The 144179-nt window shown below is 39.8% G+C and overlaps 1 protein-coding gene across 3 annotated transcripts; it reads right to left on the bottom strand.

Moving 5' to 3' along the window:
- Positions 1 to 25804: 25804 nt before the first annotated feature.
- On the bottom strand, positions 25805 to 125069 carry SCN9A (sodium voltage-gated channel alpha subunit 9). 3 transcript variants are annotated; one of them, XM_075530432.1, is made up of 26 exons: positions 124778 to 125069; positions 119860 to 119978; positions 118746 to 118835; positions 118100 to 118228; positions 116458 to 116549; positions 114904 to 115107; positions 106664 to 106727; positions 98437 to 98578; positions 96781 to 96987; positions 95112 to 95399; positions 92400 to 92771; positions 89394 to 89523; positions 87818 to 88056; positions 85166 to 85339; positions 83740 to 84096; positions 78328 to 78804; positions 57750 to 57870; positions 48528 to 48682; positions 46403 to 46576; positions 43838 to 43960; positions 39837 to 40118; positions 39130 to 39183; positions 37614 to 37751; positions 32783 to 32887; positions 31276 to 31546; positions 25805 to 27423 (listed from the first exon to the last, which is right to left on the bottom strand). In XM_075530432.1, the coding sequence occupies exons 1-26, from the start codon at positions 125033 to 125035 to the stop codon at positions 26231 to 26233; spliced, it is 5958 nt and encodes a 1985-aa protein (XP_075386547.1). In that variant the 5' UTR covers positions 125036 to 125069; the 3' UTR covers positions 25805 to 26230. The 3 variants fall into 3 exon arrangements, with proteins under 3 accessions (XP_075386547.1, XP_075386548.1, XP_075386549.1); XM_075530433.1 differs by having other exon boundaries at positions 92433 to 92771; XM_075530434.1 differs by lacking the exon at positions 116458 to 116549 and adding an exon at positions 116255 to 116346 and having other exon boundaries at positions 37614 to 37747; positions 39126 to 39183; positions 92433 to 92771.
- Between the last annotated feature and the right edge of the window lie 19110 nt (positions 125070 to 144179).

Genomic DNA, 144179 nt, shown 5'->3' with positions numbered 1-144179 from the left:
AGTAAACAAAGTGAAATTCTTCAAGAAGAAATTAGTCAAGTTTATGGAACTTTTCTGAATAAAAAATCCCCTTAATCTTTTTTTCTGACTTAGCCAAGAATGGCTCGATTATTTATGGAACATGAAACCTCACGGCATCTTGGAGTCTGAAAAGTTTTTATTTCACGGACCAGAAGATGGAGCCATTCTATAAAGAATTAAGAAAAGAATTGTCAAACTAGAAGAAGAAGAAATTGCAGGTGGAAATGAAACCATGGTTTCTCTCAATGGGCTCTGGCAATCCGAGTATCATCTCTGAAAATTGGCAATAAGGAACATAGTGTCTTAATTCACACACACATAAAAATAATCTATTAAACCAAAATCACTGTCATCGAGTTAATGCTGACTCTGAGCAGGCCCCTCTGAGTTTCTGAGACTGTGACTGTTTATGGGAGGAGAAAGCCAGGTCTCTCTCCCAAGGAGCTGCTGGCGTTTTCAAACTGCTGACTGTGTGGATCACAGCCCAACGAGTAACCGCTGCGCTAGAAGGGCTCCTTGTTAGTAGGCAACAGACAATTAATTACACAGTGGTTTCATAGAGACTTCTCTGAATGGGTGAGCACAATCAGGGACGATTCTTGTAAGATAAAGTAGGTTGTCACATGTTTGTATCACATGAGTATAATCATATTGGTTACCTTGGACCAAGGCAATCTTCATGAAGCAGATGGCGTTTGAGCTGATACACTTTCATATTCTTACTTGGTTTGCTCATATAACAAATGACTGCAAGACTGGTTTTAAATGAGAGGTCAAATGCTTTTGTCAATTCACAATCTGCTAGCTATAAACACGACTGTCATCATTTCCATTATAATACTTTTCTCTAACTATTTGAACTTTCCCAAGCACTTTTTTCTTTTTCTTTTAACCAAGCATTTTTTAAGTGCCTTATTGAACACATAATAATCTATACTCACAAAGGACAGGAGACAAACCTACGGTGGGCAAAAAGCAGAGCATGTGACTCAACATTGACCATCCTGACTTGTAGCTCAGGTGCAGTCATCGGAACCATCCTAGAGCTTGGTTTCTACCACCCTGCAACAAAGCACTGACTCCAACGAGCAAACGGACTGGGCGATTTGCTGATCTGTCAGTTGTAGAGGAGGATACTGAGAATTGCGTATAAATGCATGAGAATAAGGTTTTTTGTAATTGCTTAAATTACAGGGCCATTTATTGAACAGAAAGATGACAACCTGAAGCTATACATTCCCAAAGTATCTTTTCTCCAGGTCAATGCACTTCTGAAGGTGTTTCTCCCATCTCTCCAAGCATCGTCTGAAGAAGCCTGTGTTCTTCCAGTACATTCCGTCGATAGGGCAGTGGGGGCACCCTCAAGGGACTCCGATCTTATTCCTTTTAAATGTTCTTTGCATCTTGGGGAAAGAAGTATGAAGAGGCAGGGTCCATGGCGGGTATGGTTTCCCATCAAATTTATCGTGGGACAGCCCTTGCTATCATTGAAGATAAACAGGTGCATGACCATCAATGGGAAACAAAAATCCATACAATCTCCCTGGCTTTTGACACACCAGAACATTTAAAATTTTCTTAATAATTTCTTAATGATGATCCCCTGTGATTGTTTTGTGTCCTTCAAGAAAATCTGTCAAGATTATCCTCTTTTCAATGCCTCCTCACCCCCACCCCCCAAAAAACCACCCAACAACAATCCCCATAACTTTCTGGACTGACCTTTCAGTCTTGAACTGAACTGACCCAGCCATTCCCCCAGGAAGCTGCTGTTCTGATGGGATGTTTTTGGAAAGCATCCTAACAAAACCAAGCCAAGCATGTTACTGAGAGAGCTTGTCCACAACCATCCACTGATTGTAGAAACATGTCTAAACACATTTTATGTGAGACAGATCTGTGCATTTATGAACTGGCAAGCCAGTAGCAATACTTTTTGACATTCCCTGTATGGTCTCTGTGGATTAAAATCCATAGAATTTCCATTTGTTTGTAAACTGAGCTGCACATCAGGATCATCACGGGTGGAGGTGGGGCTTTGAAGAGTTCAGTGCTCAGACTGCAATCCAAATAGATGGAAGTGCAGTCTCTGGATTGAGCCAGGTACTGGTTTGAAGCTTCCCAAGCAATGGCAATGGGGTGTCCAAATGCGAGCATGGGGAATCTTGACCAGAGCTTCTGAAACTACAATGTGCATAGGAATCACACGGCATCTGGGGACTCTACTGCCACTGTGGCTACGGGACCCAAAGGCTCCAAATCACAGAGAAACTCTTTAGAAATGTGAATTAAGGGACCCAACCAAGACCTACAGAATCAGAACTCTAGGGCTCACATACTCACCACCCACTGTTGCCTTCCAGTGAATTCTGATATAGCAACCATATAGGACACGGCAGAACTGACCCATACTAAAAATGAACTCACTGCTGGAGAGCTGATGCCAGCTCCAGGTAACCTTACAGGACAGGGCAGAGCTGCCCCTCTGAGTTTGCAAGACTGTACCCTCATGGGATTAGAAAACCTCATCTTTCTCCTGAAGAGTGACTAGTGACTTTGAACTGCTGACCATGCAGTTAGCAGTCCAATGAGTAACCACCACACCACCACAGATTACAGTAAAGATGATGAATTTGCCCCAGGAGTAGTTGCTACATTCCTGAAAGACAAGCATGGGCAAGGAATGATCTATGCCCCTCTGCCCCACCCGCCTTAGGCTGACCACAGTGCCCGGGTGGGCACGTCAGATCTCAGAAGAAAGAGCCAGAGAGACCAAGACCGAGGCCGTGTAGCATCATTTCCAGCCTCTTCCACAGCAAGATGAGTTTTTGTTCTGTTGTCTGTTAGTTGGTGTTTGACCTCATTTTTCTATATACTCATTTCACCACAGAGGTGAATGAATATGTATGGTCTTCAGCATGATGCACATGCTTTGGTGTAAATACAGCCAACTGCATTTCCCTGCAGTTACAGAATGTGAAGATGTTTAAAGTGACAGTGAGAAATGGTTATTTTGCATTTTGCCGGAGAGGGTGTGGTGGGCCTGAGATGACTATTTCTGTAATGTTGACAAAGACACCTACTTCAATGGGAAGAGAAAGGTGTAACCATCGCTACTTTCCCCTCATTTTCTCAGACCTCATATACTTGTCTATAATAGTGTAACCTTTTTTTTATTCTAACCACAGAATTGCCCGGTAAAAAAGCTCCCGATAGAGGGGCAGAACAATGTGAGGTTTTACCAAGCTAGGTGAGTGAGATACTGGAACAAAGTGAGAGAGAGGGAATTGGGCATCTCTTTAAACACGAAAGATCAACGAGTGCAGCATAGTAAGCAAATCTAAGTTAGGTGTCCTCTGACCAACGAATCCTGCCCAATTCATGCTACTGTCAACTCCCCCGCACCCCCCGCCTAGTTCTAGAAAGAAATCAGTCATGGTATGAGTCTCATAGCTCCCATGTTCCCTTACCTGGAAGGACTAAGGCCCTCCTTCCACAGACTTCTTCCCTTCTCCTTTTAAGTTTGATTCCCTCCCGATCCTCTGAAAAACCCAGGAGCCCAGGTGGTGCTGTGAAGTAAGTGCCGGGGTGCTAACTAGCAGGCCCTCCATGGGAGAAAGCTGGGGCTATCTGCCCCTGTAACGATGCACAGCCTCCGAATGGATCACTAAGGCCCCTATGAGTCAGTACTAACATGATGACAGTGGGTTTGAGGTTAATCTCTAGGAACACAGACTGGCACATCTTTCTCCTTCAGAGCAGTTGGTGATTTTGAACTGCCACATCTTTTGGTTAGCAGCTCAACCACTACACCACCAGGGCCTCTTCCTCTGCAGCCGAGGCCTAATGAGGAACACTGAGAAAGGGCAGCTGTTGGAGGAATGCTGCTAGTTGGAGCGTTTTCTTCCATCTTTTCTCTCCAGCCATTTCCCCAAAGAGAAGTGATTCATGGACGTAGAGCGCCTCCGAGTTCTCGTCCCTCAGGAAGCGTGGTCTCCATGGGACCACCACATGTGTCCTCGGCCGCTGGATTTGAAACGAGCTCAGTTCACAAGCGGAGACTCAGGCTCAATGAGCCTTCTTGCCTGCATTGTTATTATCTTTCCATTTTTAGCTTTGCTGTGGGAACAAAAGAAGAAACAAATATCATGGAAAGCCAAGTTATAGCAGCATGACCTTAGGTGGTGTGACTCTTAGTTACAGGGGATTTCCAGACAGGAAATAATTTCGTTTCCATTGAGTATTAAGCAATTAGATGAACAGATGTTCCAGGGGACAATTCTAATCTAAAACATTCAGAAATGCTGAATCAAAGCTAATAAATAAAATTTTGCATGCTAGACAGGTTATGCCATCAACTAAGCAAAATCCCAGGACCCTAAAAGCAAAGAGGCAGCCAGAGACAACATGATAAGAAGAGAATGCAGCTGCAGTTGCGGGGGATGTCAATGACCCGGAAGTTTGGGTCTTTTGTTTTGATTTTGTGTGCGTGTTGTTTCTCTTTCTTTCTTTTTGCATATGTTTTCACTGACATTTAATAAATGAACTTTAGAGTGAGAAGACCATCGGTGGATAGCTCCAAATATGGTTGGTGTTACGTGTTCTTGATTGGTTCTCCCTCCTGGCAACCCTAGCCACCAGAGACCAAAACAAGGCCCCATCCTGCGCCATCTCCACAATTGTTGGTGCTTGACGTCAGGATCGCAGTAACTATGTCCAACGGCTCACAGAGAGCTTCCTGTAGTTCTGCTGACCCTCTAGTCTCCCAAGCATGATGTGCTGCTCCAGGGAGTGGGCCTTCCTGACATATGTGTAAAGTACAGGAGGCAGGGTCTCATCATCTTTTCTTCAAAGCAGCATTCTGACTCTACTTCTGACACAGATATATAAGTTCTTCTGGCCATCAATCATTTATTTAATATTCTTCACCGACACCATAATTCTTTTTCAGTTAGCAGTTGAGCCCAAGCTCTTTGTGTCACCTGGAAATATTTACATATGTCTAGCCCCATGCAAATACCACACAGATCAAGATATAAGACATCACCAGCCCCCCAGAATTCTCCTTTGTATTTCCTCTAAAACATAACCCCCAAGGTTTCTATTGCCACAGATAAGTTTTGCCTGATTTTAAACTTCACACAGATTACAATTTGAAATCCTTTGTCTGATTTATTGTGTTATTATGTCTTTGAGATTCTCCATGTATCAATAAGTTGTCATCTTGTTATGTAGCATTACCTTGTGTACAGATACCACAATCTTTATCTGGGGGCACTCTGATGGCACAGTAGGTTAAGCACTGGTCTGTTAACTGAAAGGTCTATAGGTAAAATCAGCAGCCGCTCTGTGGAGGGGAGGAGATGGAGAGCTCCATGTCCATAGCTACTTAGAAATGTAGCGTCAGCAATCCTATTTAGCCCTTCTACTCTGCCCCAGAAGGTTGCAATGATCTGGAATTGACTTGGCAGCAGTGGGAATGTTGATGGATATTTGAATTGTTTCGAGTTTGTAGTTTTTATAAATGTAGCATCTTTAAATAGTCCTGTAAAGGTTTTTTTTTTGATGGCAAGAAGCATTCATTTCTTTGTATTTATAAATAAGGTTTGTGGAACATGTATATTATGAAGAACATATTCATGGATTTCAATTTATTTTTCTATTTATTTTACACTAGACTAAAGCCACACTCATGTTGTAACATGTTTGAACAGTATCTAGCTTGTGGCACTAAGAAAGATCAGACATCAGGTTGGAAAGTGCCTCTATCTGGATAATATGCATTCAGCTAAAATTACAAAAAACAAACGCAAACAAAACATTTATGGTGAAGATTAATTAGTGTGTATGTTAGACAGAGTTCTCTAGTGAAACAAAACCAAGACACTTATGATTATATATGTTATATACATAAGACATAAGCAGCTAATTAATCTATACAGCAGTACAAATGTCTCAGTGCAACTCACTGCCATGAGACAGCTAATACACTGGCAGTCCTTCAAGTCTTGAGGGCCGCCAGGGGAAAGTCAAAGAAGCAGACAGCTGAGTCCTCTGTAGAGTAAGTCGGCTATCCAGCCATAGGCAACAAACAGCAAGGCAGGTCACCAACAGCCAGCCAGATGATAGGGTCCAACAGTGCCCAGCTCAAGCGATATATATTACTATAACATGGTGAAGCAGGTCTTGAAGGTACCTCAAACTACAATGACTAAGTCCATGGGTTAGGTGTCCCACAGGCAGTGTAGCTTGCAAATTGAGGCAGAGAACAAGCAAGGCGGCCCCACACTGGTCTGAATATCACAGAGTAAGATACAAGAAAGGCGAGGCTCACCGAGCCATTTATCTCTCTGCCTTTCAACTAATCCCATATGTGTTCATTGGTCAGGTTGGCAAAATAAACCTACCTATCACACCGTGGAAGAACGGTGAAATCATTAATACTCTGTGAAAAATTATGAGAACAATATTCCCAAAGAAATTAACAGTAGACAAATGGATAACTCGTTCTAAGAAGGGACAAGACAATGTTGAAGATGAAGCCAAAAGTGGTAGACCATTTTAAAATTTAATATACACATCTTTAAAAAAATGATTTTATTTGAGCCTTGAACAACACCCATTACAATCAATACATACATCCATTGTGTCAAGCACATCTGTACAATTGTTGCCCCATCATTCTCAAAACATTTACTCTCCACTTGAGCCCCTGGCATCAGCTCCTCATTTTTCTCCTCCCTCCCCGCTCCCTCTCCCTAGTGAACCCTTGATAATTTATAAATTATTATTTTGTCATGTCTTACACTGTCCGATGTCTCCCTTCACCCACCTTCCTGTTGTCCGTCCCTTAGGGTTATATGTAGATCCTTGTAATCACTTCCTCCTTTCTATCCCATTTTCCCTCCACCCTCCCGGTATCACCACTCTCACCACTGGTCCTGAAGGGTTTATCTGTCCTAGATTCCCTGTGTTTCCAGTTCCTATCTGTACCAGTGTACATGCTCTGGTCCAGCCGGATTTGTAAGTTAGAATTGGGATCGTCATAGTGGGGAGAGTAAGCATTTAAGAACTAGAGGAAATTTGTATGTTTTATCATTGCTACCCTGCACCCTGACTGGCTTCTCTTCTCCCCGTGACCTTTCTGTAAGGGGATCTCCAACAGATGGGCTTTGGGTCCCCACTCCACACTCCCCATCATTCACAGTGATATGATTTTTTGTTCTTTGATGCCTGATACTTGATCCCTTTGACACTTCGTGATCACACAGGCTGGTGTGCTTCTTCCATGTGGACTTTGTTGCTTCTCAGCTAGATGGTCACTGCTTATCTTCAAGCCTTAAAGACCTCAGACGCTATATCCTTTGATAACCGGGCACCATCAGCTTTCTTCACCACATTTACTTATGTACCCACTTTTGTGTCGGGAAGGTGAGCATCACAGAATGCCAATTTAATAGAACAAAGTGTTCTTGAATCGAGGGAGTACTTGAGTAGGGACCCAATGTCCATCTGCTACCTTAATACTAAACCTATAAATATATGCACATGGATCTATTTCCCCATCATCTTATATAAATATATTTACATACGTACATGCCTTCATTTAGACCTCTATAAATGCCCTTTGCCTCTTAGTTCTTTCTTCTATTTCCTTTTACTTCCCTCTTTTCTCACTATCATGCTCAGCCTTCATTTGGGTTTCAGTAATTCCCCTCAGTTACATTGCCCTTGATCACGCCCTACCAGGTCCCTTACACCCTCCTCCCCACTGATTCTGTATCACTTGGTGTTCCCTTGTCCCTGGGTTTGTTAACACCACTTCATTCCCCCTTTTCTCCCTCTCCCATGTCTCCCCAGAACTGTTGGTCCCTGTTGTTTTCTCCTCCAGACTCTTTATCCAGCCTATCTTATCTAGTTAGACCTGCAGAGATGATAACATGCACAAAAACATGACAGAGAAAAACAAAGCAACAAAAGAAAAGAAAACAACAACAACAAAAAACCAATGACACACAAAAAAGAAAAGCCTGTAAAAAGTCCAAGGTCTATTTGTTGACCTTTATGAGTGTTTTCTGGTCAAGCCTGATGGGGTGCCATGCCCTGGCCCCAAAGTCTATTTTTGGTAGTCCCTTGGAACTTCCTTGCTCTGCTCCCATTGCTGTTCTGTTGCCTTAGTGGGTTTTTTTGTTTGTTTGTTTTGCCTAGGTGTGGTGGGATCAGATTGGGCACAATTCCCACACTGTGTCTCCAGTGTTGTTCCCTGTAGGATTAGGGGTCAGTGAGGGATGTCGTGTCTCACAATGTGGCCAGCCGTATGGTCCTCTCTGCGCACTGGCTGCTCTGAGCGGGAATATCGTCATTAAGGCTTGGTGGGCCAGGATGGGCTCCACTCTCCCTTCCTTCCCCTTCATTTGCTCCCATATGCTCTGATCAGACATGTCCCTCTCCCTGAGCTGTAGCTTCAGTGCTGTCCTCTGAAGTAAATTCTTCTGGGGGGAGGGGCAGTTGTCCACGTAGTTGGGATTGGGGCTGGCCCCTCAGACCTCTTTATGGTTCCCTGCTCCATGCCAGTAGGTTGCATTTACATCTTGGGGCACTGGGTTGAAGTCTGGTCTCAATACCCTCCCCTTGGCTGGGTTAGTGCCCTGTTCCCCTGCTACCCATTTCTTTCTTTTTTTCCTCCCCCCTCCCCCCCTCCCCCCCACGCTCCTTTTTAGTTGGCTACCATATGTATCCCTGGCTTTGGTCTGGCCCCTGAGCGGCACACTATCTACATAAATTTTAGAGAAAACACCTAACTGTGTTCTTGTCCTAATTGAAGAGAACGAACAGGAGACATACTCGCCATCACCATAGACATCTCACCTAGCTTAGTGGGCACAATTCTGACTTGAAGAGCTACTCTCTGCGGATGGATGCCCAAACTGTGGGGCTCAGATCCGCTGCAGATGAGAGCAGAGTGTTCTATAGTCTTAAACAAGTGGGCTCAAACTCCTGAGGCATTTCTTCAAAGAATTATAATTGGAGATGAAACATAGTTTTACCAGACTGACCCTGAAGATGACATAAACAAAGCAATGTCTACTAAGAAGTAGAAATTGGTGACATTCCAGCAAAACATGGGCTGGTCGAAGACAAAGTTCCTGGCAATACTTCTTAGGATGCTCAGGCATTTCCCTGGATGACTTTCTGGAGGGCCAAAGAACAGTAACATCTGTTTGTCATGAGAGTGTTCTGAGAAAGTCAGCCAAAACCTTAGCTTACAAACTCTCAGGGAAATTTCATCAGAGAGCACTTCTCTGCTATAATCATTGTGCTCAATCCTTACATCCATCACGGGGTTTTCTTTCTCTTTCTTTGTTTTTTTAACATTTCGAAGGAAAAGTTTTAGATATATACCTTTCAGTGCTAATTTGACTCCAGAAAACTTCATTTTGTTTCCCCTAATCTTAAAAATATATATTTAAAAGGCACCCATTTTTCATCAGTTGATGCCAACATATTACTTTGACGTGGTTAATTTCCCAGGATACTCACTTCTTTAGAGATGCGTTTACATAGCTGGTATCTGAGAAACGCTGAGAAAAATATCTTGAATTTGATGAAACTTTTGTTGAGAAATAAGTTTTGTATAATGTGTTAGTCTGAGTTGACTAGAGAAACAAATCCAGAGATATTCATATATGTACAGGAACGAACTTTATATCAAAGAACAATTGTATATTTAAAAAAAACAACCCAGCCTACTCCAGATCAAATCCACAAGTCCGATATTAGCCCATAAGTCCAATACTAGTCCATAAATTCCTCTTCAGATTTACATAGCACTGACTATGATCCCGGATGCAAGACCACAGGCCAGTGGGTGAAAGTCTTGTGGATTCAGTGGTGGTGCCGCATCTCCAGGGCTCTGTCTGCCATCAGCATGGCTCCTTGTGACTTGTCAACAGGAAGGTGAAACAGAGAGTGTGTGCCCTGCCTCCAGGGAGGAAGAGAAGAAGTTCCCAGAATCCTCACAAGAAGGTCAAGCCCACAAGGAGGCATCAGGCTGTTACCCGAGTGACAGATTAGACTCCACCCCTTCACTCTTAATATCCTCAAATTCATTATGTAACTAACACATATATGTTTTATTTATATCTTTTAATTACCCTTTTCCTTGAACTTTTTGAAGTCCTTTTGTACATATGCCCTGAGTTTCTTTTGCTCCACAGCTTTGACAACAATTCATACTTTCTTTCATTTTTATTTTAACTATTCTGATAATAGTGGTATTTCATTTGTTTCTATTTGTATTTTTGCTTATGATCAAATTCAAACAAATTGACTGGATACTCAGTGTACTGATAAAATAGGGTTTATATTTGTCATTTATTTTCTGTTTTCTATTTGTTTTATGTCTATTTTGTTTCTCTGCTCCTACATAATTGCCTTCCTTTATGTCAAATAGGTAATTTTTAGTTTACCCTTTCAATTTCCTGTTATTTCTTGTACTATAACCATGTTACTTAATTGCCTTGAGGATTAAAATTTAAATTTATAACAACCTATTTTAGAAGAATAACAATTTAATTTCAATATTGAACATACATTTAGTTCCTATGTAGTTCTCTTTTCACCCAACTACTTAGTACTATTATGCTATATAAATCAGATTTTTATGCATTATATCATATGCCTATAGACACAGATTTAAAATGTTTACTTATTCAGTTGTCTTTTAAGTCAGAGGAAAAATTTAGAACAAAAATACATATTTATCCCCTTTCCTTTATGCTGCTTAGACTGAGTAATCTCTCACTAATGTCAATTTCATTAATTCTTTCTTCCATCAGCTCAGTGAACTTTTGAAAAAAATTTTGGTTATAATTTTCATTCCAAAATTTCTATTTGATTCCTTTAATAATGTATAACTCTTTGTTGATATTATCTATATAATTCACTCTCATGCCCACAATTTACTTAGATTATCATATGTAGTTTCTTTTTATTTTATAGCATATTTAAAACAGCTGATTTCATAGTATCTTTGTCTAATAAGTTCAGAATCTTACCCTTTTTATACTGTCTCAATTGGATGCTTTTAATTCTGTGTGCAGAACATACATTTTTGTTTCTATGTCTCATAATTTTTTGTTAAAATTGAAATGTTTTAAATAATATGATATAGCAACTCTGTATGAGACAAGGTTCTCTAGAGAAACAAAAACAAGGACACTTATGATTTTATATAGATAGCTACAACACAAAGAAATAAACAATTAGTCCACAGAGAAGTACAGAGGGCTCAGTTCAACTCCTGTGAGACAGTTAATATACTGCAGTCCTTCAACTCCTGAGGGCTGCTGGGTGCAAGTCAAGAAAGCAGACAGCTGAGTCTTCTGTAGAGCAATGCAAGCAGTCCAGCAACAGGCAGCACACAGGAGGATGAGTCACCAACAGTCAGCCACATGACAGGGTCTGACAGTACCCATTTTAAGTGATGTTTATACCAGCATTGTGGCGAAGCAGGTCTCGAAAGAACCTCAAACTATAGTGACACAGGTCCACGGGTTGGGTGTCCCACAGGCAGGTTAGCATGCAAGTTGAGGCAAGGAACTAGCTAACGCTAGTTCTGATCATCAGAGAGCAAGAGACAGAAAGGTGAGGCTCGCTGAGCCATTTATCTCTTTGCCCTTCAATTAAACTGTAACCTTATTAATCCCACATGTGTTTATTGGCCAGGTTAGCACAATAAACCTACCTATCACAAACTCTGAGAAGCAGATTCAGCCTCTTCCCCTAGGTCTACTGTAGGTGCCTTTGTTATGTTATAGTCATGGGTTCTTTGTTGATGTAGGTTGTATTTTAGTGGCTTTCCAGGATTAAATCTGTAACATTTGTGTTGTCATGTGTCAATTGAAATTTCCTTTCAGTTAGCATCATCAAATTGTCTTTCCTTCTTAGAAAGAGTTTCCTTGCCTTAATACCTTATGCCACGTGAAGGCTGCTTGCCCTGAATGAGTTCCAAGACAGGTAAATAAAGGTAGTCTTTCAAATGGGATTTCCAAGGGAAATACCGGCAGGTCAATTGATGAGGATTTACTGGTAGTATGATTATTGGGGAGCTCTAAACTTATTCTGCTGCCTCCAGTGTATGCTGGGTTACAATCCACTGGCATTGCATGATTTAATTTTTAACAGTATTGTGAGCTGGGGGAAAGTGGTGAGAAAAAGATAAAAATGCTACAAATATTGCATATATTCTGAGACCAAGCCATTTTCCCCTTGAATAAAACTTCGAGAGTACTGAAAAGGTTCTGACAATATTTTCCAATGTTTCCATCCTTTTATGGAAAAGTAAATTTTCAGATGTCCTTGCTCTGACATTTCCACTGCCCTAAAAACCCAATTTAAAACCGAGTGAGAGTTCAGACACATTACAGATGAATGTCAGGGGAAGCCTGCCCCTAACACATCATTACGGGTCTGGTAGGTGCAATTGTACAGCGATAATAAGTAAAGATCATAGCAAAGTTATTGCGAGCATGAGAGATAGAAGAGAAGTATTGAAATAAACGGAGTCAGACACAATTCATAGGAGCATGCTCACCTCAGCTCCACTCGATGGTCCACATGGAGGGAGAGAGAGAGAGATTTAATGCTAGCTCAGGCTTTTTATATTCTCTGGGGATATGCAAATCCCCTAATTACAGGTGAGGACATACGTCACTGGAAGGGGTTGTGCTATAGGTAATACAGTAATGAGAGGGGGGTGGTCTAGGGATATACACACCATAGGAAGGGGAGGGATTGGGGTTATACATATGATGAGATGGGCAGATCCTAGGTTTAGGATGGCGGCTTAACTTTGACCTATTCCCTAGATCTCCATAGGAACCATTATCAGTAGGGTGTAAACCCCACCTACTGGAACCAAATAGATGACTGCAGGCATCCATTGTCCTTAACAGCACGGAGTGGGGCCTACTGCAGTCGGGCAACTCACAGACCCTCAGGGAGGATGCCTGTGAGCGTCTGGCCTCCCCCCACAGAGGAAGAAATTGAATTGACTCTAAATTTCTTTAATATTTACACTGTTATCTGCCAAAAAAGTGCATTTGGTGAGAGGTGGATAATGACTGTAGTAAGCTTTAACTTGCTTCTATACAATATGAACTTTGCTTTTTCACACCAAAAAAAAAAAAATAGACACTTTAACATTATCTTGAGAACTCTGCAGAATTTGTAATGGGGGTCACTTTAAAAAAAAACTTATATTGGGGATCTTACATCTCTTATCACAATCCATACATGCATCCAGTGTGTCAAGCACATGTACACATATGCCACCATCATCATTTTCAAAGAATTCTCTTCCCACTTGGGCCTCTGATATCATCTCCCTATTTCTTCCACCTCTCTTCCTAGCCTGCTCTCCCTTGCAAACCCTTGATAAGTTATAGAATATTATTTTCATATCTTACATCATCCTCTGTCACCCCTCACCTACTTTTCCGTTGTTACACTGGTAGGAGGTTCTAGGTTGATCCTTGTGATTGATTCCTCCTTTCTCCTTGTACCTTCCCCTAATCCTCCTGGTATCTCTACTCTCATTGTTGGTCCTGAGGGGTTTATCTGTCCTGGATTCCCTGTGTTGAGGGCTCTTATTTGTAGCAGTGCGCATATTCTGGTCTAATCCGATTTGTAAGGTTGAACTGAGGTCTTGATAATGGGGGGAAGGCAGCATCAAAGAACTAGAGGAAAGTTGTGTGTTTCATCGATGCTATACTGCACCCTGACTGGCTCATCTCCTCCCTGCAACCCCTCTGTGAGGGGATGTCCAATTGTCTACAGATGGCATTGGATCGCCACTCCCCTCACCACCACCCCATTCACCTTGGGTGTGATTTTGTTCTGGGTCTTAGATGCCTGATATCTGATCCCATCGACACCTCATAATCACACAGGCTGGTGTGTTCTTCCATGTGGGCTTTGTTGCTTCTCAGCTAGACGGCCACTTGTTTATCTTCAAGTCTTTAAGATGTGGGCCACTTTTTTCCTATTACTTTTGTGAATTAAATGGGGGTTTACATATCAATCATTGCCTTTTACACTCACCATTTAAAATCATTTATCAAATTTCCCACTGGCTTATTCTCTTTCTATCTCCAGCGCCCCACCCCCACCCCGCTCCCCTGCAGTATAGTATGTTCCCCTTTACTGAAGCTAACTTCTAACTATCCTATTGCTTCCCATTTCCATCCTTCCCGTCCCACCCTGGTAACCATCAAACATGTTTCTTTTTGATATGAAAACCTTTTCTTGATTTTCTTTCATACAGTGATCTCCTACAATATTTGCCCTTATGGTTTTGGGTTTTTTACCAACTTCACTGAATAGGAAGGTCTCTACGTGCATCCATGTGATGCAGTATTACCGAGCGTCCTTGTTATGAATGATGCCCACTATGCACTGTGTGTACGCACTCACGTTTCTTTATCCAGTCTTCCACCAGTGGGAGCTGCCCACTTTTCTGTCTCTTCATATTCTTGGATGGCTCTATTTGTTGGTGGGGTTGTTAGGGGCTCTCTAGTCGGTTCCACTTCCCAGGGACCCTTCCACAGCAGAACGAACTATTGCCCAGTCTTGCCACACCCCCGTACCCCCAGCCACAGTGCTTGAGCCCATTGCTGCAGCCACAGCATCAATCTATCTCCTTGGGGACCTTCCCCTCTTTTCAATGCCCCCCCTTTACCAAGCACAGTGTCTTTCTCCAGTGAATAGTTTCTCCCAACACCATGTCCAAAGTATGTAAGACAAAGTCTTGCCATCCTTGCCTCTCTTTAATGAATACTCTGCCCATGCACTTCTTCCAAGACAGCTTGGTTTGTTCTTTTAGCAGTTCATGACACCTTCAATACTCTTCTCCAGTGCCACAGTTCAAATGCATGCAATTTCCTACCGTCTTCCTCATCCAGTGTCCAAGTTTCACAAGCATATGACACAATTGAAAACACCAAGGCTCGCATCAGGTGCACCTTAGTCCTCTGAGTAATTTCCTTGCTGTTCAATATTCTAAAGAGGTCTGGGGCAGCAGATTTACCTAATGCAACACATCTGTTGATCTCTTGACTGCTGCCGCCATGTACTTTGATGGTGGACCGGAGCAAGACAAAATCCTTCATAATTCCTCCTCCATTTGTCCTGCTGTTAACTGTTGATCCAGTTGTGAGCATTTGGGTTTTCTCTGCACTCAGTTGTAATCCACACTGAAGGCTGCAATTGTTGATCCTTATCAGCAAGTACTTCAAGTCCTTTCTTTCAGCAAGCAACATTGTTCCGTCTGCATCTGCAAGGTTTCTAATAAGCCTTCCTCTGATCCAGATGCCACATTCTCCTTCCTGTAAGCTAGCTTCTCTGCCAGTGTCGTGTTATTTGTTTTACCGACTTCATCAGCAGACAGGGGGAGTTTTGTTGGTTTTAGTTTTCATGGTGACAAAGCATGCTGATGGGCTCTCTTCCTCCAGGAGGGAGGAAGAAGGAGGCAATGCCAAGGGGAAAGGTGACACGAGCTCCAATTTGTAGCTGCTGCAGTGTAGGCAAAGGCGATTGACCCATTTTCCTACATGAGCAATGCGTACTCTAGTTAGGCTCTTCACACTTATTGATCAGGATCCTGGGTGGCACAATGGTCAAATCCCAGACTATTCACCGACAACGCAGCCAGAAAAATCCAGCAGGTGCTTGACAGGAGAAGGTTGGGTCATTGACTTCCATCGAGATTCCAGAAACCAAACTCACTGTCTCTGATTTCACTCTATCAAACCCAACCGAACAGTCTACTCTGTCCTTCAGCATCAATGTGAGTAGGAAGTGTCCTCACATCACTGGGTCTCTGTGGGGTGGTTTGGTTTGGTTTGGTTTGTTTAGTTTTAGACATGAGGGTTCAAACATTTTTTTTTTGTTGTTATTTCAAGGGAAACTAATTTACCTGCCTTGCCTTCAAATTCACTTCTCACTTGCCATCTTACTTCTTATTTATTTATTTATTTTTACTTCTTATTTTTTTATATAGGCTGTGACTTAATGTCATGGAACCAACGTAAATGCTTCTCTTGCTCTCCCTGGCGTGCTCCCAGAAACCTCTGACCACAGCCTTTCTCTAAGTGGTAGTCTGACTGGGGCTAGAAGGAGGCAGATTTATTTGTCTTTTAAAAATAAATGGCCATAGGTGCTTTTCTTGAGAGATAAGTCCTACCCGCTTTATGAGTTTCCAATGCCAGAGGAGAACAGTTGTGGGGATGGGGCGGGAGCAGGGAGAGCTCTGCTCTGTGGCTCAGAGGGTCTCCAGGGGTGAGAGCCGCCTGAAGCTTCTCACAGCAGGTTCCAATGCCAGTGCTCAAGGAACGACTTAGCCATTTCTGCCCTGAATTCGGGGTTAAAATGAGATAGTAAGAATAAGGTGAGTCAGAGGGATAAATTAGGCATCAAAATAAAGCATAAAGGGATTCATTTTTCCACCTTTGTTGCCATCCACTCTTCTCTTATCAGAACTTTGTGGAACCAATTTTATTGAGGCCAGCAATTAGCATCAGTGTGTCAAAAACCAAGACTAGCCCAAGGGATTCAAAGTTAGATTTTGATATTTAGAAATTTTTTGGTTGTTAGGGAATTTTAAGAAACAAAGATCATATTATATTATATATTATATTTTGATATCCATTTCAATAGAATTATATTATAAAATTACTTCTTATTTTCTAACAAGAAGAGTAACCAGGACAATCACAATACCTAACATTTATGATATTTATGTTAAGAGTAAATTTTCATCTTTGCACTATTTTTGTCTCAAGAACTAGCAATGCCAAATGGCTTTGGGTGTCTTTTTGCGAAGAAATGAGTCATTTGTAGGAGCACGTAGTAAATTAGTAATTAGGCCTGCTCTGCTAACTGCTGAGTGACTGCCTCTGGGAAGCGGCTCATACTATGTTATTAGAGTAAATGGCTAGAAGGAGTCATTCTGGAGTTACACACATTGCCATAAAAGACAATACACAATCTCAGGGCACTCCTTTTCAATTAGAACCCAAATTCTTGAAATTCTTGGGCCTGGAGCACCCAGATACCATTTCTCAAACATACCATAAATGAAATACACTCTCTTCTCAGTGATGGCGATTGTTAGATGCCAAAGACCAGACCATTGTATGCACATTGACATATATTGACATCCAGCAGAAGTGGAGGGTGACCACATCAGATCATGGAAGAGAGACTGACTACTTCATGACATAATTGCTGAATCACCTGATAACATAACTATAACATGAACCACTGAGAATAATGGCCCTCGCTAAGCTGACACCTAGCTTAGGCGTCAGAGCCAGTAATACTCACTCCTAGGACCCTGGCATTCTTTACTGTGACACATATGTCTTTCATGTGCAAATTCATGTGCAAATAGCAGGACAGTAGTCTTTTTACTATTATTGCGAATGGAAAAGTTCAGGTAAGGCTATAGTTGCTAAGCGAGGAGAGGGTAGAGGATATGCTAGCCACCAGGTCAGTGGTTCCACAACCAGCCATTACGCAGGAGGAAGATGACAGTAATTGCTCCTGTAAAAAAGAGAAAAAAAAGATTTATAGCCTTGTATATTCTGAATTGGGTAACTATGAGTCAGAATGCTCTTTAGAGGCAAGGACTACAGACAGAATGCTCCTTAAAGGCAAGTATGGGGAGACTTCCTCTCCATACTTTGGACATGTTGTCAGGGGAGGCCATTCCCTGGTGAAGAACATCATGCTTGGCTAAGTAGAGGCACAGTGAAGGAGAGGAAGGCCCTTAATGAGATGGATTGGCACAGTGGCTGCAACTATGGGCCCAAATGTCCAAACAGTTGTGAGGATGGTAGACTGGGCAGTGTTTTATTCTATTGTACATAGTATTGCTATGATTCAGAACTGACTCTATGACACTTAACAACAACAACACGAGTCATAATTGACTCAATGGCAGTGGGTTGGGATATATGTTTATTCGGTAGTTAGCGATCACTCTGGGAGACCTCGGTGTATAGGGGCTATGTGCCGGACTGCAATCTGCAAGATCAGTAGAAACATGGCCAGCAGTTTGAGGACTGGTGGGCCACACAGACACTGGCTGCAGAAGCCAGGCACAGAATAGTATCAAGCGAGGAGACGAGAAGCAAGAAAGAGCCAATTCTCCACGGTGTTTCTTATAAACAGGGCACAACCCCCAAAAGACATCATCAGGCTGTGACCAGCACTCCCATTTCTTATAGTTGTATTTTATCAAGATTATCTAGTTCATGTTTGAACATCATTCTTTTCCCGCAACACAACACAAGGGGAGTGATTCTTCTTTGGCTATGATCTTTGCCCAGCATCTGCAAAATTGTGGCAGACTAACTTATTAATCAGTGAGATGGATTGACACCATGGCCGCAACAATGGGCTCACTCACAGGATTGATGGTGAGGACGGATGTTTCCTTCTGCTGCACTTAAGGTCACTAAGGGGTCAGCATGGAACTACCACCACAATAAGGCATTAGCCTGGCAATAGGGAAAGAATATCAGCACAGTCTTAGAGTTTAATTCTGAGCACTGGGTTTGCAGAAGGTTAGAGAGAGCAGGGAGAGCCCCCAATGCATTTGCAGTCACCACTGCATGGAGCCTCCCTTGAACTCCTTCTGGCCATTAACCAGGGGTGGGACAGTCTTGTCCTCACGCAGAGTGCTTTAGAGAATGGATTCCTGCAAACCCCCCCCTCCCCCCCGCCACCACCAGCATAGCCAGGTCAGGGAGGGGCTGCATCCCTTAGGTGCAGCCTGGGTGCATTTGATGAGGATCCCCAGTGGGGTTGCAGGGTAAGGAGGCATGACCTGGCTGCCTTGATCAGAAGGCACTGGGCCAGTCTCATAAGCTCCTCTAGCATAGGGTGTGAGTCCCAGTTAGGTCCCAGTCTGGCTTCTCTAGCCCCATCTGTAACTGGGATGTATTGATCTGCCACCAATCATGCTTTCATGATAACCATCTTTGCACCCCCCACCCCCTCATGTCCTTTTAAAAGTCCCGGAGTTTCTGCAAACCCTCGGGCACCATTATGGCCTCCGTTGAATGGTCTCCCTCACCTGGATGATGACTCCTCGTCTTGCCTTCTCATTTTGAAGACTTAACAAATGCACTCCTCTAGGTTTATTTGAGGTTTAGGGTTTTCTTTTGAAGCCTACAACACAAGTCTGTGCCAGGAACTGATGTGCTAGATGAGACATTATTAGACTGTGTGTTCAACCCAGCCTGCCCCCTGCTGTTGAACAGCTCATGGGCGAAGGATGGTGCTTCTACTGGGAAATAGTTCAAAAGATTTAAAAAACATGAATACTAAAAGGAATGGTATTTAATGATACATGAAAATTACAAAAATTCGAAGGCAGCCATACATCATATTTATTGTGAATAGTCTGTGACTGCTTCAGTGCTAAAATGGTATAACTGATTGGGCATGAGAGACAGTGGCTCATGCTCTCATTAATTTGCAACGTTGCAAGGCACATTACACACTGTAATGATAGTTATAATGTGACAGCATTTGAGCACCGTGTGTATTATTCTACTCTGTCATTTTATTTAATTTTCTTATCAGTGCATATTCATGTCAAAGTCAAAATTGCCATGGTTTTAAAGGAAGAGTGAGGTGTGGGTTCCATTCTATACAACTAGATGACAATGCTGAGTGCTGAAAGCTCTTCTCAAATAATAAAGCAAGTTAACATTACAATACTAAGTACTCATCATAATAGTCCTAAAAACCTACAGTTGGAAAATGGGGAATGTTTAAAATGGAGTAGCTCATCACAACAGAATATTTTGCTCAGAAGAAAAAGTGAAAAGAAAACAGCAAAGAAAGCAATTTGCAAGTGAAAAACTGCTGCTAACAATAACCCAAAAGCCCTGGAATTTTGACATAAGGTTTATTCTAAGCAGTTCTTCTTATCTGCTTGTGTGGAAACCATTTTGATTCCAGAAAAAGCAAATGGCTTAAATAATGGGGCTTACAAAAAGACGAGGGAGAAAGATACAAGATCAACCATTGGCTAATCTAACCATGAGTGATCAAACACTCCCATCCTCTTTTACCAAGATCACCTGATAGCAATTGACTTCTTTCTGGCTTGGCTGCTAATAATTTGGTCCTCCATCTACCCGTAGGCCTAAGATTTTTCGAGATTTAAATTCAAAGGCAGTGGTTTGACAGTTATCTTAATCTAGCAAGATAAAACAAATGTAGATTTGTAAGGCCCTTTCTGGCAGGCAATTGTAGCTCCGCTAAGTGCGTTGTGCTTTGGATTGTTCATCACAAGGGCAACAGTTCTAAACCACCAGGCTCTCCTCAGGGAGAAAGGCTTTCTTCTCCCACATGCAACCTTGCCCCACAGGGCAGTTGCAATCCGTCCTACCTCCCAATCCTACTAGACATTCAAAATTGTTAAAAGCTTGAAAATTTTGTATGCTTATTGCTCATTGTTTTAGCTATTGTCTTCTACTTCAGTTGTTTTAAGAATACCGTGAATCAAGATAAATGTAATATAGACATTACACATGCTTCATAAATCTATTAAAACTAGTTTTCTCCTCAGACAGATCAATTAATGGAGGTGTCCAATTACAGGCCTCTCAAATAGCTAGCAAAGAGTTACATGTTTGCTCTTTTTTTGCTCTCTTGCTTGTTTATAGCTATCAATTATTCATGCTTCTTTTCCTGTGTGAATCAAATGCCATCACAGGAAAGGCTTTCTCTGCTATATCTGTACACCATTTCTCTTTCCCAAGAGAGATTACCTGAAGAGAATAATCTTCAGTTCATTTTGCTTAGGTTATGGATATAGATATGGTGTGATAATCATAGTGGTAAAATTTAGCTTCTCTTGCTATAGGGACTTGTTTATGACAACAAGTGATGTTGAGGTGCAGTATTGTGCCATTCAGCATCTGTAATTGTAATTTGAAGGAGGATTACTAGAAATGTCAGATGCGGTCCCTTGCAATATTTAAGGATTAAGGAATTTATCAAGGAAACTCGGAGCTAGGGTTGACCTGTGATACAGAACTTTAGCTGTAAAATCCAAGCCATTAGACATTATATATTATTCTTCAAAGTTCACTGATGATAGAATGGTTCAGAGCATGTCTGCTGAAAGAAAGGTCAGTGGTTCGAGCCCACCTTCGGATCTGTAGGAAAGGTCAGTGGTTCGAGCCCACCTTCGGATCTGTAGGAAAGACCTGGGGAACAGCTCCAGAGGAAATTCTTTAGGCGGGGGCAGTTCAACCCTGTAGTAGAGAGTCACTATGAGTCAGAATCAACTTGACCACAGACGACATATGTTCATTAGTTACACACAAAAAATGTATAGTAACTGTGTGACTAAATGTAAGAGTACTTTGACTTCCTGCAACAATTCTCTTTGTCCCACTCCTGGTGCAGATTTCCATGAATTATGAGTACGAGAAAGAAGAAAGGGTCTAAAATTATTAGTGGTAGTGATTGTGCAACTCTTCTTGATATGCCAGAACTATTGAATTGTATATTTGGATTTTGACAAATCCAACTTTATAAAAACAAAAACGTATGACTTTATCATAGTAAAAGCAAAACAAAAAACTCCACAGCAGGTGCTATCTTATCTATTCTATTCTGCCTTATGTATTTCAGAGCAGAACAAGCCCCCGTGGTTTCCGTGTCTGTGACCATTCAGAAGTGATCAGAAAAGAGTTCTCTTTTCAGCTGCCTCTGTGTAGATTCAAACCACCATCTTTTCAGTTCGTAGCTGAGCGATTAACCACTTGTGCCACCCAGGGATTCCAGATTTTATCATTAAGTAAAACATATTTTAGGTATGAACTGGATTAACCTCCAGAAAAGATTTTTCTCAACGAAATAGAAAAACAAACAAACAAGCAAACACAATTCAACTTTTTTGGGGATGACTTTTATTTTTGGCTTCTATTACAATGTGTAAGTCTTGAGTATCACTATAACTTATAATAAACTCAAACATTTTGAGCATTCACGGATCTATGAAATTTGTAAAGAATTCTATGTAAACAGCATTATTATATTCATGGCTATTCATTAGTTTTCATGAAGCAATTCTTTGATTGATTTCCTCAAGAATATAATATAGCACACCGCAGATATAAAAAAAATGTAGGCAGTCTCTAAACAGATGGCTTATATGCAGGCCAATTTTCTGGCATTCTAATTTAGCGGACCCTCCTTCCATTACGGGTAGTCTTTAATTTACAATGTATTCAGGTTCTATTGAGCTACACCAAACATCCATGTATTCTGGTGTTTGAACATCTCCTTTATATGAACCACATACAAAGTCTCAGTGTGGGGTTTTTCCATGTTACAATCCTCAGAATTTACTCTGGCAGATGTTCAGACATCAGTTTTTAAAAAGATACTGGTAATAAAAGGCCATAATAATGAAAGCAAAACAAAAAGAGGTAGTTTACAACAGAGCTGATTTATGACCGCGAATTGGAACAGAAACTTGTCCTAAGTCGGCGACTCCCTGGATTTCCACTAATGTTTCTCCAAAATAGCTATTTAAACTGCTTTATTTACAGAAGTATTTCATCTTTGCTCTTTTTAATAAAGCTATCAAAATTCTAGAAATTCATGCTGAACATTTTGGGTTGGGATTTTCAACAATTAGCAAATTATATAGCAGTCAAAAAGGAAAATAAGATCATCCCACTTTCATCCAAACGTTATGAATGGATTTATGTTCAAATTTGCTCACTTATATTTAATTCTAATTAGAAAATTAAATTTCAGTACATCTGTCTGTCTATGTTAGTACGTAGGAGGAGTTTGAGGATGATGTAATTTAAATATTAGGATGACCGTGCCTTTTCGATATCTGATAATTAGTACCAAACAACACTGGAATCTACTTTTAATTAAATCATACAGTGTATTTGATAGGATTTTGGCTCCAAATATTGTCTTTAATCACTAAGAAGTCACAAGTAGACATTCCTGGGGCAAAAAGATGCATAAAAACCTACCCATGTTATATACATATATATGTGAATATATATAATACATATTTAAATTATACTTCAGCATGAAATAGGAAAACAAGTGACTTTTTAATTTTATCCTTTGCAGTGCTAAGTAGAAATTATTTTGAGTAACCAGTTGCTAATTTAAAATTTTTTTACATAAAAATTAGGCAATGTACAAACATTAATAAACCGCACACCAGTAAACCACACACCCACCAGCCCGTCACCTACCCTTTCATACTGTAGAGCCAGGTGGAGTGGCGTCTAGCTGCACTCATGGGCCCCACATGTGTCTTGCACATAGTCCAAATAAGCACACATACTTGAGTTTACAAGGATAAGAAATGCTTAATTTAAAATTTCAGGTGATGTTTATTAATAAAATGTAAAAGATTCTTACAAATGTAATATATTTTGTATGGTTCCCCAATTAAAGTGTCAAAATGGAGTTTTAACAGGCTCAGCAGGCACGTGATGTAATGTCCCATGTAGTCTAGGCCAACAAGGCATGGTATCATTAGTATTCCAGTTAAAAAGCGGCCTGAATGACCTAAGCCTATGATTTAACATAGATGTAAAGAATCTTTGGCTCATGATTCAATTTACTATGCGCCTCAGGGCAAATGGCTACAATAATCTTCATAGATACAGTTGTAGCACAGAGCAGTTTAAAACTGCTCTAAGGAGAGAGATTTGTGGAAGTATCTTTCTCTGTTCATCCCTGTCTTTCACAGGGCTATTCCTCAGTCACTCTTTTTCTCTTTCATTTTCTGTCCAGATCTTTTCATGACTGTGTGTGTGTGTACACACATGTCTATGTGTATAGACACACACATATATACATATACATATATATATACGAATCCCAAGCCAAACCTATTGTCGGTGAGCCAATTCCAATACACAGTGTCTATGTAGTACAGAATAAAGTTGTTTTCCAGACTGTACCTCTTTGAGGGAGGACCCCCCTGTTGCACTGGTGAAAGAGCTGGGGTGCAAACTGAAGAGCCAGCTGTAGAGCCCACCGGCCACTTCGAGAGAGGCCATTGTGGCAGCAAGCATCTGTTAATATCGACAGCCTTGGAAGCCGGAGCGGCAGCTCTACCTGCCCTGTGGGGTATGAATGAGGTTTGATGCGACAACAGGGTGCTTGTTTCGAGGTTTCATCTTTATGGAAGTAGACGGTCAGATTGTTCTCTCCCTGAGCCACCGCTGCGTTTGAAGCTCAGCCTTCCAGTGAGCAGCTGAACGTCTACCCACCAAACTAACAAGGCTCCTTTCCTGACTATACCCAAACCCACAGGCCAAAGAGATGCAATCAAATTTCCATCCAGTAACCAGAGGGGAGGGGGAAGTTCGAACATTGATGTGGGGGTGATTGTACAGTTCTCCATGATATGACTGAAGATTAAACTATTGAACTGTATGATATGTAAATTACTTGTGAATAAAACTGCTGGCAAAAAATAAAAAAGTAGACTCTGACTCATAGCAACCCTATTCCCATAGGTGTCAAGGCTTTGGAATCTTCCTGGGGGCAGACAGCTGCATCCTTCCCTGGCAGAGTGGCTGGCAGGCTTGCATCACTGTCCTCGTGATTAGCAGGCCGATGTTTACCCTGCATTTCAATCTCTTTTACCATGAACCCACCAGAATAACAACAAAATATGTGTTTTACATACTCATTATAGAAATAGAAGTTATACTATCTTTAAAAAGTCAATGAAATATATTCTATATACTTGCTTCAAAACACCCACCAAACCTTATCCACAACACTACTGTCTAAGTACGTGACTCTGTTATTTTCCTTTTCATGAGTAGCTTTGTAGAAAAACATTCTCATATTCTTGCAATAAAGTCATGTTACAATTCATAATGACCATTTCTTTCCAAGTCATTATTCACAAATATTTTTTTTAGAGTAGGCTTCCATTCATTGGGTGGACAAAAGTTGAAGCAAAATGTGCACATGCTTGTGCATACACTGAGGGTACTTTACTGAAATGCAAAATATATCTCAGTTATAGAATTTTTGAGAAGCAAGTAACATTCCTCTCATTTTGCGTACGAGGAAACAGATGCCTAAAAGATTACTTGTACAAATGAAGACAGCAACTCAGTGGCAAGAAACCCAGCTGAATGCTCTTTCCTTCATACTACACATACGTTTGTGTGGAAAGCCTGCCTTATGCTATGATTTGAAAGCTTGCCAAATACATGCCAGATAGCGTGCTGTGGGGATCCTGTGCCCAACTCATCATCTGCTCAAACATGCACCGTGGGAGGAAACAGCTATTTGCTGATCAGAGAGCACTTTGCTGGGAGCAATCATCGACTTTGCTTAGTGCTAACGGATGACTACACAATACTGCATGAGGAAAATCATGCGACAAAAAATATTAAGTTAGGTCATTACTGACGTTTTGGGACAGCGTAGTCCAGCTGGATTGCATGAAGATAGTAAATAAACTTTTCTTCAGTTGCTTCTTTTCCTCATCTGCTTTTTTCCTCATTTGGGGAATGTTATATGTACTTTGAGCAATATTTCATGTCTTGTGGCTATTGCATGAACAGAGAGGAATATAAAAAAGGCAGCTCATTAAGCACAACACTCTAAGGGTGAGTCTTATGGCTGCTATGTGAGTCAGGATGACTTAAAGGTTTTGTTCAGTCAACAGGCTACGTGTGTTGTTGTCGAATTCCAGATAATAAAATAATTTCCTATTTACGTGCAGGTGCATAAGCATGTGCGCTAGCATGTGTGGATGGTGGGAATAAATAAATGATTGATTACAGTCAGTGAAAAGATGACAAAGCAGATGTGACAATTTTCTACATGGCCTTCTGATTTTATTAAAAAGCAGAAAAACCCTAATCACTTTTGTTTGGTATAATTAATAATCCCTAAAGAGTGACTCTTACAATTCTTGGGATATTGTTTACCAATGTAAAAATAACCATCTGCCAATGCCGCCCACCTCTCTAGGGAACCAGAGCTTGTCACTGCTCTGACTTTGAGAATATTGTGGTCAGAAGAGTTTGGCATAGACCTCCTTAAAAGAGTTTTATTAACACAAATATATCCCCTCCACTGTAAACAGTGTATCAAAAATGAAGCTCTACATGTTGCCTTCTTTGCCATCTTTCCCTTGATCTTCCTTTTCGGTTTTGTCTTTTTCATATTTCTCTTTGTCTGGCTTTGTTACACTATCATATGAAGGTGGAGAGGGGGTAGGTGGGGTCACGTTTATTTTGTCTGGACTTGAGTTTTCATTAACTTTATCAAAAATCATATCTTCTTTATTGAGCACATCGCCCTCTTTGTCTCCATCTTTTATATGTATACTTGATATATTTTTGACATTTCGCCTTAAGCGGTAATGTCTGTAAGCACGCTGAATGATTGTAGCGGATACATCCTCTTGTTTCCGTTTCAGGGTAGTTGTGATCGGTTCATAGGACACTTTAGAGGGATTTGCAGCCATGAATCTTTCTTCCATTTGTGATCGAAGAGAATCCATCTCTCCACCTTCTCCCAGAACCCGCTTGGTGAAAGCAAACAGGATGTCGAGGCAGTGGATCCGGTCCCCGCTGACCATGGGCAGGTCCATGGCGATGAGTTGAACTTTGTTGGGTTTGGCGATGAGAAGCGGCGGGTCCAGGGCGGCCGCAAAATCCGAGAGTTTGCTATATTCTATAAACTGGGTGGCGTCAGGATCAAACTTCTCCCAAATCTCATAAAACATCTCAAAGTCGTCCTCGCTCAGGGGCTCGGTACTCTCTTCCGTGGCCACGCTGAAGTTCTCCAGGATGACAGCGATGTACATGTTCACCACCACCAGGAAGGAGATGATGATGTAGCTGACGAAGTAGAATATCCCCACGGAGGGGTTGCCGCAGTCTCCCTTCACTGAGCTTCCGGGGTGAACCTTCTCAGGGTCACAGTCAGGAGGCCCACTATTCAGGATGGGTGCTAACAGGCCATCCCAGCCAGCAGAGGTGGTGATTTGGAAGAGGCAGATCATGCTGTTGCCAAAGGTCTCGAAGTTGAACATGTCATTAATACCTCCTTCCCTCTTAACATAGGCAAAGTTGGACATCCCAAAGATGGCATAGATGAACATGACCAGGAAGAGCAGGAGGCCTATGTTAAAGAGCGCAGGAAGGGACATCATCAAAGCGAAGAGCAGTGTCCGGATCCCCTTGGCCCCTTTGATCAGACGCAGGATTCGGCCGATCCTGGCGAGGCGGATCACTCGGAACAGGGTAGGGGACACAAAGTACTTTTCTATTATATCAGCTAGCCACATTCCTATGTGAGGAGAGAATTAATAAAAAAGGAAATATTTAAATATCCATAGTATAAATAGTCACAACTCTAAACCGCTTCATCTTCAATCTTATTTCTTATTAATCCAGGACGGTAATTTTAATCTGCAAGTAATTCTGAAACAACTACAGAATTAAACAACTCCAAAGGGAAATCTTTAGATTTGCGATTCCTATACTTCCCCATTTTTACTAAGATTGTGGACTTTTACTTTTGTCCTCCAAAATAATTTTTCTCCTTATAAGGATAATATGTACTTATGAAGGAATTTTAAGCAAAACAGTCAAATCCTAGAAAGTAAATATGAATATAAATCACTTGAATTATCACCAGCTGTGACTAGCAATGGTTAGTCACTTATTGAACCACACTTCGGACATTTCTGTTTTCCTTGTCTGCAGGCTACACACAGAGATGTGATTGTGTTAGACAGTCTTTTTGTCCCTCGAAATAATACAGGTCCTTGCATGATGCTCTCTTACAAGTTAACCGTATCCGTGAGCAAAAGCATTCATGATGCATCCCGGACCTTTGATTGAAGTGAATATTCTAGCAGAATATTTTTTCCTAGTTGCATTAGTACCTTTTGATAATATATTAATAAATGTTTGGTTACTTAGAGTCTATTGAAAATCTGTATGAATGAACATCTTTACTAGTTATATGTAAAAGTGCTTGTGCCCCACATGCTCACCCATACTGGGTATTTCCAATTTTTTATCATTTTAATAGAAAAATTTACTTTTTTTTAGTAAAGACAATGTTATTGGGGCTCTTACAGTTCTTATAACAATCCATACATCAATTGTATCAGGCATATTTGTACATATGTTGCCATCATTATTTTCTAAACATTTAATTTCTATTTAGTATCAGCTCCTCTTTTGTTCTTCCCTCCCACCCTCACCCTGGTGACCCCTTGATAAATTATATATTATTATGTTCATATGTTACACTGATGGTTAAAAAATATCAGTATTTATTTATGCTTCTTTGAGAATAATCCACAATATTTTAATTTATTGTTTCTTTCTTTGTTAATTGGTTATTTCCAACTGTCTTTTTTTGGCCAGGGCTCATTTTCCTATTGAAAAGTCTAACTTTTTCTTACTGTTTTATAAGAATGACTTTTCTATTCTACTAGTGTCACAGTAGGTTGCTACACTTCCTGTTAACATTCAGGCGGTTAACCGAAAGGTTGGAGATTCAGATCCACCAGTCACTTCGAGGCAGAACGTTGAGGTGGCCTGCTCCGAGAATTTATAGGCTCAGAAAACCTATGGGGAATTTCTACTCTGTCTTACAAGGTCTCTATAAGTAACGATTAACTCAATGGCAGTGGGTTTATTGTTTTGTAAGAAGCACATGGAAGTCTCCTATTTTTTTTCCTATTTCAACTGAAAAACATGTAATTGTCTATTTTCTCCCAGGACCAGCTGCCGACTGCAGCTCCCGAGCCCTATGTGTGTACATGTGGCTCAAAAGTAAAATTGAAAAATTTTAAAGTATATTATTCAGAAAAAGGTGATTTCATTTGTTTGTAAAAAAGATATATTTGTGACTCTCAAATAATTTTAAAATTGATGTGAGGGGTAGGAATGGCTTCCGTCTCAAAAGTTTGTCGGGCCCTGGCCTAGCCTATAAAGATTTTTATGCTATCTTTTATTTTATTTATTTATTCTCTAAATTCAGGCTTATCAATATGCCTAGAAAGAATTACTCAAGTGCATGGTAATAAATCTATTTCCAAAACTTTTCTATGTGAATCCACTTTTACTTTATCTGATCTTTTTACTAAACCAGTGATTTTATTTTTGCTTTTTCCCTTTGGACTATCCAAAATCATGGGGCTACTTTTCTACCTTGTCTGTTAGCATTGAACTATTTATTTTCACGCTCAGAGGGTATGCCATCTCTCAATCCTGCAGCGTTTCTTCAAGGGGAATTTTAGGATAATTTGTGTTTCTATTGTTAACTGATGCCCTACCACATAAAAAACACTCTAAGGTATTTTCATTGTAAGTGTTGTAAATTTGTAAGAAATGGTCACAATCACAATGCGTCTCTCACTGCAGTACAAGGTAAGCTCCTCATGGAAGCTCTCTTGCATGTCCTTTAGCTTTCTTCATCGATGCCTCAGACATTGCTTAAGACTGTTGTTAGACATTGCACTTTATTTTATTGCGACGGTGAAGGAGATGTTTTGTCAAGTATAATTTTCAATGCTTAATTTTTGTTTGTTTGAAATGAACTTGTTGGTCAGTAAAGATTCTAAGTCCATCTCAGTTTTATAAAGCCACTCAGATCTCTGTTCAGGTTTGATGAAGAATTACTTTTATCCATACAATAGAAACTTATTAATATTTGGCAAAGGTAGTTTAAAATGTGTGCTTTCTGGACATTAATTGGATACTTCCCCGTTTAATCAAGAATGCAAAAGGGCCCTCGGGCTCCCAGGGAGCTTGTGTGGGTGAGGACCAGTGGACATCTCTTGCAATGGTGTCGCTGGGCTACATGCAGTTTGCTATCGGCACCCACCATCAGAACAGCACCTGCATGCCCTGTGGGGCACTGGGTTTCTCTCAGACTGGCTCCTGGGCACCTGGCATCCCAGTGACCCTACCTGAGGCTCAGACAATATACAGAGGCTCTGACTACTCTTGATGGCTGGCTGCCAGCACAGTGATGGAGAAAGGTGCCTAAAATGTGCCTTAAGACCATCTGATAAAACTGATGCTGGTGGCTTTAATTCAGTATGTGCATCCCTTTTTCTTTCCCACCTAACTGCACTGGCCAACACTTGAAAACAGAAGAGGCGGAGAGGCTTTCTTTCTCATTCCTGGTGTACTGGCAATGCTTGTTCTTGCATTCTTACCTCCATTTAACCGAGTACCATGTCTGTCAGTAGTATTTTATCTTGAAAAACAATTTAAGTACTTATTTTTAACTTATTTGACACTCCATATTTTGGTATAGGTTGGGTGACTTTTAACTTCTCTGGGACTATTTGAATCTGTAAATGGAATTTATACAAAATGTTCTCTGTCATTCTTAACCAAACCAAACCCACAGACAGGCCAGAACTGCCTTCTTTTGAGTTTCTGAGACTGTAACTTTTTACGGGAGTAGAAAGCCCATCTTTTTCCAGCTGTTGATTTTGAACTAATGACCTGGCGGATCTCAGCCCAACACGTAACCACTACGCCACCAGTAGTCCTTATTCATCTAAGATTTGTAGTTAAAAAAAATTATTACTAAAATACTGGGCAAAGCATATAGAGGCACTGGAAATAACAAGGGGATATAAAATAAAAACAAAACACCCCCACAAACTAGCCACAGACATGGTTGACAAAGGAGAGGAAGTACAGACTCGTGTACTGAGATGACCGACAGGACAGGACAGTAATTGGCTGAGAATTGACTGCATATTAAACCTAAAGAAATAAAGCTGACAGTTTGCAATTTCAACTTCACTTTGAATTCAAGAAACATTCTCGCAGGCACAGTTTTGGAGATCAAAGCGCAGGTCTGCATTGGTCTGCGTACATACAGGCATGGCAGCTCTCTCTGGGAAAACAACCCACTACCCAGTGTAACATGTCCCGTCCAACCTGTAGGAGGCTTTTGGTCTTCAGACCTGGGAAATGCACCTAGGGCTTTTGACACCAAGATCTTGTTGTTGCTGTATTGAGGGTCCTTTATTTTCCCATTAAAGAACTTACTTGAAGGCTCCATTTACACCCAAAAGTTCAGTGAACCGCCTCCTACCCCAACTGCCCCAAGGAGTTCAGTGTTATGCTAACCTAAAATCTGACTGCTGTGTGCACTTACCCACAATGGAGAGAATCACAACCACAAAGTCAAAAATGTTCCAGCCGACAGTGAAATAGTAGTGTCTCAGGGAAATCAGTTTCAGCACACATTCTCCAGTGAAAAGGATAATAAAAACCACATTTATCCAATATAAAACGTCAGTCATGTAGAGACTCTGCCCTTCTTTTTCTACCATCATGGTCACCATGTTCAGGCAGATAAGAACCATGATGGTGATATCAAAAGCTTGGTTGGTTACAAGGTCAAATATACATCCTTGGATTTTGTTCTGAAAAGAAGCAAGAATAATATGCAGGATAGATTAAAGTTTGCAAAAGGTATCCATCTACAGCTCCTTATATTCATAAAAAGCGTCAAAAACATCATAATATATCCTAGCGTGGATTCTTACTTCATACAAGAAATATTACTAATCTGTTAAATATAAGTCAGAGCATATTAATTTTTTGAACTATTTACTTTTTCTATATCTGCAGGGGAAGATTATTGAGTAAGCATGGTAAGTATAAGTTTCTTGTGTTTACTTACTAATCTGCTGTGAAAAGTTACATGGGATGCAGTGAAAAATGAAACTACTCACTACAGGGATTATAGATTTGAAAGAAGGCTTTCATTCAGCATTGACTCTGTAGGAAAGTGCTGTGGGTTGGGGTAAACATAAATATCAGCCATACCTAGAAGCCAAAATTTGATCTGGCCAAGAAGGAAATTATTAAAAGATATAATTGTTCACTACAGTAGGTAAGTAAGCACAATTAAGCCTGTGTTTACTTTGCTTATTGGGTCAGCCAGGACATTACATCAGACCAGTTTGCCGTTACCTTTGTATCCTAACAGCTGTTTCTAAGCGTGTCCACCCTAGTACTCCACGTATGCTCCATAGCCCATTTTTCCTGAGACAGCATCCATTTCACTCGTGGTACGTGAAGGGTACACAGTTTCCTGTCAGCACATTTCTACCTTGTTATACTACTTTACCTTATATATAAAGTAAAGCAGTATACTTTACTATCTATATCTCAATGCCATCAAGTCAATTCTGATTCATGGCGACCCTATAGGGTAGGGCAGAACTGCCTCTGTGGGTTTCCTGGTCTGTAACTCTGTGAGAGTAGAACAGTCTCATCTGTCTCCTCGGGAGAAAGAGTTACAGCCTCAGGAACGCTCATGGTGCAGCCCTCCCCTGTCCCAGAGCATTGCAAGGAATCAGCATTGAGCCAGTCGCCGCGCGTCGGCTTCTGATTACAGGCTATTGCACTTAGTAAGCCTTTTAGGTAAGACAAAGTAAAAACATATGCCGTTTTTTCTCTATAAAGAAAAATTTAAAAATGAGCCAGGATATTAAGAATTGTGATAATCAAAAACACTGCCAGTTTTAAAAGAACTTTCGTTCAACATTTTAAAACATAGGCTAATATTGGATAGTTGTCCATGAAAGATAAATTTAAAACATTGAAAATACATGCCATATCTGTCTGTGTATCTATCTATTTTTTTTTTTTACCCCTGGCCGAGGAATTGGCTTTTGTGGTTTCTTGGATCCCAGCTTCTTCATCGCATTGTAGTATTTCTTCTGTTCTTCTGTCATAAAGATGTCTTGACCTCCAAGGTAAAGAGGGAAAAAACCAAACCAAAACTACTTAAAACCAGAATCATTGCCTAGATATTTCTTCAGATTGTTAAGACAGGTTCAAAGTGTATTAATATAATAATGCATATATTTCATCATGGACAATAGAGATAAATGAAATCTCTCTTAAAGGATTACCTATGTACAGACCATGACACTCCATACATCATGTAGCACCCATGTAAAATAATGTGCTGTATGCAAGGATGACTGGTCTTATTGTCATGTTCTAAAATAACCTGTATTACTTTTAACTATGTGCTAGTCTCTCAAGTTTCTGCTACATGTCTTACCAAGCATTCTGATTTCTTGCCAACATTCATTTTATTATTAAATAATACATTGTATTATTAAATAAATCAAAACCAAACTGACTGCCATCGAAGTTGATGCTGACACTCCTATCAGTGAGCTAGGATGGGGGAGAACTGTCCCTAGGAGTTTCTGAGACTGATACTCATTACAGAGTAGGAAGCCCCAGCTTTTCCCCAAATCACAAATAGGTACAAGACATTTAAGTAAGTCCTGGACATCTTTTCTAGTGACTTAGCTACTATGCAGAGTAGGAGCCCAAAAGAGTAGCTACAGTCGTGTAAAGTTTTATGTTCTTGTAAAGTTTTGTATTCACTTTCATTGCAATGGGCTATTTATCATAGAGAAAAATGATTGAACAATAAATGTTATATATTAATAACTCACATACTAATGTTTCAGAATGAATGTGTTTAGATTTTTAAAAAGTCAGTTGCTACCTGAATTTAGTTAAGGGTGAAAACTTCCATAAAAATGCTGGATATAGTAGTTGGCCTACGTTGTTAGGAGGAAGTATGGATATGCAGTAGAGACATATAGTGTGATCGAAATGTTTAAGTTAGTAGCAGGATTAATTGCATTATGGAAAATGTATGAGTTAAAAATGCTGCTCAATCTTGACTGCTAGTACTGGCGTTTTGATTTTAAACAAGTCACTTCACTTACCTTTTGTGTTCCAACATAACTTTCTTGAATTAATTCTATGTATTAGATGAGAATATATACATATATATGTATGTAGATGTGTGTGTGCATGTGTGTATACGTGCATGCATCTAGCAGCATAGATGCTAAGTCAGTGAACTATCGTTCTCATGCCCTGGTAGCATGGGAAGAAGTCTGCGATCATCTAGACAAGGGCAGGTGTACTTAGACAGTAAGGGAAATACTAGAAGACGGCAGGAACAGTTGTCAGTGTTTCCAAGGCAGTCACTTTGAGTTGACAGTGATTGTGGTGGCGGCAACTGACTCGGTGTTTCTCCTATAGTGGCAATCTTGTAAGCATGCCATTTAAGAGCAATGGGACCTAAGACCCCGAACAAAATCATACTCAAGGTGAATGGGGTGGGGGAGGGCATGAAGTGGAGACCCAATGCCCATCTGTAGACAATTGGACATCCCCTCACAGAGGGGTCACAGGGAAGAGATAAGCCAGTCAGGGTGCAGTATAGCACCAAAGAAACACACAACTTTCCTCTAGCTCTCTGGTGCTTCCTTCCCCCACTATCATGACCTCAATTCTACCTTACAAATAGGATTAGACCAGAACATGCACACTGCTACAGACAAGAGCCCGAAACACAGGGAATCCAGGATAGATAAACCCCTCAGGACCAACAAGGAGAGCAGAGATACCAGTGGGATTAGGGGATGGTGGGGGGAGAAAGGGGGAATCAATCACAAGGATCGATCTAGAACTCCCTCCCAGGGGGATGATTAACGGAAAAGTGGCGGGGGGGGGGAGGCAATGGAGGATGATGTAAGATATGAAAGTAATAATTTATAACTTATTAAGTGTTCATGAGAGACAGTGGGCAGAGGAGGCTAGGTGGAAGAAACGGTGAGCTGATATCAGGGGCTCAAGTGGGAAGATAATGCTTCGAAAATGATGATGGCAGCATATGTGCAACTGTGCTTGACACACTGGATGAATGTATGGATTTTGAAAAGAGATAAGAGATGTATGAGCCCCCAATAAAAGCATTCAAAATAAATAAATAAATAAAAGATGTGGTCTAAGGGAAAAAAAAGTTAGGACTGGCTATTTTGTTCATGGTCAAAGATCCATGTTCAAATTTAGTTACATAACTGTTGCTGGGGAATCATAAATGTGTGCTTACATATTATGGACATAGGTACTCATATGGATTAAAGTTAAAAAAAGAATTAACTTTAAAATTAAGGTAAAGTCTATGATATCATTTCTGAGAGTATTACACATCCCAGCAACAAAAACATTTTTTCTTGGTGTCTCAGATTTTAGGGCCATTCCTTGGGTTATTTGGGGCACTGACAGAAAATTGTACTAGACAGATAGCATCAGTTTTAGTTTCTTAGATATGCTGTTCCACTATATTTTCAGCTATTGTTATACTAATTTAAATATGAGAAGAATTCTGACCCACAAATTATAGATTAAACAAAAAGGTAAGAAATATTTAAAAACCAGTGTTATTAAGGACCTCTAAGGGAAGCTGTATATGCACCCACAGGGGCTAGTTGGTTACACACTGGGCTGCCAATCATAAGGTCAGTGGTACGAACCCACCAGTCACTCTGCAGCCTTTAAAGATTTAAAGGTTTGGAAACCCCAAGAGGCAGTTCTTCTCTGTCCTATAGGATCATGAGGAGCTTGACTGGAATAGCTGGCTATTGGTTTTTCTCTTTAGTCTGGGAGGCTGTGCATGTACGTCAGTCACGCGCGACTCTTGGACGCTTGGCGGCCCGGCAGGACAGAGAGGACTTTCTCTCGAGGGTTTCTGCGGCAGTAAATCTGTATGGAAGCCGAAACCTCTCTTTTGTTGTGAATTAACTTTCTTACACACTACCGACATCTCAGTGCACGGAAAAAATATCCACATGTCTTCTGGAAGATACCTGCTAGGTTGTCACTGGCTCAGGTATTTGGCCCCTCAGGCGCTCAGGAGACCTGCTTTCCTGTGAGCCAGCCACAGCTCGTCCCACTGACAGCTGATGAGATGCCTGAGGATTTCTGCCTTCCATGCTGGCCTGTCAGGCAGGAAAAATACTATCGCCTCTGCCTCGTGAAGTCGCTTAGTTGAGTGGATTCCGTATTTCCCGTAGCTGTAAACGTGGGGACTTCAGCTGTGATTCAGGGGGCAGGGAAGCAGGAGCTGCAGCAGTCTTCCGCCTCTTCTAATCACTCAATGCATTGCTGCTAGAACGTTTACCGAGGGCCCGTTTTCATCTCTGTGAAGACGCTATCACAAGATTAGATGATGAGATTTCTTCACAGTTGTCTCACATGATATCTTGCTTCTTCTAGGTGCGTTGTAAGACGTGACTAAAATTGCACATGTGAAGGACGTCATGTAGGATCAGACGTGCCATCGGATTTTAATGAAAAATGGACTGATTGACTTCTTTCCTTATTAAAATTCCTAAACATCACATCAGCTCCTTTCAACTTTAAAAATGTCTAAAATGGCATCTCATATCTTCTCTCAAGAAAATCAAGACCTCATCTCCCACTTTCCCTCTTCTCAAATTTTAATTAAGCTCTGTGTAAACTAGAGGATTAAGTAGGCTTAACCACCTACTTAAAATATATGTATCAGTGCTTTGCATGATTCACACATTTTGGTCCTCTCCATGTGGATCTTCCGCCCTTCCCAGTTGCTACATGTCATCATACCCACCTTCTGAGGCCGCTCAACTGTCATGTGCTCCATACAACTGTCCATAGTGTCCTCAACTGGACCTATTTTTCCTCTAATGGCCAATGTACATTTTTTGTTATTGTTGTTCATACTTCTTATTGCTTAAAACCATCATAAAGTATTGTATTTGAGCATACAGCATAATAGAGGTCTAAAGACTTCAGTTATAAGACATACTGACTCTAGCACTTACTAAATGGGTAGATTGCTTAGTTTCTTGGTGTTTCCATTTCTTCTTTTGACAAAATTCGTAAATAAAGTTGATAATAATAGCAGCACCTCTCGTGGCCAATGTGAAGATTAGTGAAATGAAAATCTCAACAGAGTTTCTGGGTGATAGCAAAAATCTTTTTTTCCACCTTTCTTTTATTCTTCTACAATATAAACTCCTTGAGCTTGGAAATTATATCGTATGTAGGGTGGTGCAGGGAGCTCTTGGGCCTTTCATCACAAGCTCAGCAGTTTGAAACCTCTAGCCTCTCTGAGGGGGAGAGAAGAGGCTTTCTATCCCGTCAAAGATGTATGATCCTGGAAGCCCACACAGGCCACTCTGCTCTGTTCCACAGGGTCGGCAGTGAGTTGGAACGGACTCAATGGCAGTGAGTTTGGCTTGTTTCATTATTCCTCCTACCCGACCCCAGTGTTCCGGTTCTCATGACATAGTAAACTAACTACTTACAAAATCTGTTGTGAATAAAGTATTACTGTATGGACTTTAAAAAATCAATTATGTAGTGACTTGGGAATATTAGAGAAAAATTAAATATCTAATATAACATTTAAGAAAGAATAATACATTTGAAAATATTTTCTGAGTAAAGAAATAAGATTAAGCATCTCTGTCATTGTACATGTGCCAATTTTCTGAGAAATAAATAAAACAAATGATACTACTTATCAACAATCCTCAAATTAAATGGCAATTTATTCATTAAGAAAACCTAAGTATTCATTTAATTTTACCACAATGCAGACATATTTGAAATACTTATCTTCTTTTTCTGTTGATTGAAATTATCTATGATAACACCAATGAACAGGTTCAAAGTGAAGAATGATCCAAAGATGATAAAAATGACAAAATAAATGTACATGTAGAGGTTGTATTCATACTGGGGTTGTTTGTCTACCTACAAAGTTAGCAAAAGTTAGCAGTATATTCACAATAGCAGCCATCATTTTCTTTTTCATGCAGTTTGATAAAAGAATCCCAACAGTGCTATCCTCAGTAAATTTTAGTATGAAAGAGACTTTCGTGTAGTTGAAGTTCAACACAATACTCTTCAAAGTCTATTAAACATTCAGTATTGATTGTGTGCATACTATGTATACAAATATAACCTTTTAAGTAACCACAAAAGACCTAACTGTATGTAGTACTAATTCTCATATTTGTTGGGAATTTTAGTAACTGAAGGGCCTAACATATGTTACAGTAAATTAATTAATATAACCTAGATTAAACTAATTATTTATTATGGTATTTATAGATCATTATTTGTTAAATAATGTATTTATTAAGTGTCCAGAAGAAACTGCCCAAAAGTCGATATTATAGTTGTATACATTATAATTTATATAATAGTTTATAGGCTGGGAACTTATTTTATAAAAACACTCTCAAGGAGCTTCAAAAATGACAAATTATACACTTCCACGAAGCTATGAACTTCAAGGTCATTACTTTTTCTCTCGGTCCACATCAGTCTACCAGACACTGATGATCACCATTGCTCTACTTCCTTATTATCATGATTGTAAATTAGTTGGGGATTTATATTTCAGATCACCAACTTTGTGTTCAACAGTTATAACCAACAACCATCCCGGCCCCCCTCCACCCTGAAAACGTACCCTTCCTCCATCCCTTGACGTCTCTCCTCCCTTTGTAGACCACCATCCTACACTTCAACCAAGCGAACACCTGTGCACCGTCTCGTCTGCTGCTTCATCTTTCCTTCCTCCCTTCCCCTCTCCTTGTTGGCAAGTCCAAAGTCTATTCCCTTGGTCTGAAAGTCATTCTCTAGCCCCACCCCACCCCCTTTATAACAGTGGTCTCAGACAATAGTGGTGCTCTGTGATTGGCTAACTTCACTCAGCCTAATCTTCCCCAGGTCCAGCCATGTCCTGCCAGGTCATGGTTTCTACTTTCAGTTTCTTGTTGGATTCTCACAACAGCTTTATATTGGCTTCTTTGTTTTCACAGATGAATGGACTTCACAGAAATAAAGCAACTTGTGCATAGTCGGTTACGGAGTTGTAGTAGAGCCAGAATTTAAGTCAGGCTTTTTCTCTTACAAATGCTCCCCTTAGGTTAAAAGTGGTGGATGTTCTGCTAACAGTGAAGAACGTCCACTGCTTTGAACACGTCTACCAAAGTGGTACCAGTTCTTCATTGTGAGTGCCCGGACCAAACCTTCCAAGGAGCCGCTGTTCGAAAATCACAAGGAACTGAAGTAAATTGCTTTTGAAATGGAAAATTTTAGCATCACATTGACCAAGACTTACATTAACCGAATCAACAGCTGCATACATAATATCCATCCATCCTTTAAATGTTGCCTGTAAACATAAAATTTATAAAACTTATTATGAAGCTCACATAAATGTGGTTTAGTTCATTTCACACTCCAGCATCCATTAAACAATACTAAATTAGTAATCTTTGCTGTATTTCAAATGACCAGTTTACTATAAAGATGCTATAAAACACCAAACATATTCTCATGTCACATTCAAAATATTAGTATGAATTAGGTGTTTCACATTGTTACTATTTCCTGTGAATTTTGAACATATTTTTTTTGGTTTGGTTCCAGAGGTGGAGGGGAAGTTGATAAGGAATGGAATACATTGTCTCCATTTCTTAAGAGTTGTTCACGCCAGGGGGGGTCGCTCCCCACTCCCCGGTGCCACGTAGTGTAAAATTAGCTGTACAAGTCGGTGTGCTGGAACATTTTTGGAGCAAAATGTTTATGGTGCAGTGGTGGTTGCCTGAATAAGACCAAATGACAACGTGAGGTTTAATGACTCTCAGATGTAACAGAATCTGTTTCTTGACTTATACTATGAGCACCTATTCTAAGAAAGCCCAGCTTTGTTTTTAAAATCTGAAATTTGAAAGTATTTTAATTTCTTGCTTGTAGATTAAAGAATGGTATAGTCTTCATTAATTTCCATCAAACCACAAAGCATTAATGAAAGAGGTTACTTACGACTTGCAGCAGAGACAGGTAACCAAGTCCGACATTGTCGAAGTTGACTTTCAAGTTTTTCCATCGCACATTCTGACTATCATTCATAAGGGCAAAACACTCAGAGATGTTTTCAACTTTACTGATAGGAAACCGCGATCCATCTGTGGTATTAATACACTCATAGAATTTGCCAGCAAACAGATTTACTCCCATGATGCTAAATATTAGCCAGAATATAAGGCACACAAGTAGCACATTCATGATGGAAGGAATTGCTCCTATGAGTGCGTTCACAACCACCTGGCATCGAAGAAAGAAAAAATGATTAGGGTTAGTAAAAACATTCCCATAGGCAAGCATAAAACAAACACAATACAGTATTCTGAGTATTCAAAAAGTACCCTTAAATGTTTAAGACATGGAATCAACATGTATTTATTGAATGTCTACCGTATCCTCAAAAGTATGCCAAGCAAGACAACATAGGCCCTGCCATCGATGGGTTTATATTCACTAGGGAATATGCGATCAACACACAGAAAATATGCACTAAATACAAGGCATAACAAAATAGCTAAATGATATGATAGGTTCAATAAATGAAAAAAATAAAACAAAAACCTGATCCTGGTAAGATGAAGTCATAAAATCTCCCAAGTCTAGAAAAAAGAGAAATTTAGACATATAAATGATAAAAAATATAACTGTGCATGCTAGAGATTCTTGATCCTAAAATTATTAGCATTAAAGATTATCCCATAGAAAACAACTACTGGTGCATATTAGCTTGAATTAAGACTGGGAATCATTCAATGGGATGAGGCCCTAGGTTTATCAGCTTCTACCAGTTGTGTGATATGAAAATTCATTTATGACCCATGGGCCTTGGTTTCCTCATCTGCTGTGATAGGAATCTTTTCAGTTATTTTTGTAATTCTAAAAATATTCTATATTCAAGTCTTTGATCAAATGTAGGTAGTGCTGGTCTCAAGAAGAACAAAAAAAGAGGCATATTTTATATATAAGACTTCATTTGTTTGTTTAGTTCCATTGCTATTCGCGTCTAGTGGCCTACGTTAGTCCAGCTTTCTTCCCTGGCAGCTGCTGTGGCACGTATCATTCTCTAGATCTTAATCATGACATCTTTCAAATCCCACTAGGCTACATTGTTGCGAAACTATGCGAATATCTAATTTCTTATGTAAGCAGTATTTTTATCCTCCTTTTTTGGGCAATATAGAAAGCAGGCTCTTAAGACGCCTCCAAATGGTGAAATAGTAGCACTAGGGATCTTTAACTGCCTAAGAGATAATCTAGAGTATCTTTTCTGGTCATATTATCTTTGTTTCAACTACTCATCCCTTCCATTGTCAGCAAAAATACTAAGTAAACAGACAAACAAGGCTCTGTTGTAATTAAACTTCATTGATTAAAAAATAGGTAACCAGCTCAGTTTGTTGGCCCTTGTCCTAGAGCAATGGTTAATATGTGGGCCATGCATGGACTCCCAAAGGTTCCATGAAGACATGAAGTTATATTAAAAACATAGGGTTGTGTTTGCTTTCTGGAGAGACGATTCATACTTTCATCAGAGACTTACAGTGTTTGGGACTCACGGAAAAGTCAGGAAAAGCAAGACCAAAAAACAAAGTTCAAACAGAATAGTCTGGTCTCCAAGGATGTTGTTCTGGCATATTTAGTCATTGTCTCCATTGGGCTAATTTCCTTGGCACATTGATCCTTCTAGCCATTGTCCAAATACGCCTTCTACACTCAACTCTGTGCCCCTCTACCTTGCAGCCTCTGTTGGAAATGCCTGTGAGCCAATAATTGGGGCTCATTCTTTCAGGTTGAGCTCAAATTCCACTTGCCTGTAATGCCTTCCAATACTTCCTCAAACAGCTGATTGCTCCTTGATGTTTGTAGCACGGAGGGAGAGGCTAGGTATCACAGAAAAACTACTGCTCCCCTGCCTGCCTGCCTCCCTCGAGGTCAACCAACATATTTGTTGCTTGTTCATGATACCATACACTGGACAAGAGAGAAGGCTGACACTCGCAGCGCCCATAGAAATTGATATCCTCATAAAGCTACAGGGCCCGTTCTACCCTGATCGATACGGCCATGATGGGTTTGGAAGACTCGCCAGCAGTGCGCTTAGCTTGGTGGTTATATAAGATCACAGGGCTAGGTTAGTCATACGTTTTGTATAGGTTGCAACATTCTACTAATGCTCAGAAAATGAAGGTAATATTAATGAACTCCTATGCCATTTTCCTGCATAAATTGAAATGGATAGTTTCTCCAATCTTATAATTCTCAATTTTTCCATAGAGTACTTGAATATTATTTATCAAGGGAGTCCTTAGAAGAATCATGTTGTTATATACACGGGTGCCATTATGCACTGGATAGGTTGAGTCTTCAACGTCACGTTTACAATTAGATTGGCAGAGATAAACAGGATCTGCTAGCAAAATTACACCTGAGGGAGGCTCAAATAGTTAAGACTTGGTTACTAAATGCACCACCAGTGGCTTAAATTCACTCAGAAATTCCTCAGTAAAAAGGCCTGGCAATCGATGGAACCTAACAGCTATCGAAAGCTGTGTGGAGCACAGTTCTATTGTGACACAGACGGGTTCACTATGAGTTGGAATTAAGTGGATGACAACTAGTGCCCCCAGTTTCTGATTCTGAAAGGCTAGATGAGGTTTGGGAACTTTTATTTGTATGGCTAGATAATCCTGGAAGGATCCCTGATGGAGTAGAATGATCCGCATTGGCTGTTAGCCACAAAGCCAGCAGTTCGAGCCACCAGCCGCTCCATGGGAGGAAGCTGCGGCTTTGTCCTCCTGTGAAGCTTTACTTCTCAGAGACCCACGGGGAAGTTCTGCTCTCTTCATTAGGGCTGCGGTGAGCTGGAGTTGACTCTACGGCCATGAGTGAGAGATAATACCGAGTATCTCATCAGTGGACCACACTTGGAGAATCACTGAGCTAGACTACCCTGCAAGCTAGCTTAAATAGACCACACATCATATAATAGAGGAAGGATGCCCAGTTAAGCGTGTTAGTAGACAGAAGATACTTTTTAAATTGAGACTTAAAAAAGAATGAGTATTTATCTGTTACATTGATAGAGTTGAAGCTGGAGACCGTAAACAGGTATAAAGTTGAAGAATATCAAATTTGAGAAGATCATAAAAAAAGCAAAGAGTTTGAGCAGACAGAAAATAGGGCCGTTTTCCTACACGTGTTCTATGGACGAGCTGCTGGCTGAATTCAGCCCTGACTGCTAGGCTGTTGGCAGTCTGCTGATCTCACTGTACTATTGCTAAATTAACCTTTTTTTGCCAACACTAAGCAGTTTAGTTTAAGTGAAGTATATGCTGACAGTTTTCTCAACTGTAATTTGGGAATAATTCTGCTGATTTTGGACATAATTTTAAGAATGAAATAAAAAGTGATTCTGGTGCGACTTTATCTCCCCATCACCCTCTCATTAAGGCTCTTCTCCCCGGGTAGGACCTTTAACAAATACAAGGGGCTGCAATCAGGTCATTGAAACAATCCATTCTCTTTATTTTATTTTTCCATGAATTTAATGATGCCCTTACTCAATATTATTTTAATACCTATCACAGCAAGCCCTTGAAGATGGTGTACGGTCTAACAATGTCTCCCAAAGCCCTTATTTGAACTTCTCTGGGATGCATGAGGGATGGGGGAGATGCCACCATTGGAAAGGGAGTAAATTCACTTTTGGAATCATCCTGTTGCTTAACAAAGTTAGACAAAGACAGCATTATTGTATTTGGTATATTCTTTGATGAAATAATATCCACTGCAATAGTGTGAATACACACATGTGTGTAGTCAACACTTACACATACAACCATGCATGTCTAAACGTAAATATAAACAGTACATAATTTATACATATCTTTTTCCACCATATTTTATATGCCACTTAAAAAATAAGCATGGTATATCCAGAAGTTTAGTTTTCTCCTTACCCTCATTCCTTCAAATCTGGACAAGGCTCTTAGAGGCCTTAAGGCTCTAAGGGTCCGGAGGGACTTAATGGGGCCAAGATCTGAGTAGCCGAGCGTGTTTGCAACTAAAGTGACCAAGGAAACCTACAAAAAGTAAAAGTTTTGTTAATTGTCCCAATATAAAGGGACAAGGTCATTTTCTAAATTCTAAGCAGATTCACAAAACAATAAAATTTCCTAAATCAAATGATCTAATTATTGCCTAAAAATGGATAAGATGAATGCTTTTTAAAATATAATAGGTTTTAAAAATATATCATAGGCTTAAAGGGAGGTTAACCTAAATTAAGAAGTATGAGAAGGGAAGTACAGTAAATACTCGAGGATAAGCCAACCCGAACATCAGTTGAGGCACCTAATTTTACCACAAAAACTGCATTAACAATGTGCTGAAAAACTCAGCTAAATATCTGAGTATATACAGATTATTTCTATTATCTTCATAGAAATAGCAAATACACATTTAAGATTTTTACAATCAATGGCTATTCCCTTGCTTATAAAATGTAAAACCATAATTAGCTTGAACAGCTATCAAAGTTTAAATTGAACTAAATCCCAGGCATAACTAAATATGTAACTCTGAAGTTAAAGTCATTTAAGTCTCGCATTCTTTCAAACCAATCTAAGTCCTAATAAAAACATCCAAATCACTGTACATAATTGAATTACATTTAAGAAAACAGAGACTTTTATTAATAAGAAAAAGGCCAGGAAAGCTGGGCTAGGCAATTTTCTTCTTTTACACAATGCACCTGCTCATTCTTCAATGGCAGTAAGGGCTGCCCTGTGAGCATCTCATTGGGAAACCTTACCCTAGCCACACTCCATCCCAAATCTTGCTCTTTCAGACTTCTTTTTGTTCCCCAAACTCACTCTCTCTCTCTCTCTCTCTCTCTCTCTCTCTCTCTCTCTCTCTCTCTCTCTCTCTCTCTCTCTCACTCTCTCTCTCTCTCTCACACACACACACACACACACACTTCAAAGAAGTATGATTTGTATCACTCAGGGAGACCAAAAATTACTGTACAGACATGATGTACATTCAAGAACATAGGATTCTTTAGTGAAGCATTAGAAAGATCAAAATACTTGCCTTCAGAAGTGTATCAATCTAGATGGAAGATATGTTGAGAAATACTAGCTTCATACTTTTGACTTTTTTTGTGTGTAATAAAGGGTTCTGTGATATTGTAGCAATACTCTTGCATTTTTTATCATCTAAGTATTGAACAATTTTTATTAATAAATGATTTGAAATTATTCATGCCTAGCCATTGCCACCCTAGAGATGAAGGGTAAGTGAGAGATCTGAGATTAGGTCAATAGTTGTGATTGTTTTTTGATTTTCCTGTTAGCTTGCTAACCAAAAGGTTGGCAGTTCAAATCAACCAGCTGCTCCATAGGAAAAGGATGGCAGTTGGTTACTGTACATATGCACAATTTTGGAAACCCTGTCATTATGAGGTATAATTGACTTGATAGAAGTGGGTATCCATCATGACTACAAATTGTCTCTTGAATTTCCAATCCGGTTGCAAGGTGTGGAATCCCAGTTAGTAAGTAATTTGGGAACTGGGTGACACGAGAGACCAATAAATGGAAGCTGACCAGACCAAGAGTGCTCAACAGGGAGTCTAATGCTGACTACGCCTCAGAAGTCGTGATGTGATTCACCAAGCCACATGATGAGGCCAATGAAACCATGAAGATAGACTCTCACTGTAACTCATGGGTAGAGAGAGTGAACGTTGATTTGCTCTTGGGAAAGGAAGCTCTTGAGGACATGGGAATTCTACACTTAGACCCTTCAAAAATTTTGCCCTGTGTGTTTATATCCTTTAAGCCCCCACTCCCCACCCCACCCCTTGACTGAGCGATAGCCCTTCCTCTGTAGTTTGTGAGTTGTTTCAATGGGTGTCAGAGCTGAGAAACAGGGAAGCAATTAATGCCTGCTCAGCTAGCTCTGCGTCGAAGGACATGAGAGAAAAACGACAAGCTGCCAGCGGGGATCTGAACGCACCAGGAACTAGAAGAGTGCAGTGATTTCCCTGCACTGGTTTGATAGCACACTTGCCTTTTGTTCTGAAAGTTATTTAGTTTTAGCTTCTACTATTTTTCTAGTATCAAAAATCAGCACTTTATTTCTTTAATCGGCATCTCTTTTCCTTTCCATTCTCTCTTTGTTCACATTCCTAACATACATGATATTCAAACAATGGACTAAACAATCACACCATCTCCGACTACACACAGTATGCACAAAAGTAAACGATAGCTCCCAGAATAACAATAAAAAAGCATTTATATTAAAATCATTGGACCTTATTGCAAGATCTGCAAAATCTCTGTCTTCCTAATGGTGTATCCCACTGATTGGCCTATTCATTCTAGAAACAGAAACTTGAGTTTGAAGATTCATCAAGCTTACCAAAATTAAAATAGAGCATATCATTAGTGAAGTTTTTCCAGAGCACTTATTAGTAAGAATAAATCCTCTTTAAAAGTTTACTAAAAAACACCTACATCGACAATTAAGAAATCCAGCCAACACCAGGCATTGGTGAAATACGTTTTGTAACCATATGCTACCCATTTTAGAAGCATTTCCAGAATGAAGATATAAGTGAATATCTTGTCTGCATACTCCAGGATAATCTTAATGGTCTTTTTCTTTTCAATATATATATCTTCAAAAGCCTGTGGAAATAGTATTCACATTTTAATTTGAGTGCAACTTAGAAATAATGATGGGTAATCAAAACTGACAATGAAATCATGACCATGAGTATTACAGTGAAATGTAGTACTTTTATGGGCCCAGGACTTTCTTCTGGCTCATAGCTACCGTGTCCCTTTCAGTGGTGGCCTTCTTACCGTCCGGGCCGCTCGCCACAGGAGGACAAGAGAAAGATGGTGCATTAGCATATTACTCGCAATCCCCTAGAAGAACTAGGAGCTCTGACACCGGCCCGATGTCTGTTTACATCTAATTCCCATTCTTCTGGTTCAGTCCTCGTGTCTTAATGCTTTCTTAGAAAGTAATGAATTCCTCTGGCAGGGCCTCTTAGAAACCGTTTCCAGCCTGCATTCTCCTTTACTCTGAGAGTCTGTGAATCCCCAGGGCCTAGCCCGGTTGTTTCCATTTGGAGGGCAGCCCGGGACAGTTTGTAAAATGGCAGATTGTAGCACGGAATAAGGCGATCGATGACACAAGATGCCTTCTTTCTTTGACTTCTGTAGCCCTATTTCATCATGCATCAGCTCTACTAACCGCTGTTACCTTCGTTTCGTGAACATGGCACCTGTTACTCTAGGAACTGTCAGTTAGTGAGCGGCTGTCAGTAATACTGCGGTCATAATCACATATCTTTTGGGAATGATTTAAATAGATGTGAGGGCTTGAGACAGGGACGTTGGTGGTGCGGTGGTTCAAATACTAGCTGCTAACCCCAAAGTTCGTAGTTAGAAGCACGCAGCTTGAATGATAGACAGCATGATGAATGATAGACAGCAATCTGTTCCCGTAAAGATCAGAACGTCTTAGAACCCTTATAGGGCAGTTCTATCCCATCCCTTAGTCACTATCCCCTGGAATGAACTTGCCAGAACTAGAGTTGCTTTTCTTTCTTTTTCCCTAAGGGCGTGAGCTTCCTGAAGGCACGGAGAAGTGAGGGCGGACCTACCCAGGGCTAAACCAAGAGTTTCTCTTTCATGCTCAAGACCACTGGCCTTGTAGGAGGAGTCCCGGGGAGAGCAAAGACTTAGCCTTCAACCAAGAATATAAATGCTAACATTTTGAAACCAAAGAGGCCCGTTGGCAGACAGGTGTGGGAATCTGCTTTTAAGGGGACATCGTTTTTCAATCTCTAAAGGGTCACTATGAGCTGGAACCCACAGTTTGTTGGAGATCACGAACACAAAAGCCCCCCCCCCCCCCGCCACCCCCGTGGCCACAACAGCTAATCTGATAGACCAGTCCACAATCCTGTAGGCTATAATTAACTGCCAGACTCATAGACTAAGCGGGCATTTATCAAGTTCTTGGAAATTCTGCTCTGAGTTTAGGTGATTTGCCAACAGGTTCCTAGTGGTACCTGTGCGTCTGATGGTTCACTTATCTCTGCCAGAGTCAATGGAAAGAAACAGGAAAAGGCTGAGGGAGGTCTTAGTTCTCAGGGAAGAGGTGTGTGTGTGTGTGTGTGTGTGCGTGTAACACTTTTCTCTAAGTCTATTTTCCTTAAAAAATGCATACCATGTTCAAAGTCAGTACTGGCTCCCTGTTTCAGGGTATCTGGACTCGCCCTTCCCTGCTGTACTCATTCCTCTTCCCAGGAGACTTTCGACTGGCCAGTGACTTTTAATTTCTTCCCATTGCTTTAATCATTTCTTTACATAGCTCTCTTGCCCACTGCTCTCTGAACCCCTTGTAAGTAAGAGTGACCGTCTCTTATCCTTTATTGCTTTCAGGGCAAGAACAATGCACCTAAAGTAAATATTTACCGAACTAAAATCTAAGATTTTTGCCTTCGCTACTTGATTACTTCTTAGGTAAAGCAAATTGCCATGTTTTTCTTATCTTCTAGCTCATTTTATACAAGCCCTGTCTTACATGTCTTCAGTCTAATGACTCAGCAGTCAGATTACTTACCAGAGCACCACTACTGAGCAGGATCATGAGAACAATGAAACTTTCGAACCAATTGTGTTCGACTATCTTATAGCAGGTTTTCCTTATGTTCCACCAGATTTTTCCCTTCCCGGATTCTATGTTAACCTGGCAGCATGGGAACCTGCGTACACAACCTGGAAAGAAAGAGAAAAGATCTTGATACTCAGAATACCATGTTAAAAATGCATTCCTTCATGGAAAGCTTTCCCTGTGGTGCACCCTCAATTAAAATAATTTTTAACATTACTACCTGAAGTGCTATGTAATTCTAGATTATTGGGGGTGGGGTGGGAAATTAGGTTGGTGGTTTGAATTTACCCACCCCTCCACGGGAAATAGACTTGGTGATCTGCTTCTATAAAGGTTACAGTGAAGGAAAGCCTGTGGGCAGGTCTACTCTGCCACAGAGTATAGAAGTCAGAATTGACTCAGTGTCATCCAACAACATATATGTAATTGTCTCTATGGTCTCTCATGCATGGCCACCCAGACATGCGCCTCATTCACCTTGAATGCCACCTTTTCTCCTCTCCTGGTCCTTTGTGGTGTTTTCTTAACACTTGTCAGTTAACTGATTTAGAATTTATTCCCATCCTCTGTAATTCCTTGATTTCTTGTCAGTCTCCAGAGTGTCTACATAATCCTTTTTCATCCTTTCAGTCTCAACCCAGTGTCTATACTATATCATGAGCATTCAATAATGCTTTTATGTATGAATAACTGAATGAATCACTTTGAGAACTAAAGACATTTCAGGGCCTTCTTTGATGGCAATTTTTCACCCTTGACATGGAGCTGATCCATGGCTTTGCTGGTGTTTCAGCCCTCTATAAAAAAGGTCCTTTGAGAAACATTGTTCTCAGGAGCATAAACACAATTAGTGAAAAATCCTAGCAAAAACTGAAGACTTAGATCTTGATTATGGGATGCAGGTGAAATTGTTTCAAGTTAAGAGGGAAGCTGACTTTGGGATCACATGTATAAAACATACCCTCTGAACGATTCAGATGAATTTAGTTTAAACTTTTCATATTTACTCCTTAGTTCATGAAATATTTGTCTTCTACGCATTCAGATGTGTACAATTCCCTCTCCTGTGGGAACATCTTATTGAGTACACTTAAATACAAATGTACCGTATATACTTGTGTATAAGCCTAGTTTTACAGCACATTTTAAATGCAGTTTTGTGGTAAAATTAGGTGCCTTGGCTGATATTCAAGCTGGCTTATGCTCGAGTATATACCATAAATACAAAAATAACCGTCATTGATCATGTCTAATGAGCTAAAATGAGATAAGCAGAGGGTATTGTGGTAGCATAGACCAAGTCCAGATAGCCTGACTTGTTTATTGAGAAGGAGAGGTCACAAAACCCTTCCTGGAGGAAGACTCAAAACAGCCAGCTAAAAAAGAGCGTGGGTGTTTTTCAGCCCTAAGAGGACAGCACAGGAATCAGAACCAGTGCCAAACTGTAGGAAAGCAAAATGTACACAAGGAACAGACTTAGAGCGGTTAGTCAGAGTCTACCTTAAGGGGTTTCGTGTACATTCTTTGAAGATGAAGAGTAAGTGAAAGATTGTAAGCAAGGACATGAAAGACACATGGCCAGTTAAAGCACCCGGGTCTCCAATTATCGTGCGGTTGGATTGGGTGCAGAGGAGTAATGAGAAAAGACCAGAGGCAGAAAAATATTTGACTTTCTGGCTAGAGGAGAGGGGTGACGTAAGGAAATCTCAACCAGGGACGAGGGCAAGAACAGATTCAAGATGCACTTGGTAGATAAAGGCAGCAGGATTTGAGGAGGGATTGGAGGTGGGATGTGTGGGAAGGAGAGGGGGGTCTCAACAATAAAATGAAGACAACGGGAGACCACAGTGAACCCCCCTGAGCTCTGTGGAGTTACACAACATGCTGTGCATGTGGTTATGATTCGCAATGTGTGTGCTACCTGTCTTTTCTGTCAGGAACATATGTAATGAAGTGATGTGCATATGCATACTCTCCTCTTGAGGGCCAGATTTTAAACATGTGCCTCTACACACTGGAAACAGAGAAAGAAGGGAGAAAACATTGCAGGAAAAAGAGATAGTAGGAAAGAGAGGTAAAAAGAAAACTCAGAGGTTACAGTACAAGGGAAGTCAGTAGGTTTCACGAAGGAGTATTGGACAGAGCCCATGTACTAGATAGAGGTATCTAGATAGATGACGAGGAATTTGTTTAATTACAGAAGCATTTAAAACACGAAACAACCTAAACAACTTTGGAAAAAAGAGAATTGAAAAAAGAACTGCAAGTAGTTCCCCTTTCAAAAAACTTGACTCTGTTTAATTAAAAGTTTATTTGGGGGGAAGTAGAAGGTGGAAGGTTCCCTGGTGGTGCAGTGGGCTAAACACTGGGCGGCTAACCAAAAGGACAGTGGTTTGAATCCACCAGCCTCTCTGTGAAAGAGAGTTGAGGCAGTCTGCTTCCCTGAAACCCATGGGGGCAATTCTACTCTGTCTAAGAGGATCCCTATGAGTTACAATTGACTTGTCTGCAATAGGTTTGGTTTGAGCTTTTGAAACTAAGAGGATAAAAATAGGCAGCACCATTTTGACATGCGCTTCAGAAGCTGGCATGGTAGGCACTTAAAATATAATTTCCTCTCCTATAAAACAATAGTATTTTAGTAAACAATATTTTCCAAAATATTGAAAAAGTTACAAACTTTAAGTCATGAAACAACAAAAAGAGAATTTTCTTCAGGCACTATGACTATTACATATGATCTCACCATGGTTTCTATTATGTGTCTGAACTGAAATTGGTTCATAATTCCTAGCACCAGATGAATTCAGCTAGCTATGTATTTTCCCTAACCTCTGGTGTTTTGTTCTCGCGTAATTTATGTGTTCCTCTCCTTCCTCTCTGGTAGGCGTGTCTGTCATTAGCTTGCTTTCTGCTACTAGTTCTGGTACACACTAGAACTGTTTATAAAACTTAATACCTACTATGCAAGGAGCCTTGCTGGTGTAGTGGTTACCCAGTGGGTTGCAATCCACATGGTTGCAAGTTCGAAACCGCCCGCAGTCCCATGGGAGAAAGAGTGGATTTTCTACTCCTGTAAACAGTTACCATCTTGGAAAGCCATTGGGGGTTGCTATGAGTCAGCATTGACTCCCTGGCAGTGAGTTTGGTTTTTGATTTTAATATGTACTATATATACTTGATTCTAACTCACAGTGGCCTATAGGATAGAGGAGAACTTTTCCTTCAGGTTCCTGAGATATAAATCTTTGTAGAAGATAAAGAGAGCCTCATCTTTTTCTGGGGGAGCTGTTGGTGGATTTGAACGGCCTACTTTGCTGTTAGCAGTTCAGTGCTTAATTCATGATGCCACCTTATGTGGTGGATGGTTGACTAGAAAAAAATATGATTCCAAAAGAGAATTCAAAAATACTCTATGCATTTCATTATAATCAGAAAGGTGATATATCTATACATTCTTGAAGTTATACGAAGATCAGATGAAAAATAGAAACCTGGCTTGCATGGAAAATATACATGACTTTATCCGTGAACATTAAAATGAGCAAGTTATATCTGAAAGAAGCTATTTGCATTGTACTTAAAACAATTCCGTTATATCTGCAGTGAGTGCATTCAGTTAACAGGGGATATTTTATAAACCAAGATAGAAACACAGTAAAGCGGTGGGCTCAAAAAGGACTCTCGTGTAATCTCCTCTAAGGTAGAAGAAAGCAGTGGAGTGGGGAGAAAACATTATGGTGCATTTTCAAATATTAACTTAATGCTCGATACTTTTAGAATTTATCTTAGGAGGGAAAAAGATCTTGTGTAGAACAGAATCTAGCCACCTCAAGTATAATTACGAGAGGAGAAAGTGATCCTTTGGATTAAGGAGATTTTACTTTGGGAAATTGCTTGTAATCAGTCTTAAAATCAGAGAGAAACATTCTTAAGAGCGAGGCATAAAAAAACTTTATGCATGTTAATTAGAAAAACAAGTAAACTTTTCATCATTTGAGATGAGGGCTTATGAACAGTGCCCTCAGGATTTTTAACACCTCAGAGAGTTTCTCTTACTTTGAGGCGAGAGTGTTCAAGCGCCTGTCTGGCTCTCACGCAAAGGCTGATCCCACGGGATTTCCAACCTAGCTGGTTAGCAACGTTATCACACTTTCTTTTTAAGAGGACTATTAATTAAATGAAAACATAACAGCGAACCTCTCAAACATTTTAATGGGTCCCAGGAGGTCCAGGCTATTTCTTTTGGGTGGTTTCATTACTCTGTTCTCATGATGCATTACATGAAGTCCATGCTAGGTTTCATCATGTTAAACCAATGCTCTCAGATAAATAAGCCATCACTGGGCATTAATAAAAACAATAACAACCATAACAAAAACTGAAAGTATAACAGTGTGATCAGGGAAAGCAATGGAAACACTGACTCGGTGACCAAGCCTGTGGTTCCCCCTTTCTTAGCTACTTCTAAAACCTCTAAAACACTTTGGTTCACCGCTTGCTGTCCTCCCTCCCAAATTAGAAATGTTGTTTTCTTTTGTCGAAAATTGAACTCAAGACATTATGGGAGGAAGTTGAGTTGGTTCCTCCCACAAAATTAATAAGAAAAAAATTTGGGAAACAAAGGGGGCTGGTGTCCGTCTCAGATACAGCCCCGCTGATGCTCAATACCAAATCCAGGAGTGCCACCGAAAGCCATTTAGGACCGGAGTCCTGCCACAGCCGTCATCAGGCTGCCAAGCCACGCAGCACGAGGACAGCGAAGCCGTGCGGGACCTAGGTTCACAGCAAGTTTTACATCTTGAATTATAAACCTACTGCGACAGAACGAATGTAAGGTATGGGTGGAAGGAAAAGGGGGAGAAAGGGGACAAGACGTGAAGACATGAGTGAGGTGATAGTTGTTAGGGTGAAAAGGATCCGTGGGTGTGAGGCAAGGGGCAATCCTTTTAGAAACACAACTCCTTTTATCTGTCTCCCACACTCCCTTTGCCTTTCGGCTGCCTTTAAGGTAACAAAAGTCTCCGGAGGTCAGGTGCTACCTGGGACGGGCTTTGGTTCTAGCTGAGCTCTTTCAGATGAGTCTTGAATTAGCAAGAGTTGTTCCCAACATAATAATGAGTTCCTGATTCCCTACCCTCACAAGCCCACTCTTCTCAGTCTTCAGGTGGAACGACATATTTCCAGTGTCTGAGATCCTAGACCCTCAGAGTCCTCTCTAATGCCTCTCTTTCCTTCACCACCCACACCCAACCCCCGAGCAAGCCCTTTAACCTCTAGTGTCAAGATAAACCCAGATTCTCCTACATTCACCCTCCCCACACTCTCACCCTGGTCTAACTACTCTCATCTCTCATCGGATTGATGGAAGGAGCCTCCAAGAGGTCTCCTTGCTTCTTCTACTGCTATCGAATCGTCTACTTACATAACTGCATGTTACGCGGCTTTACGACTGGATCTTTATAAAGCCCTCCAAGCTGGCCCCTAGTCCAATTTCCTTCGGATATACTGGTCCTTCGATTGCTCCCAGTGTTTTGTGCAACTCACATGGTTTCTTCGCCTAAGTGTCCTTGACGTATCTGCATGATCCCTTCCAATTTTCTTCAGGTCGCTGGTCACATGCCACCTTTTAAGATGGATCTTCTCTGACCATGGTATGCTTACAGAGAGACTGAAGACCCTCACCCCTACCCGACGTCCCGTATCGAACCTCCTACCTATTTTCACGTTTATTGGGGGAGAGCCATTGTTTTTTATTAGTGTTTTATCTCCACTGTTTAAAATGGTGGCGGCTATTTAATAGTCTTTTTAAAAAAAAACAAGTAAAAGAATAGCTGAGTGAATAAATGGTTGAAGGTCTGATCAATTTGACTGCCTTGCTGAATTTAGGCTGAGTTATTTAGTGTAAAGTATCCAACAGGCAAAATTTCTCAAATGGACCTGACTCACATATGTGAAATTTTTCATATTTTTAATGCTTCAAGCCAAGATTCATTAAAGAATATGTTTACATGGTTTCTTGGATGCATTGACCTTAATTTACAAGTTACAAATAAACACAAAGGAATCATAAAAAATATGTTCTGTAGAATTAAAATAACCTTTATAAAATTCTATTTTAGTAACATTTTAGTATGGTGCAATGTTTATAACGGTATCATTCTACATGGATCCACAATCAGGACCTATAGATGGAACAAATCCACTGTAAAAGAGCTTTTTAAAGTAATGAAAAGAAACAAAGATGTTGTCTTAAGGTTTTAAGGGACACCCGACTGAAGCCATAGTATTTCCACTCCCCTTATGAGCTGTGAGAACTGAAGAACAAATAAGGATGAGGGGAGAAGGGATGCATTGGATTGTTGCCTCAGTAACGAACATTAAATTATTGTGGACGGTCAGACGAATGAATAAATCTGCCTGGGACAGGGTAGATCTAGAATGTTCCTTTTGGGACATGCTATCAGCAGGAACCAATCCCTGGAGAAAGAGCCCATGCTGGACAAAGAAGAAGGGCAGCAAAAAAGAGGAAGATTCTCAACAAGAGGGGCTGACACGGCGGCTACACTAATGGGCTCAGACACAACAATTGTGAGGATGGTCCAGCAGCACTGTGTCATTCTGTTACACACAGGATCATTGTCAGCTGGAACTGCACCCAACAACAACACCTCAGTGGCATGATCCATAGATGGAAGCAGCATAGAATGAATACTTTCTGCAAGAGTTCAGAAGCCCTTGGATGGCACACATAACGAGGTACTGAGCTAGTAATGGCAATGGTAGTTTGAGGCCACCCGGGGCTGCCTAGAAGAGAGACCCAGTGCTCTGCTTCTGAAAGACGGTGAAGAAAACCTTGTGGGGCACTGTCCTACTGACAGACGTAGGTAGGGTCAGCATGGATTGGAACCAATAATGGCAACTGGTTTACACAGGGTTTATGTTTTCTAAAACGTCTTTGAAGTTTGAAGCCATCATTTGTTGGATAAGACCAAATGCTTTCTTAGCCTAAAAATTTTAAGTCAGGTCATAAAATGAATAATGAAATCCTGATAGTATCTATATAGATTTTGGTTCCATGATACTTATCAAGTTATTAAGCAATTGGTCATAAATCTTATTGAAATAATAAATATCTTTAACATATGTATTTTAAAAGGCAACTCCATGTGTCTTGCTTATGAAATTAATTTCAGTACACAAAGAATTTATATTTATTTGGTATTACACTCCTTTGCTTCTCACATAGAATGAGACTTACTTTGTATTTAAGTGAAATTTGTTCTTTCTAGTTTGCAGGTGTCTTGTCTTGCCAGCACTATGTATTACTACAGGAGGTTAAAGGGAACTATAGAAAAAATCTTGGAGAATGAAAACAAGTCTATGGTTTTAAAATGACAACAAAGAACCAAATTGAAGATAAGCCCCTAAATAGTGAGCTTTAAAATCAATGGAAGCTTAGTACTGATAAAAATTCACATAAGCAAAATCTTATTTAACCCCCTTTACATGGATGTTATTGTTATCTCCAATTACAAATGAGAAATCTAAAATATAGTAAGATTTTTAAAATGTGCTCAAGGATTTACAGTCAGCAATAAGTCAATTAGAACCCATTTATCACACTTCAAAACTTATACTTTGTATTATTGGTCAATGAGCTCAAACACATGCATATGACTAAAACCAATCAAAAACCAAACTCACTACCACTGAGTTTATGCCAACTTATGTCCACCCTAGAGGGACAGAGTAGAACTGTCTCTGTGAGTTTCTGAGACTGTAACTCTTTATGGGAGTAGAAAGTTCAGTCTTTCTCCCTTGGAGTGTCTAGTAGTTTTGAACTGCTGACCTTGCAGGTAGCAGCCTAAATTGTAACCACCAGGCAACCCGGGCTCCTTCTAGAGGAAAGGCTGTGATATAAGAGCAAACAGCACAGAAATGATATTCAAATTCTAGAACTGGATAAATTCCCATTAGACACAGAGATAAAAGAAGATAACCCAGAACAAACAATGAGGGGGAAGGATCATCATTTGAATAAAATTTGAAAAACAGGGAAAGAAAATCATAATTTCCAGAGATGTGAAAGAACAAAAGCAGTGTGATTTCTAAAGAATATTTTAGACCTATTTTGGTCAACTGTAGGAAATCGTAGACTAAGTAATGGTATCACTCATCCTATAAACTGGGTTCTGGTAATTTTATGGAATTGAGAAGAATAGCAATTTATAGTATGCTGTTGCCAGTTGGCCTTGAGTTGAGGCAGACTCTTAGTGACCCTATGTGTGTTCAGTAGAACTATTTCATATGATTTTCTTGGATGTGACCTTGGGAGTAGATCACCAGGGCGGTGTCCCAATATGCCTGTGGGTGGGTTTGAACTGCCAAGATTGAGGGAAAGCAAAAACTAAATTGCTCCAAAATCATAGGAACCTTTATTAAACAAAACATCAAAATGAAAGCTATTTTTGGCATATCCTCCATCTAGATCTATATAATTCAGAATGTGATGTTTTCACCTAACCCTTCCATAAAGAGTTCTGTACTTTTCAATTTACACCACACATCAAAATGATAGTTTTGGTTATTCTCAGGGGTTCAAATTGTGTTCATGTTCAATTTCCCTCCCCCTTCCCCCTGGAAGGGGGAAATTAGAGCCGTAGGACCAAAGGGTGAGATTTTCTTACAAAATCTCATAGGATAGTTCTTGCCACTCTCAAAGAATGAGCAGGTGCATCGTCATGATGGTAAAGTCATCCTTGGAACCTGCTGTTTTGAGTGGCCCATTATTTCTCAGACACCCAAAGGAGGCCAGGACAAAGGTATTACTGAGGGACTTTGTCTGCAGCCACTCCCTGGTGGTGGCCTCATATTTAAACATGTTTGGATTCGAATGAACTCAGCACACATGAACTGGAACGCCAATCGTTCTGTTTTCACTTACTCTCGTCTTTGCGCCACACAGGGAACTTGCAGTCGAGCACCGCAAAGTGCAACACAGTCCACAGAGGCTTAGACAACTCTAGTGACTTCCCTTAGGTCAGCGGTGGAGACTCGGTACGAAGTAGGGTCCTTTGTCTTTTGGGTAATGAACACCAGACAAACAGTAAAATAAAACTCCACCCACTAATTAATAGATGCTAACCAAGGTCTCAAATTTTCTCTTACCATCTGTGAAACAGGCCTCTGGCTCATCTGAATTTATGGGTTCAGCCTCTGCTTCTTCTCCTTCTCCTGCCACGGGGTTATCAACTGTGCTGCACTCAGAAGAACTCGATCGATTCAATCTCTGAAAAGGAATTCACCACGCCCACCAGATAGTTCATTCAGTGCTCATCCAAACCCCGAGTTTCCACTAGACTTAATTCATGGTCAGAGCATGCAAAATGCTATGGAACCAAATCGACAGTACGATGGCCATAAACACACACTGAGATCAAGTGACCTTGCAATGTTTCTAAACTTGATCTTTCTATCTACACATCCTGTGGTAATACGTGTTATACTTTTTATTAGGCTAACAAGTAAATGGTATTGGCATAAGGTACTATTTTGATGTTAACCATCACATTTGCAAAGAACTAGCTTCAGTTTTGTAATTATCTTTCATAGTTACCTTGAACTTACAATAGCAATTATTATTTTAGGACACCAGACGGTAACTGTCAGTGACAAACATGTGCCATATTGCCCATGGTTGTTAATTAAAAACTGAGGTCTGAAAACTAGCAGAAAATGCTTATTAATACTTAGAATATATTACAATAAATCCCAAACATCTATTTCCTATTATTTCTTCAATTTATAAATGTGTAGCAGGATGATATAGATAGAAGGTGTCTCACTAAGACATACACAAAAAGTTCAATGTATTGGAATAAAAATGCCAAAGACCACAGACATTATTCCACCCCCACAGTCCATTGAATCATAAAATTGCAGGATATCTTCGAGAGGATCCTAGAGTATCATTCATCAAGTTGAGAGAAGGGCCACTACAGTGAGCACGACATGCAAATTCCATAACAAAGAGTCAACACAATGACACATGGCAGACCAACACATGGAAGTAACGAACTTGCCATTATGACCACAAAGCAGATCAAAATGCAAACACATTTTTGCCCCCTAGAACTCTATGATCAAGCGTGAATATTTACAGACACAAAAGCATATACGGGTATTCCTGAGGAAAAAAAACACAACACAACAACATACAGCCACTGTAGCAAAACTCAGTTATATTTTCCTAACACTGTTTTATACGAGAGTAGGGTATGCACTACTCTTACAAAGGAGAAGACTCATGTTTTCATTCTCATTTGCCAAGTATCACACGAATACCGTAAAATTATCAATTATTGCCTGCCTCTCCTACAAAGATTACATTTCTATTTTTTTGTAAGAATAGTTTAAACAAATGGAGGTGTTAAAAATACAAAGGAAAGACTCATGAATCAATGAAATTCATTCTTTAATCTCTTTATTTATATTAATATGATAGACCCTATCCCCAAAAAAACATATCCAAAAAAGAATTTACCTTAAGCTAGTCACTTGTTTATTACCAACATTTCTTGTGACAGCCATTGACTTTGTACGTTGCCTCATGCTAGTATATGTGGCGGTTCTGGTTGGTCATTTCTTATGTTCAGAAATAAAGTAGAATTGTCTAATACACCGGCACTAAAAATTGAGGACTGCAAAACTGTTATTGTTCGGCACTCTCCAGTAGGTCCCAATGAGGAACGACCCTATGTACGACACAATGAAACGGTGCCTGGGTTTGCACCAACCTCACATCCTTGCAACCACGGTGTCAATCCATCTCTGAGGGCCTTCCGGCTTTTGGCTCCCCCTCTACTTTACCAAGAACGTTGTCCTTCTCCAACCATCGGTCCCTCCTGATAACACGTCCGAAGTACATGAGGCAAAATCTTGGCATCCTTGTCCCTAAGGAGCATTCTGGCTGTCAATTGTCCATGACAGGTTTGTTTTGGAAGACCATAGTCCTTTCAGTATTCTTTGCAAACCTTTAATTTAAAGGCATTGATTCTCTTTTGATCTTCCTTGCTCCATGTCCAACATTCACATGCATACGAGGCAAAAGAAAATACCATGGTGTGGGTCCGGCGCATTTTAGTACTCAAGGTAGATTGCTTACTTTTCAAGGTTTTAAAGAGGCCGTGTGCAGCAGATTTACCGAATGTCGTGTGGCATTTGGAATCTTGACCGCTGCTACCATGAGCATTAATTGTGGCTCCAAGGAAGACGAAATCCATGAAAACTTTAGTCTTTTCTCCATTTATCATGTTAATTTGTCTGGTTGAGAGGATTTTCATCTTTTCACTGAGTTGAGATCCATATTGAGGGTAGCAATTCAGATCTTCATCAGCAAGTGTTTCAAGTCCTCACTCTCAGCAACCAAGGTATGTCATCTGCATACCGTAGGTTGTTAATAAACCTTTCTCCAATCTTGATGCCAAATTCTTATACATATAATCCAACTTCTATGATTATTTGGTTAGCATACAAATTGAATTCGTAAGTGAGAGGATACAACCATGACACACCTTTCCTGATTTTAATCTTGCAGTATTCCCTTGTTCTGTTCACACAACTGCATCTTGATCCATGCACAGGTTCCGTATGAGCACAATGACGTGTTCAGGAATTCCTTATCTGAAGGTTCTCCACAGTGGTTATTATCCACCCTGTCCAACACCTTGTCATAGTCAACCAAACACAAGTGACCATCTTTTTGGTATTCTCTGATTTCATAAGACCCTTCTGACATCAGCAATGAGAGCCCTTGCTGCACACCCTTTTCTGTATCCAACCTGAACCAAGGCAACGCTGTCAATGTACAGCTGCAATTATTGAATGATCTTCAGCAAAATTTTATTTACAGGTGATATTAATGATATTGTTCTATGATTTGAGCTATTTTTGGTCACCTACTTTTGGAATGTGTACAAATAGATTTCTTCCAGTCAGTTGGCCAAGAAGCTATCTTCCAAATTTCCTGGCACAGATAAATGAGTGCTTCCAGTGTTTCATCAGATTTGGAGACATTTTAATTGATATTTCATTCATTTCTAGATCCTTAATTTTGGCTAATGCTTTCACTGTAGCTTGAACTTCTTCCGTCAGGACCATTGCTTCATATGGTACCTCTTGAAGTGGTGGAATGTCAACTAGCCATTTTGGGTACAGTGACTCTGTGTTTTCTCTCCATCTTCTTGTGATGCTTCGTGCATCATTCAATATTTTGCCCAAAGAAGCTTTTAAAATCACATCTTGAGCTTGAGATTTCTGTGAATTCTTTCAGTTTACGATATGCTGAACCTGTTCTTCCTGTTTGGGTTTCTAACTTTAGGTCTCTGCACATTTCTTTATAATATTTGACTTTGTTGTCTCAAGCTGCTCTTTGAAAATGCCTGTTCAGCCCTTTTACTTCATGATTTCTCCATTCACCTTAGCTACTCGTAAGATTAAGAGCAAGTTTCAGCATCTCTTCTGACATCCACTTTGTCTTTTCATTCTTGTCTTTTTAATGAAATACATGAAATTCTTTCTTGTCTTTTTAATTTGCTTTGTTCATGATATCTATTCCTGTGTCCTTCCACAGCTCATCAGGACTTCTCTCATTCATGTTCAATGCAGCAAATGTGTTCTTGAGCTAGTTTCAACATTCAGTTCCGATATAACTCATAGATATATTTTGGCTATCATGTTGTTTTGTTATTGTGTTTACATTTTCTTCAGCTTAACCTGAACTTGCATATGAGCAATTGATGGTCTGTTCCACAGTCAGCCTCTGGCCTGGTTTTAGCTGTTGAATTAAACTTCTCCATCTTTTCTTCACACAAATGTAGTCAAATTGATTTCTGTGTATTCTGTTTGGAGAAGTCCATGTGTATAATCACTTTTTGTGTTGTTAAAAAAATAGTATTTGTGGGTGAACAAGTAAATGTGGTGAAGAAATCTGATGGTGCCCGGCTATCAAAAGAGATAGTGACTGGGGTCTTAAAGGCTTGAAGATAAACAAGCGGCCATCGAACTCAGAAGCAACAAAGCCCACATGCAAGAACACACCAGCCTGTGTGAGCGAGTGATCCCAAAGGGATCAGTTATAAGGCATCAAAGAACAAAAAATCATCATATCATTGGCTGCACACCTCCATGATAGGATCGCTGAAGACAAATGGGTGCATAAGCAAATGTGGCGAAGAAAGCTGATGGTGCCCGGCTATCAAAAGAGATAGTGTCTGGGGTCTTAAAGGCTTGAAGATAAACAAGCGGCCATCTAGCTCAGAAGCAAAAAAGCCCACATGGAAGAAGCACACCAGCCAGTGCGATCACGAGGTGCCCAAGGGACCAGGTATAAGGCATCATGCAAAAAAAAAACAACAGAATATGTGTATGTGTGTGTGTGTGTGTGTGTGTGTGTGTGTGTATATATACCATATTGAATGAAGGGGGAAGAGCAGAGTGGAGACCCAAGGCCCAAGTGTCGGCCAATGGAGATCCCCTCATAGAGGGGTTTAGGAGAGGAGATGGGTCAGTCAGGGTGCGAGGTAGTACCGATGAAGAGCACAGCTTTCCCCCAGATCCTGGATGCTTCCTCCCCCTAACTACCATGATCCGAATTCTACCTTGCAGGGCTGGATAGGGCAGAGGTTGTACACTGGTACATATGAGGACTGGAGGCACAGGGAATCCAGGGTGGATGATACCTTCAGGACCAAAGGTGTGAGGGGCGATGCTGGGAGAGCGTAGGGTGAGTGGGTTGGAAAGGGGGAACTGATTACAGGGATCCACATGTGATCTCCTCCCTGGGAGAGGGACGGCAGAGAAGGGGGGGGAAGGGAGACTCCGGATAGAGCAAGATATGGCAAAATAACGATGTATAAATTACAAAGGGCACATGAGGGAGGGGGGAGCGGGGAGGGAGGGGAAACAAAAAGAGGACCTGATGCAAAGGGCTTAAGTGGAGAGCAAATGCTTTGAGAATGATTGGGGCAGGGAATGTATGGATGTGCTTTATACAATTGATGTATGTATATGTATGGATTGTGGTAAGAGTTGTATGAGCCCCAAATAAAACGTTTAAAACAAAAAAAATAGTATTTACTATGAACAAGTCATTGGTTTGGGAAAGTTATATCACACAATCTCCATCTTTGTTTCTATCACCAAGACCATATTTTTCCTAATTACTTTTCTTTCTCTGGTTTTCAACTTTTGAATTCTAACTGCCAATAATTGTCAATGAATCTTGATTGAGTGCTTGATCAATTTCAATGGATGGATGGTGTTGGTTCAATTCTTCAATTACTACATCACTAGCTTTAGCGTTTGGTGCATACATTTTAGTAATAGCTTTATTGATTGAATTTCCTTGACTACAGATATATATATATATATAATCCTATTATAGTTAGTAGTGAACTTCAATGAATGCCACTGGTCAATGAATGGAAAACCATTCCCTTTGATTGGATCATTCCCAGCATAGTAAATGGTAAGATTTCCCTATTCAAAATGGCCAAGTTCAGTCTGTTTCAGTTCACTAACATCTAGGATATCCATCTTTATGTTTTCAATTTCATTTTTTGATGACTTTCAATTTCCCTCTTTTTCATACCTCTTACATTTCTGATTATTAGTAGTTTTTGCAGCTGTTTCGTCTCATGGTGAGTTATGCCCCATTCGTATTTGCGTAAAGCCCGAAGTTCTCCTCTCACGGGCTTTCCTCCATCCACCTCATTGTGAACAACTCTACTTTGAAAAGGTAGCGTCTCCACAGTCTGTTTTGATTGAGGGCTTTCTGACCTGAGGCGCTCCCCTTATACTACCTCCAACGATGTTCTGCTTCTGTTCATTGAGCCTTACGTAAATGACAATGTGTAGCTGCGATGCATAAGGTTTTCAGCAGGGAATTCCTCTGCAATGGGCTGCTCAGTCCTTCTTAGCTTGATGCTCTGCTGATTTCCGTTCCCTTTGGGTGACCTTGCTGGTATTTTAAACACCAGTGACTTAACTTTCCACGTCACAGCAACACACAAACCACCCTAGGACAACAAACTGACAGATACGTGGTGGTCCTCAAAGCATAGAAAACAAAACAAAACAAATCAAAATCTCTCTCTCAAAGAAGGTGGTTGATTTTGAAACATCCTAAAGATGTATATTTATAACATATATTCTTAGACTGCGTCTGTCCCACAACAAAAAAAAGTTATCCTTTGAGCTGAGTACAATAAGAAAGTAATATTTTTATTAGTTTCAAATAAATATAATTCTTTAAATTTTACAGCATAATATTATGCATCATCCAAAATGCTGATACTAAATCACTAAGAGTAGAATGGTAATGTTCAAAGTACAGGATTAAAAAATTGTTTGATCAAAATTCCACAGAGAACTACTGCACTTTATGTGATTAATTTTAATGCACAAGAGCCCAATGTTTCCATATGTGTAGTCCACTCACTATAAGATCATTTGATTTAAACAAGTTTTCTGGTACAGCACCCAAATATGTTTTCTTTCCCCTTGTAATATTAATGATATTTTTGTATTGGGGGAAATGCAAACGGTTTCTTCTTAAAGTCTCTGTTAGAGATCATCAATAATAGTATCAGTTGCCATTTTCAACTTGAGTGCAATCATATTTAATTCCTTTAGTTGTTTTAGTGTCTAGGATGATCAGGTTCTTTCCTATCCTTTTCTGTTGTCTCTGAAAACTTTCAAGATGCCTTTTAAAATACAATGTTCAAAATTAAAAGTAAAAACCTAGCTCCAGATGTCCTCAATTTTTGATAAGAAAACAAAAACCTGAAACAATTATAGTATGTCTTTCTCTACCTTTTAAAGTTCCTTTTACGTCTGTAGCAAAGAATCCCAGTTTATTCACTAGTTATAATATACTTTTGGCTCACATAGAAAGAACCAGAAAACTAAGTTGTTGGTTTTTTTTTTCTTTCCTGGTCTTCTTTGTTCATTTAGATGAAATAAATATGTAGATGCTTTAGAAACAGCTGCTCATTCAGCAGGACATCTGCCTACCCATTCCAACATCATATCAACATGCTGAAGAAATAATGAGGTCAAATCTCAGTCACCACCGGAGATAATCAACATAATTCAATGATTTCACCGACAGTTCTCAGTGTTACATGTTTGTTATAGTCAATAACACACAAATAGTTTGGGTAGTTAAAGGATAAGATCTTGAATATAAAAACAAACAAACAAACAAGCACTGTTTGACAATGAATGGCTGGAGAGCACTGATGGTCTCACTTTCTCAGTCTGATTTCACAGGATTTTGGGGGCTTTCATTCCAAGAAAAAGGCAATGTCTTCAAGTGTAAGCACATATATTCAAGAGCTTTGTGCACAAAACAGAGCTTTTTTGGAGGAAGCTCCTGGAGGAGAAAGATAATGAAGTAGCGGGACATTAGTGGGTCCAGTGAAAAGAATATTTTCCATCTCTAGAAATCAGCATTTAAACAATGGCACCCTAGAAAACTGTAACAAATCAGATAACCAAGCACTGGAACATAAATAAGCATGAAGACAAATGAGGGGGGGAATGCTAACTCAGACTTCAATTTGTTAAATGTAATTATCATGAATAGAAACAAAAAAATCAATGGAATGTCAAACAAAAAACCCCAAATACCTGTACATTTAAATGACTTTTTCAATCACCTAAAATTATTCATGAAGAGGAAGGGCAAAGAGAGATGACATCAAATGCATGGAATGATTGCCATGAAAATCACAATAACAAGCCCTTGACACTGAAAAGCATGGAAAATAAAAATTGGCATGAGTTAATAATTCTTATCCATTATAGTCATAAACAGCACTTCTTTTAGATAAACTTGAACATACATATAAAGTTCATAAAGAACAAGTTTGCCGTCAATGTACAAAATTAACAAAATTTAAATTCTCCAAAAGTGAAATAATGAATTTTTAGTTCATTAGGAAAATGAACATTTCATAACCTGCATCTCATGTTCTCTAAGAGTTAAAAAACAAAATAAAACAAAACAAAAACTTGAACTTACTGTCACTGAATTGATCCTGACTCATTAATAATAATTTTGAAAAAAAATTTTGGAGTTCAGACCTGTGTGTATTCTGTGCATATGTATAACCTAGAATAGGGTCTTAAAAATTGTGTGTTTCCTTGTACACAGTTGTAAATGTAGCTTGATTTTTGGAGGAAATGTACCACTTTCTAGAATCAAGCTACTTTCTGAGTGAATATTGCTTCTAAATCAAAAAGTGTCACTTTGAATAAACCGACAGCATAAAATCAACTCAGACCAGAGATCCTCTTTGAACATTCTGTGCGGTTTCTGAGGCTGTGAATCTTCCCACAGTGGTTGGTGGATCTCACTGCTGACTTCCTGTTTAGCCTCTGAATACTCAACCCACTGAGACACCAGAGATCCTTAACTTCATCTTAGAGCACCTTTAAAATCAGCAGTAACACTAATACCATTTCTTTTTCCTTTCTTTTATTTGCATTTAGAAAGTGTTAGCTCTAGAGGATGTCAATATCAGGATAAAGATTTGCTTTCATCATTCCACGAGGGACAACAACAATACAAACATCCCGACAAGGAGAAATTAAACATATGAACTGGATTATAAAAAAAGGCAAGTTTCTTAGTAATGTAGAGTCTACCTCTTCCTGCCCCAAAGGAACTCCTAGAGTTCAGTCTTTCCGTAATGTATATGAGTATAAAAGAAAACATTGTCCGAAGAAGTTATCTCTTTCTGTTGTTAGACAAATTAGATAGGACAATAAATATTTATATATATTTAATTTTAGGGAAACGATTTTATATCTATTGGCAGGTTTACTGTTTACTTCACAATGTATAGATTTAGAACTTGCAGCTTTGAGGGCCAAACTGTATCTCCCTTGGTGATATATAACCAGAACTCAATCCACCAAGGAGTAAATTTGCTTCTTGAATCAAATTGGGCATTTTAAGCACTTAAAATATTGTTCATTAATTTCTAGGCAGGGATTATTAGCTTTTAATTGGTGAATATACATGGGGTCCTCATGGACATTTCCCATTATCTGTTCATTAATTTTCCCCATGAACCTTTTAAGTTCTTGTATGTACAGAAAAAATATAATTACTGAATCAATTAAAAAATAAAGACCTACTTATAATTGCTCTTAAAATTATTTCCAAATATACTCAAAATTCAGATTAGAAGCAGAACATATTGGCACTGCCTTGAACTGTCTTAATGTGTACTAAGGGAGCAGCGATTAGCTGTAAATATAGGGAATGATTTGGAAATGACCTTTTCTGCTCTAAGACTTTATTCTTGAAAATTCTCTCCCACAAAAACAGTGTTTAACAGAACTTTAATTTATTTATTGTAATTGGAATTTAATATGATATACTAAACCTAACTTTAATATTGTATGTAATATGATATATATTAAATAGCACAAATCCATTCAGAGTCATAGTATGCCTTTATAGGGTTCCCAAGAGGGTAAATCTTTATGAGAACAGAGCTGCACCATTTTCCTGCAGAACAGCTGATGGCTTTGAAATGTTGAACTTGAAGTCCTATGCCTAAGCCACTCTGCTCTCTCTTTCTTTGTGTGTGTGTGTGTATAGATATGCATATATGTAACATAGACACACATTCATAATTATAAATATATAGACTAAATTGAGAGGGAAGTTGATAGAGGTTTTCAAAGTGAATACTGGTTCAAGGGCTTCTGCCTGTTATACTCTATATCTTACTTTTATAATCCATCCAACAAAAAACTTTAGCACATGCACTTGACATCACCTAAGAATATGAGAGAGATGTCAAGAAGGTCATTGATAGAATCACACAAAAAGATGGACTTGCCCCATGATGCTGTGCTTCAAGTCACCTATGGAACAATTGTATATGTTTCTATTTTCTTGCAATGGGTCAGGCAGAACTATTTTGTAGTTGAAGAGCATGCAAGACACTGAAAATAATATCATATATGTATGATGTTTTTAAGGTAACCTGAATAACAGTGGTCACATTTGTCTCTGTCTGGTTAAAAGCACAGAGCTGCATTCCCGATCCAGAATGAGTTTTACCCCTGTGAGAAGTAAGAAGGTTAAGCATTGAAATGTAAACTACAGCATGATGAAACAACTGAACCAACTCCGATTTAAAATATTTAAAGTCAGATATAACATACATTGAAATTAGTTATACATAGGAAAACATACCATATAGAATTTTTACAATGTTCACCAATGTATGTGAATCAATAGATTATAAATCACTCTACACAGAAGAGTCAATTAAACAGTTATATAATTTATCTAGAAGTTAAACTTAAATGCAATAATATGTTAAAGCAACCTTTTTAACAATTTAAAACCAACAGCATCTTACATGATTTTCCATGTTGAGGGTGGGCATGAGTGCGCTTGAAGAAGACTGCTCTAAAATGGCCATTATCTGATCTACTTCCAAGTATTCTATTTAATTCATGTAGAGACATCAAGCAGAATTACAGGAAAATGTTTTCAAATTTGTCAAAATGTTAAAAAAATAAGATACATGGATTTTCATATTATACCAATATTTCATTATTTCTATGGATTAAACACAAATATTCAATATAGATTTTTTAAAAGTTAAAGCATTTGTGCCAACTAGCAAGTAAAATCTGGTAAAAGAGTATATGAAATCTATATGGTCTAAATAAAATCTGTTTCGAGAGTGTATTTTTTAAGAATTTATAAATGAAAGCCGTGATCACATGCCATCACCTACAATGAATTCCCTACGTCTTAGGATGTCAAAACACACTGCTGAAAAGGTGACATGATCTTCTCCAATACAATAATAAGCAATCGCTATTCATCTGAGGGGAACGCTTCCATGAAATAATGCAAAGCCAGAGCTAAGACAGTGTAATGCAAACCAATGCATGAAACACTTCATCTTTGCAAATATTTCGACAACTTTCAACAAAACCATCAAAAGGAAAGCAGTTCATAACTAGTAAACACGTTAAGCTTCTCCCACAGAGGACAGGACCCAGAATCGCACGCTGAACGGGTGCATAAATGCACAAATGGGTGAGTCAGGTGCACAGTGACGATGTTGGTTTTTGGTCTGGGATTTCTTTTTGCATCATATTTCCCAACTATGGTGTCTCCATTTTTTTTAGTCTGTCTTCTTTCACAGCTCCTCAAAAATCCCTTACCCAATACTTCCCAAAGGAATGGCTTATTCCTCTGATTGCTTTGGAATGTGCCTTGCTCTGCTCTTTGACTACATACTTGCCTTTGTGTCACATGTGTTCATGTGATCGGAAGGGAGTAAGGCCTGGAGAACCTCATTCTTGGTAGCGGGTCACTAAAAAAGGGGAAGACTCTCAGCAGCGTTGATTGACGCAGTGGCTGCAACAATGGCTCAAACAAAGGAATATATCTAGTGAGGATGGCACAGGTCCAGGCAGGGTAACCTGTGGTTGGACACAGGGCAGATCTGAGTTGGAATATACACTCCACAGCACTGAAGAATGACATACTTGTGTTCGGGCCAGCTGCTAGATTATACACTCCCTGATGGTAATGATGATCTACTCTTTGCTTCGAAGTGCATGATGATTTTGAGAGCTCAATATTTGCAGAGTACAATACTTTCAGAGCGCCAAATATGAGAGGATTCAAAATTCCATTATTTTTATTCTTATTTTCCACACTTTTTGAAACCACCTCAATATCTGCTGAATATAATTAAGGAATAACTAAGAAATGTGCATTAAAATGTTGAACATACAGTAGGACTTCTGTTTTCTCAAGAAGACATAAATTTAAGATATGAGGGAAATAACTTTATTAAGTAACCTGACAGGATAATTAGGTGGTAAAGAATATGCAGATTGTTTCATATTTTATATTTTTCCTACCTTTGTATTATTTTGAACCACTTGAAAATACTAAGTTTTGTTTATTTTCCTACTGCAGTAAATGAAAATTAACTTTTGTTTCCTGGTAACCTTACATTAAACCAGTTAAAATTATGTTATGGATAACAAATATTTTACAACTTTATTTCTTAGAACGTGAAATTATTTTCATTTATTCTTTGGACATTTTCATGAAGGAATCATAATCATCACCATATTAGAGGAATATGTTGGACACTATTAAGGCCACTCCATGGACCTTTTTAACAGACTAAATTTTATTCAGGGAGGTAATATGCTCAGTTGAATTTCCTACCTCTGCCAAGCTCCTTCGTTGTTATGGAGGGCTATGTCAAACAGCTCTTGCTTGACACTTGTCACTAAGCATAAACCCAAACCAATTAAGGATCGCTCATTTTTGTTTTAAGCCTTCCGAAGTCAGATGCATGAGGCTCCACTCTGTCCTTCCCATGGACTTCTCTTTCCTGTCTAGGATCAGAATGGGTATATACGTGACCATAAACAGTAAGAAATATAAAGAAAGTCACATGCTAAGATGAGCAGCTTTGTAAAGCAGGTGCAATCTAGGACACGGATGTCTTTGACAACTGCTAATTTCTAGATCTCTTTTAATATGGGAAGTAGAATATTCTATCTAGTTTCACCACCTATCCAGTGTAGTTGGCTTTCCAAGGGATGCAGCTAAATTGAATTCTACCCTATGCAGCAGCAAAAATCGTCTAAAGAACTCGAAACTTGTGTATCCAGAATTGCTCATGGGCCCTTAAATAAAAATAATTTATTCAACCCAATAGGGCCTGAAGGGCAACCATATATATAAGTCAAGATGTGAATATAGTTTTACTGGTAAAGGTGCTCTAGTAAGTCCGCGCTATTTACACATTGTTCTAAGAAGGGGAAGGGTATGCCTGACTCTGTAAGGACCATGGAATCATCAATGCCAGCTAACTTCACACAAACCATAAAGACTCCTCAGATGTGCAAGTGACTAGTTTTGCTTCTTAATCTCTTAGTCTCAGTTATCAGTAAACATAGATGAATTAAATCTACTTTTCAGGTGAGATTTAATTATAAAACGGATGTGAAATGCATATTTTTTGCGAAGTTTCTTTTATGCTTTCTTCTTTTTTTTTGCTTTCTTCTCTACGTAGAAGTTGATTAACTGTCTTCTTCCTTTCCGCGGCTTCTGTAGCTGCGGTGTGTGGTGTAAGTCTAGGCAAATCACTGCCGGGAGTACTGGCTTCTGAACGCTTCTAGCCGAGTCTCTCTCTGGGAACTAATAGTGGGTGAGAAGTTTCTTTACCACCAGTTACACTGACCTCTCTTGAGCGTGTCGAAGGCGAGGTAGCATTGCAATGGCTGCTTGACGCAGTGTGCCAAAGTCCTCCCCTCCTCGCCCAACCAAATCAGACTACTCTGCTGGCCACCTTAGCACAGGGAGACTTCGTTGGTTGTATTAGTGATTACTGTGTTAAGGTGCTGACTAAAAGGTTGGAGTTTGCAGTCCAGGGAGGGGTGTCTGAGAAACCAGCAGAGCACGCTGTCTGCCCCACTCAGCGACTCCATCTGAGAGAGCAGTAGAGAACAAGGTGATTAGAGAAGCAATATGTTTGGAAGCCTCTCGGGAAGCCTTAGGGGTCTCCACTACTTTAAAACCATATGGGGCTGTTTGCTTTTTACATTGCACGGAGAAATACAATCCACTTAATGTTTTTCTCGGCTCTATAGATCTACTTCCTAAATCCACCGTATAATGCTTTAAAACAGCACTGTTTTCATCTTTAAAGCCGAGGAGAAAGTCGCTCATAAAATGGCAACCAATGAGAATGACTTTTTCATCCTCTTAAGAACGAGCTTTCCATTAAAAAATAGATTTGTATGTTTGTCGAATCTCGGAATAATTACAAAATCACCATATGACTAAGAATTTGGTTGAGACAGCTGGTAGTCATATTAAATTATTGCAGCTGAGCAAATCAGGCTGTTTTTTCTCTCCCTTTCCCAATCCTTCACACGGTGCCTGGGGCACAGTGGGTCTCAAAATTTATTGAATGAACGGGTGCATTTCATGCTCCATTTGAAGCTCAGAAGCAGGAAGCGCTTCGCTGCTATTGCTAAAAATCTCTGTAATGTCCAGTTAATGGTGCTCCTCTGAGGAGGGCACCCCGAGGCGAGCCCTCAGTGGAGTCCGTGTGTTCTCTGAAGCAGCGACCAGGGTTTAGTTCTCATGACAGCACGAGGCGACCGTAGTCCTTTCTTGATTTGGAGATGCAAATGGTACCTTCAGAAAAATTCTGATTTTCTAATTGCCTCCTGGGAATCACTTTAACTATTTTATTACAGATTTCATTTGTTTACTCATCTTTTTGGTCATTTTGAAGTAAAAGACTTTATTATGAAACATTTTGTCAACTCTAGAGTATATTCTTCCTGGTTTCAATCAGGGTAAAGAAATTCACCTTCTGAGAGTTGATTCATGAAGAGCACTAAAATATTTCAGGAGCATGTATTGAGGAAATCGGAAACTGAGGCCATAAGAATTTTGGGGGTGGGTAGGAGTGGTTTGACATGTCTCAGTTCAGATGTTCTGCTTCCTTTTTTTTCAAACTGTAGGTCACTAATCAGGTAACAAGAAAATCATATCCCCACTCCCGAAGAAAGAAAATATTTCAATATTTGAGTCACACATCATGCCAGGGATGAAATTAAGTTCATCCTCCAAAACAACCCAGTCCATGAAAGCAACCACTGAGAACAGTGTTGCTAAGGAATCTAAGTGCATCATCAGTAGGCAAAGAGAATACAGAGAACAGGGCCCACAAAAAGCATGTGTTTCAAACTTTCCCTTTGCTGAGAATGGGAACCACTCCCCCTTCCACACCTGGCTCAAACCAAACAAACTGACACAAGTCCAGTCAGACTCCTCTTGAGGCTGTATAACTTGTAGCATATAGTTACTTAGAATGTGTGCCTGACCTCCAAATGCCATGCTTATAATAAAATAATCGAGTTCTACTTTGTAACAGGCACTTGTACAATTACTTACTGAAATAATTTAATCTTCATTATAACTGCGTTATATATGTGTTTATATGTACCTGTGCAAATTTGTACATGAAACAACAAAGAGTTGTAAATTGCACTGGTCATCGAGCTGGGATTTGAATCAGGGAATGTGCCTCCAGAATCTGCAGTTGTAAAGATCCCGTAAAATCAAACCCGTTGCTGCAGTCAGTTCGGAGGAGAGCTGCTCTATGTGCTATTCTTGGCAGCAATCTTTTATGGAAGCAGATCACCAGGCGTTTTGTGCCAGTGGCATTGACTTGAACAGAGAATCTGCAGGTTACTATTTGAACACAAATCCATCGTACGACAGGGATCCCACCCATACCCTAGTGGGTGGCTGAGATCTAAATAACCTAAATGCATTTAACTGAGTTTTTTAACTATTGGGTAATCAAAATTTGACTTTTGGTCCCATTAAGACTCACAAAAGCAGCGTCCAAAATTTCAAAGGACAACTGAGACTTGGAAAGTGAAGGAGATTTTCAAGAATCTAAGAACTCCATCTGCATGAACAGTTGAATGCAAATATTAGAAAAATGACAGCAGGGGAGATTGATACGGAAGGGTAAAAGATACTTCAAACCCATAAGAACCATCTGTATTTTTTACTAGTCAAAACATAACTAACGAAAACCAAAAATCTTTGGGGACATTATCATTTCAAGTATTGGACAAAAAGATCCCAGAACCACCAGTTATATCTCAGTGTTGTTTCCAACTTTGCTAACATCCGTCCTATTAGTTTTGAACCTTCATAAATGCTTTAATTCCTGTCTATGGTCCCATAAGTTTGAATATCCTCAAGATGACACACTTTGGGATATATCATGGAAGACGTTTTCATGAAGAAAGGCAAAGACACAAAGGCTATAAGTTTACATCAATGTCAATCAGGGCTTGGTTATCTTAAATATAATGGCGATCATCCAATAAGTATAAGAGAAATGGTAGCTAATATTGCTAAGGGCTCACCGAATCAAGCACTATGCTAGATGATCTAAAGAAATTATCATGTGTATTCTTTGAAATTTATTTTTTATTATGTGTATCTTGATAATAATCTATAATAAATGAGAAAATGTACATTTTCCTCATGTAGATATGACTTCAGTGTCATGATAATAAAATCAATAATATTAGACAACACAATTTAACAGCCTTAAATGTCAGGCAACTAATGATAACAAAATGCTACGCTTTCTGAACAGGTTGATGGACTACAAAAGACTAATCTTGAAAGAGATTTTTGGAATATGATTTTGATGGCCAGGTTCAAGCCAAAATAACAACATATTTTGAAAATTTTAGGATATCCTTTCTTCTATGTAAATCTTTTAAAATATACATACAGTATTTTTACTTTATCATCTTGGAAATAATTCCTCTGACTACTTAGAAACACATGCAAACAATTTATTTAGTATTTATTTTCTCAATAAAGATTGAGCGTTGACTGTGTACGTGGCATTTTGCAGTGCACTTTAAGAAGATACACAAAGTGCCTTTAGCCCTAAGGACTTCAGTCAAGATAGGAGAGACACATGCGTTCACACAATGAAGCACTGTAGCGATTTGATGAGGCTTATCGAAAAGACTAAAGAGCATAGAGAAGATTGTAAATGGAAGGAGATGTTAACTTTTCCTGAGGAGAGAAGGGCAGGCACACAACTCGGCTCCCCAGAGCAGCTCAGGTTGGTTGTTACTCATCGCATTAAGTCACCATAGGGATGGAATATTGAAAATTATACAAGTAACTGTCATAATAATTAAAAAAAAATTAAAGACACTGATGCATCTGACTGAGTTGTCCATTTGCATAGGTTTCATGGAAAACAATTCTTGTAAACATCACAAAATGTCACTAGGAAAGAAGATGAAGAGCAACAGAGGGGTGACTCTCATCTGTTTAAAGAAAGCAAACCGTCAGTGTCAGAAAACAGAACAATCCCAACAACTATGACATTCCTCTTAAAAAAAAGACAGAGGGATGTTAACTTTATGTGGAATAACCAAGCTTTCATTACTAAAATCAGCTAAAGATTGACAGAAAGTCAAGAACCTTCTGCGATAGTTAAGGTTTACTGTCTCAACCTGGCCAATAAACACGTGTAGGATTAATTGAAGGGTGGAGAGATAAATGGCTCCGTGAGCCTCGCCTTCCTAGTTCTCCGGTCTCTTGCTTTCTGATGGTCGGACCAGGGTGCAGCTGCCTTAGTCAGTTCCTTGCTTCAGCTGATAAGGATGACTTCCTGAAAGACATCCCTGAGGAGAAGCCACATGGACCTACCCCGATGCAGCCCTGAGTGCTGGTGCAGCCATGTGGAGACCCCTGCCAGCGCTGAGATGCTTACAGTCTCACTGATTGGGCTTTCCTCCTGCAGTCGGCATCATAGTGTGTGTTTTGTGAGATGGAGGACTTTGTGGATTGGTGTCGGACAAATGGGCTAATGTTGGACTTGTGGGCTTGGGCAGCACTGGGTTGGGATGCTTTCTTAATGTACACTTATCTTTATATAAAACTCTCTTATACCTATGAGTTTCTGTGGATCGTATCCCTAGTTTACCCAGACTAACACACCTTCCAACTCCGCAGAAGTATACATTTGTCCTTAAAATTCTACTCTATAAGTAAGCACGTATACTTACAGTTGGAAGTAAAATAGACTTTCTGCAGTATGACAGGCACAGTACCGCCGCTGTAGTGCAAATGAACGGCTAATCTCTTTTATAACGGCAGCCGTCTTAGTCTGCGGCTCTGTAACTGTACAGTCACTTTAAAAGGACATGGCTTAATCATGTAATGGAGGCAATGCCTCAGGCCTCTTTTAAAGTGCAAACCCAAACAGGAAGAGGCTAAAACGATAATCTAAAGTTCCCTGAAGTAGATCCAACTATAGTAATAAGTTTGCTATGCCACTTATCTCAAATTGAAGGCCATGACTATTATTGAAGTGAAAGGACATGTAACTAATAACAGTGGACTTTCCAAAGCACTACGGGAAGTAGGCTACATGTCTGAGATGTTTTCTCCATGAGGGAAACTGGTATGATCTTAGCAGAAGAACAGTGTCCGTTAAGTAATTTCTTTTTTTAGTGGTGAACGAAATATAATGAATGGCATTTATATGCATGGTTTTTACCATAATACGTTTCATTTTTGTCTAGAATGCAATGAGGTTGTTTGTTTGCTTGTGTGTTTTGAGCGGGAAAGCTTGCTTTGCTTTGTGGGGTCAGCATCCTTCTTCCCATCCCTTCAAAATTCATCAGCTTTCTCATCGGGTCCAGTTTAAGGAATGACTACATTGAGCTATACAGCACTTTAACTTTCCACTTCTATAACACTTATCTATATGATTTAATAATATATACAGTATATAATGCATATAAAATATCTGTAACACAAAACTAAATTTAGTATTATTCATATGTGCATAGACTGTGTTTTTATATGTTTTATAGATATGGAGAATGCATGGTTATCCCATACATACTAATGTTTTTCAAGAATCTATCCATCCAGGGAGGTCAGGACTTCATGTAAGAGGTACCGTATTTGGCACACATTTGACAAGACTTTCTAACATGTGACTAAACAAAGGAAAATAAAACTGTTTTAAAATGAAATCTTTAATATTTATAGAGTGGTATTTGTAATAAAACTCACCCATGGTTATTATATCCTGAGTTACTAAAAATACAGTTCACTGCATATTTTGGGTCACTTGGAATAGATATTACCATATCACGGTAAGGAAGGGAGATCTCCAAGAGTTCACAATGAATTCACAATACTATTTGATGTACATAATGATTTCTTACAACGTCTAAAAGTCGAGGTGTGATACTTAGAGTTGTCAATTTGGCTGGGCCAGAGTCCTCTCTGGTTTGGGAATTGAGGCTCAGTGATCCCCCATAATGTGAACTAACCTTATAAGCAGCTCCGTAATGAGATCTGCTGTGAGCAGTTGCAAGCTAGAGTGGAGTACAACTCCCTAACTCAGGTCACAACCTTGACACACCTGCAAGGAAGGTTCCTCAGGGGTGTGGCCTACTTCCTACATAAATGGATGCAGTGGGAAAGCCGTGTAAAAAGAAGCTGTAGGGACCCTGGTAGCATAGTGTTTTGAATTGGACAGCTAACTGCAAAGTCAACTGTTCAAAACCCCCAGCTGCTCCTGAGAAGAAAGAAAGGATTTTCTACCATAAAGAGTACAGTCTCAGAAACCCACAGGAGCAGCTCAGCCCTCTGTCCTTGGGTCGCTATGAATCAGCATCGACTCGATGGGCAGTCTTTGATTTTTGAGTGGGAAAGCTTGCTTTATTCTTGCTGGGTCTACATCCTGCATCTGGCTCATCTATGGCTGGTTCATTGGACTTGAGCCAAACACCTGCTAGCTTTCCTGCCTGCCCCTAGGGAAGACAGTGCAGTCTACCCTCTGACCTGCCAACTTTGGATTTATTCCGCTTTCCAGTCCCAGGCCTGGCCTTCTGAACTTGGATTCACCTACTTCTGCAACCTGATAGGAGCCTGATGTTCCTGCCAATCTTGAGTGCATCAGACCCCCAAATAATAAGTCTGTAGAAACCTTCAGAACTCAGACTGGACTTGCCCAATTCTACAATTTTCTCTCTCATCTATCTATCTATCTATCTATCTATCTATCTATCTATCTATCTATCTATCTATCTATCTATCTATCTGAACCTACCTATATATGCATATTTATATATGTGCCTACATGCATATATGCATATGTACATAGGTGATATATATATACCACTGGTTTTGCTTCTTTAGAGAACACAGTCACACACAGGCTAAATAATAATTAATCCAGGAAGAGGCATTTTATAGAGTTTAAAATGAGGAGATCACATATATTTGGGGAAGAATTAGGAGGACAGTAATAATTGTATCCTTTGAATACTGTTCTAAGCATTTTCCATGTGTTAATTCATTTGATCTTTGCCCAATCTTATGAGTTAGGTACTAAGAACGTTACAGATGAACAGCTGGGAGATATGCCTTAAAAGATGTATACAATATTTTGACCAGAGCAGGAAATCCCAAGCAACGTCACACAGGTATAGTGTGTTTTGATCCAGAGGGAGATTGATTGGCTACAGAGGAACTACTGGGAACACAGATGGTCAAAACCAGTTTGGGCCACAGTGTGAATACATACAGCTTTTAATATGGGAGTCTGTGGGAGCCAAGGATGCATCCTGGGAAAAGGATGATGTGATTGAGATAGGACTTGCTAACAAAATTTAATCAAATAGTTCATTAGAATAGATGGAAACGTGAAGGGGGAGGGACCAGCTGGGGCTTCATTTGAAATGGGCCTGGTAAGAAGTAGTGAATGGGAAGGCAGCGGTGCTAAAGAGAACAGGAGGGTTCAATAAGCACAGTGGGCGGAGACTGGATGTGGCATCCAATCAACGGAATGGAAGAAGAAAAGGCTCAAACATACTCTGGTGCTTTCAAATTTGGCTGAGAAAGACGATGAACTCAATTATTAAGTGTCATTAAGTAAAATCTTACCTGATGAATAGTCAGGCCCTTGTGTGAATTCATATGCACACACAATATCCACCAGCTTGCCATGCTTCAAGAATCATTTTGATTCCTCTCATACCTAGTAATACAATGAAACAAATAATCCGTATAAAGGCATCTTACCCCTTTGCTGTATTCACTCTCTGAATCGCTGCTAAGTTCTTCAGTATTCATAATTTCCAAATCAGATTCCCCTGGTGCAATTGGCACCGTCACGGTGAGGCTGGGGTTATGAATAAATGATTGACAGTCACTTTCTTCCATCAAGTATTTGTCCAGACTGCTTCCGAAACCACTCATCTTATCCTTTTCCTTGTGGAAATTGAGCTCTTTGTTCATCTCAGCAAGTGTACGATTAGAAATAAAGTTTTCCTTTTTACCAGTTAGATCTTCTGTTTGCTTTATGTCCCTGGGAATCTTTGGCTTTTTGGAAAATGCTTTCAGAATACATTCACGTAAGGTTACTTTCACATAATTTATTCCCTTCTTAATCCTGGCCACTGCGATCTGGAGGTTGTTTGCATCTTTGTCTTCCTCAATTGCTGAAAGGTTGTCGGAGCTGAATGAGCTCAATAGTAAAGCGAGAAATAGGTTCAGGACCTACATCGGGGTGGAATGGGGTGTAGAGAAAAAAGGAGACCAAAAAATTAAGGAAATAAGCACATTTCCTCCCTGATACAGAGCAAAATTCAAGTCAGCAATGAGAATCTGTGCTTCCTCACAGAGGTAAGAACATGGCAGGAATGAAGACACGGTGGATGCTCACCACTCTCTCCATACTGCAACTCGTGTGCATGAATTCCGGGTGGCAGAGAAGCATCCACACCCACAGAGAATTACCATGGAGCAGAGAGACTGGTCCTTCACCACAATCACTCTGTCATTTTTAAGTGTATCACTCTGCCAGGAGTCCTTCAGTCAAATTTTCTTTTGTGGGCCTAAAATGTCTTCCTGATGATCCCTATTATTGCTCATTAGTACTTTTATCCGTAACACCCAAGTAGAATAAGAAAATTTTCACTATGCCTGCTGTGTTTAACTAGCTAGACAAAAACTATTCACTTTTCTCTGGACATAAATACTGTCAACACCAATGGAACATGTCATATTTGTGTATTTCAGTTCACTGCCATCAAGTGAAGACAACTCGTAGGCACCCAACAGGACAACACAGAACTTCCCCTGTGGGTTTCCGACACAGTAACTCTTTACAGGAGTATAAAACCCAGACTGCCTTCTGAGGAGCAGCTGGTGGTTTTGAACCGAGGGCCTTGTGGATCACAGACGAATGTGTAACCACTATGCCACTGTAATAAAACTGATCAAGAATTGTGCCGGTTGCTTCTTAACTAGGTAATGTTTAAAGTACAAGAAAGGGCTTGCCCACTGAATCTGATTCAAATGAGGAAATGACATTTTGATTAGGTTGATTCATTGTCAATCATTTTAGACCCTGAAGTCATCAAACATAAAAACAACCTTTCTCATTGAAGCAAAATCCTGGTTGTGAGCAAAATCATTTGTGTTTCTTTTCCCTGAGATGGGTCCCAGTAAACTCAATATGGTTGAAAAAAATTCTCACTCAGGGCTGAAAGTGTGTAAATTATATTTAAATATTGCTTCATGTGAGAATCACATGAATCATTTGATATAGGTCTATGTCCAGAAATGCCTACCTCATATTAAAAGAAAAAAAATTTAGCCCTCAGCAAGGAGCAGGGGCTTGCCCTTGATTTTATCCAGACATGAAGGAATTCCCCAGAGATGAAGCTAGAAAATATCAGATCATTTAAACGATGCCTATCTCATGGTATAAGAGGCTTACTGGCATGAGGAGCATCAGAGGATGCAAGTGTGGGTGATCACGAGGCCTTGTAAAGTGCCACTGTCTCATGACTGTCACGACTCCTCTATGAACAGCATGAAGGGCATGTGTTTATTTTCATGGGGATGTTGACAGGACCCACTTTATTGCTTTGGATTCCTAAGCAGTGAAAAGTGTTGATAGGCTTCCTTTTCCATAGTATTCATCTATTTCATTACTTCTTCCTGGAAGCAGCGTACTATAATAACATTCCTTCCTTTAAAACTCATAAAGGGACTCCATTTTTATTATAACAAAATGAATGTTACAAAGTAAGCTAAAGGCCATTCTCTCATGTCTCTCCATTATCACATTAGGCAAGAAGATAAATATTAATAAAGTATATATTGATTCAGTCTCATTCTGATGAAGATCTGAACTCACTAACGCTTGCATTTTCCTCAATTACCCACTAAAACTTGTGGTCATTAGCATTTGGTTGTAAAATGTACTCAGGGATAAATTAAAGAAGAAGAAATATACCTAACATACAACATATAACTCTAACAGCTGCACTAGAAACATATTTTGACTTTTTCAGATTCTAATCAAGCATTAAGGAGAGTCTCTTAATTAAGAGTTAGTTATACATTTTGTTAATTACGCTTTCTTCCCCACTCTCACTACAAAATAATGAATGCCCGCCATCTACTTTATATGGGTTAAAGACACAGTGTATTGCCTCTATTTATAAGTATAACTCTAATTGCCTTTCATCAATATCCATGCACAAATATGAAAAGGTACCCCCTCAAAAAAAAAACCCTGGATTTTTTTTCAAAGCTACGTATTTAAATTATTTTTTACAAAATAACCTTATCACCTTCAAAGTACTCTCCATTACACTGAATACATTTGTCAAATCTGTGATTCCATTCTTGGAAACAGTTTTCAACTCATCTGTTAGGATGGCTGACGGCACCTCCCTCTTTTTCCTTCACCTTTTCTATGTCTTCAATCACTGTCCTTTCATGTCCCTTATAGTAGCTACATAATTTCCTGTCAACCTGAGTGAAGGAGGCATGGCCTTCTTCTGAGGATTCTGGGAACTCCTATCTTCCTCCCTGGAGGTGGGAAACACACTCTCTCTTGACAAGTCACATAGAGCTATACTGATGGCAGGCAGAGCCCTGGAGCTAGATGAGCCACATGGAGACCAATGCCAGTGTTGGGATGTTTCTACTACCACTGGATCCACAAGACTCTCCACCCACCAGTCTGTGATCTTTCTGCATTTGGCATCATTGCATGTCTTATGTGAATCTGATGAGGAATGTACAGACTGGTATAGGACACGTGGGCTAATAATCGACTTATGGACTTGATCTGGACTGGGCTGGGATGTTTTCTAAATATATAATTACTCTTTGATATCAAGCTCTTTTTTACACACATAAGAGTGTCTCTGGATTTGTCTCTGGACTAATTCATCCCTCTTATTTGAAGAAACAAAAAGAAGTCGCACAGAGCAAGGTCAGGTGAGGAAACTGCGTGGGGCAAGAGAGGCATGGTGCTTTTTGCCAAAAACCGATGCACTGAGATGGCTGCATGAGCAGGTGCACCGTCGTGGTGACAAAATCAGTCTTCTGTCTACCACCAATCAGGCCTTTTTGGTCACACAGTACTATGCAATCTTTTCAGAACCTCTAAATAGGAAGTTTGATTAACTGTCAGACCTGGTGGAATTAACTCCAAATGCACTATCCCCCTCACATAAAAAACAAGACAAATGAGCACCAGTGTTTTTTTTTTTGGGGGGGGTACCCTTTTGTATACACTGCATTTTCTAAAACTTCACTTGAAAGGTCTTCCTTAACTAACAATCTAGATCATCCTTTTTTTTTCTTCCAAGTGTGAAGCACATTTTATTTTTATCTCATTGCTAGTGTTTACTTCTTCATTGTCTAATAATTTCAGTATACATTTATCTCTTTCCTAATAGACTGTAAACATCCTGAAAAGAGGGACACAATTTTGGGTGCACCTCTGAGCACCTCACAAACCTTAAACACACTTCCTTTAACATAGCAGGCACTAAAATAAGAGGAATTGTTAATGTATTGAGATCTCACAGAAATCTTCCTCATTTTACATCAACCAGAATAAGCAATAAACATCTATATTTTTTGTGACCCTTGTCTTTGGTGTGAATTTTTGAGATTCTTATACCTTGTCGAGAGCTGAATTTAAATGTTTTTTTGGTTTCAAAAATTTGGAACTAGAAATAGACAAAGAAATATCATAGAGCTTGTGAATACAAAACTTAAACTACATGTAGACAATGTATACTTCATTCCATATTCACAGGGTTTTTATCATACTATATACAAATGATCAATACCATTTGTAATGCCAGTACTATGTACATTTATTAATACCACTTGAAGATGAAAGGAAATGTTAAAAGAAATGTGTATTCGATTTAAAGACTCCTGATGAACAGTCTTTGTAAGTTTTTGATGGAGTCTTGAGCTGACTAAAACCTTCTGTTTTACAGAAGGGTAATTCATTATGTGTATACTTCTGTTCAACAAGGTTCTGGAATTTGCAGTACTGAAGCTATTCTCTGTAGGTCGGGCACAGTGACATTTCATTTGTAATCTGATGAAGTTTGGTTTCTATCCTAGACTCTGAATGACTTCTGACATGGGTATTACAAGGACAGGAGGAAAAAATGTCAGCAACATCTTTGTAAGCCAGTGGGAAGGGCAAGTATCTACCATATGGCTGTTACCATACTCCACTTCCTGGAATCTCTGATGGAGGATCTGAGGTGAAGCTGACCACATGAACCAAGGCAATGTGGAGCTTCAAAAATGCAGGTGAGTGGCTCATTTATCCCAATTCTATCCTGTTTGTAAGTTCAAGCTTTCACCAACAGACACAAGAAAGAAATAAGTTGATGAGTGTAGGCAGGAAAAGACTAATGAAGAAACAGGAAGGTTGCTTTGTAACAGAGCTACTACAGAGGAACTAATAGTAATAGTTCAGATAATAAAAATGTTATGGTTTGTAGGCCACAGGGCTCTATGAGAATTACTTAGCTAGGGTACTATGAAAGGAGCCACGGACAATGAATGAGCTTGCCTATGTTTTCATAAAACTTTTTAAATGGTGATATTTGAATTTCATATAATATTATGTATATTGAAATATTATTCTTCTTTTGGGATTTCTCAGCCATTAAAATATGTAAAAATCATTCTTAACACAAAGATACATCCCAAAATAGGTGTTTGGGTTTGGTCCAGAGGCCAATTCTTGCTATAGATAATAATCTTATCCATGACTGTATTCCAGCATTAGGGCTAGCACTTTCATTTGCCTTCTTCCCGTATGACTTTATTTTGTTGCTAGTTTCCTCTTTAAATGGAATTTTCAGAGCACTACAAACCCAGATTTAACGCATGTCACATTACTATCAAAATAAGAAAACTAAGTAGAAAAGCTTTCCTTTAAAGTGACTAGAGGGCTGTTTTGAAAAATGTATATGTGGTTTATATGGGTAGCAAAATTAAGACAATACTTTATTTTCAGTTCTTCCTGGATTTAAAATAGCCACTAAGCAATTACAGTCAAAAGTTTTTTATCTCGTTAATCTTAAAATGTTGTAGTATAAAACGACCATTTTCCATAAGGAACTTTATATGTTGGGACATCTGGTTACGTACCACTAGGTTCCCGATGACCATGACCATCATGAAGACAGTAAGGCACATGGGTTGGCCAGCGACCTCCATGCAGTCCCACATGGTCTCGATCCACTCCCCACACAGCACTCGGAACACGATCAGGAAGGAGTGGAAGAAGTCGTGCATGTGCCAGCGTGGGAGCTCACAGTCATCATTGATCTTGCAGACACAATCTTTGTAGCTCTTACCAAAGAGCTGCATGCCAACCACGGCAAAAATGAAGACGATGATGGCCAAGACCAAGGTGAGGTTTCCCAGCGCCCCCACTGAGTTGCCAATGATCTTTATCAACATGTTCAGTGTGGGCCAGGATTTTGCCAGCTTGAAAACTCGGAGCTAAAAGGAAACACAAAAATATGATTTACTGATTTTAAAAAATTAATAAAAATAGATATAAAGCTTAATGATAAATTACCATGCTGTAATGCTCAATGCTTCCTATCTTGATAATTCTTCTAATTTTAAAGCCAATATTAAGTTTTATAATATTTTTATTAACTGTCTAGAATCAATTATTCCAATTTTTCAATAGCCCCCTTGATTTGATATAATTACCACAACATAATTACCATATACATTTTAGAAAGGGAGTGTATAATTGTAATAGTAATAATAATAAAATAATAGAAAGCAGAATTAAGGATAATGGTCAATCCTAAGAAAGATGATATCTAAAAAGGGCTTTTTTTTCCTAAAGCAATTGTGAACTACAAATACTTTTATTACCATTTATTTTCATGCAGACACTGTGATAAGAGCTATAATTTTATGGGGAGAAACATTAAATCTTTACAAAGTTTATTTTTTAAATAGCTGTCAAAAGATCAAACATGTTTTATAAAATAAAATAAAAAAATGTCTAAACTCACTGCTGTGAGTCTATTCAATCTCATAGAGTCAGTTTTTGAAGATGTACATCTTTAGGGGAGCAGAAAATGTCAAAGTTCCTTCAAGGAATGGCTGTGGGTGCAAACTCCTGATCTGTAGTTAACAACTCATTGGTGCTTTTAAAGTCCATGGAATATTTCCATTAGGTTTTCATTCCATTTTCCCATGAGCTTTTGGAAGCCCCCATGCATGGTTGAAATTTTGTAAGCTATAAACTTCACACTGTGAATTTAATTCCATACTTAGAGATTTTTTTTCTTTACTCATTTCCATTTTACTGGCATATACTGCAAATTAAGTATTGAACATGTCTCAAAGATACTAAATTTAAAATACCCACGCTGTATTAAGCTCTTAAAGAGTATGTTTTAAAGAATGACCTTTGTTTTGCACAAAATATTAAGATCTAAACTTACTTTTATTTAAAAATTCTGAACACTTGAAATAACAAGAATGCAAAGCCAACGCAAGCCTTCTTTACGCACAGAAAAGCATGGTAAGGTGGGTTTCTGCTTACCAGTCTGAATGACCGTAGAACTGACAGGCCTTCCACATTCGCTAGAAACAGCTCGACCAAACTTAGCGTCACAATCAGGCTGTCAAAAATATTCCAGCCTACTTGGAAATACTCATATGGGTCCATGGCAATGAGCTTCAAAGCCATTTCTGCGGCAAAGATCCCCGTGAAGACCTAAGTGGCAGATATTATTCTCGCATTATGAGAAGGTATGCAGTCAGCAGAGTGACAGTAATGACTATTTGATCGTTTTTATTTGGGTGGTTCTAGATACTTGGCAAATTTATATAATTAACTCATTTATTCCTGTACACTAGGCACCTTTGGTCCTACAGCTCCCATTTACACACTGATGCTAAAACGTCCTAAATGTTCTCTCAGCTCTCAGGAGCTTAGGGTAGTATTTTAGAAGAACATATAAGAATTCCAGTGAAACAGAAATCTTTAACAATGAACATAGTCACCCTTTGTTCAAAAAAATGTATCTGGGTCAAGACTTTACTCTAGAAGAAGGTGAAAAGGAAACATTCACTGATAATTGAAATTATGAGCCAATTTTTTTTCTCTTTTGTTTTACTTTTCTTTGGCCTGATCACTCTTAGAGTATAGAGAAGATGCTGCCTCACTCACTCTTCAACCATTTATCCAAAGAGGGAAAAGTGTTTCATTGACGTAGTGGGAACTGAAGTAAAACTTCCAAAGCTTTGACACAAAAGTGCAGGACAAAACATCTCTAACGCCTGGCATGGGTACCAACAGAGTCACTTGCAAAGGTAACATTAGAAATGCCTGTTTCTAAATAATTTGTGCACTCTTTGCCTCAAAGATATTCCCGAAAAGCAGTTGAAAGGGACTGGTGAACTCTCTGATTGTGAAAGAAAGGCTGATGGAAACTCATGCCTTTGGGTGACCGAGAGTGCCATGGACTGGCAGAATAGCAAACAAACTTGTCCTGGAGGAAGTACAGCCAGAATCACTCGTTGGAAGCTAGGACGCCACAGGGAACCTGCTGTCAGGAGTGCTTTCTGACAGGAGAAGGGAAGCATGCCGGCAGAGTCGGTGAAAAAAGCGGATCTCGATGGAATGCATCGATAACAGTGGCTGCAACAGTGGGCGCAAGCATTGGGATTGATGGTGAGGACCGCTCTGTGTTTCACTCTGTTGTCATGGGGCCATTGCCAGTCGAAGGAGCCTCCAGCGCACCTAATAACAATAGAAATTCCTAACAAAGCAGAGCGCACCCAGAGTTGGAGTCATTATAAGAAAGGAGACACATGGCGAATCCTGTTTTAGTTCACAGTGATCCAGTGGGTACAGCTGGAGGGGACTGCATATCAACCAGCAATTAGAAACCTGAAGTCCTGCTTTTTTCCCGAAGAGGAGGGGAGAAGAATGCTGACTTGCAGAGCATTTGGGAAGCTAACGTCCTGCCCGGGAATAGTCCAGAGCAATTTGGGAAAGAAGACATCAAAACAAACGTTTGGGGAAGTTCAACTGTTTGGAGACTATGGGAAAAGGAAAAATAATCTTATGTAGATGCTGACAAAGTCACCAGCATTATTCGTGGCTTATGATTAGTCGTAAAGCAGGACTCTTGGACCCTGAGACAGAACCTCCGTCTGTTCATGCGTATTGTCAAAAGCCAGCATTTCTCTTTGCTGCAAGGCCATCAAGCCAGAGTGTGATCAATACTGATTCTTAAGAGTTCATTGTGGCATCAGTTTTCCTAAGCATACCACACGTTGTTCTGAGGTCTACCTATCACCTGCCTGTCCTGTGCCTTCCTTGCCCAGTTTTTTCTCCCTACTAATTTATTGAAGGGATGACAATGGCACTGATAATAATATTAAAACAATCATTTCTCTCTGAGTACTTACTATGTGTCAGGCTAATAAGTAACACTGAAAATGCTTCATGTACCCAAAATGTTGTAAGTGAAGTTTTAGTACTTTCATCGAATAAATGATCAGATTAAAAATAGAATAGTTTAAAATATTTATCCGAAGCCACACAAGTAATAAGCTGAATTCAAAATTATATAGGTTGAGACTGGAAATGTCTAGATACTTTACTACTGCTCTATCCAAACAATGCTTCTGCAGCTTTTCTAAAAATATGTGGGCTATAGACTCCCAAGGAAGTACCAATGTAACTATAAAATATGTAAGAATGTATCAAATTTTGAAAGTGTTGTTCCCAAGAGAATTGCTGGCAGAAACAAGAGCCTTGTCAACTCTGAGGATGGCAACCCTGCAAGGAAATAGAAATGTTATTTATAGATCCCAACAGGATTGCAAAATCGTTTGAAATTTGTATATTTAACCAGAAATTTGACTTTGTACAATGACTCACTTTGGGCATTCTTGATGTGCATAATGACAACTAGCTGCAGGCCCACCTGGCTTTAACATAAATGAAATGACAACAACAACAATACAAAAGAGAATCTATAGGTACATAACACGCCAAGACCAAACAAAACGGAAAACACCTAAAAACCAAACTCACTGCCATCAAGTCCATTCTGAGTCATTGCGATCCTATCAATTCTGACGCCTAGTGAACTGCTGAGTTTGAACTGCAGAGCCCGTGATTAGCAGCCTAATGCAACCCATCACACCCGCCCATCTCCTCATCCACGGGCAGACTCACCAGGTTTCCCACAGAGAGCACGTTTTTGAATTCTTCTGTCATTGGGTGATGCTCCATCGCCATAAACAATGTGTTCAAAACGATGCAGATGGTTATCGCAAGGTCCACAAAAGGATCCATTACGATGATGTAGATCAACTTTTTAAACTTTATCCAATATGGAGAGCAATTCCAGATCAAGAAAGTGCGTGCAAATCTATACCACCAAGGTGGGCATTTCTGTCGGGATTCTTCAAGTTCTGCAAACAGACACACCAAGAACATGAACTAAGGCAGTTGGATATTTTATTCCTACTAAAAAAAAACAAAAAACCAATGGTGTGCCCTTGTATGTCAACAAATCTTGTGATTTAGACTTTGTAAATATTTAACATAATTATATCCATGAGAGCTCTGCACATGGCATGAAAGTCTGGCACCATGTTTGTTGGCCAGCTTAGGCATCAGTGAGGGCACGCTCATTGCAGGTGTGGGATCTGGAACTGGGTCTGGTTAGTCTGGGGGCAAGGTGAGAACTGGGACATCCCGGCAGGGGTGGAAGTAGGAGTGAACACATTTTAAAACGTGGCCATCATTTGACTCTTCCCAGTCAATCCCAAGTTCTAATCACCACAGCGCACACTCTCCAAACTTTTCCCAATACCATTTCCCCTACTAGCATAAATGTTAACATGATCTCACATCATTGACCATTTCGCAAAAGTTATTTTATATAATGGAGTTAGAATTCTAAAGTATCACTTTATTATATTAGAAAAGGGAACAAATTCAGAGAATAGCTGAAATTTCTAAAATCACCCAATCAGTACTGCTTCCCAATCTAGACTAGACAGGAGTATATATATATATATGCAAGAGATAAAACTCACAACACATGGAACCCAGGAGCAGGAATGAGAATAGAGACACCAAAGGGTAGGGGAAAGATCGGGCGAGCTGGGAAGGGAGGAGGACACGAATCGCAATGAATGACACATAACTACACCCCCATCCAGGGGGAAGAACAACAGAAACCAGAGGGGAAGGGAGACAGTGGTCGGTGTGAAAATAATTAACAATCTACAATCTATAAAGGGCCACCAGGGTCAGGGGTGGGGTGGGGGTGAGTGAGGGAAATAAAGAGGAGCTGATCCCAAGGGCTCAATGGAGAGTAAATGTGTAGAAAAGAACGATGGAAGATATGTACGAATATATCAGATACCATTGTAATAAGTCGTAAGAGCCCCCAATAAAATGATTAAAAAACAAAAAAAGAACCACACCACCTAAGTTAACCCAGTTTTCTATATCAGAGACCATTAAACTATAACAGTACTTTTCTCAGTTCTTTCCATTAAATTTTTTTATTGTGCTTTAGGTCAACGTTTACCTGGAAAATCAGGCTGCTTTTATTAACCTTTTAAGACATGCAAAGCATTTCATTAATATCCGTTGATCAGTTTCTTATTGCTTACAATCATTTCTGATCTCGGAATTCTTCTTGAGAACTAACTTCGTCTACTGACTGAGGCTGCCCAGGAGCTGTCCTAATTGTTCTGGTAAGAGTCAGTGTGGCAGAGAGAATAGTGTTACGTGCCTTCGACAGTGTTGGTCAGTATGCTCGCTCTGCTCATGGCTCTTTGTCTGAGACTGGGGTCATTCAGCATCTCCTCAGAGAGGAGATAGGAACTGGATCGTCTTTTCCTATGTCTCTGACCAGTAGTGCCCTGAAAATGAAAAAAAAAAAAAGATGATTAGGAATAGGACCCTTATACATTGCTGGTATGAAATAAAATCTTGCTTAGGTAGCAATAGTGAGTGATTCAGGGTACATGGTATATTACGGGTCCGAATCACAGTTCTCCTGCTGTATGTCATAGACAGGTAATTAAATACCTCTGCATCTGTCTCATCACTGGCAAATATGGGGATAATAACAGCTTCTACATCTCATCATCCCATGTTAGGGCTTAGAGAAATTTGTACATAAGGATTTTTTAAAATCTAGCTGCTTTTATGGTTATATTAATGATCCATTGTTCTGGGTCTCCACTGTAGTCTCATACAATTAGTATGGAAGAGTCCTAAATGAGTGGAGCTAAGCAGCCAGTATGGAGCCAGGAGTGTGCACGGGGCGAGATCGCCAGCAGTCTGTAAATCTTTGTCTCGGTGACAGCATCGTGGAGGCTTCCATGGGTATTGTTTCTTGCTGGCAAGGGAGATTGCATAGGCTGATATGAATAGATAAGATGAAAAAAGGCCCATTTAGACTGATGGGGAAAAAGGAAAAGGGAAATCCCACATGAAAGAGTGACCATTGCTCAGCTCTGAAGGATTGTGGCCATGCAGAAATATGAGCGCCATATTTCCAGGTCAACTCATTTCTAAGCGAGATTCCTTTCTTAAAATCTTGGCAATGAATTCAAGTGTACAACCTTGTGTCCTTGGTTCAGTGCAGGCCAATAACACGAACATGGACACACACACACACACACACACACACAGATGCCAATACAAATATCTGCATTATTCTAGTTATCAACCTACTTAACTGCTTATGTACAGTGCATATGTATATATACATACCATTTTACAAATATATATATACACATTATTACAATATAGTTGTGCATATATTATATATATAAACATATTCATGTGTATGAAAAACACACGCACAGGTGTGTACATATGTGTATATGTATGCACATTGTATCTGTGCACATATACAAATTGGTAGGAGGCTTTTTACTGAGATCTCCCTATAAACATGCGCTCTGCTTTGGTCTCTTAATCTTGGTTTTCCAGAAGCGGAAATATTTTCCCCCAAAATCAAACAAGAATTGGGTAAAAATAACTTGATAAAACAAATCCTTTTCCTTGTAGAAAGGTCTCAGGTATAGAGATTATATAATTTGTAATGTATTTTTTTCACCTAATGCACATTATGACATTTAATAATATGTATTGAGTCTATATCGAATCTTGGAGAATCTGCATCTCTAGTTCTAGTTTCAGAGTTTATTATGGCTCTGTTTTTCCCTCTGGTGGTAAAAATAAAGGTCTAAATGAAAAGAATCCATTAAAAATATAAAATAATCTCCAAATCTGACATATTCCACAGATTGCACCAAATGGCTGAAAAGCAAGATCACAACAAAGATCTGACTCCACAGAGATTGCGCATGCTTGTTTGGAAAGGCGAGATGCCTTAGAGCGGGCAGAAGCTGTGTCATGCAAGAAGAGAGGTCGTGCTCCACCTAAAAGCACATGCAGGCTGCCATTGAAATGGACACACACAGGTGGGACCACAGCTTTGATGGAACGTTAGTCTCATGTGAAATATTACATGGACTGGAAATATGAACATATGAAAATGTATAGCACTAATGCACAGCTAACTGGGTTAATCAACGGCCCTCATGATATGTGATGCCATCCAGTGAATTAGTGAAAGGTCAACAGGTAAAGCCTAGAGACCAGGAACCATGAAAGATCCTGTCTGCAAGCCTAAGTAGGTCTTTCACTTCAACCACTCAGTGACCTGATACATTTTTGAAATTGTTGGAGTGGTTACTTTTTGTCTCTTTGTTTTATGTAAGTATGTTTGTACCAACTTCTGTAGTTTGGTAAATAAGTTTTTATTCAATGACTCTGGACGAAACCTATAGTTTTCATGAAAATGGCAAATATTGGTATATGGGAACTCCAAAGTAATTCTAAACTATTTCCAGGAAAGCTATTATATATTGGAGAAACACAGAGGATTTGTTTCCCTTTTCTCTTATTTCAACCTCAGGGCTAAAGTTAATTAATTGAGTGTCTTTGGGAAAAATTCACTAGTTCTCTGTGCCTCAAATTCCCTGTGTGTAAAACAAGGGTAAGAATAAAATGTAACGCAATTATGAATACTAAGGTATAGAGGAGGGGGACTTTAAAATGGTCATAAAAATAGAATTAAAAGATAATGGAATTTAGACACAAACTTTTAGTAGCACCTTCAAATTAAATAGTGACCTGAAAAAGATCTGATAATCTAACTTTCTTTACAGAAATATTAGCTTTATAATCTGACCAGCATTTTCTGGGCTGATCTATATCTTTTATAAATTGCTCCCTAACTTGCTCAACTCCACTATCATCAAGTCAATTCCACCTCATGGTAAATCTATAGGATAGGGTAGAATTGCCCTGGTGGAATTCTGAGGCTGTAACTCTTTATGGGAGTAGAGAGCCTCGTCTTTCTCCTGTAGGGCATCTGGTGCTTTTGAACTGACAACCTTTGAGTTAGCAGCCCAACTAATAACCCACTAGCCACCAGCTCTCCTTATTGTTCCCTAAAGGAATGATGTTTAATCTTCACTTAAAAGATTGAAACATAAGTACTGTATTTTAAAACACTGTTCTAAAAATACTTGAATTTGATGCCTACAACACATGGCATGAGATTTATGTTAAGGAGTTCAAGATGAGTTTCTACAGAAGAAGTATTGCGAAATGCAGAGCCATTCACAAGGTCAGAGAGAAGGCCCCTGCAGAAGAGAGACTGACTGATGCAGGAGGGAGGGCCCAGCCATGCCTGAGCTATTGAAAATGTCCTTACGCTCTCATCAGAAGTTGCCTTATCTATTATCACCTCTGGCAGAAGTTGTCCATTGGGGACCAAGAAGCCTGAGGGTCCGTCCACCAGGGAGACCACGCCATTGCAGTCCACGGCACTGTGCATCTTCCCGTTCACCGGCAGCACTGGGGGAGACCTACTGGCTTGACTGATGTTACTGCTGCGCCGCTCCTTCGGTCTGTGGGGCACGAACAGTGAACCCCTTCGGCTTTCGTTGTCTCCGAAAATGCTGTGCTCGTCATCCGCAAATTCAGTCTCCGATCCTAGATCTTTTCCTCGACCCTTGAAACTAAAAAGACTTGTTCTGCTGCTTCGCCTGGCGAAGAACAAGGAGCCACGGATGCTGAGTGGGGACTGGAGAAGAAGAGGCAAAAGGTGACTTGTATCTGCTAAGGTGTCCCAAAATAGAAATGCATTTCTCATCACAGCCACGGAGACCCCTGACCTGAGGGCAGGTTATCTCAGGCCTGGTTTAAATGAAATCCCCCATATTTAAAAACACAAAATTAATTCAGCATGAAGAATTCCTCCAAATAAAGATTGAAATGATCTCAAACTCCACTGCTGTCCGGCCAATTCTGTCTCACAGCCACCCTAGAGGACAGAGGAGATCTGCTCTCATGGGCTTCCAAGACTGTAACTCTTTACAGGAGGGAGTCAGAGAGCCTTCTCTTTCTCCTGAAAGGATCTCAGAATAAGTTCAGTGATTTATTGCTGTATAGATTTCTACTATGCTAGCCTGAAGCCACCTCTCTCTCTGCATATCACTTTAATTTATCTACAATATAATATGGTGCTTCAAAATGTTCATGGAAAACTTGAATTAAAATATATTTCCCCCACCAACTTTCTGAAGCTCCCTCGTGTAAGTCTCCAGGTCACAGCAAGAATGGCACTGTCTTTGAGCAGACTGGCTAGCCCTTAGAGTTCTTGCCATTCCCTTGCATTGCTGTCACTGCACACAGTGAGGGCTCGCTCAGTTAAGACTAAGAAACCTATCGATATACTAAGTTCACAAAGTCATCAGTTATTAATGCTCGGGAAAGAAACTGCCTCTTACCAAAGGGAGATTTTTTTAAAAGCCATTTTTTATGATTCAGATGCAGGACAAACCATAAATCCAATGGAAGCCAAATTATTTGGAAGTACCCGATTCAATAAACACTTGTATTGACGACATAAATGACAAAGTAATAGGCATTCTGAACAAGATAGACACAAATATGGCGAGGTCCTTGCCTCAAAACTTCCTTGTAAAACTTCCATCACATTTCTTTTGAATTATACCTTAAATAAGTTTGTATATTTTCAATTTGTGTCCCCCCAGCTAGGTTGTGAAATCCCTGAAAGCAGGGGCTCTATCTTTTATCTCTTTGTAGCGTTTCAGGGTCTTTGGGACTGAGTAGTAGACACTAGAAAATGTCCATGCAGATTCAGAGAGAAGAGAGCAGCGTGGCCCAGTGCGCCAAAGAGCACATGGAGAAGAGTGTGGAGGACAGAGAAAAATTTGTGGGATGCACAGTCCTTCTGCTGAGTCTTGAAGAACAGGTATTAAGAAAAGGAAAATCACTCCCGTTAGAGAAAGCTATGTCTAGGAAGAAAAGCGCGAAAGTACGGGGCGTGTAGACAACAGTCAGAACGCCATCGTAGTGGAGTGAGCGTACTGATGGTGCTGTTGGGCAAGCGTGGGACGGCTAAGTACAAGGTTAGTGGTTCAAACCCACCAGCCACTCCTTGGGAGAAAAATGAAGCCTGATCCAGCACATGTATAGCCTTGGAAACCCCGTGTTGGGTCGCCATGAGTCAGAATCAGTGGGAGGGGTAGGGGGATGGGTCAGACTCAACTTGATGACAGTGTTCATTTAAGGTTCTGTTTTGGTTTGGTTTTTTTTTTTGGGGGGGGGGGTTGCTGTTGTTATTTTCTTTTGGTGAAAGGATTTTGAGGTGCCCACGAGTGGCCAAAGGAAGCAGAAACCGGTTCGTGGCATGGATAAGATGTGAGTGAGTTTTTCACTGTTCTAAATGGGGCAGAAGGATGACCAAGATATTTGTTTTTTTAAACAAATAATATGAGGGCGTGTGCAATGGAAACTATGTAAGTGGTAAGGAAATTAGCAGTGATGGTTGCACTGGTGGCTATCCTGAGGGAGAGAGGCCTGAGAGGTGGCACTTTCAGTGGAAGGAAACTGGGAATGAGGAACTCCATGCAAGCAGAAGTAATAGGTGATGGGACACGATGTGCGCAGCAGACAGGGTTGAGGTGGAGATTGTTAAAGTCTTCCCTGAAGTTTTCCACCAGGATGACTAGAATCCTGGAGAAACCATTACGTCAGATGGAAAGAGGATACGATGATTTAAGACTAGTTCTAACCCAAACAGTCTAAACAAAAACATTACAGTTAATCTATCATGGAACCAATATCTTGTTTTGGAAAACCTGTTTATTCTGAAATAAATATTAGAGAAGATACAATAATTTGGAAACTATGAAATCCTTCAAAGTGATCAAACCTAAATAAACCATTACATACAAATATTTCCCCATACATGTGAAGCAACAGATGTGCCTTACCTAAAAACGCAATCAAAAAAGTTTTTTCACACACTCATCTTTCCAGAGCCCTGCTACCTAAGACCCAAAGACGGCGTGCTAGTATTACGCCTCTGGTGCTACGTGTTAGGGAGGCTAGGTACCTGGTTGGGGGTTGATAATCTCTTGTCACGCGCTCGCCTGGGCCCTTCAACGCCAAGGTGTATACTTTTTCTCCTGATACTTTCTTCGGATCCCGATTTGGACAGTTTTTCACCGTCTCCCTTTTCTTCACCGCTGGAGAGCTTCTTTTGATTCTTCTTCTTTCTCCGGTTTCTTCTCTCTTTCGCACTCTTGGAGCTCAGTCTGGACGTCTCAGAAGAACTCTCGGAGAGGCCCATCACCCTGCTCCTCCCAATGCTCGTGTATTCAGCTGCCGCTGCCGCTATTGCCTGTCGGGTCAAGAGGAAGGGACACAGTTGCTTTGCACTCATCGGAATGAGCGGAAACCGTAGAGAGCACACCCCTGCTTCTTCTCCGTAGTTCTTTGGAAAAAAGATACATATATATATATATATATATATATATATATATATAAAATTAAAAATGTGAAAGACTTACCAAGCCAGGTAACAGGATAACTTTGTATCTTATATACGTAGTATTTAACTCAATAGTAATACTGTTATCAACAGAAACCAGCACTCTACAGTTTAAAGCGAATCAGTCAAAAACAATAGGTCGAAGAAATGATAAGGCCAGTAATTTGTTTCTTCAAGTAGAGTTCTCTATGAATCCTCTGGTATGCTTAGTACCAACTCTTTTAAAAATAAGTCATTATTAATTATTGTGAAATATTGTGCAATATCATTTGTGAAATAATTATTGTGAAATAATATTTATATAAAATATAAAATCACTTGTAACCTTGCATCCTACAAATAATCGGTGCTGATATTTTTCCTAGTCTTTATATAGATATATTGTCATATATTTTGATTGTATCTTCTGTCACTTTTATACGTTACTATTCAACATCAACATTTTCTTTGTGTCAGTATCTATTCTTAAATGCATCTACTTTGATGGTTGAACACTACTCTGACGTATAAACACACCATAAGCCTCTTCGCCAGCGTTGAACATTTAGCTGCTTTCTGATTTTTAATCTAATTAACATGCTGCCCTGGATACTTTGTGCAGCAACATTTCTGTGCATTGTAGATGATTTCCTTCCCTACGTAGGTTCTGCTTCTTGAAAGTATTTAACAGAGCCAAACATTAAGAATTAAACCATGAATTTCAAATTATGGTTACTTAAGACAAACCTTCTTAAACTTTTATCCTGGAAAAGTATATTTCAAAATTGAGGCAAAACTTAAAATTCTTCACTCAAGTAGGCGAAGGAAGGAGGAACTGTTGGCATTTCTGACTTCACTCAACATGGTCACAACCACAAGTCTAACTCTAGCACCGCAGGCTTTGGCTGTAAGTCCTCAAAACGTTTTTTTAAAGACACACAGCTTTCTTTCTCTGTCACAGAATACCATAAACAGTCGTTATTCTGGGGAAATGAATTATATACCTTCTGGAGGTTTCCACAGGCCACGTACGCTCAGAAAGAACAGCCTTAGACCGTTTTCTGGCATGAGTCAGCTGATAACGGGGACAGGGGGATGGGGCAGGGGTCCCCTTGTGGGTCGGTCTAGAGCTGGTTCTTTTGTCCTGACTAGAAATGATGGTGAAGTGTTGTAAGAACTAAGGGAATTGTATCTGCAAGGGCGAGGATAGACCACACACATCCAAGGCGAACTTGAATGTAAATGACAATACCTCAGCTTCTTCTTGCTCTTTTTTAAGTCGGTCTAGCATCTGTTGAAACTCTAACTCCTTCTGCCTGGCTTCTTCGATGTTCGCCTGGTTCTGCTCCTCATAGGCCATGGCAACCACGGCTAGGATCAAGTTGATGAGATAAAAGGAGCCCAGAAAAATGACCAAAACAAAGAATATCATGTAGGTTTTCCCAGCAACACGCAGGGTCTAGAGGAAAACAGAAATGAGCAATGTTAATTATATATATATATATATATATATATATATATATATATATATATATATATATGTGAATTATTCCAGTTTGAGTGGTATATTACACAAACCCACTGCAATCGAGTCAGTGAAGACCCACAGCCACCCTATGGGGGCAGTGCAGAACAGCCCCCAGAGTTTTTAAAGCGGTGAGTCCTGCTGGAGCAGGGAGTCTCGCAGCTCTTGCAGAGATTAGCGTGTGGGATCCTCAGTTGGCTTTGCCGTTATTTAAATGGTAAATGAGGCAGTTTTAAAAATCATGTTATAAAAATATACAAAGAAATAAAATTATATCTGTCTGGAAAAAACACTATTAAAAGAATCACATTTTCATCATAAAAGGTATGGGAACTTAGTAAGGGCATGCTAAAGATAGGTAGGGTTTATTGTTATCATTAAGCACAATAATCACTGCATTGTCCCCACAGACTGAGATTCACTTAGAAAACTAACTACTTTGTTCATTTCCAAACTTTAGGAATAGGTAACATCTATTTTTATTACTCTTAAGACTTTATCTCCCCCCTCCCCCCAAACAGGAAGTATTAATGCTATTCCCCTAAACTTTTATTTTGCATATGTTTTATTTTGAATTTCTTCTTGACTGTATAGTCATTTAGTGATTATGTTTTATTCCTGGGAAGTGTGTTTTAGTACCCTTCCTATGGCCATTTACAGCATTCTCAGAAATTAAGTAGACAAAAAGAGTCTACAAAAAATCTTGTGATTCTGAATGGGTGGGGGGATAGAAACCTGACTATTACTGATAAAGATAAATAATCATTTTGGCCTTCTCTTCAGGTTAGGTGCTGAAAATATGCCAATAAAATAAGAGCATATACATCCACGCGGATGGCATTCAGGTCAGAAGAGAGAGCCTTGTGAATTAAATTACAGTAAAAAGACGGATGCTATAAATATGCAACAGTCCGTGGAAATCCAGAAGACGGAGCACTTGAGTTGGGAGACAGAAAAACGTAAGTGAAGGGGCTCTGTACGTGTAGATATCAGTTCGACAAGTAAACCAGGCAAGCATGGCAGCAAAGCCGCAGAGCCTGGAGACCTTAGGGTGCTGCAAGCCTTCAGGCATGGGTGGGGGCGGTGTGTGGTCGAGGGAGGACATCAGGGCATGTTTCCTGCTGTTTACAAGAGGCCCATCGAAGGCTACACTGAGGAGACAGGGGAAAAGAGACTGAGGGACCAGTACACCTAGAAAGGCTAAGAAACAACTTATGATTTAAGAACCACCCACTTAAGAATTGCCAGGTGTAAAACCTATCTAATTTTAGTAATAAGGCAACTCCATTTTCTCCATTCTAAACGGAATAAAGTATCTTCGTATTAAGAGAATAATAAGGAACACAGACCATGTTTTTTCTGAGTAGGTCCCTTGGTACTCACCTGTTGGTAAAGGTTTTCCCAGTAATCCTGGGTCATTAACCGAAACAAGGCCAAGAAGGCCCAGCCGAAAGTGTCAAAACTTGTGTAGCCATAGTCGGGGTTTCTGCCAGCTTTCACACAGGTGTATCCTTCGGGACACTGGCTACACGTACAAACAGAACATCACAAGTTAGAAGGTTGCAGGAAACACGATACAGACCTATTACAGGAAAGTGAGACACTCAGGTTCCCCTGGGGAAGGAGCCCGATTGAACAATGATTGACACATGATTTGGAGCCTGGTTTTAACCACATTTTCACTGTTTACTGGTTGGTGACTTTGTCAAAGGAATGAGAAGAGAGCAATCCAAGGCATCATTTCCTGTGTCTGTGAAGCCAGCCTCCAAAGGTTAAAATGATTATTAAGTTTAAATCAAATGATGTATGCAAGTGACGGTCTACTTCCCACTCAGAGAAGTAATTTAATCAATCATAGCTATCATCCTCATAACTCAAACGTGGAAATTTTAATCACATCTCATACATTAATTTTTGAATCTGTACAGATTGAGTATCTTTTATTAAAACTATGCTTACCACAACTTATTCTGGGATGAATACAAAAATATAGCAAGTGTGCAGAGTAGCTAAAGCAAATAGAAGAAATCATAAAATAAAAGAGCTAAACTGATAATCTCCAAGGGCGGCTCCAGAGCACAAGTAAAGGATTATGATGAAATGTGTGAAAATCTGGAATTGTTTTTTTTAAAGGAAGAACATTCCAACGTGAAGAAAAATTAAACCTTCACGTTGCAATATTGAAGAATTCTCTGAATAATGAAGCAAAAGAAGATGGAAGGAATACATAGTCATTAACAACAACGAAAAAGGTCGGTACTCAATCCTTTCAAGAGGGAGCATTTGATAGTACAGAAGGAAGAAGTGCAAGTTGCAATGACAGCTTTAGGATAAAACAAGGCTCCAGGGACTATTACTTGAGATGTTTCAAAAAAATGGACACCATGGCAGAATGAGATCTCTTAATTTGGCTCTTTTACCCAAGTATCTGGCAACTCCCCCAAAAATGATTGGGTGGGATTATGAAAATATGGCACGTGTAATGATAAGAGAGGGGATTGAACAGGGAGTTACCAGATAGGTTCAGGCCAGATTCTGAAGAGGATATGGAATAAGGGATATTCATTGTTCATGTCAGATGGATCTTGGCTCAAAGGACAAAATATCAGGAAGATGTTTACTTGTGTTTTATTGACTGTGCAAAAGCATTTGAATGTGTGGATCATAAAAAACTATGGATAGCCTTGAGAAGAATGGGGTTTCAGCCCCCTTAATAGTGCTCACGAGGAACCTGTGCATGGATGGATCAAGAGGCGGCTATGCGAACAGACCAGGGAATATTGCATGGTTTAACATCAGAAAAGGCGTGTGTCAGGGTTGTGTCCTTTCACTGTACTTATTCAATCGCATGCTGAGCAAATCATCAGAGAAGCCGGATGATATGAAGGGCATATGGCATCAGCATTAGAGGAAGGCTTAATAGCAACCTGCAGTATACAGATGACATACCTTGTTTGCAGAAAGTGAGGAAGACTTGAATTGTTTGCTGATGAAGATGAAGAACTACAGCCTTCAGTATGGATTACAGCTCAATGTAGAACATACAAAAAAATCAAACCTTCCTACAACTGGACTCATAGGTAGCATCAAGAGAAGTGGAGAAAGGATGGAAGAACCCAAGACTTTCATCTTGCTTGTATCCACAATCAATCTTATGGAAACAGCAGTCAAGAGAGCAAATGATGCATTTCACAGGACGTCTTCACAGTGTTGAAAAGTCAGGAGGTTACTTTGAGAGCTGAGCTATGTCTGATCTATGTCATGCCATTTTTTAATGGCCTCGTATCCATGAGAAAGTTGGGCATTGAATAAAACTGACTGAAGAAGAATCCATGTATTTGAATTGTGGTGCCAGTGAAGAATATTAAAGGTTCCATGGACTGCCAAAAGAACAAACGCTTCTGTCTTGGAAGAAGTGCAGCCAGAAATCCCTTAAGGGTAATGAAGGTGATATTTTGTCTCAGGCAGTTTGGACACGTTGCAGGGAGACTAGTGCCCGGAGAAGGACAGTATGCTTGGTAGGTGGAGTGGCAGCAATGAAGAGGGAAGCCCTCTAGTAGGGGAATGGACACCGTGGCTGCTGCAATGGGCTCAGGCACAGGAACGCTTGTGAGGACGGTGCAGCACTGGACGGTGTTTCATTCTGCTGTACAGAGGATCTCTAAGAATAAGGACCAACATGCCCCACCACCCAAGCTTCTGTGACTTCTATCAAATGATTGAGTAGGACCATACACATAAGGCATGTGCATCACTAAGAAAGGGGATTGGTCAGTTCTCTACCAACCCCATGACAAGAAGGGCGGATAAGTCGAACCCCGTGCACCTTGGAAGAGCACTTTCAAGGTCTGTCTGAAGTGGCAGAAGCCATCAAGACCACGTCACAGACTGTGGCACAGAGACGCAGCAGGGCAGCACCAGGACTGTGGGGTGTCTTCTCCTTATCTGGTCCAAGACTATGGAACTATGGGACAGAGTGAGAGGCTGGCTGGCTGCCTGGCCCCTGGATGCAAAAGCCAAGGGCCTAAGGGCAAAGAGGTGGAGAACTAGAGAGCCACTTGGTAGTGGCTTAGGAGTCCAATGACTACATCCTTACTGCTTGTAGATCCTGACTTGTGGTAACTTATTAATCTCCCTAACCAAACCCTTTAATTGTGAGTATTGTTTATGAGTTCTGTGTGGTCATTGCAAATAATCATTGAAGGCAGCCTACATGGAGTGGTGTAAGAAGAACGATCGGTGTGAGAATGTGTAAAGATGGATGGTGTGTGGAGGCACATGTGACCCCTGCCTTGTGGCAATACAGAAGCAAGAGGCACTCAGATAGGTCTGAGCTCTTTTGCCACTTATTGAAAATACACTAGAAATGCTCACTCATCTATGAAAAATATATGGTCAGTGGCTGGAAGAGATCCATATATAAACCCATCACAAAGAAAGATGTCACCATAATACTGAAATTGTGGGCAGTCTCATTCATATCACATGAAAATAAAGTGTGTAGCAAATAATTCCAAAATGGCTGTAGCAGTATATTTGTAGGGAATTTCTAAAAAATTAAACTGGACGCAGAAGAGACACAGGGATGAAGGATATCATTGTTGTTACCATACGGATCTTGTCTGAAAGCAGAGAATACCAGACATATATTTACCTGCTTTTTATTGCCTATGCAGACATTTGACTGTGTTGATCATGAAAAACTAAGATTGTGAAGAATAGGAATTTCAGAACACTCAGTTGTGCTCATGTACACTCTGTACATTGGCATGAGGAACAAGGGGATACTGTGTAGTTTTAAAGCAGGAAGTGTGTGTGCCATGGCTGCACCCTTTGAACATACGTAATTAGTCTGCATGGATAGCAAATAACCCAAGACTAGAAGAGTTGAAGAAGAACATGGCATCACGTGAGAGCCTCATTAGCAGCCTGCAATAAAGAGATGCTAAAACTTTGCTTGCTGAAAGCGAAAGGGTCTAGAAGCACTTACTGATGAAGATCAAAGACATAACTTTCAATGCACAAAAAATCTTTACAACTGGACCAATAATAAGCATCAAGATTAATAGAGAGAAGATTGAAGTTATCAAGGATTTCACTTTGCTTTAATACACAATGAATGCCTACAGAAGCAGCAGTTAAGAAAACAAATGACACATTTTGTAAATCTTCAGCAATAGGCTTCCTGAAAATGTCAATGAAGATAATTCACTGGAAATGCTCACTCTTCTATGACCAAAAATCTGGCCAACTGACTGGACGTGATCCATATATTTGCCTTTCCCAAAGAAAGGTGAGCCAATAGTTATGAAAGTATTTGAACATTTTCAATCACTGCATATGCATTCAAAAGTTAGATAGCTAATGAAGAAAATGGAATTAGAAGTGATCTCTTTGAATTCAAGTGTTGGTGAAGAATACTGGATCTATCATGGACTGCCAAAGAATGAAGACATCGGTTTTGGAATCAGTACAGCCAGAAGCTCCTTAAATGTTAGGATGACAAGACTGATTCTCACATACTTTGGACATGTTATCAGGAGGAACCAGTCCCTGGGGGAAGCACATTATCATTGGTAATGTACAAGGTCAGGCATGGTTGACACAGTGGCTCCAATAATGGGCTTGCAAACATAGCAGTGATTACAATGATAGAACCAAGCACTGGATTATTCTGTTATGCACAGGGTCGCTATGGATCAGAACCAACCGGAAGGCACCAAATGACAACATCCATGACATACTTACATAAGTACAGTTTTAGGAGTCCCCTAATAGATTTGGAGCCTTATCTTGTTTATTTTTAGACTTTCACTATCCACTGTGGGTATCTGTATAAGTATGAGGTTCTTTATTTTTTCCTTTATTATTGATTGTTTAATCATTTTATTGGGGGCTCTTGCAGTTCATTTATGAGGTTCTTAAAATATCTTTGCCTATAACCTGTTCATCATTTTGTTTTGAGGGGTCAAATAACCCACCACTTAGTCATCTGAGTCATATTTAACTGGAGAAGAAGTAGAATTTAGGAAAACACCTAATGATCAAACAGACTGGTGTGCTTCTTCCATGTGGACTTTGTTGCTTCTCAGCTAGATGGTCACTTATTTATCTTCAAGCCTTTAAGACCCCAGACATTATATATTTTGATAGCCAGGCACCACCAGCTCTCTTCACCACATTTGCTATGGACCCATTTTGTTTAAAGCGATTATGTCAGTAAGGTGAGTGACTGAGCATCATGGAATGCCAGGTTATTAGACCAAAGTATTCTTGCATTGAGGGAGTATTTGAGTAGAGGCCCAATGTCCATCTGCTACCTTGATACTTAACATATAAATATTTGTACATAGATCCATTTCCCTATCTTTTATATATTTACATATGTACATGCCTGTATTTAGACCTCTATGAATGTCCATTGCCTCCTAGTTCTTTCCTCTATATCCTGTTACTTTCCTCTAGTCCCATTATCATGTTTGGCCTTCATCCAGCTTTCAATAATTCCTCTCGGTTACATTGCCCTTGATCAAGCCCTACCAGGCATCCTACACCTTCCTGTTCATGGATTTTAGATTTTTGTTGTTCCCTTGTCCCTATGTTTGTTAACCCCCATTTCCTTTCCCCATCTCCCCTCTCCCATGTGCCCCTGAAACTGTTGGTCCTGTTGTTTTCTCCTCCAGATTGTTTATCCCGCCTATATTATCTAGATAGAACTGCAGAGACAATAATAAGCACACAAAAAAGGCAGAGCAAAACAAAACGAAAAAGAAAACCAAACAACAACAACAGCAAAATCTATGATGAAAAAGGAAGTAGAATTTAGGAAAACGGCTGGCACCTAGTTGACCCTAATGTGCATGGCAAACCTACAGGGCCAAAGAGAACTTCGCCACAGGGTTTGCTAAGCGGCAGATCCTTGTGGAAGCAGACTGTCACGTGTTTCCTTTGCACAGCGGCTGGTGAGTTCAAAACACCAACTTTTCCGTTAGCAGCCAGGCCTGTAAGCATTTGGTTACCAGGGCACTTTCAGGATTTAGAATCAGACATATATCCATGAGTTTTGTTACTCTTCTTTCATGAGTTTTGAAACTACCCAGGCAATGTTTGGTTAATTTTTCTTATGAATGTCTCCACAGTATTAAAGTTTATATTTAATTATTTTTATCTAGTCTAAATCCAAGCACTAACTCCAAGTCTTCCTTTTAAAAGTGCACAGAACAAATATGGTTTCGCTTTGAAACCAAAACCCCAAACCAAACCCACTGCTGGTGAGTTGATTCTGACTCATGGTGATGCCACAGGTTACATACCAGAGCTACTTCATAAGGTTTCCTTTATTGTAACTTTTTAATTTACATTTTTATTGCCACCTAATCCATATACCATAGAATTCAAAAGCTCAATCATATCAAGAAAAATTGTACAATCATTACCACAATCAATTTTATAACACCACGCCCCTTTGGTTAAATCGTCTTTAAAATAAGTTATATCATCAGTCAGTTCTAGTGCTCCCTTCCTGTTCCCACCTCCATTGTTTGTCCCCCAAATCTTCTCACCCTCCCGTGACATTCTCTAAAATCATTGCGTCAGTTAACCTCTCTGTGCATGAACTCCTTCTGTGTTTCACAAACTTGGAAATGCAATAGAAAAATTTAAAAGAACAAGATAGAAATAAAATGGTAAGGATAAAATAAAAATAATATAAAGATAAAAATACAAATAACAAGTAAGAAAGAAAAGACCACCCTCGATATTTAAAAAGCCAGGGGAAAATGTCTCGCCATGGAACATGCAAGAGCTACTTGCACTTAGAACAAATTCAGGTTGGGTCAATAGGGAGGTCAGCTGGCCACGAATCAAGTTCTATGTAGCATAATCAAGATGACAATGATCATCATCTGATAGTAAGGCTGTTTTAGGAGATCTTTACCTGTGGCTAATGTGGTCTGCCAGCAGCTTAATCTAACTAGTTACTCCATAGATTGGTTTTGGGGTCCCTCTGTCCTTCACAGCTTTCTACCAAATGGATGTTCATAATTTTAGCTCTGATAATTTTTCCTTAATCATATTTGAATTTTGTTATTGTCATCTTTGGATCATACAAACTGGTGTGCTTCTCCCATGTGGACTTAACTAACTCCTTACTTAGATGGCTGCTGGTTTGAATACAACCCTTTGAAACCCCAACACTATTCCAATTGATAGCCAGGCATCACCGCTTTCTTCACCACACTTTGCCGTTATCTTCAGTGATCATTTCATGAAGGTGAGTATAGAGCAGGGCCATGTTGTCAGAACGAACTGTTCTTGGATTGGGGCTAGAGTTAAGCAGGAGTCCAGAATCCATTGGGATATGTATGACTCTAGTTTACTTTGGCGGCCATAATATGACAAAATCAAAATCCCTTAAGACCAACTACACCAAGAATAGCAACAAACCAAGCAGCAAACAAACTGGGGGAAAAAATAGCTAACAGCAGGAAAACAACAACCCATTGAAACAAAAAAGCACAATTGTGAATCATCCCCTAGTGGAATCAGGCAATTGAACTGACAGCATCTTCACTTTTCCCAGTGACAGCTGTGGTATGAGTACTCTGTGAACACTCTGTGAGTACATTTCCACCTTGAGCCACATCTCGTGAGTTGTTTCCCTACACTGTTTGACCTCCAATTCAATTGGACTCTGTTTACCCTAAGGATGGGGATTGGGGCCAGGGAGGATCCTCCTGGATCAATTCTTCTAATAAACACAGGAGAGCATACGCCCACCTGTGTTTTATCTCATTTCTTTACAGTATGTGCCTAATAGAGGTGTTCCTGGATCATGTGGGATTTCAGTTCCCAGTTACTCTGAGTACAGCCATATTTTCCATTAGTGGCTGTATGTATTTTCAAGTCAACCAACAGTTTATACGAGTTCCAATCTCTCTGTGTCCTCTGCAGCATCTGTTATTTTCTGTTTCTTTGATTTGGACTAGCATTTTGGGTGTGCAGTGGTATCTAACTGTGGTTTTAATTTGCAGTTCCTGTATGGCTAGTGATCATTGTCATTTTTTCATGTGTTTGCTAGCCATTAGTACTTCATTTTTGGTGAACTGTCTGTTCATTTATTTTTCCCATTTCTTAATTGGGTCTCATTAGTTTCTTACTTGGCTGTTGTAGAGTTCTGTATATTTTGCTAATTATCCCTTTTTCTGATGTGTCGGTAAAAAATTTTTTGCCAATCTGTGGCTCTCGTTTCATTCCCCTGATGCTGTGTGTAAGTAATGTCGCTTCAGTATGCCCCAATCCTCTGTGTGTGCTTGATTGTACTTTTTATGGCAGCAGATTACTGGCCCACTCTTTCGTGGTGTCACTGAGTGGGCTTCAGCAGCCAACTGTCGGGTGATTAGTTAAAAAGAAACCGTTCTGTACCACCTAGGTACTTTCACATTGGGACTGGCTGAGTCAAACAATTATCAATCAATATATGAAAATAATATAGACTCATGTTCTGAGCAGCAACCTGATTGAGCATGCTTGCCTCTCTTTTACAGCATACACGCACGCACACACACACACACACACACACACAAAACCCAAAATAAATATTATCACTTACCCTGAATCTCCACTGAAACCACAAAGCAGAGCATCTTTTGATCCTTCGGTATAATAAAAATATTCTGTTTAAGAAGAATTTAAGCAATACACTATTATTGAGTGGAAGCTAAGAGGAATAATTTATATCTCTATATTTATATATACACATTGAGGCTTGATGTCAGGTATGATACACTCATGAATTTATTATCCCTCAATTTTTATTCACTAGGATTTATGGGGTAGGAATATGGTGATGAACAAGATAAAATGGTTAATGTTATAGGACTTCTTTCTTGGCCTGGTAGGCTGGGGGTTAAAGGTGAAGAGAGACATTTAATAAGCAAATACATTAAAATATTTTTGTTGTTTTAGGAGACTAATAAATAATCTGGAAAAAAATTAAACTAGGGACTGCTGACAAACTGTTGTCTGAGAAGGCCTCTCTGAGGATACTGAATTTAAACTGAGACGTAAAGGAGAAAAAGGAACCGGCTATGAAAAGATTTTTTTGGAGGATATATTGGGGAGGTTTCACACCCAAAACAAAAGTCACACAGCAGAAATAAAATTGCTGTGTGGGACAGGCAGCAGCATGGTCATCCTGCTAGAGTGTGATGGACGACGAAAGTGTAGTCACAACGATGGCAGGGTCTAGAGCACGCACACATTCATAAAACATGGAGAGGAGATCATGTACACAATCCTATAACATGGAGTAGAGATTGTATTTTTTAAAGTTAGCAACAAAAAGGTAGGAAGTGGTTTTCAAGGCAAATGGACCTGAGTTTTCACAACAATGTACACATAGCTAGGAAAAAATGGAGAGGAAGAAAAAAGCAGAGAGCAATACATTAAGTAAACACAGGAGCTCAGACTGAGCTTCGAAGTACTCCAACATTTTCTTTTATAGAAGATGGGACGAGGCAGTCACTACTATAAAATAAGCAAACTCTGTTCTCTGAAATGATCTCATCGTTTATTTACTCATCCATTTATCTAAATCGTTCTATGTTACGGGTGTGAATATGAAATAAATACACATTTTTCATGGCACCCTTTCTGTCAATTTTCAATTTTCTCCTAAAATCTCCTCCAGAAATGCTTTTTTTCTGAAGACAGTGAGCTCCTCCAACATTTCAGAGTAAATGTGTAACACTAAAAAAAAAAAAAAGGCAAGACTCTTTTGGACCTACCCCAATATACATCCTTTAATTAAGGACCCAGTATTCTATTGGGGATGAATCAAATGAATAAAGATGTAATAATAGAAAAAAAACCAACAAAGTTTGATGTCAGGTATACGTCGATTTAAGTCTTATTTCTATCCTTTCATCGCTTTAAGCATCAGCCGTCTCACCTGTCAAGTGAGGACAGACTACCTCCTTCCTTTCAAGCTTGTTGAGCAGTGCACAGAGGGTACTGTATACAAATCATGTAGACAAGGATTCAAACCTCCTATTAGCTGCTCAACTACCAGCAAGTGCTATTATTAAACTATTATATAATTTCAGAAAATATTGACTGACTAAAAATATTGAAGATTTATATTATGAACATATCTTATGAACATTTAATCTCAGATTTTTATGTGAATCTACAAATGTTTTATTTTTGCATTACATTTTTCCTTTTCTTTACATATTAACCTTAAATTCTCTTGAGACCAATTATCCTAACAATGTAAAGTCAACTTGTTTAGAAGGTCGACGAGTGAGCTCTTCTCATTGCTTTAGCTTCCCTCGTTCTTGAGCTGAATTAAGTATATTAGCCTGGTGTCATACCCATGGAGGAGCTCATTCTTATTAATCAGTTCCTCAATGATTTGTAAAGATAACTACTTCAAATATATAGTCTTACTTTAAATCTGAAGAATACCTTCCATAAGAAAATATCTCGAAAGTTTATGTATGCAAAAAAGTTTGCACATTATTCTTCCCCAACCTGTTATGCACGCCTTCCCTGAGTAGCAGCTGAAAAGCATACATTTTATATAAAACCTAGAAATAATTTAAACAATATTTTTAATCTTTATAAATTGACACTCAAAATAGACTGTATTTGCATTTATTTCCTCAGTCTCCCGCAGAGCTTCCCTTCCCTCATTCTCACTCTCACATCCCATACTTCTTTGTAGAATAATAACATTGGGATTAAATTTAATCATATTCTCGTGATTCTTCTGCCTACTTCCACCATTGTGCCTTATAGTTTCTACTCAGGTGAGATCTTTCACCTGTGAACTTTTACTTTCTCAAGAACTTGACTCTTTTTCTCCTGAATGATGAATCTGCATCTTACTTCATACTCCATTAACCAAAATCCTTTCAACTTGACCAATAGGCAACATTTTGGTCATCAGGGGGCAGGGGCGGGGTGGGGGGAGACAGAAGTTTTCATCGATTTCACTTTACTTGGTTCCACAATCAATGCTCCATGGAAAAATCCACTGCACCAACCTCTTTAAAGCATTAGAGAGCAAGGATGTCAATTTGAGGATTAAGGTGTACCTGACCCTAAGTCATGGTTATTTTCAAGTGCTTCATATGAATAAGGAAGATCAAATAAGAATAGATGTATTTGAACTATGGTATTGGCGATGATTTTTTAATTCACTTTTGGGGAACTATTAGAGTTCTTATAACATTCCATATATCAACTTGATCCAGCATATATGAACATGCTTCTATCATCATTTCCAAAACATCTAATTACTACTTGAGCTCTTGGTATAAGCTCCTCTTCTCCCCCCCCCATTAATTACCTATTGCTATTATTATTTCATAGCTTACACTGTTCATTGTTGTCCCCCTTTACCCACATTCTGTTATCTGTCCCCTGTGAGGGGCTATATATCCAACCTTGTGATGGGATCCCCCTTTCTCCCCTTTCCCCTTCTTTGACCATCCCCCTACCTCATGCTGCTGCTACTCCAACTACTATCTGCACCAGTGTGTGTACAGCCAGATTTCCAGGTAGTACTGGGTCATGGTAGTCAGTGGGGTCAGGGCAGGGAAGCATTCAGGAACTAGAGGAATGATGTGTGTTTCCTTGGTGCTATAGTACACTTTGGTTGAATCATCCCTTCCTTATAACTCTTCTGTGGGGGGATGTCTAAGTGTCTAAAGATGGGTTTTGGGTCTCTATTCCAATCCCCCTCATTCACATTAATATAGTTGTGTGTTTTGGATCTGTTGATACTTGATATCTGATCCCCTTGACACCTCATGGCCACACAGGCTGGTGTGCTTCATCCATGTGGACTTATTTGCTTGACTGACAAATGGTTGCTTGTTTAACTTCAAGCCTTTAAGACCTCAGATGCTATATTTTTTGATAGCCGGGCACCATCCATTCTCTTCACCACATTTGCTTATGCATCCATTTTGTCTTCAGCAATCACTTCGGGAAGGTTATTAGAACACAGTGTTCTTGTGTTAAGAGAAGCCTTGAGTTGAGGCTCAAAATTCATCTGCTATTTTAATACTTAACATATAAACGTATGTACACTGGCCTCTATCACTTTCATCATAAATTAATATATTTACATATTTGCATGCTTATATCTATACCCCTATTAATAGCCTTTGTCTCCTATTTCTTTTCTGAATTTCATTTCACCTTCCTCCTATACCACTATCATGCTTATCCTCCATTCAGCTCTCAGTAATTCCTGTCAGATACATTGCATTTGATTAAGCCTCATGAGGCATTATACACCCTCCTTGCCATCAATTTTAGAACTCTTGTTGTTCCCTTATCCCTGAGTTCGTTGGTTCCCCACTCCCCCTCCCTGCCTTCTCCTGTCACATGTCCCCTGGGAACCACCGGTCCCATTGTTTTCTCCTTGGGATTGTTCACACTGCCTATCTTATATAGATAGACATAGGGTGAAAGAAAGTGAAAACGTATAAACAACCAACCAATCAAATAAACCAAACAAACCCCCAAACAAAACAAATAAACCAATAGATAGTTCCAGGTCTGTCTGCTGACTTGGCAAAGACTTTTGAAAGTATCATGAAGGGTGAGAAGAACAAACAAATCTGCTTTGGAAGCTGGAAGGTTCCTTAAAGCAAGAATAGAGAGACTTCATCTTGTATACTTTGCATAGATTACCAAGCGAGATAAATCTCTGGAAAAGGACATCACACTTGGTGATGTGGTAAACCCAAACCAAACTCACCGCCAGTGAGTCAATTCTGACTCATTGTGCCCTTACAGGGCAGAACAGAAATGCCCCTTTGCATTTTTGAGGTTGTAAATATGTATGGATGCACACTGCCTCATCTTTCTCTTGCGGAGTGGCTAGTGATTTCAAACTGCTCATCTTGTGGTCAGGAGCACAATGAGTAGTCCACAGCCACACCACCAGGGTTTCTGGTCACAGTCAGCGAAAAAGAGGCAGACCTCCGACCAGCTAGACTGATCTGGTGGCTACAACAATTGGGTTCAAACATAAGCGTGATTTTGAGGATGATGCTCAACAGGGTAGCATTTCCCTGTGTGGTCAAATCAGAACTGACGCAGGGCCACATAAACATAAACACAACGCTGGCCTCATCACCCTGCCACTCTACCAGACTTTTTCTGATGACACCCTTGCTGACTGAACTAATGTGTATCCCTCCACACTCATCATCCTTGATCTGTAGTCATTCTACACAGCCCTTCCCTTTCCTCAAGAGACTTTCTTCTCTTGGCTTTACTCTTTGTATCTTTTTTGCTTCTTACTTTTCTGTCCCTCGAAGTCTTTTTGGAGTCTTATCCACCTGATTTCTAGACATCACCATTGTGGAGTTGAGGTTACTTAAGGTCCAAAGTTGAGGTTACTTAAGCTCCACCATTGTGGAGTTGAGGTTACTTAAGGTCCTATCCTCTACCTGAATGCAACATATCAAAGTTGCTCAGAAGGATATGTATATATACCTTTTATTTTTTATAATCTCTTGTAAATTTTTATCTCCAAGCCCTACCATGCATCCTACGCCTTCCTCGCCATTGATTTTAGATCACTTCCTCTTCCCTTGTCCCTAGGTTTGTTAACACCAACTTCCTGTCCCCTGCCTCCCCTTCTCCCATGTGCCCCTGGTACTATCAGTCCCATTGTTTTCTCCCCTGGATTGTTTATCCCATCTAATTTATCAAGATAGAACTACAGAGACAATAGTAAGCACAAAAACAAGACAGAGGGGGAAAAAAGACCAAAAAAGAAAAGCCTTTACATAGTTGACCTTTAGGGGTGTTTTCTAGTTGAGTCTGATAGGATGCCATGCCCTGGCTCTGAAGTAGACTCCTTCTTTTAATCCAGAATATACAGTCTGTGACATTTGAAACTATCTTGTTTATTCCATGGCTTCAGAAATTTACACAACATGTAGTACAGAGGAGATACTTCATAAATGCCTGTTGAAAAATGAATTTTAACAGCCAGACATGGCCTCTAGACACAATAAGTAGGCAAGACAGCAAAGTCATACTTGACTCATATATCTGCTCTCTAAAGCTACATATGACAACAAAATGAATTGTGCACATAATTTGGAGACTAGATTATGGAATAAATGTCATTGTTAGCCAAGCTGTTAATCACTATGTATAAACAAAAAAATCAAACTCACAGCCATCGGGTCACTGCTGACTCATAGTGACACACCTGACAATGTCCAAGACTATTCCTGTTTACAGGTGTAGAAAGCCCATTCTTTCTCCCACAGAGCTGTTGTTGGTTTTGAACAACCAACCAGGAAGATTGCAACCCAATGCATAACCACTATACCATCAGGGTCCCATGAATAAATAAAATATGAGGTTAATTGTCATACCTCAGGTCTCTTTCTACTAGTCTTGGGGAAAAAAAAGTCTGGTTCTTCAGTGAGAGGGGATGTGCACTTTAGTAAAATAAATATATAATATGCATACTTCTCGTTATCTCAGAGAATTCTGACTTTCACTCTCTAATATCCTCTGTCAACGACATGTGTGTAAAAGCTTGACTGATTTCAGTGCCACCTCTGGCTCTGTTGGTGTTGTTGGTACCACTCCTCAGGTGGTTCTGACTTAATGGTGAGACCATGTATGCAGTGCGGAACTCCTCCACTGGGTTTTCAAAGCGGCGACAGTTCCTAAGCAGATAGCCAGGACTCTCTTCTGAGGCACCTCTGAATGAATTCAAACCACGGACCTTTTGGCAACTAATTGAGTGTTTAAGCATTTTTGTCCCCATGAAGCCATCTCTAGTGCTTACTGATCTGTTAAGGCTAATGGGTCCACAGGGCAACATCATGTAGATGGATTGCAGGTATTAAAGAAATAGTGCCATGTTGGTGTCATTTCCAGCCCCTAGTGTTCTTCAATGGGAGTGGGGCCAGGCTTTCTTCTCCCGTCAAGAGTTATAGTCTCAGAACACGCCCCCCGGGCCAGTTCTACTCTGTCCTACAGGGTTGCAATGAGTCAGGATCAACTCAATAACAGCGAGGTTATTTTCCAATTTATTTTTTAAATGTCCTTCAATTGTTACAGTAAAAGCAACATATTAGGAATTGTTTAAAGAACATGAAGGCCATGTTCTATGCTAGATACTCATAAATATATTTTTGAAGTAAGTAGATTCCTGAGGCTGTGTGTACAAACGATCTCATTTGGTACCAAAAAACAAACTAGTTCTTCTAGTTCAAAGTAAAACTTAACTTTAAAATTAAAGTAAACTTCAATTTGAAAATATCAGTCTCATCAAGGAGCACTGTTAGAAGCAGCTGTGAAACTCATTGCTGGTTATAAGGACGGTACTGATAAAGCTAAATTAGTTCCTTGACTTTAAATGAATCTTTAGAAATACTATCAAAAGACAGATATTGTCATATAGGATAATTATTCAAAACAACAACAACCACTGTTATCAAGCCAATTCTGATTCATAGTGACTCTCCCGGACAGGGTGGAAATGCCCCAGTGGGTTCCCAAGATTGTCACTCTTTATGGAAATATAAAATACATCTTTCTCTCATGGGGATGCTGGTGGTTTCGAACAGCTGTACGAAATATTATACTACCACAGACAGTGCGGGAACCCTACACAGACAGGATATATAGCCCCCCTCCAAAGAGGGCGAGTAACAGAAATGTAGGTGAAGGGAGACAATGGAAAGTGTAAGATATGAAATAATAATAGCAACATATAATTGATCGAGGATTCATGAGGGGTGGGAGGAGGGGAATAGAGGGGGAAAAGAGGAGCTTATACCAAGGGCTTAAGTGGAAAAGGTTTTGGAAATGATGATGTACAAATATGCTGGGTACAACTGATGTATGGAACGTTATAAGAACTGTAAGATCTAAAATAAAATGATTAAAAACATAAATATATATTCCATCACATGATAAACTTAAGTATATTAACTATTATGAGGGGGCTTTAATAGGCTCATGGGAAAAATCACAGAAAAATCTAATTGACACAATAGAATTTTTCTACATTCTGAAGTCCCCTCAATTAACTATGTTATTTTTTTTTGTTTTGCGCCATTGAATTGATTCCAAATTCTTGTGGCCCGTGTGACAGAGCAGAACTGCTCTATCAGGTTTCCTGTGCAAGGCTCTGTAGGGGAGGTGACTACCAGGTCTGTCCACCCAGGGAGCGTCTGGTGGGCTCAAACCATGGGCATTCTTGGTTAGCATGTAAGCAGAGGATTCCATAACAAACAGTAAAATATGCACAATGTATCTATCTAGATGCACACACACATACACACATATATATCTATATATATTGAGTATTCGATCATAATATATACAAACTACATATAGATACATACTACATACATATAAATCATCTATATAAAATGCATATAATATGTATATATTATGTATCCATGTATGTATATACCATAAATAGTATGTACTATACTGTATATGTAACTATGGTATGTATATAATATATACTGTATATACTAGAGTATACATGTGAGTATGCTACAAATACACTACTATGGAATGCACTAATATTTATATTAATTCATAGCTATATTTATTTCTCTAGAGTTAACTGATTTTTTTAATCTTATAGAAATTGGGAGCAATGGAATGATTATGTTGCCATTACAAGAATTGTAATCAGAAAGCTTAGAATCACAAGTAACAAGTTTCATTCTTCGAATCATTCAAAAAAAATTCAAGCAAACCCAACACGTCACACTTTTCAAAGAGAGCAATGCTTTCACTCTGATGTCAGCCCACTGAAGCTTGCAGGGACGCTCTTACTTTTATAGTCCTCTTCTGTTTCCAGAGTATCAATCATGCTATCTAGTACTGCAGTGGAATTTCGGAAACACTTATGCCTCAGGTTGCCCATGAACAGCTGCAGTCCAATCAGGGCAAAGACACTCAGACAGAACACGGTCAGGATCATGACATCGGAGAGCTTCTTCACCGACTGGATCAGGGCCCCCACGATGGTCTTCAGGCCTGGAAACAGGAGGGGGAAGGGATTCATCATGAAGAAAAGTCGATGAATATAAAACGAAAACAAGCCCTCCTAGAAAAGCATGCATTAGACCAAATGAATGACATTCGGTATCTTAAGTTTTAAAACCTGCAAGTTCAAAAGGGTGTATTTGCCATTTTAAATGTATTTTGTTTCAATAAATTACAGTGAATAATGAAAAGTAGTAAGATATTCCTAATGAGTACAGGTAGACGACAATTTACGACAGAGTTTGGTCTGGTAGCTGGTGTCAGTTCTGATGGAAGTTGAACGTGTCATTATTTTTGGTTTTGTTTTTATTTAGTACTCATTCAGTTGCCTTTTATTATCAGTATGCTTATAAATTTGGTCCTTCTTCATTTGACTTTGGGGGTTAGGAACATTACTTATAAAATTACAGGCCTGATGGCATCAGCATTTATGTATTGCTGCACTGTAGGTAGTACTTATTACTACTGGTGAGATGCACACACATACACACACAGCCACAACCACCACCCAAAATATGAACGGTTACAGCGGCAGTTTGTCAAAACACCAGTATGCTGTACGTTGAGGACTACCTGTACTCATGTTTTCAAGATACACAACTTGATTGCTGAAGCTATACCTCAATCATTTTTGAACTTATTTTTTAAAGTTTTAATTCACTGAATGTTTGTCAAAACAAGCATTTCTTTTAAATAGCACCAACATAAATAGTAGGCTTCATCACAGCAGCTACTGACAACTTTATAGTGAACGACTTTTTAATGAAGAAATGTTTTACAGAAGAAAAGCATACAACATAATGTCATGCAATAACCCCATGCTGATATATGTATGATCTCTTCCTTTGACTATATTAAAAGCAACTAAACCTGATTGAAATTTTCATTCCTGGATAAGCAAAGTGAAAAATGACCTCTTATACAGGAGGGAAATTTCAAATTGAGATGTAAGCCAAGTGGCCACATTCATCCTCCAAGAACCATGCAACTGATTAAACATCCAGGGTGACTTTTAATAATAATTTTGAAAAAAATAACCTTCAGAAATAAAATGTAATTAAAATTGCACAAGAGAAAAGTTTTCTTGTCTTTCCTCCAAAGTATCAAAGTCAGCCTCGGTGTTTAATCCCACTCTCACCTGGAATGACTGAAATTGTTTTCAATGCTCGGAGAACTCTGAATGTTCTCAATGCTGAGACATTGCCCAGGTCCACAAACTCTGTCACATATCTGTAATAAGTTTATATACAAACACAATGACAACACACACACAAACAAAGAACAACTCCCAAAGAGTTGGAGTTAAGCATGGCCTAATGCTTCACACCAATTACTTCTTACCTGGAATTACAGAAATAGTTTTCAAAGCTCTCAAGACTCTGAAAGTTCGAAGAGCTGAAACATTGCCTAGGTTTACAAATTCTGTTAAATACCTGTAGGATTAAATCAGAGTCATTCAGAATTTAGATAGAATCTGAGATACTTACCTGCGCCTTTAGTCAGCGTATTTTTCATGTTTCAAACTCCTTTGATCAAGAGTTCTACAAATCTCTTTTCTTATTTAGTTTAATTAGACTCATTTGATGTAAATAAAATACATATTCTATTACTAAAGGTACATATTATAAATACCTATCTAATTAATCAGACATTTCAATGATCTATCCCTCAACATTATCTAAATGTAAATATTTAATTTCCTATAAATCATCAGCCAGACTTTGAAAACAGGACAATAAGGGACAGAAGACGGCCAGGTATGGTATGATTCCATTCCATTTGTATAAGATATTGAGAGGAGGTAAATCCAGAAAGACAGAGAGCATTCATATAGTTTCAGAGATTGGAGGGCAAGGGCGGGGCACATGACTGGCAATAGGAAGGAAGCTTCTTTGGAGGTGACAAGAATGTTCTTAAGTGGCTCACAGTAATGGTGGAAGTAGGAAGACATGTGTTTTGGTATTGCAGCTGCTCAGTGAATGAGAAGACCCTCGGTGAGCTGGATTGACTGAGTGGCTGCCATAAGACATTTAAATATAGCAACGAATATGAGGGTATACACAATCAGGCAGCACTTTCTTCTGGTGTACATAGGATCGGATCGCTATGAATCCGAATTAAAATGGCAGCACTTTAAAGAAAAGTAGCACAACTTTGTAGTGGGGGTGGGGGCACTTATAGTATGTGAATTACGTCTCACAGCCAAAGGAGCTTCGTAAGAAGAAGCTGCCTTCTGTGGCGCAATGCTGTCCCATCAGCAGGCGGCAGGGAGCGCTGCAGCATTTTTCTGCCACACCAGGAAGAGGGCAGGCAGAGGGAGTACGGGAGTACGCGCTGTATTAAGGCCTATGGTTTAAAATGACCCAGTGAAGGTGCATTATTTTAAAACTCAAAATGATAAATGGGAAAAATTTATATCTAGATCTGAGATTAAAAACCAAAAGACACTTTCTAACAAATGCATTTGTAGTAAGAGGAGCAGCATGAATATATTAAAACTATATTTTAATGTCATATTTCCCCTTAAAAATAACTCCGGGCATTGATGCTAGGCTAAACAAGTTGTGTAAAAAGACGAACTTCAGTACTTTGATATGCTTATTTGTTGTTGAGTTGTGTAGGTACTGAAAAGAACACCAACTTAAAAGTAAAGGCCTGAGTCTTTTGTTGCTTTTTTTCCTCTTTCAGAGCTTCCTAAATAGTTTTCAGTTTAAGCAAGAACTTGGAGAAGGTGTGAACCCTGTATACTATCCATCCCAGAGCTGAGAGTGGAGGAAGAAGGCTCAATTGTAATCATGTGATAACCGGTGGTGGTGGGGGCGGGATACTCACTCTGAGATTCAGATTTGTCAGTTAACAACTTGGTCTCATGATGTAACCTTTGAATGCAACCTCTACATGCAAGAAAGATCAACTATCTAAGCCGGATCCTTCCTGGGCTACTGTGCTGAGCTTTTCACCATAATTACTGTAAAGTACTTACGCAAACACAATGACGACAAAATCAAGCCAGTTCCATGGGTCACGGAGGAAGGTGAATTCTCCTATGCAGAAGCCTCTTGCAAGGATTTTTACAAGTGATTCAAAAGTATAGATCCCAGTAAAAGTATACCTAGATACAAGAATCCATCGAAATACAGATGTGAAAAAAACCGCACATGCCAAGGTCATCTGAATGTTTACCGCTTTCCGCATTAACCTAACTAAGGCCCGCTTGCTGGAGCACGACTACTAGCTGTAGATCCACTTTGACTTAAGATAAACTAACAAAGGTCATCCCAGAAAAATCTTAAAACGCACCCAACAAAAACACTCCCAGTGAATATAGACGTATTTTAAATAACTAGAAACACAGATCTTGGCTCTCCCAGAAAATCCCCACACTACTGCTATCAAGGATAAGGGAACCTGACATCTCTACGAACCGGGCATGCCATCTAATTCTCAAACTTCCTCCTAGAGGGCTCCGGTCATGGAGGAGAAGAATAGAATGACAAGGGAACCGTCTAGGCAGCGTGGGGAGGAGAAGCACCACTGGTTTTACAGATGCAGTCACTTCCTGGCAGACAATGGAAAGGATAACCATGGTCATGCTGAGACTATGTTAAAATGTACTTTTACGCACTTACTCCACATTCTTGGTCCATTCGGGAGGGTTGCTCAGTGTCATAAATATGCAGTTAGTCAGGATCGTGCACATGATGAGCATGCTGAACAAGGTAACTCAGAATCAAGGAATAATGACGGGCACACGGAAGGACCTTCCAGTATTTCACACTGATAATCGTTGACATGCTAATGACTTTTTCTTAGAAAATAACTCTAAGTGAGCTTATAGATAATGTTTGATTTGTCTGAGCAAGAGTGCAATAGAGAAAGGTAATGCATCCTAAAATAATAACTGATATTTTCCCAATAGTCTGAGGTTGATACCAAATTAGATCTGTGGTACAGTTGGTTGTGGCTCTTCAATCCAAAGTCTTTATAACTCTCATGAATGACCACATGGGAACATGAGAATGAGGTATAAGAATGCCACCACTATGAGTAAATAAGGGGTGTCTAAGATCCCATGTCAACAGGTGTCCATGGCAGTCGTAGACAGAGCTGCTGACTCCAGGCTCTCAGAAGGAGTAAAACAGTGTCAGTCAGGAGGTTGACTTGCAGGGTGGGGTGCCCTTTGGGGATTCAGCATTAAAGGAACTTCATACCACTCGTCTAAGCAGGACAGAGGCCAAGGGACTTGGTGGCTGCAGCTGAGGGCCAGAGAGAGATTTGTCTTTGGGCATGGCTGACAAAAGTTGCTGCAGGTAAAAGAACTGTATCCTTAACATTTCAGATCATGACTTACAACATATTAACGTCCCTAATAAACCTCTATCATTTTGAAAATTTCTATGAATTCTGTGTGGCCATGGCATCAGTTTATTGAGACCGGTCGAAAAGTAGAGTGTCCTGGAAGGAATCAGAATAGGAAAAACAAGTCTGAGAGTAGTGGCATGCCTGCCTTCTGTCTCACAGGAATCAGCCTTGGGCAGATGTGGAGTTGTGTGACCTTAACCCCCAGATGAAGCCAGAGGCAGTTAGAGGCGGTCTCCATGCCATTTCCTAAATATTGACATGGATAAACTGAAAACCAGAGTATTTCCAGGTGCAAAAAGGACCAGAGTACACCTTTAAGTAGAACATTCAAATATTACATGCTAAGATATCCCTCCAAGTAAGCATCTTGAAAAAGGATATGAATGTACTAAAATCTTGATAGAGATTCTTCTTAGCAGGTTGAAAGGAGATATAATGTACAAAGCAGGAGTGGCATTGAAACGGAAGATGACTTTTCCTTTGTTCAATACTATGAAAGTCTGCAGGAGGAACACGAAAATAGTGAGGCTGAGAAGTCAAAATTGCAATGTACCCTCCTATCCTACCAGCAGTTCCCCTCACAGGGGGTTGTGCTGGACTGAGAAAAAAACAAAAAAACAAACACTTCCATAAGATTCAGGCACCTGGCTCTAGTGCCATCGATGCAACTCTCCCTGTGACCTTGGCCAATGACCTCCAAATACATATTGATTTTTGGTAAATGAAGAAGTAAGCCATTTATCAGCTTGCAGTGCTTAGAAATCCCCCCAATAACAACGTTCTCTCTTTTTCACCTTCCTTCAAATCCTAAATAAGCAACCATAACTCGTGTCCCTTGAGATTAGTTTAAAATACAACTTTCTTCTCTTTCATTAGAAAAAATGAACACAACTTTCACTCTCTTCCATTGCACTTTGTTAGCACACCACACAGCACTAGCTATCATTGATTTCTATTATAAGCCTCGAGCATTTTAGCACTTGTTGGTAGTTTTCCTTGTTTGTAGCAAATATTCTCAAATATGAATTGTCTTAGAAATATATTTCATAAGTTTAAGAGTTATCATATTTGGAAGAATCCTTATAATTATACAGTAAACATTTTTTAAACTTTAGGTGCAATATTAATTACAGCTAAAACAGAAGAAGGGAAATTAAGGGACTGACTTGTTACTTTAAAAAAAATGATTGTTTTTAAAATTTAACTACTGTGATTATTTAGAAATATTACTAATCAGCCCACACATTCTTAAAACATGTTACTATAACAACTGCACAGTGAGCGTGAGTCTCCAGGGCATTGGTATTTAACTAAGAAAAATTAAAAGATCAAACAAATAAACAAGAAAACCCTAAAATTACCTCAGGTATTAAGTAAACTTTTGACTAGAAGGGCCAAGTTCAAATATCTGTCCTATTTTTCTACAATGGCAGGAAAAAAGTATGATTTATCTAGAAGCCTTTTTGTTTGTTTAATCTGAATTTTATAAATATTTTTATGAATGGAATGCTGACAGTAATTTTTTTTTTTTTTTTTTTTTACCAAATGGAGGAGATGCATTTGACCATCTGGCTTTGAAGTGTATGGATTAATGGTCTCAATTAAATGAAATAGAATGTATAATTCCAGATCTACTGTATTTTCTGGGTTCCTCTTAGTGGTAGTTACATAATTTCATGTCTACTTGATAAATAGAATGTAGGGGTGGGGTCTAGCCTGTCAATCAGATCACAGGCCGAAGGTGCCTCCTGGTGGGTGTGGCCTTCTCATAAGGAGGGTCCTGAGAAACGCCCCCCCCCCATCTCTTTGCCTTCACCTTTCTGTGGATGAGCTTCGTTGAGACCTACCAGGGCCCTGTGATGCTACCACTGCCATTGGATCCACAAGACTCTGCACTCACAGGTCTGTGATCTTCCTGCATTCCGCATCACTGCTTGTGACTACGTGAGTCTGAAGCGGGACTAATGGACTACTATCAGACATAAGGATTTTAGTTGGACTGGGCTGGTGTGTTTTCCTGATCTATAAAGCTTCTTCTTTTTTTTGCATTGAAGTTTTTAAAAAATCTTTTTATTGGGGCTCATAAAACTCTTATCACAATCTGTACATACATCAATTGAGCAAAGCACCCTTATACATTCGTTGCACTTGTCATTCCCATAATTCACCTTCTACTAGAGTTCCTGGAATCAGCTCGGTTTCCCTTTTTTCCCCCCTCCCTCTCCCTCACCCGCTCCCCCACTGGTCCCTTGATAGTTTATAAATAATTATTATATCCTATCTTACACTACCCGGCGTCTCCCCTCACCCGCCTCCCCATTGCCCATATCCCAGAGAGGAGGTTACACATATAGGAATGTCACTGGTTTTGTTTCTCTAGTCAACCTGGACTAATAAACTCTTATTACTACGTACATGTCTAAACATAACCTAAAACTCACCTTCATGCTGAATATTAGTTTTGAAAGTAATGCTTAGTCTTTGAGTTCAACATTTTTTCCCCTATCAGCTTTCTCTGAAGATTTAAATCATCACCCATTCTTTGCACAATTACATTGAAAGCAACTGTGACACCACATAGTGAAGAGCTTTAGAAACGTAGGTTTTACATTTGATTTAATTACAAAAATGTAATTAGTAAATTGCATTTACTATAAAATTGATGATAGGAATAATAATTTTACTAAAAAGCAGGAATAACAGGTGTGACATACAGGAGTATGATAGAGAAATGGGGTAAAAGATCACATCCCCATTTGCATTTTCAGAAAAGATTCCCTGAGCTAGAGTTCATCTGAGTTAAGAGGAAATTCGCAGCCGAACTTAGCTGTGGGAAGACCAAGTGACTTTGTACTCCTATTATTTAGCATTTTTGGTTGTAATTTAAATGAAAAATTTTAACTTATTCTGGGGTTAAACATTCATCAAATTAATTGTAGCTGGGGACAACAGGTAGACCTAAGGAATTTTTGGTGTCTGTACATGAGTTCTAGAAGCTCTGGTGGTATAGTGGTTACATGTTGGGTTTCTGCCCACCAGATTAGCAGTTTGAAACCACCACCAGGCACTACGGAGAAAGATGAAGTTTTCTACTCCCATAAAAAGTTACATTTCAGAAATTCACAGGGACAGATCTACCCTGCCCTACGGGGTCACTATGAGTTGGAATCCACCCGATAGCAGTGAATATGAGTCTAGAAATTTATCACATCCTAATATCAGATGCATAGATCTCAAAGTCTGAATGAATTCTGTTCAGTTTCCTTATTTACTTAAAGATGTATTGAGCATAAGTTAGTAAATCATGATGCTTAAATAGCCTAAGCATTGGGGCTGGGCAGCTCTGATTTAGTTCCACCACTTAGTTCTTAAGCTAAACTGATGTTTAACTTAATATAAGTTAGTGGTATAGTTTAGATTCTTAGTTAATGGTGGTAGCAGTTTGCTGATATTATACAACTCTTTGCTGTTGAGTGGATTCTAATTCATGGCACCGCTACAGGACAGAGCACACCAGTTTTTAGTAATAAATCTACAAGTGCCATACAGCAAAGGCATTGTTATGCAATGTATGGAAACTGCTGATTTCACCCTTATCTCTCCTGTGTTTCATGTTCAACCTGATTCTGTCTACTACTCAGAAATCACTCTAATCCACCCCCCCTTCTTCATAGAAAAACCTTTATAAGAGTGACGTCAAACCTTCTACTATGTCTCTAAAGCAAGCAAGACCTTCTCCACTGTTGCTACTTTCAATACTGACAGTCAAAGGACAACTTCAACTCCTACTTCATGGGACGATGGCACACTTAGTGTGAATTTCCTATGATGTGCCGACACTTATGGCTATTGGGAGCCATCAAGTTAGTTCCCACTCCTATAACCCTATGTGTCTATATGTTCTTCAGTATAGATACATCATCCCATTTCCCCCTCAAGGGGCCTAAGTGGTCCATGGGTTAAACAGTGGGCTGCTAACTGAAAGTGGGTGGTTTGAGCCAACATGATGCTGAGCGGGAAAAAGACAAGACAGGCTGCTTCCATGGAAATGTACAGCCTCAGAAACTCCACGGAACAGCTACTCTGTCCTCTAGAGGCTCTATGAGTCAGGATCGACTTGATAGCAACGGTTTGGGGTCTGGTATTCACCCCTCAAATCTCAAACAAAAGGCTTCTCCCTTCTTTCCTGATGTCAATACATGCAAACTGTTCAACAGCAGTGCTTTTGCTGTTGCTGTTACTATATTGGTCAACTTCAACAATTGGTTACAGCTGATAGCATCTGTCTCTCAATATATATTTTTTCTGATTGTGGAAATTCTGCTTTACTTCCAAGCATGCAATTGGATAACCACTTTTAAATAGTGTTTCCATTTATTTTGGAGGACATTTTCTCAGCAGGTTGCTTGTCCACCCATTTACTCCTCTTCTTTTTTGGGACCCATCAATATTTTGCTTTGATTTCCAGCACACACTTGCAAAAAGACACCGGTGCCCCTTTCAATTAGTTAGCCTATTTTCATCTCACAATTTCTGTAATTTATTTCAACGGATGGCACTGAATATGCAGCTCCAGGAGAGGGACATACCTGATAAGAGCACACGGGAGCAGATGAAGGAGGAGGAGGAGAGAGTGGAGCACATCCTGGCCAACCAGGCCTTGAGGATGATGTTCCCAATAAGAGCAGCTAGTCTACAGAGAGTCCCACATGGCTGGCCCCACTATGAGACATGACGCCCCTCACTGACCCATAGCCCTACAGGGGACAACACCGGACACACATGTAGGAATTGCCCCCGATCTGAGCGCACCACACAAAGGGGGTGCAACAGAACAGGAAGGGAACAGAGCATGAGGTCCCCACGGAATGTTGAAGGTGGACTTTGGGGCCAGGGCTTGGTGCCCTAACAGACTGGACTAGAAAACACTCGTACGGTTGTGTATAGTCCCATGGGCTCAGTAGTTAAATTGCATTCTGCTTTTGATTTCTTAAATTGATTATTTTGGTGGATTTTTATTGTTGTTTCTACCACAGGATTTTATTTAATACCCCCATAGGAAAATGATTATATATGAAATACGTTCCTTAAAAATAAAAGCATTCAAAAGTAGTGTGCTGGTCTTAGAACCAATTTGATGAAACCATTCTAAGTATATATTCCGCATATCCTTCATATTCATTTCATCTGACACCATTGCTTTGATCACTCAGTCAAGCCTACTTATTCTCAATGGGATTTATCATCCTGTGCCGAAGGAAACAAGCAGAGACTGCTGCTGCAGTGAAGGTAGACTCACCTTTTTGTCTGCGTAGTAGGGGTCCAGGTCCTCCAGGGGCTCTGAGACCATGCCGGGGGGGATGTCGCCGTAGATGAAGGGCAGCGGCTTGCCGGCTTCCAAGTCACTGCTTGGTTTGGGGCCTTCTTCCGCATCGTCCTTCTCTTCTTCCTTGGGAGCTTTTGTCTTTCCTTCAGCAATGCGCTGTTCAATGAGGGTAAGAGACTGCTTTGTGAAGTGGGCAAAGCTTTGTGGTCCTGGAGGAGGTAACGTGGCCATCTTTTCATCCTGTATGTTCTATTTCCCCTTTAGTTCCTTACATAGGGCCTAGATGAAAAGAAAGCAATGCAGTCTTAAATGTCTGCCTGCTAAGGATGACACTCACAAAAGAACGGGCAACAGAAACCAGATTTTCTACTTCAACTACGGAATCAGTATCAAATTGCGCCGCCATTTTTGAAATGGCTATTATGTCAGGGACATGTGAAGAATTGACTTACATCCAGCTCTCCAGCCGTCTCCAGCTGATGTATTATTTGCCACTTCATGATTTTAAAGGGGAAAAAATGGTAGCATCCCCCCAAACTCACTTTATTTTCCATTTTCAACTATATTTGTAATTAATATAATTCACCACAACTTTCTCTTTTACAAATGTTTATATGTGAAAAGGGATGACAAGGCAAATGATTCATTACATATTTATTTACTATAATTTTTAAAAAAGGAAATAAAAAGTAAAAAGTATTTTTAAAAGTCTTTATGCATATATATTTATGGTGTCCCCTCTCTCCAGATGGTCCTCTTGCCTTTATGATCACCAGACCCTCTCACACCACACCTCAGAGCCTCTGCCGAGCTCTCTCAGGGAGGCTTAGCTGCATATGATGCCAGCTGTCAGTGAGAACAGTCCTCTACCTTGGTCACATTGGAAGATCACCAACATCCAACACGTAACTAAGAACGTGCTAAATTACCTTTTCCTCCAAATTAAAAAGGATCACCAACTTCTCTCTTTCAATCAATGGTAGCACATCTTAGTTCTATTCTCTACAATCAATTCTCAAGGGAGCAGCAGTCAGGAGATTAAAGTGCACATTGCATTAGGTAAATCTGTTGCATGAGATCTCTTTAAGAAATGAGTAGCGGGGGCACAGGGCACTAACCCACCCAAGGGGAGGGTATTGTTTATATCTCCACAGGGAAAGAGGGACCAGACTTCAACCCAGTGCTCCAAGATGTGAATGCAACATGCCTGTGTGGAGTAGGGAACCAGTGGACAGTTCTGAAGGGTCGGCCCAAATTTCAACTACTACATGGACACCTTCCCCTCCCCCCAGAATAATTTATTTCAAAGGATGGCACTGAATATGCAGCTCCAGTAGAGGGACATATCTGATCAGAGCACACGGGAGCAGATGAAGGAGGAGGAGGAGAGAGTGGAGCACATCCTGGCCCACCAGGCCTTGAGGACGATGTTCCCAATAAGAGCAGCTAGTCTACAGAGAGTCCCACATGGCTGGCCCCACTATGAGACATGACGGCCCTCACTGACCCATAGCCCTACAGGGGACAACACCAGAAACACATGTAGGAATTGCCCCCGATCTGAGCGCACCACACAAAGGGGGTGCAACAGAACAGGAAGGGAACAGAGCATGAGGTCCCCACAGAATGTTGAAGGTGGACTTTGGGGCCAGGGCTTGGTGCCCTAACAGACTGGACTAGAAAACACTCCTAAAAGTCAACAGTCCTTGCACTAACTATAAGCTTTTCTTTCTTGTTGTGTTTTGTTGTGTGTTTTTTTTGTCATTGATTTGTTGTTGTTCTGTTGTATATTGTTGCTTGGTTTTGCTCTGTCTTGTTTTTGTGCATGCTATTATCTTCTCAGGTCTGACTAAATAAGATACACTGGATGAACAATCTGGAGGAGAAAACAATGGGACCAACAGCTCCCGGGGACACGGGAAAGGGAGAGGTGGGGGGAAAGGTAGTGGTGTTAACAAACCCAGGGACAAGGGAACAACAAGTGATCCAAATCGGTGGTGAGGGGGTGTAGAAGGCCTGGCAGGGCGTGATCAAGGGTAATGTAACCAAGAAGAATTACTGAAACCCAAATGAATACTGAGCATGATAGTGGGACAAGAGGAAAGTCAAAGGAAATAGCAGAAAGAGAATTTATAGAGGTCTAAATAAAGGCATGTACATATGTAAATATATTTATATATGATGGGAAATATATCTATGTGTATATATTTATAGATTTACTACTAAGGTAACAGAAGGACATTGGGCCTCCACTCAAGTACTCCCTCAATTCAAGAATACTTCTGTAAAATTGGCATTCTATGATGCTCACCCTCCCAACACAACCACTGAAGACAAAGCGGGTGAATAAGCAAATGTGGTGAAGAAAACTGATGGTGTCCGGCTATCTAAAGATATAGCATCTGGGGTCTTAAAAACTTGAGGGTAAAAAAGCGGCCATCTAGCTCAGAAGCAACAAAGCTCAAATGTAAGAAGCACACCAACCTGTGGAATCACAAGGTGCTGAAGGGATCAGTTATCAGCCATCAAAGAACAAAAAATCATATCATTGTGTGCTCACTTCCCTGATATGCTTGCTGAAGACAAATGGGTGCATAAGCAAATGTGGTGAAGAAAGCTGATGGTGCCTGGGTATCAAAAGATATAGCGTCTGGGGTCTTAAAGACTTGAAGGTAAATAAGCGTCCATCTAGCTCAGAGGCAACAAAACCCACATGGAAGAAGCACACCAGCCTGTGTGATCATGAGGTGTTGAAGGGATCAGGTATCAGGCATCATCAGAACAAAAAAATCATATCATTGTGAATAAGTGGGGAAGTGCAGAGTGGAGACCCAAAGCCTATTTCTAGGCCACTGGACATCCCCTTACAGAAGGGTCTTGGGGAGGAGAAGAGCCAGTCAGGGTGCGATGTAGCAATGATGAAAAACACAACTTTCCTCTAGTTCCTAAATGCTTCCTCCCCTCCCCACCCATCCCCCACTATCATGATCAGAATTCTACCTTGCAAGTCTGGCTAGACCAGAGGATGTACACTGGTACAGATAGGAGCTGGAGGCACAGGGAATCCAGGGTGGATGATACCTTCAGGACCAGGGGTGTGAGTGGTGATACTGGGAGGGTAGAGAGAGAGTGGGTTGGGAAGAGGGAATCGATTACAAGGATCTACATGTGACCTCCTCCCTGGGGGATAGACAACAGAAAAGGGGGTGTAGGGAGACGTCAGACAGGGAAAGATATGACTAAATAATTTATAAATTGTCAAGGGTTCATGAGAGAGGGGGTAGTGGGGAGGGAGGGAAAAATGAGGAGCTGATGCCAGGGGCTTAGGTGGAGAGCAAATGTTTTGAGAATGATGATGGCAATGAATGTACAAATGTGCTTTACACAATTGATGTATGTATGAATTGTGATAAGAGTTGTATGAGCTCCTAATAAAATGATACAGAAAAAACAAAAACAAGAAAAGACATCTTTAAAGTGCTTAAAAGCAAGGACCCTACTTTGAACACTGAGGTGCGCCTGACCCAAGCCATGTTATTTTCTTTGGCCTCAGATGCATGTGAAAGTTGGGCACGGAGCAAGAAGACCTTAGACGTATTGATGCACTGGAATTCTAGCGGTAACAAAAAATCTTGAAAAGTAGTCCTGCCAATGGAGCAGACAAATCTCTCTTGGGAAAAGTACAACCAGATGCTGCTTAGAAGCAAGGATGGTGAGACTTCTGTATTTTGGACATGTCGTCAGGAGAGAGCAGCCCCTGGAGAAGGAGATTGTGCTCGATACAGCAGAAGGCAGTGAAAAAGAATAATAACCTCAACCAGATGGACTGACAACAAAGTGCTTCAGCATGAGAACCGTCGGGACAGTGGCAGAGGACTGGAGGGGGTTTGCTCTGTTGTAGGCACTATGGATCAGAACTGGCTTGACAGCACCTAATGACGTCATTGTTAAGTAGTTTGCTAATAGAATCCTTCCATAGTGCAACTAGAGGATTTATCTGTTTTCTTCAGTTCTTTCAGATTGATAAATGAAGAGTATATTCCTCTGTTTAGTTTTCTCACCTCAGGTTTTGCACATTTCATTATATTACTTTAATTTTTCTTCTTCAGTTTCCCTTAGAAAAACATATATATGCATCTTAAAATTTCATTGTGATTTAGGTGAGGGTAATTACAAGCTAATTGGATTCCCATTCAACCATTAATACACATTTTGTTTCATGATGGGATTGCAGTCCCTCAAAAGGTAAAGGAACTTCTTGTCTCCTCATTGTGTTGACAAATTCCATTCATCTCTTCCTTTATAAGCTTTCTACCTGGGGAAGTGCTGCCCTTTTGATCTCCTATGGTTAATTGTTGTCAGGTTTTACTTCTTGTCACTACCATTCACTTTACAGGTCGGTCTGTTGTTTGTTTTCAAATTAAATCACAGGAATGAGTTCAGTTCCAGGTTTCACCGATGTGTAATGGGTACAGCCTCAGGAGTTTCTCGGATCTTGTGGTTCCACGTGTTGCTCACACACGAGCCAGATTCTCTATTGTGTTCACTTTCCAAGGGGTCAGCAGTAGTAGTCAGGTAACAACTAGTTCTTCTTGTCTTAGGTTGTGGTTCACCGGGTCCTTTAGTCTTTTAGACTAATTCTTCAGTTGCATGTTTGAGTTTCCTCTTTGTCCTCTCGACAGGTGCACCTTAGATGACCACTCATAATCTCTTAATTGTTCTTTGAAATTTTTTGTGCAGCTCTTTCCTTCATTAGTTCTTCCATATTCTTTAGCTCTTCTATGTGCACGAGCAAGCTTGAGTTTTTTTCTGACACACATTTAGTTTTTTTCTTTCTTTTAAGTTATCTTTTGCTTCCTCCATACAGGAGTAGAAGAGACAGTGGAGTGGGTCGATATTATCAGCCAAAACATGTCCAGGAGCTGACACTGCTTTGATACAGCTCGCTGCATATGCAAGTTTAGATTAAAGGTGGATAATATTAAAATAATCCCATGAGAGCCAAAATATGACCTTGAATGTATCCCACCTGAGTTTACAGATCATCTGAAGAACAGAGTTGAGAATTGAACACCAAGGACCAAGACTAGTTGAGATGTGGGATTACATTAAACAAAAATACAGGAAGAAGCAGACAGTTATTCAAATGACAGGAAAGAAGTGGAAAAATAAAGGCCAAAGTGAATGTCAGAGGAGGTCTTGGAAATTGCTTTAAAAAAATAATTTTATTGGAGGCTCATACAACCCTCATCCCAATCCACACATACATCCATTGTGTCAAGCACATTTGTACATTTGTTGCCATCATCATTCTCAAAACATCTGCTTTCTACTTGAGACCTTGGCATCAGCTCATTTCCCCTCCCTCCCTCACCCTTCTTCCATCATGAACCCTTGATAATTTATGAATTATTATATTTTCCTGACACTGTTGGATGTCTCCCTTAGCCCACTTCTCTGTTGTCTGTCCCCCAGGGAGGATGTTATATGTAAATCATTGTGATCAATTCTCCCCCACCTTCCCCTACTTTCATTATTGGTCCTGAGGGGTTTATCTGTACTGGATTCCCTGTGCATCCAGTTCTTATCTGTACCCGTGCACATCGTCTGGTCTAGCCGAATTTGCATGGTAAAATTGGGGTCATGATAGTAGGGGTGGGGGGAGGAAGCATTAAAGAACTAGAGGATAGTTGTATGTTTCACCATTGCTACATTATACCCTGACTGGCTCGTTTCCTCCCCAAGACCCTTCTGTAAGGGTATGTCCAGTTGCCTGCAGATGGGCTTTAGGGTCTCCACTCAGTATTTCCCCTCATTAACAATGATATGATTTTTTTGTTCTTTGATGCCTAATACCTGATCCTGTCAACACCTTGTGATCACACAGGCTGGTTTGCTTCTTCCATGTGGGCTTTGTTGGTTCTCAGCTAGATGGCTGCTTGTTTATCATCAAGTCTTTAACCCTATAATGCCTGAATTCTTAATTTCAGGAAAAAAATTTTTGTTTTTATTCTTTACTTTCATAGTTATCAATATATATAACAACCAAAATATATTTTAAAAATATAAAATTTGCAATGTTTATAAAAGGTAACCAAATCGTCACATTCATCCATGGATTTATAATACAAGAATAAATAAAGGCACCTTCATTTCTACATTATTTTTCATCTTATTTTATTATTAAATAAAAAACAAACTGAAACTTATTTTATTTATAAAATGTAATACAAAATTTATTGGTTTATAATTTTAGTTAGTGTGAAATTGAACAAAACAATTTTTTTCTTTTGTGATACAAAGACGAACTTTGCATTTGCTGCAGAAAAATACTGGTGCCCTCTTGCAATTTACATTTTTGCATCTTCCTCAGTTTGTGACCTCAAGGTATTGGTGAAGACCATCCAAACCACTATTTCTTCCAGGGACACTTTTGGTGGCAGGACCTCTTCCTTTTTGTTAGAAAACTTAACATTGGTAAAGCTGGTAGAAGGTCTTCCTCTTTTTGTTATTGGTCTATTACTTTCTCCTTCAAGAAGAGCTTCAGCGATGCTCATTTTGAACTCTTGCAGACTTTGGGAGTTTGTGAGTTAGCATTGAAGTGAATCTTGGACTTTATATCTTCCCATCCATCTCTATTGATCACTCCCAATACAATAGGACAGTTCAGTTTGCTCTTCCAATATAAACGTGAATTTGTGAGCTTCACCATTGACATAGCAAGCAGTGTACCCATAAATTGCTCAAACTCCTGGCTATTCAGTGCAAGAGGTTTATTGGGATTTTGCTGGATTGCATAATGATTTGATTGGTCAGCAATATGAACAATGATATCCCTCAAGAAAAAAATGTCTAAAATATTCAACAGGACATTTTACTATCCCAGAAGAATCTATTTGTCCTAACCATTCAGGCATAGGTCTAGCTGTACCATCTCCAGAAATGTGCCACCAAAGAGGAATTCTTTTATTTCTTGATGTAGATGGCTTTGAACTTTCAGTTTTTAGAAATGATTCAACTTCAACAAGTAAAGTTTCTAACTCATCTTCACTAGTATTATCATTACTAACTACGAGGTCTTCTAATTCATCCAAATCAGAATAATTGGGCAGATATTCACTTCCTATCATGGGAAAAATAAATATTATCAAAATAGTTTGAATAGCAATATAATTAAAATTTGATATTATAAAATAAAAATTTTAAAATATAATACACATTCTATTTACCAATTTCATTGATATTAGCATCTGGTTCCTTGTCTGAGTCTGTACCACTTCTATCTAGGTCATAAATTCACCGTTTTCCATAAAACAAATCACAATCCATGCTGTGATAATTTTTGTCACCGTCAATTTAAAAGAAGAACGTAACGAATTCATTATGTTTTGAAAAAGTGGAAATATATAATAAATATAATGTTTTGTGAGTATTACACCTTTGACATAAAAACTACAGTTTTATGAACATACTCAAAAAATATCAACACTAAAACTTCACTAGATTGAAAATTATCGTAAAATGCATTGAATGCAAATGATCACTTAACCTCAAATGCACAATCGGTCAAAACATGTGCCATGAATTAAGGATTTTGCTGCTAAAATGCGTGACTAGCAGCATGCATTTGTACTAGTAAAGTGCGACGATTTTGTCAACATCTTTGTCAGCTTCAAAAGCTTTATAATTTTGGTACCAGATATGTTTCAATCAAATGTTACGAAAACGTCGCGCAAGGCATTATAGGGTTAAGACCACAGACGCTATATCTTTTAATAGCCATCCACCATCAGCTTTCTTCCCCACATTTGTTATGCTCCCACTTTGACTTCAGCAATTGATCATGTAGGGAAGGTGAGCATCATGGAATGCCAGTTTAATAGAACAGTGCTCTTGCATTGAGGGAGTACTTGGGTAGAGGTCCAATATCCATCTGCTACCTTAATACTAAACCTATCAATATATACACATAGATCTATTTACCCAAGGTTATATATATATTTACATATGTACATGCCTGTATTTAGATCTCTATAAATGCCCTTTGCCTCTTCATTCTTTCCTCTATTTCTTTTTACTTTCCTCTTGTGCCACTATCATGTTCAGCCTTCTTTTGGGTTTCAGTAATTCCTCTCAGTTACATTGCCCTTGTTCACGCCCTACCAGAACTTTTACACCCTCCTTGCCATTGATTTTGGATTACTTGTTGTTACCTTGTCCCTGGGTTTGTTAACACCCACTTTCTTTTCCCTGCCTCCCCATCTCCCATGTCCCCTGGAACTATCGGTCCTGTTGTTTTCTCCTACAGATTGTTTCTCCTGCTTACCAAGATAGCCCTGCGGAGATAATAATATGCACAAAAAACAAGACAGAGTAAAACAAAGCAACAAAAGAAAACAACAACAACAACAACAACAACAAAATTGTCCTCAGGGCTTGGTGGGCCAGGATGTGCTCCACTCTCTCTTCCTCTCTCTTCATTTGCTCCTGTGTGCTCTGATCAGATATGTCCCTCTCCCTGAGCTATAGCTTCAATGCTGTCCTCTGAAGTGAATTCTTCTGCAAGTGGGGTGGGGGTGGGTGGGTTCTGTCCACACAGTTGGGATTGGGGTAGGTCCTTCAGACCTCTCTGTTGGTTCCCTGCTTCATGCTAGTATGTTGCATTCACATCTTGTACCACTGGGTTGAAGTTTGGTTCTTCTTGAGAGTAGCTAAAGCTAAAGAAGAAATGGTAAAGTAAAAGAACTAAAAAGAAAATTTCAAAAGGTAGTCCAAGAAGACAATGAAAAGCATGATAATGAAAAGTGCAAAGACCGAGAACCAGAAAACCAAAAGAGAAGAATACATCCAACATATCTCAAATCAAAAGAATGGGGGGAAAAAAACCCCAAACTTGTGTTGAAATACTGAAGGACTCTATGAACAAAATATTGAATCTAAGAAGCATCAAAGAAAATGGAAGGAATTCAGAGTTCATGTACCAAAAAGAATTGATCAACACTCAATCAATTCAAGTAGCATATGACCAAACTGATGGTACTGAAGGCAGAAGGCCAAGCTGTACTGAAGGCATCATCTGAAAGCAAGATTCCAGGGATTGATGGAATACTAACGGAAATATGTCAACAAACTGATGAAGCACTACTAGAAGTGTTCAGTATTCTATGCCAAGACATTTGGAAAATGGGAATTCCAGGACACTTTATTGTGTTGATGTGGAACCTGTAGCTGGATCAAAAGGCAGTTGCTCAAACAGAACAAGGGAAGGCTTTTTCACTGCACTTATTTAATTTGTGCCCCTAGCAAATAATCTGACAAAGTGGACCATATGAAGATAAAACACAGTATCAGGACTAGAGGGTAGCTTATTAACACCCTGTGACATGCAAATGACACGTCCTTGCTTACTGAAAACCCAGAGGGCTTGAAGCACCGATGAAGACCTGTGATTGTAGCCGTCAGTATGGACTGCAACTCAGTGCAAAGAAAATCAAAATCCTCACAACTGGATCAACAGATAACACGATAAATGGAAGAAAGAATGAAGCTGTCAAGGATTTCTACTGCTTGGATCCACATGCAGCGCTCATGGAAGGAGCATTCAAGACAAGGTCAAGACTATGTCCACAGGCAAATCTGCTGCACAGACCTCTTTAAATTGCTGAAGAACAACGACATACCTTTGAGGAATAAGTTATGTCCGACCCAAGCCAGGGCATTTCCATCCCTTCCTAGGCACGTGAATGCTGGGCAAGCACAAGGAAAATTAAAGAAGAATTGATGGATCTGCATCATGGTGTTAGGGATGAATGTAAAAAGTACCACGAACTGTCAGAAGAACAAACAAGGCTGTCTTAGAGGAAGTACAGCCAAAATAATCCTTAGAAGTTGGCAAGACTTTATCTCACGTACTTCGTACATGTCATCTGGAGAGACCAGTCCAGAAAAAAGCAGAAGGTCAGCAAAATACAGGAAGACCCTCAATGAGATGATTGACATAGTGACTGCAACCAGGGGCTCAAGCACACAGCAATTGCTGAGGATGGGACAGAAATGGGCTCTATTTTGTTCCATTATACAAAGGGTCACTATGAGTCAGAACTGACTTGTCAGCAATAATATTTCCCTTCGTCATCCTGGATTGTAGAACACAATCAAAGCTTTCAACGTACTGAATAAAAAAGAAATTAAAGTCTATTATCACAATATGCATTATTAAAAGCAACGCAAACCAAATGCACTTTCATATAGATATAAAGGATCAAAAATTTACCTTCCATTTATCTTTTTTCAAAATGTTCCTTTTTAAAGACAAAAGAAATAAACAAATTATAAAAATAAGAGGATAAAAATGAAGAAATTCAATTTAGACTATTTTACCAATAGTTTGAACACGAGAAAAGAGAATTTGATTCCTCAAAAAACATTAGTAAGCTTGCAATAAAATAACCGAGTAGGAACCAAGTTAAATTATGGCATTATTTTCATCAGTTGATGAAATTAAAGAAGAGAAGATACACTTGAATTTGCATAGTATAAATTAAATGAGAGGTTTAACTTCCTTCTGGGGGTAAAATCACATATGACTTGTTCAGGGGAAAATCCATAATTTAAAGATTGATAACAAAATCCACGATTTTATCATTTTACAAATACAACTGTTTCCAAAGGGTGTGGCAAATGTTAAGTATAGTTACAGAGGAGAAATGAAAGGTGTTAAAATTATCAGAGGAAAAGCAACCAACAGCTGTCATCAACGACAAGGTAAAGGGGGAGTCGAGCTGATGGAAATAAGTAAGCATTTAATTGCCTCTCTCCAAAGGGAGTCACTGCATCCTAGTGGAGTTGAAGTAACCAGAAACAGAGGTTCTAACCACTGGCCTTTCATTTAGCAACCAAGAACGTAACCAGTGTGCCACCAGGGTGCCTTTGAAATAAAGCAAAAAGAGTTACTGAAACTCAACGTGATAACCATCATCTCTCAAGGAGCGAGGAGATCTGTGAAATTTGAAGAGGGTGAGCACGAGACACCACATGCTATTTGGCAAGAGGAAGGAAACTATCGGGGAACAACAGGAAAAGGGGCTGGAGGTCGGGGTTACTCCAAAGGAATGGCTGGAGAGATGGGTACAAGGCTCCGTAAATTTATTGCCATGTGCATGCATCTGTTAATTTTATAATAATTTATATTTTAATAAAAATAGCTGAAAATTAAAGGAAGTTCTTGGAATTTATTCTTTGAGCCCAGGAGACTGAAGAAACAGATTGTGGTAGTTACATAATCTGTTGTCAATTTGAGATTTGAGGGTGAAGGGGTGGAGTTTAACCTGTCAATCAGGTCACAGCTTGATGACCTCATTTGGAGGCAGAAAGGAGATCAATAGCTCTCTGGAGGTGAGACACACACTCACTCCCTGGGAGACATTCCTGTGGACAAGGCACATGGAGCATGGGAAATTATGGAGCCATGTGGAGACCCCTGTCAGCACTGAGGTGCTTCCACTGCCACTGGATCCATAAGACTTTCCACCCACTGGCCTGTAACTTTCCTGCATTTGGTGTCATTTCATGTGTTGTGTAAGTCTGAAAAGGAATTTATAGATTGGTATCAGACATATGGGCTAATATCAGACTTATGGACTTGATCTAGACTGGGCTGGGGTGTTTTCTCAATATTCAATTGCTCTTGTATATAAAGCTCTCTCTTTTTTTAATCATTTTATTGGGGGTTCATACAATTCTTATCACAATCCATACATCCATCCATTGTGTCAAGAACATATTTACATTTGTTGCCATCGTCATTCTCAAAACATTTGCCTTCCACCCGAGCCCTTAATATCTGCTGCTCATTTTCCCCCTCCCTCCCCACAAGCTCCTTCTTATACACATGAGTGGTTGTAAATTTGTTTCTCCAGTCTACCCAGACTAACATACAGATCCTCAAGCAGATGCTGTATTGCGGCCTTCATCAGTCATGGAAAGCAATGATTGCCTCTTACAGCAATTAACTATCACACATTGGGTTAATTATTTTGGTCTTGCAATAATAGATCAGACAAATTGAAATGTCTTTCATTGATATCTCTCTTTCAAGGAACTGCAACACACAGGGTTAGAAATGTGCATTTCACTTTATTTTCCTTGTGAGTACTAAGTGCCTCATCAGATCCTATCTACTGCTGTTGATAAAAAACATTTCAAAAAATGTTATCAAATGACATAGAGTATAACACTAATTCTTCCAGAATCAAATTTCAGATATGGGTATTACATTTTATCTCCTACTAGGAACTAATGCTAGTAAAATTAAAGAGCCTAATCCCCCGGCTGCTCCTCAATGCTGCTACTTTAAACACCTCTTCCTTGTGTTTGGTAATAGTAAAAAGTCAGTTACCTGTATTTTTTTCTTAATTGCTGCTAATTTTTTTATGTCAGTGTCATCCTCTGTTATTCTTCACTTAAACCAAAACCCATCTCCCCTGAGTAGCTTCTACTCATAGTTACTGTAATTCCTGCACCGTAATACAAGCAGGCAGCCTCATGAGTAGACCGCGGAGTGACAGGTCGATTTGAACAGCCAACCTTGCCATAAACAGTGCAAAGTCTAAGCCCATGGGGGCTAATAGGATGCATAATAAAAAAGATAACTGTGTAACTTTAAAAGATGCAAATGCCAAGGTTCACTCAAATACTCCCTGAATAAACTTTCTGAGGGAGAGACTAACCTTGTCTTTTTGGATTTTTTAAGCTTAAAATATGGAAGTGAACATATAGTTAAAAAGTGTTGTTAGAGCAACACATGGATCAGATCAAATCACATCATTTTTTAAGGGATGCAAATAACATGAAAAATATTAGATGACTAATACATACTTTAACTACCAGGTTTTATTTATTCAATAAGAAAAAAGCAAAGTCAATTTTAAGTTGTACCAAGTTTTTTATTTTTGCTTTATTTGCGCATTGTTGCTCTTGTGGGCTATGCAGTTGACTCTGACTCATACAGCGCCGCTCTCTTTCCCCAGTGATCTTTATGCGAGCTTATCTCCAGGTTTTTCTCTCTCACAGGCATGGGGTGGGTTTGAATGGTTGACCTTGGTTAAGTAGTCAAAAACTCAACTATTTGCTGCCACGATTCCTGTGTGATCCTCCCCCAAGCCAAATGGGTTCCAGTTGATTCTCTCATAGGGACCGTGTAGACTGAGTCGATGTTCCTGACTGTAAATCTTTATGGAGCAGGAAGTCTCCTCTTTCATTGGAGGAGTGGCTAATACTGTTGTACTGAACCGCAGGCTAGATAGAATACGAAAGTTTAAAATTTCACATCTTAGAACTGAAAAGAAAAAAAAAACCACTGAAAAAAACAAACAATCCTCCATTCAATGAAAACGCCCGTCCCATATTTTGGCCTCTGGATGAAGGTATATTATGTTCAGTTCCAGCAACAAGGGAGCTGGAGTCAAAGGAAATGAGGAATGAATAACTCTAAGGCGAACCAGAAGGAAAATGCCGTGAACATCAGTCAGGAAGAGTGAGCAAATAATACAAAGGAGGGAGGAAGGACAACAACCTAAAAGGCAAGAGATGGAAAAGCAAAGCAAGCCCTTTGTCCTTGTTCCGGCTCATCATCAGTTCCGACTCAGAGCCACCCTATACAGGGCAGAACAAAGCACCGTCTGCTGCTGCACCACCCTCCCACTGTTAGCACATTCATATCTGATTTAGTTCTCAACATGCCACATATCAGCATTTCTGTGCATTTATTCCCTCCAGGTTCCTCTGAGGCATGCTGAGCTGCTTCTCCGAGTCTCTCCATACTGTCTTGTCCTCCGAACCTCTCACCTGTCATGCCACCTCAGACAATCTGTTGCTAAGCGACAAGGAAGCCGAAGGAGGGAAAATAACCAAGAGTTACATTTCATCCTGTCCAGTATTTATTTGAAAATCCTGGCCTCCAAACTTTCAGGAGTGAATGAAACCCTGACACAGACACAAAGGCAAAAAGACAACAGGTATTAAAACAAGCAGGTTTATTTTATTGGTGCAGAGCTAAAAGTATGCATCTTTTTATGAAATATCATTTAAGAATATATACACTTTAAAAAGCAAACAACTAATATCATGCTATACAAGTTTGTGTCATTTCTTTTTAATCTTAGGTTTGGGCAAGGTACTTAAAATATGGCTGTTTCAAAAAATATGTTTGTCATGAAGTACGCTTGCTTAAAGTTCCAAAAAGGCCGCAGGAGTTCCTGTAGCTCACTTTCCAAAAACAACCCCTATTCTGTATTCATTCAGCCGCATGGGGTCTTAGCTGTCTAGTTTAAAAGATGAAGTTTATAATCACTGCATAACAGTTCCACAGCTGCTCACCAAAAGTCTGGTGGTTCGAAATCACTAACATATTGTTTCCCCCAAAAAGAAAATAAAGATTTGGCAGTCGGCTACCACGTAGATTAGCAATGCTGAAAACACTGTGGGGTGAGAGGGGCCGGTCTGCCCAGACCACAGGGAAGCAAAGTGAGAGGAAAGGAGAGTGAGAGTGGACTTCACCCTGACCCACCCAGCCAGGAAGATGAGACTCCTGCTCTGAGTAGCCAAGGCTCAGAGAGGACCTTAGGGCTGACCCCACATGAGACTCAGCATCCGTCACTGACCCAGAGTGCTACGGAGACTGGAGAGACAGTGCGGGGATTGTGACCATCTGACCACTCCATCCACACTGGGCGAAACACAAAGGAGCCCCACAGAGCAGCAAGGGGAGCAAAGTAATGAAGTCCTGGAGAAATCCCAAAAATACACTTCGGGGGCAGGGCTGGGCACCTCATCTGACTCGATTGGAAAACATTCAAAAGGTCAACAGGAAGATCCGGAACTATTTATAGGCTTTTCCCTGACCATGTCTATCTATATGAGATAGGGGGAATAAACAATCCTCAGGAGAAAACAACAGGAATGATGGTTAGGTGGGGGGCATGGGAGACGGGGAGGTGAGGGAAAGGAAGCTGGGAGCCAACTGGAAGCCAACAAACCCAAGGACAAGGGAACAACAAGTCTTTAAAAAATTTGATGGGAAGGAGGGCACAGAATGCCTGCTGGGGGTTCGTCAACTGCTGTCGTTGAAGGAATTACTGAGAGCTGAATGAAGGTCGGACAGGAGGAAAGTAAAAGGAAATAGAGAAAAGAACTAGGAGGCAAAGAACATTTATAGAGGTCTAAATACAGGCATGTACATATGTAAATATATTTGTATATAACAATAGGGATATAGGTGTCTATGTACATATATTTATATGCTAAGTATTAAGGTAGCAGACAGACATTGGGCTTCTCTCTACTCGAGTCCTTCCTCAATGCTTTGTTCTAATAACCTGGCTTTCTGTGATGCTCACCTTCTGGACATGATTGCTGAACACGAAATGGGTGCACAGGCAAGTGTGGTGAACAAAGCTGATAGTGTCCAGCTATTAAAAGATCTAGCATCTTGGATCTTCAAGGCTTGGAGATAAACAAGTGACCATCTAGCTGGGAAGCAACAAAGCCCACACAGAAGAAGCACACCAGCCTGTGTGATCACGCGGTGTCAACAGGATCAAGTATCAGTGAGCAGAAGACCTAAAACAAACAATCATATTGATGCCAACGAGGGAAAACATGGACGGAGTGGAGACTCAAGACTCAAACCCATCTGTAGACTATTGGACATCCCCTCCAGGAAGGGTCACAATGAAGGGACGAGTCAGCCAGAGTGCAGTACAGCTCCGACAAATCATACAACATTCCTATTCTAGTTCGTTAATGCTGCCTACCCACCTCACTATCATGACCCCAGTTCTACCTTACAAATCTGGCTAGACCAGGGCATGTACGTTGGTACAGATATGATATACTGAATCCAGGACAGATAAACCCCTCAGGAACAATAATGGGAGTAGAGATACCATGAAGGTAGGGGGAAGATGGGGGGGAGAAAATAGGAACTAATTGCAATTATTAATGTAACTCCCTGTACTCACCCCCATCCCAGGGTGATGAACAACAGAAATGTGGGTAAATGGAGACAGCAGTGTAAGATAAGAAAATAATAATAATTTCTAATTTATCAAGGGTTCATGAGGGTGGGAGGGAGGAAAAAAACCAGGAGCTGATACCAAAGGCTAAAGTAAAAAGTAAATGTTTTGAAAAGGATGATGGCAGCATATATATAAATGTACATGACCCAATGGACATATGGATTGTTATAAGAGCTGTAAGAATCCCCAATAAAATGATTTATTAAAAAATTTTAAAAAGTAAGATGAAAACCGCAATGGGCATTTCTGCTCTGTCCTATACGGGCACGATGAATCAGACCTAACCAGTGGAGTTTGGTTTTGGTCACACAGTGCTAAGAATTACAGTGGGATAATATTATATATTTGGCTGCTAACTGCAGTCAGCAGTTTGAAAACACTGGCTGCTCAAATATAGAAAGACAGGGCTTTCTACTCCCATAAAGATTTAGTCTCAGAAACGCACAGGGCAGTTCTATCCTTTCCTATAGGGTTGATATGAATCAGCATCAACTTGATGGCAATGAGTTATGAATAAGTAAACCATCGAGCAAAGTCTTTTACACATAGTAAATACATATAAATGGTACTAGGAAGTCACTCATCTTTTAAACACGGAACAAATTTCACTTATAGGTATAATACACCCCGAGATTTGGTTGAGAGGAGTGATTCAAGAGCACACTGGGGAGCTGGAATGCCTTCCGTTTGGTCCTGGATTCACCACAGCGACACTGTGGGCTATTCACTGAATGGCTAACCAAAGATCAGCAGTTCAAACCCACCAGGCATTTAGGGGCAGAAAGATGAGGCTGTCCACTTTCATATGTACACATGTCTCAGGAAAACAAAGGGATCATTCTACCCTGTCCTGTAGGATCTCTAAGAATCACAAATGACCTGATGGCATTGAGGTGGTTTTTTTTTAATATTAGTTTTTTATGTGATCATCCATAGCCAACTCCTGTGTCTGAGTTGAAACACCTAGAACAGTACCAATTATTTTATAAAATGTATTTAACATCTGACAATACAAGAGGCAAATTGGTTGCTCAGAAGCTTAGATTGTTTCACTGGGCTTCAGGTGGTCCCCGGGGGCTGCAAACAGTTATCAAGCTTGACTGCTCATCCCATGTCGGGAGGTCTGAGCGCACCCAGGAACACCCCAGAAGAGAACTCTGACAATGTACTTCTGAAAACCAGTCCATGGACACCCCAAGGAGCCCGGCTCTCCTCTGACACACAGGGAGTCGCCGGCAGTGGATGAACGGAAGGAACATGGCAGCAACTAATTGGTCTCATATGGTTTGTTTAAAGTAAATTTCCTTTTGTTTTTTCATTTTCTCTCTTTAAGACTGGTATAAATAAGGCACATATATTATATAAACGGAGACAACGCTTTGTGACTCGAAACTAAACTGTATCACTAAGAATGTTTTTCTTCTTTATCAAATAATATTTATGAAGAGGTTCAAAAGGAAATGAATTTCGACACGTGGTACAACTTCTGAGAAGCATTTAAGTATCACTAATGGAGTCTCTGCACAGAGTACAAGGATTATCCCTTCATTCCAGGAATGGAATATCACAGACAGCCAGTTCTTTGAGAGTTTGGGGGCCTCTGGGTGCCGGGAGAATCTCCAAACACCATTTGGAAAACTGTATTCTTGGCGTGAAACCCCAGAGGCAGCCATGGGAAACCGTTTTGGGGAGCTTCCTGTAGTCTCCATGAACTACAACGCCCATAATTTAGGGAGAACTTTAGGGGGGAAGAGGGGAGTGGGTCCCTCTCTATAGTTCAAATGGTGCCTTTCCCAGAAATTACCCAAGTGAACTCCATCAGCATTAATTTTTAGCTGAATCATCAATGCTGGAACTAATATTGGAATTTTGATCTCCAGCTCCCAATTGATTTATGAGTACCACCTTGCCAAGTGTATCATGATTTGTGTAGGATACAGGTAGGATATCATTGTTATTTTCTAATATGTATTGGTTTTGTAATGATTATATCAGTTTTATTTTACATATGAAGTCTATACTTTCAATTGTATTCCCATAGAATTCCTTTAGAGCACAAATTCTATTTCACAACTTTGGTTATCTCTTGTAGAAGACAAGTAATGTTTGAATTTCTTGTTTCTTTCAGGATCCTTAAAAGGGCTAAGAAATGGCATGTCCTTATTGAAAAGTGCAGGAGAATAATGATATAACTATGCCTGTGAAATCCTCATAATCTCTTTCACATTCCACTATGGAGTCTGTATGGACAGGTGAATTAAACTTATATCAAATCAGTCAAACATACCATTTTAAAGTGTTGCATAAAAATAGATCAGATCTGCCCGCCCCTCCCCCCAGAAGAATTTGTTTCAAAGGATGACATTGAATCTGCAGCTCCGGGAGAGGGACATATCTGATTGGAGCACATGGGAGCAGATGAAGGGGGAGTTGGAGAGAGTGGAGCACAGCCTGGCCCACCAGGCCCTTAGGATGATGACCCCAATTATAGCAGCCAGTTCACAGAGAGGACCACATGGGCAGCCCCACTATGAGACAGGATACCCCTCACTGACCCATGGCCCTGCAGGGGATGGCCCCGCAGGGGATGGCCCCTGGCGACACCGTGTGGGAATTGCGCCTGACCTGATCCAACCACACCAAGGCAAAGCACTGGGGGAGTGCAGCGGAACAATGGAATAGAGTGGCAAGGTCCCCAGGGAATGCTGAAAGTGGACTTTTGGGCCAAGGCGTGGTGCCCCAACAGACTGGACTGGAAAACACTCCTAAAGGCCAACAAATGATCCTTGAACTAACTACAAGCTTTTCTTTCTTGATGTGTTTTGTTTTGTTCTTTGTCAGTGGTTTGTTGTTGTTTTGTTGTATACTGTTGCTTGGTTTTGCTCTGTCTTGTTTTTGTGCATGTTATTATCTCCGCAGGTCTGTCTAAATAAGATAAGCTGGATGAACTATCTGGAGGAAAAACAATGGGACCAACAGTTCCGGGGGGACATGGGATAGGGGGAGGTGAGGGCTAAGGAAGTGATGTTAACAAACCCAGGGACAAGGGAACAACAAGGGATCCAAATTGGTGGTGAGGTGGGAGTGGCAGGCCTGGTAGGGAATGATCAAGGGTAAGGTAACGAAGAGGTATAGCTGAAACCCAGGTGGGGGCGAAGCATGATAGTGGGACGGGAGGAAAGTCAAGGGAAATAGAGAAAAGAGCTAGGAGGCAAAGGGCATTAACAGAGGTCTAGAAAAAAAATGTACATGCAAATATATATATATATATATATGAGGATGGGGAAATAGATCTATGT

This window comes from Tenrec ecaudatus, chromosome 13, assembly GCF_050624435.1.
Source record: "Tenrec ecaudatus isolate mTenEca1 chromosome 13, mTenEca1.hap1, whole genome shotgun sequence".
In the NCBI taxonomy this organism is placed as follows: Eukaryota; Metazoa; Chordata; class Mammalia; order Afrosoricida; family Tenrecidae; genus Tenrec; species Tenrec ecaudatus.
The sequence above is the reverse complement of the archived record's forward strand: the minus strand, read 5'-3'. Positions and strand labels throughout refer to the sequence as shown.

What these genes read in the sequence shown, in the direction of transcription:
- SCN9A (XM_075530432.1), bottom strand. Translation starts at nt 125,035, where the DNA reads ATGGCCACGTTACCTCCTCCAGGACCACAAAGCTTTGCCCACTTCACA. An exon ending in TGCTCAGTAGTGGTGCTCTG is followed by an intron (nt 46,577 to 48,527) that starts GTAAGTAATCTG and finishes CTATTTCCACAG; the next exon opens with GCTTTTGAAGATATATATAT. An exon ending in TCAATCAACAGAAAAAGAAG is followed by an intron (nt 32,888 to 37,613) that starts ATAAGTATTTCA and finishes TTCCCTCTTTAC; the next exon opens with CTTGGAGGTCAAGACATCTT.